Source organism: Eleutherodactylus coqui, chromosome 2 (assembly GCF_035609145.1).
Source record: "Eleutherodactylus coqui strain aEleCoq1 chromosome 2, aEleCoq1.hap1, whole genome shotgun sequence".
Lineage (NCBI taxonomy): Eukaryota > Metazoa > Chordata > Amphibia > Anura > Eleutherodactylidae > Eleutherodactylus > Eleutherodactylus coqui.
Window position 1 is genome coordinate 288,013,768 of NC_089838.1, and position 113,233 is coordinate 288,127,000.

Consider the following 113,233-nt stretch of genomic DNA (forward strand, 5'->3'; position numbering starts at 1 on the left):
TCATGCGATGCGATACATTTTTAACATTAGAAAGTCCTATTGACTTTCGGGCTAAAATGTCATGGCGAAATTGTGCAAGAGAATTGCAAGAGGCACTGATGTTTTTGCGAGAAAAAGCAGCGCTGACGCTCAAAAATTGTGGGAAGAAGATTATGATTTTGCAGCGATTTTCTCGCAGCGATATCGCGATCGCCAATGTGCAGGAGCCCTTAGAAAAATGCTGCAAAATAGTGTCTTTGTTCCCGCGATTTTTGGGCATCAGCACTCCTTTTTTTTTTTTTTTTTAGAATAATATCGCATTGAAGCCGCTTATTATAAAATCGCACGATTACGCGTAATTCTTTATCATGAAAGTCAATAGGACTTTCTAATGTTAAAATCGCATCGCAATGTAGGTTTGTTGCATTGTGATGTGATAAAAAGGAGGCTCCATAGGGAAACGTGGGAGATAAAAATTGCACATCGCAGAAAGATAGAGCATGGCACGATTTTTTTATCCCCTGAACATAGCATCAGTAAAAACATCGCAGATGGGAAGGAAACCATTGAAAATCATTGGTTTCATATTCTGCTTATTGACTGACTCTCACATCAGGCGAAAATCGTGTGATTTTCTCGCCCATCTGCAACCACTCTAAGGGTGCCTTCGCACTGGGGATAAAATCACACGAGGCGAGATTGAGTGCAAAACGCAGAACTATGAAACCAATGATTGTCAATGGTTTCCTTCATATTTGCGATGTTTTCACTTATGCGATGTTGTGGGGGGAAAAAAATCACGGCATGCCCTAACTTTCTGAGTTCTTCATTTTTTATCTTCATGTTTTCCTATGCAGCCTTTTTCTTTAATTGTATCACAAAGCAGGAACTTGCGATTTTCGTGCCATGCGATTTTAACATTAGAAAGTCCTATTGACTTTTGCGCTGAATAAAGGCGCGAAAAAAATCGCAAGTGGCAGCGATGTTTTTGCAAGAAAAAGCAGCGATGACGCTCAAACACTGCAGGGAAAAAGTTGCGATGTGTGAAGGAGCCCTTAGTGAGTGTTCAGCAGCACAACAGTTACCGTCAGGCCGCAGTAGCAGTGCTGCGGTCTACATTACAGTACAGGACGTCTGTAGCCACCGGAGGGTTATATACGAAGTAGGACTATAAATACTGTATTAAGGTTTTGTAATTGTTGACAGTTCACAAAGATCTTAAAGTGTCGTTAGACTGGTGTAAGTTATCCTGCAGTGTGTAGGGAAATGGGAGAAGCGGTTATTTAGGATTTCTTGGTATATACGTCTACTGCCCTCTGGTGGAAACATAAAGCATACCTGAGGTTTCAACAAATTCTCCAATACAACAATCTAGGCCCAATGTCCCCGGGCAGGTCGGATTCCGTGTAGGGAATCCAGCCCTGCCCGCAACCGGTGAGCCCTATTTACCTGTATTATTCTGGCGGCGGCATCCGTGCGGACCTCTCCACTTCCGGGTTCGCTGTATTGTTGTATGGTCCTTACAGCTCGCTGTTGAACATGCGCAATACAGTTTTTAAAAAAAAAAAAATCTCCTGCTTTCCCGCGGCATCCACGGCACGTCCACAGTGTCAGCTGCGAGTGTGCTGCGGATCGGATGGCTTCCATTGACTTCAATGGAAGCCGTTCGTGCGGGAACCACACTGAAATGGAGCATGCTGCGATTTGTTTTCATGCTTCTCCATGGGTGGCTTGATTTGGAGATCTCCTGCGCAGATTCCGCAAATTTCTGCAAATTTCCTCGTGGACATTGGGCCTCAGTGCTCATCTTTCTAGATTGTTCTAGAACCAGATATTGTCTTTACACTCCCAGCAGGCCTCCAGATGAAAAAGTTATTTAGAAGCCATTTGGCTCACAAACTGAAAAACTTTGAAACCAAATGAAATTTGAGGTCGCCAAATTTAAATACATATAGAATTAGTGCTTAAATCAAAAACATATCATACTATATTGCATGATACCACTCATACGTCTTGATGGGCTTTAGGGCTCCTTCACACGAACTTATGCATTTTAACGGTCGCCCGCACTCGCCATTAAATCATGTGAGTAAAGAAGAGACGCAATCAAGTCCTGAGCTTAATTAGCGTTTTCTAGTCCATTCAAATGACTTTAATTGCCTATATAGAGGCACCTGTCAGCATTGCCCCTACTCACCCCCCCCCCCCCAACTTTCCTCAGCATTGGCGGGTCTTTAAGCAACCCATCTATGCAACACTAGCAGCAAGTTACTGTACATTGCTAGAATATAAAAAGATTAGGCAGAGGGCTAACTAGAGGCTCTTGGCTCTAAAGCAAAATCTGTAAAAGGGCCCCTACCTGCTATGTGCCATCTATAATACTGGTGTTTCCTAATGTGATAGAAGGGCCTTTAGGCCCCCTAAGGTTCCAGGGTTCTTTTGAATGTGATCATACACATGAGCGATTTTTTTTCCCCCTGTATCACACAAAAATATTGCGGCATGTCCTATCTTTGGATGTTCCCTTGGAACGCCTCGCATCGCCCATTGTTTTTAATGGGGCTGGCACAGCAGCGCACGGTGCATGCGAGTGCGATGCCATACAAGGTTTACCCATTGAAAACAATGGGAAACACTCCGCGATCCTCCACCACAACTAAAAGCATCGCTACTTTCCCGATATGCTGCCAGCTGGTGTTAACACATAAACCCCTCGCATCCGTGGGGACATCTAAAGCGTGATATCGGGTAGCGTTTCAGGGCCCAATATCAGACTCACCCGTGTGAAATTAGCCTAAGGCTGACTCATGTGATCCACGTTGCTATGCAACCAAAGGTCCTAATGCACTTTCATTTACAGGCTGGCCAGACATCGCTCCAGAGGTGAGTAGAGAGACACTCCTTGGCAATGCACTGATAGACTGCAGCTGTGACCAATCACAACAGCAGTCTCTCAGTGGAAGGACCGCTGTAGTGGCCCAGAGTTGAGGTGTCTTTGGTGTATGTGGGTCTTTTGTGTATTGGTGTGTTTAAGTTGGTGTTAACCAGCTTGTTTGTCTCAAGTAATGTGTATTAGCCTAGACAATTCACACAAAGGTTAAATGTCTGGAGTCTCTCTGTGTGTTGTGTGGATTCAACCTATTTTTATTGTGTGGTCTGTCTACCTACCCTGCTGAGCCTGGGATATGAGTGGTTAGTTAGGAGCTCTTGGGGAAGGAGCCAGAGAGAGTGGAGTAGTCAGATGGGTGGGGAGGGGTGGGGGGAGAAAGGGGTGATGCGAGCAGGCAGCAGTGGTGGTTGCTCAAGACCGTATGTGATGTGATCCTAGAAGGAGACCCTGTGAGAAGGAGACAGGAGAGCTGAAGCTTACCCAGGCCGAGTACCTGGATTACTCCTGTGGCTATGAAATGCGTGAGGGCAGATCTTGTTCTCCTGGAGCTGTCGGTGGTGAGCGCATGGTTGTTCTGTTTATCTACCACCGCAGTAAGCACCCTGAAGAGTTATGAGAGTGACTGAACAGAGAGAAGTGCAGTGTATGTGATACTTGTTTGACACATAATGGGAGCACCCTGATAAGAGGTCTGATAGATAAGTAAGACTGCAGATATTTAAAGGGAAATGAGACTTCTTGATACAAACTTGTTGAGGGAAGGATTAAACAGAAGGACTGTTTGCATTGTTATTAGAGATGAGCGAGCACACTCGTCCGAGCTTGCTTGATGCACGTTCGAGCTTTAGGGTACTCGAGATGCTTGTTACTCGAGTCGAACACCACGCGGTACTCGAGTCAATTGCATTTCCTTCCCCGCATGTTTAGCGGCATTTTCTAGCCAATAGACATGCGGGGGAGGCATTACCACTTCCTGCTGTGACATGCCATCCCTATCCCACCCCACAGTAGTGAGTGGCTGGCGAGATCAAGTGACCGCCGAGTACTTAAACTGGTCACGCCCGCGGCTCGCCTAAGACACATGCTGGCAGAGTTTAGGGAAAGTGCTGCTGCTGATATAGGGAAAGTGTTAGTGTAATATCCTGTCTACAAGAACCCCAACGCTCATTCTTAGGGCTACATCTGACAGTGTGCAGTACTGTTGTGGCTGGCTGGGAGTAATAGTGCTTCAATTTTTGTATTAAGCATCTAGGCCTGTTCCCAGCCTTTCAGTAATAGCGTTCTCAGCCTGCAGTGCCGTACAACCAGCTCTCACCGTGAAACTGCACTCTAACATTTTCTAGCCTACTGCGAACGACTTCAGTTATACCATTCTGTGTCTGCAGTGCATTAGATAGAGGTCTCACTGCTAAACAGTACTGTAATATTTCCTGGGTCACTGCAAAGTATTTCAGCTCTGCCGCTGTGCAGAGCGTCTCACAATACCCTTTCCTTGGTGGGGTTCAGATAGCCGCAGTTACCAGCACTATCCACTGAGTCTTCTCCCATTCCATACAGCCTCTATTATCTACAAGTCTCTGCAAGCAGTAAATTACCCCTAGGTATCAGCGCAAGACAGCGGGTTAATTTTTTAAAGTTACAGCATAGAGCCTCCGCTATCTACAAGTCTCTGTGTGCGGTGAATTAAGGCCCAGTTGTCAGTGCTGTACAGTGGGGTAATTTATTTGGGCCCTGCTCTATTCCTAATCCGCCATGATGAGGAGTAGGGGTAAGGGTCGAGGACGTGGACGCGGACATCCAAGTGAGGGTGTGGGCACAGGCCGAGTTCCTGGTTGTGATGAATCGCAGCCGCCTGCTGCGGGATTAGGAGAGCTTCATATCACAATTTACGGGTCCGCGTGGTAGACCTGTATTGCAAACAGAGCAGTGTGAGCAGGTCCTGTTGTGGATGGCAGAAAATGCGTCCAGCAATGCATCGACCACCCAGTTTTCGACGCAGTCCACTACTCCCGGCCTAGTGACTGCAACTCTGAATTCTCTGGCTGCTGCTCCTCCTTCCTCCCAGCCTCCTCACTCCGTGAAAATGACATATTCTGATGAGCAGGCAGACTCCCAGGAACTGTTCTGGGATCCCAGCCATGAGTGGGAAAAACTGGTTCCTCTCTCACCTGAGGCGTTTGTCGCGACCGATGACCAACCTTTGGAAAGTTCCCGGAGTCCGGGTGATGAGGCTGGGGCCTTCCGGCAACTGTCTCAAGAGCTTTTTGTAGGTGAGGATGATGATGAGACACAGTTGTCTGTCAGTTAGGTAGTAGTAAGGGCAGTAAGTCTGAGGGAGGAGCACACAGAGGATTCGGAGGAAGAGCAGCTGGATAATGAGGTGACTGACCCCACCTGGTTTGCTATGCCTACTGAGGACAGGGCTTCGGAGGGGGAGGCAAGTGCAGCAGCAGGACAGATTGCAGGAGGCAGTGGAGTGGCCATGGGTAGAGGCAGGGCCAGAGTGAAGAATCCCTCAACTGTTTCCCAAAGCACCCCGTCGCGCCAAGCCTCCGTTGCAGAGGGCTAGGTGTTCAAAGGTGTGGATGTTTTTTAGTGAGAGCGCGGGCGACCGATGAACAGTGGTGTTCAACCTGTGTCGCACCAAGATCAGCCGTTCACCGCCTCCGGGTCACACCACTGCTTCTTCCCCTGTGCCCCAACCTGCTACACAGATCCAATCCCTCTCCCAGGACACAGACACGAGCGCCTCCCGGCCTGCACCCACACCCTCACCTCCACCGTCCTCCACTCCATCCAGCAATGTCTCTCAGCGCAGTGTTCAGCCGTCGCTAACACAAGCGTTGGAGCGAAAGCGCAAATACGCCGCCACCCACCCGCACGCACAAGCTTTAAACGTACACATTGCCAAATTAATCAGCCTGGAGATGCTGCCGTACAGGCTTGTGGAAACGGAGGCTTTCAAAAACAGGATGGCGGCGGCGGTCCCACGCTACTCTGTCCCCAGTCGCCACTATTTTTCCCAGTGTGCCCTCACCAACGCAGTTACTGGGAAGGACCACTTAACCACGGACACGTGGACAACTACTGGTGGGCAGGGCCACTATATCTCCCTAACGGCACATTAGAATAGCGGGTCTTACCTTGGTGCTGGTATCTGCATTGTTTTATGCCACCTCCTCCAAACCCTCCCCCTCCTCCGCCACCTCTACCTCTCAATTAAGAAGTGTGAGCACGTCGCCAGCAGTCGGTAGTGCGCGGTGTGGCAGCACAGCGGCGGGCAAGCGTCAGCAAGCAGTGCTGAAACTAATCAGCTTTGGTGACAAGAGGCACATGGCCCCCGAGCTGTTGCAGAGTCTGACAGAGCAGACCGACCTCTGGCTTTTGCCGCTGAGCCTCCAACCGGGCATGGTCGTGTGTGACAACGGCCGTAACCTGGTGGCAGCTCTGCAGCTCGGCAGCCTCACACACGTGCCATGCCTGGCCCATGTCTTCAATCTGGTGGTTCAGCGGTTTCTGAAAAACTACCCCCACTTGTCTGACCTGCTCGGCAAGGTGCGCTGCGTCAGCGCACATATCCGCAAGTCCACCACAGACGCTGCCACCCTGAGGACCCTGCAACATCGGTTTCAGCTGCCAGAGCACCGACTGCTGTGCGACGTGCCCACATGCTGGAATTCTACGCTGCACATGTTGGCCAGGCTGTACGAGCAGCGTAGAGCAATAGTGGAATACCAGCTGCAACATTGGCAGTGTAGTGGTAGTCAGCCTCCCCAATTCTTTACTGAGGAGTAGGCATGGATGGCAGATATCTGCCAGGTCCTCGGAAACTTTGAGGAGTCTACCCAGATGGTGAGCGGCGATGCGGCAATCATTAGCGTTACCATCCCGCTGCTTTGCCTGCTGAGAAATTCGCTGCAAAGCATAAAGGCTGATGCTTTGCGGTTAGAACAGGAGATGGGGGGTGACAGTAGGTTGCTTGATAGCCGACCACCCTCATGTCTATATCTCAGCGCGTTTTAGAGGAGCAGGAGGAGGAGGGGGAAGAGACAGCTGGGCACACAGCAGAGGGTACCTATGCTGCTTGCCTCTCATCTGTTCAGTGTGTATGGGCTGTGGAGGAGAAGGAAGATCCTGATCCTAGTGAGGACAGCGATGTGTTGCGTACTGGTACCCTGGCACACATGGCTGATTTCATGTTAGGCTTCCCCCTTCCGTGACCCTCGCGTTAGACGCATTCTGGCCAACACGGATTACTGGGTGTACACCCTTCTCGACCCACGGTATAAGGAGAACCTTTCCACTCTCATTCCCGAAGAGGAAAGAGGTACGAGAGTGATCCAATACCACAGGGCCCTGGTGGAAAAAGTGATGCTAAAGTTCCCATCTGACAGTGCTAGTGGCAGAAGACACAGTTCTGAGGGCCAAGTAGCAGGGGAGGCACGGGGTAGGCAGCATGTCCAGCGCAGGCAGGGGAACACTCTCCAAGGCCTTTGCCAGCTTTATGGCTCCCCAGCAAGACTGTGTCACCACTCCTCAGTCAAGGCTGAGTTGGAGGGAGCACTGTAAAAAGATGGTAAGGGAGTACGTAGCCGATCGTACCACCGTCCTCCGTGATGCCTCTGCTCCATACAACTATTGGGTGTCAAAGCTGGACACGTGGCACGAACTTGCGCTGTACGCACTTGTACTCTTGGTACACCACTTTTTCTGGCCCTCACCTATACTGTTATCTAACTAATCTTTCTGGCCTTCGCCTACACTCATGGTACATCAATGTTTCAGGGGTTCGCCTATACTCTTGATACAGAAATGTTACAGGGTTCTGCCTATACTTTTGCTACAAAAATGTTACAGGGATCTGCGTATACTTTTGCTACAGAAATGTTACAGGGGTCTGTCTATACTTTTGCTACAGAAATGTTACAGGGATCTGCCTATACTTCTGCTACAGGAATGTTACAGGGGTCTGCCAATACTTTTGCTACAGGAATGTTACAGGGTCTGCCTATGCCTTTGCTGCAGGAATGTTACTGGGGTCTGCCTATACTTCTGCTAGAGGAATGCTACTAGGGGCCTCCTATACGTTTATTACAGAAATGTTACTGGGGTCTGCCTATACCTTTGCTACAGAAATGTTACTGGGGTCCGCCTATACTTCTGCTACAGAATTGTTACTGTGGTACGCCCATACTTTTGCTACTGAAATGTTACTGGGGTCCGCCTATACTTTTGCTACAGAAATGTTACTGGGGTCCGCCTATACACTGACTGACTAGGGCAGAAATGTGGGCCGAGGCCCTTGGCGGGGGGAAACTCTGCCATGTTTGGGCACTCTGATTTCTTCCTGTGTAATACCATCTTTGTGCACTGACAGTTATCTGAGACACTGGTTTGGCCCAAACAAAAGGAGCGTTACTGCATTAATGAGACGTTTACAGCTGCACTAGCATCCGAGTCCGCTTTATGCCCATGAATACTGAGGGTGTGAGCCCAGGTGGAGGTCCTTGGCAGGGTAAAACAACATTATTTGGGCGCTGTGATTTATTTATGTGTAATACTTTCCTTGGGTTCCTTTAGCTCGCCTATGCTGTGGGTGCACAAAGACTTCCCATAGCGGTGTTTTACCGGTCTGGCACAAATACACTGACTGACTAGGGTAGAAATGTGGGCCAAGGTCCTTGGTAGGGTGAAACTGCCATGTTTGGGCGCTGTGATTTCTGTATGCGTAATACCATCTTTCAGTTCTTTGGGCTCGTCTATGCTGTGGGTGCACAAAGACTTCCCATTGCGTTGTTTTTTCTGTCTGGCACAAATACACTGACTGACTTGGGTAGAGTGCAAACGGCTTTCCTATTGCGGTGTTTTACCTATCTGGCACAAATACACTGAATGACTAGGGCAGAAGTGTGGGCCAAGGTCCTTGGAGGGGTGAAACTCTGCCATGTGTGAGCACTCTGATTTCTTCCTGTGTAATACCGTCTTTGAGTTTCATGGGCTCGCCTATGCTGTGGGTGAACAAAGACTTCCTATTGCGTTGTTTTACCTGTCTGGCACAAATACACTGACTGACTTGGGTAGCGTGCAGAGTGCAGATGGCTTTCCAATTGCGTTGTTCAGCTATCTGACACCTACACAGAATGAATTGTGTGGGGACACATGGATTTCTCATTGCTATGTAACTCACGGCACCTTGGGTCACACAAGGTGGAGGCTGGTACCGAGCTTTACCCAGGGCCCGCTCACGTGCTTCCCACACAGAATATTGTGGGTCCTACCTCGATCATGGTTTCTTGGGCTAATTATGCGACCTCCTCCTCCTGCTTGGGGTCTGGGGATCAGTGTTGGTCGACATGTATTTGCTCTCTTGTTACCACAGTTATCTGAGACACTGGTTTGGACCAATCAAAAGAAGCGTAACTGAATTAATAAGATGTTCACAGCTGTACTAGCATTGGAGTCCGCTTTATGCCCACGATTGCTGAGGGTGTGGGCAGAGGCCGAAGTCCTGGAGGAAATGCAACTGCGCCAGGTTTGGCCTGTGGAACTTCTTTGTGGTTCATCCAGTCTTTGGAGTGATGAAAGCAACCGTAACTGATTTAATGAGATGTTCACAGCTATACTAGCATCAGAGTCCGCTTTATGCCCACGATTTCGGGGGGTGTGGGCAGAGGCCAAAGTCCTGGGGGAAATGCAACTGCGCCAGGTTTGGCCTATGGAACTTCTTTGTGGTTCATCCAGTCTTCGGATCGATGAAAGCAACCGTAACTGATTTAATGAGACGTTCACAGCTGTACTAGGATACTAGCATCGGAGTCCGCTTTATGCCCACGATTGCTGAGGGTGTGGGCAGAGGCCGAATCCTGTGGGAAATGCAACTGTGCCAGGTTTGGCCTATGGAACTTCTTTGTGGTTCATCCAGTCTTCGGATCGATGAAAGCAACCGTAACTGATTTAATGAGACGTTCACAGCTGTACTAGCATCCAAGTCTGCTTTATGCCAACGATTGCTGAGGGTGTGTGCAGAGGCCAAGGTCCTGGGCGAAGTGAAAGTCTGCCATGTTTGGGCACTGTAATTGCTTCATGTTTATTACTGTCCCTGGGTTTTATGGGCTCGCCTATGCTGTAGGTGCACAAAGATTTCCCATTGCGGTGTTTTAGCTATCTGGCACAAATACACTGAATTAATTAGGTAGGGCACAGACGGCTTTCCTAGCACGGTGTTCAGCTATCTGACACCTACACAGAATGAAGTGTGTGGGGACACATGGATTTCCCATTGCTATGTAACTCACAGCACCTTGGGTCACACAAGGTGGAGGCTGGTACAGAGCCTGACCCTGGGCCCGCTCACGTGCTTCCCACACAGAGTATTGCGGGTCCCACCTCGGTCATGGTTTCTTGGGCTTATTATGCAACCTCCTCCTCCTGCTTGGGGTCTGGGGATCTGCGTTGGTCGGCATGTATTATCTCTCGTGCTACAAATTACCACAGTTATCCGAGATACAGGATTGCAGCATTTACAGGAAGCGTTAGTGATTTTATGAGACTTTCACAGGGTCAGTGTATACCTGTGGTGGTTACTTTTGCGACACCTCCTGCTTCAAACCAATCTTTGGTGTTATTATGTGCTGCTGCATTGTGGAGATGTGTAGAAGTGCTGGCACCTGAGTCCTCTTTGTGCTCATGTTTGCGGCTCCTGACAATTTTGTGACGGAGGTGGTGCGGGATTGGAATGATGATCGTACATTAATCTATCATCCATTCTCAACAGCATTGTGGGCTGTCGCACACACTTTTAAAGAGGGTCGCTGCCTGGCCCTCCCAACCCTCTGCAGTGTATGCCTCCCGTTCCTGCTCCTCCAGTACGCACTTATAAATAGACAAGAGGATGGTGTGGCTATGAAGCGAGCGTGTGGCATGAGGCCAGCTGAACTCTGTGCAGGGAAACTTTTGTGTGCGCTGTGGACGCTGGGTCGTGCGGCGGGGGGGGGGTCGACGGCAATGCTAGCATGTAACCCAGGAGAAGAGGCAGTGGTGTCACCCGCTGGCAGTGATTGTCCTTGGTTGTAGGTAGTGTGGTGCTTGGCTAAGATGTGCCAGCGCGTGTGCCTTGCTAATGAGGGTTTGTCCGAAGTAAATTGTTAGGGGGGGTGACGCCAGACTGTTGCCCCCATTTTGGCTTAGTAGTGGGACCTGGGAGCCTTAGATGCAGCCATGCACGCTGCTCCTGCCCTTCCCTATCCGTTTCTGTGGTGTTTCCATGACTTTCTGATGTTTTCCAGTGTCTTCCAAGTCATGACCTATGCGAGTCGCCTATTGACTTCAATGGGGTTCGTTACTTGAAACGAGCTCTCGAGCATTGCGAAAAGTTTGAGTCGAGCAACGAGCACCTGAGCATTTTGGTGCTCGCTCATCTCTAATTGTTATGCTTAAGACTGTTTAATGCCGTCTAATGAACATTTGTATTTGACTGATCAAGTCAAAGAAAACCATTTGCCTCCAGTTTGAAACTATTTCCTTGACTGTGGACTTTTACTTCGTTCACTTCAAAGGGGCATTGGCGTCACAAAGACAAATGGGTAACAAATTGATTCGGCACCGTTATTATACCGGGTCCTGAGTGCGGCTGGGACGACCATGATTTGGAAGGAAGAGTTTATCCCGCCATCTTTCTGCACTCAAAGAACTGACCCTGTCTGTTGTACCGCGCGCTGTGGGACTCTGCTGCCTGTAATTGGCTGCCGGCTTCCTGGGTAACAGCCCTCCCCCGTTCGAGTGTCAACCTTCAGTGCTGCCTCCTCGCCTCCCTCCTCTTCTCTCCCTCCCTCCTCCTCCTTCCACACCTACACACTGTCAGCCACAGCAATCACGCGGCCGACAGTGCAACCGGCCGGTAATGCACGCAATGTGCATTTTGAATATGGTGGTGTCTTTGGGCCCCCTCAGCACAGCGTTCTGATTGTAATTGTGACCCCTAAAGGTATGCCAATGGATATAAAAGTTTTATGGGCTGTACACATGTGAGCACGCCACATACAGTTGCCCATGAGAAAAACATGTTTTTTCTAAATGTACACCTGCTACCTTAAGTGTTTCCCCTTAAGCCTTATCGATAGTCATCACAAAGGCTAGAGGGAATTCGTTACATAGCTGAGGTAAAATAAAAGCTGCGCTGTGATTGGTTGCTATTTGTTATAATGCCGAGGTAAAGTAAAAGCAGCGCTGTGATTCGTTGGTATGGGCAACACAGATTTTCTTTAAAATCTCAATCCATGCTAATGTGTCTTTCATTCAAGTTTTAATCCCGGGCAACGCTGTGTATCCCTGCCTAGTTTATGATGTGCACCCCCTTCCCCTCTGCTGCACTTAATAATTGTATATGTGCGGTAACGACGTCTTTCCTCATGTGTCTGCCTGATTATGTAGGGATAGCTTATGATGTGCATCCCCCCCCTTCTCCTCCTGTCCGCCGCACCTAATAATCACATACGTGCAGCAATGACGTCTGCCCTCACGTGTCTGCCCGTTTGTGTAGGCCTAGCTTATGATGTGCACCCCCTTCCCCTCCGCTGCACTTAATAATCACATACATGCGGCAACGACGACTTCCCATATGTGTCTGCCCGTTTGTGTAGGCATAGCTTAAGATGTGCACCCCCTTCCCCTCCACCTCACCGCGCGGCGCAGCGCTTCATCAAATAAATCTGTCTTGTTGCGCTCCCTAGAAAACTCTATAAATTTTCGGGATAAAACACTGTGTCCTTCCTCAAGATGCCAGCTATCTCCCTGCCAAATGTCATCAAAATTACTTCAGTGGTTTAGCCGTGAAAAGGTAACAGACAGACAGTTACTTTCGCATTTATAATATTAGTATAGATATGTACACATAATTATATAATTTTTATTATTTATATATTTTTCTAATAATTCATAAAAAAGCAAAACAAACATTCTCCAACATTTCATTATAGAAAGGAGAAGATCACCAAACTTACAAAGTATACAAAAAGCTTATTTGTTATAACTGTACTGGTTTTTCATATAGAGTGGTGCCTTGGGTTAAGAGTTAAATTTTTTCCATGATGACGCTCTTAACCCAAAACACTCGTATGTCAAAACTAGCTTCCCCATTGAAATGAATGGTAACGGCATTAATCCATTCTGCCATTCTTTTCAATGGGGTTGCCGCTGCTGCCAGCGGCGGCCCCATTCAATGCAATGGGCTGCCGGCAACCACGCAATGATTTTCGGAAAAGAGCTTTAAATATAAGCCCTTCCCTAAAAATCACCCAATGCATGTGTAAAAAAAAAAAAAGAAATATATACTCATCTCTCTGCCGCTTCCGGGGCTCAGCCGCGTGTAGCCACGTCTTCTCCCTGCACTGCTCTGAAGTTCTTTCATCAGGCGGGGATTTAAAATCCCTGCCTGCTGAAAGAGCTGTATCTGATTGCCTGATATCTGTATCAGATTCATTGAATTCAAAGAATGGCTGAGCGCTGTGACCAATCACAGGCAGCGCTCAGCTGTCATTCATTGAATGGTTGAGCACTGCCAGTGATTGGCACATGGGCTATTATACACTATTAATGAGCCCATACCACATGCCATGCGACAGATAACTCTCTGGTATATCAAGAGAAGGTACTAAGATATAATCAAGATATTCATCGTTGATACAGTATCTTATTGGCCGATAATTCGGTGTGTTCTGGTACGCGTGTGGTATATCATATTTTTTCTAGCACATTTTAGGAGCGATCACACGTTATCCATTACTGTGCCCGTTGTGTAAATGTTTTTTAAGAGATATTTAATAAAGTTTAATATTTTAATATGTCTTTTCTGTGAAGGGCAGTTTGTCATACAATGTATAAATGTACATAATTGGCTATTGCATTAAATAAAGGTTGGGTTTTGGATTATTGTAATATGTAGCCTAAGCAAACCAGGAATCAAAGGGTTAAGTAGTCAATGTAATAGGAACTCCAACCGTCAATGCCTGCAGAATTAATATAGCTATGATAATCCTGTGTGTAGGTGTTCTTACTCTCCCCTCCAACCTCAAAGGAAATGAGCAACCTGATGAATAGTTACAAATATATCATATGTGACAATATTATACCAGAATACGGATCTATAAATAATACAGAGAACATAGAATAAAATAATCTGCATTGACGCATTATTGATCCAGTAGTTGTCTCCGATGTGAATGCCCTCCGCCTTGGAGCGCCCACGTTATCTTCTGTAGTTGGGTTTAGCAGCCTGAAACAAAATCAGTAAGGTGTCAGGTTATTGTATAAGACTGGATCTCATCAAAATGTAAAAAAATATGTTTGTGGGGTCAATGTAGACCAATTAGTATGTCCTCTATCAAACTACTAACAACAACTTGTCCATTTTATGTATGTATGTATGTATGTATGTATGTATGTGTGTGGGTGCTTCCCATGCTCCTCCCTTGATCACATGCTAGTGACATCATCACAGGTCCTACAGCACGAAAGATGCAGAGTATAACAGCAGCCGTGTGCTCATAGGACCTGTCTCATATGTCACTGTCATGTGATTAGCCACCGGCACTTAGCTCCGTCCCCTGATCACATAACGGTGACATCATCGCACAGTCACATGGTCTCTTAGCTCCACCCCGTGACGTCATTGCAGGTCCTTCTAAAGCATAAATTTAAAACACACATCATACCTGCAGGCCTGTGCTCACAGGACCTGTGATGATATCACTGCATGTCATGAGTCACATGGTCTCTGAACTCCACCCCGTGACATTGCAGGTTCCTACGAACCCCCGCGATCTCAGCTGCTATAGATACAGCAGTACTTAGTCTGGCAGTTTGTAGCTGGTTGTGAGACTGCTGCACACCTGTGTGGAGACTCAATAAATGAGACCTCACAAATGTCCACATACATAGCTAGCAGTGCATACTGATCAACAACATTGACACACTTCTGTGGCCCTCTTGGTGGCTAAATTTATCGCTATTAGAATATGTATGCCACCATCTGGGACGCCAACTTCAAAGCCTATGAGTTTGCATGTTCTAGAAGCCGTTAAAGGAAATGTAAACCAATATGCCACAGGATACCATATGGAACCTGTATGCCTCCATGTCCGCCTGTATCACATTTTGTATCCAAGCTAGAGGCAGTACAACAGGGTAGTAGAGTCTCCATGCCCTCCCGTTGTGATAGACATGATGATTATTTATAAATGTCTATCGATTAATATAACCCAAATGTATTTTGCTGTTGTAATGACTCTAAGCTCTGTGGAGTCTAAAGGACACACACAATTCAAAAAGGTAAAATAGCGAGCAGCGCCAGAGATGGATACTTGTTCTTTAAAAATGCATCAATGGATGCCTCTTTATTGCATTAAGAAAATCCAGTAGCGCACAACGTTTCGACCCGACAAGGGTCTTTCTCAAGTGCACTTGAGAAAGACCCTTGTCGGGTCGAAACGTTGTGCGCTACTGGATTTTCTTAATGCAATAAAGAGGCATCCATTGATGCATTTTTAAAGAACAAGTATCCATCTCTGGCGCTGCTCGCTATTTTACCTTTTTGAATTGATGATCCTTTGAGGACTCAAGGGAGTCGGGTCCTCCTGTGTGAGCTTTTTGCGCACTATTTCCTTGCCATCTCCCATTATTGTGGTTGGATCCAGCGGAGTGCTGCCGCGATTTTGACGATTGGATGATTGATAAAGGACACACACAATCTAATCATGGTATTTGCTAGCCAATGGATGGGTGATGTATTTGCTCTAAGTACATAGAAGTTGCTCAACCAGTTTCTAAGAGTTAGGGTGCGGGCAGACGAGCGTAGGCGTATTTACGTTCGCACGAGCGCAACGTATAATCGCCCGAGCGATCGTTTTTCACCGATCACGACCAGAGCTAGAAAGCGTATTTTCGTTTGTTCCTACTTTGCAAACGGTCTTTTCAGCGATCGAATATGCGTTGGCGCGTATTTCGGTCGCATATGTTCCGTTTTTTTTCGAATTGCCGTTTTTACGCGCCGTAAAATCGCCCATGTGAACGAATACATTCGAAACCATTGCCTCAGATGGTCACGTATATACGTTTGGTCGCAAAAACGCGCCGTTTATGCGCTCGTCTGCCCGCACCCTTAAGGGCCATAGTGTTATGTGTATATCCTTATATCCTGTGACCAACACTGAGTGTTGAATTAGCACTTCTTCACCCCTCCCATCCTGAAACTTCTACAACAAAGGAATTGCTTCAGCCTGAGCACATGTTGATAAAACTTGCTTATACACAGACATGACTGGAGCTAGGACAAAGTCCACATTATACTGGACTTGAGAGAAGGTGGGCAAGGAGGCTGGGAAATCTATATGATCCAGCAAATGAGAATCTTATATGTTACTGATGTAATCTGTTGCACGCCCATTGAAGGGCGGTTGTCATGTGTTATAATAAAAAGCCTGAGCCTCTACACAGTGTAGAGACTCTCCCGGTTTTAGACAAGCATTTGTGTCTGATTCTGGTCGACGATGTGTGCACACGATACTCAATTCGGAAAGCGACAAAATACCCCAAAGCCTGCTGGAGAAATCATAATCCAGATCACCGTATTATATCTTGTATCCAAGCTAGATGCGGTACAACAGGGTACTAGAGCCTCCATGAATGGGTTGATTCATTGAAAAAGTGTCACACACATGTCAAATAAATTCACCAAGAGTATACTAATGGTAAACAAGAAAACGTAATCCAGTTGATAGTCTTACATGTGGATTAGCATAACACGTTGGTTGCTGATGAGTCTGATTTTCGATGTTGAACGTGGGGTTGGTCACACCTGATTCAAGTCCAGCAGGTCTACCGACACAAAAGAGGAATATTTTATGTCATATTCACATCATATTTAATAACTACAAATACAGGCCTTTCCTGATCAAGGCCCATGGGATGTAGATAGCCCAAATTTTCAATATTCATAATATACAGCTTATCTCCTTTCATATAGAAGATGCATTTGTGAAATGGTCTACCAAGAAGAACATAGAATCTGGATTTCTCTCGGCCTGCTCCCAACTAGTCAACAATATCAGGAGGGCACCTACTGACTATCTACTCCAAAGGCAGCTATTGGATCATTGGCACATATGAAACACCTCTCTTATCAAAATTTTAAGGGAATGCTTGGTGAGCGCATTCAATAAAGCAATTCTTTCCAAGCATAACTTAAAGAGACAAATCCTAATGACAGAAGCTCTTTGCAGTGGTGTCCAGGAACACATTACAGTACATTGTATCTGAGTGTTTTGTTTCAATTCTTGACTCAATAACAATTGATACTGATATGCATTGGTATGTCCAGGCAACAGTTAGGCAGCCAGACGAAAGTCCAGCAACTGGACACTTGGCACATGGTGGTAACTGTTAATATACTCTATTACTTGTGTGTCTATTTATGGTAGCCTATTCTTTGTTAGTCCTTGGGTTCCTCACATTCTTCTTGATACATGCTGTATTTTACTCCTTCACACCCACTATTAGTCGTACCTCTGCTTCTTCCTCTGAGACCTCTTATAGAGCACAAGAGCCACAACAACCAATATGATGATGATGATGATGATGATTGAGATGATGATGATGACGACTTTTGTAATTGAACTGGAGGAGCCTAGTCAGAAAGCAGGAGAACAACATTAAAATCTCCTTTATACTTCAAACACATTGGCCTACTGCTGACTTAAAGGGGTTGTCTCGCGAAAGCAAGTGGGGTTAAGTACTTCTGTATGGCCATATTATTGCACTTTGTAATATACATCGTGCATTAAATATGAGCCATACAGAAGTTATTCACTTACCTGCTCCGTTGCTGGCGTCCCCGTCTCCATGGCTCCGTCTAATTTCGGTGTCTTCTTGCTTTTTTAGACGCGCTTGCGCAGATGGGTCTTCTCGCTTCGGCTCGGCAGCAGCGGCGTTTTGGCTCCGTCCCCTTGTACGCGTCATCGCATAGCTCCGCCCCCGTCACATGTGCCGATTCCAGCCAATCAGGAGGCTGGAGGCAGGAGTCGGCACACGTCATGGGGCGGAGCTACGCGATGACGCGTACAAGGGGGCGGAGCCAAAACGCAGCTGCTGCCGAGCCGAAGCGAGAAGACCCATCTGCGCAAGCGCGTCTAAAAAAGCAAGAAGACACCGAAATTAGACGGAGCCAGGTAAGTGAATAACTTCTGTATGGCTCATATTTAATGCACGATGTATATTACAAAGTGCATTAATATGGCCATACAGAAGTACTTAACCCCACTTGCTTTCGCGAGACAACCCCTTTAAAAACAGCTACACTCTATTAGATTGTATGTAAGGGACTGAGGGGATGGATTTCATGGTACACAATTATCAACCACCGCTCGCCATAATCTTTGAACATTCCTGGAAAACAAGAGAAGTCACAGAAAACTAGAGAAGGGTAAATGTTGTCTTAATCTTTAAACGAGGGAATAAGAAATTATAGGCCAGTGAGCCTGAGGGCGTGGTCACACGAGCGTAGGCATAGTAACATAGTAACATAGTATGTAAGTCCGAATGAAGACATTGTCCATCTAGTCCAGCCTGTCTATCCTACTGTGTTGATCCAGAGGAAGGCAAAAAAACCCCAAGGCCAGAAGCCAATTAGCCCTTTTGGGGGAAAAATTCCTTCCCGACTCCCTAATGGCAATCAGACTGTTCCCTGGATCAACCCCTAATAGTTCCTACCTGCCTGTATACCAGGATTGACACTTAACCTAATATTTATATCCTGTAATATCCTTCTTCTCCAGAAAGACATCAAGTCCCCTTTTAAACTCCTCTATCGATTTTGCCATCACCACTTCCTCCAGTAGAGAGTTCCACAGTCTAACTGCTCTTACAGTAAAGAACCCCTTTCTGTGTTGGTGATGAAACCTACTTTCCTCTAATCGTAGCGGATGTCCTCTTGTTACCTTTGTGGTCCTGGGTGTAAACAGATCACGGGAGAGATCCATGTATTGTCCCCTCATGTACTTATACATGGTTATTTGGTCGCCTCTTAACCTTCTTTTTTCTAGAGTAAATAGTCCCAATATTGATAACCTCTCGGGGTATTCCAGTCCCGTCATTCCATGTATTAGTGTTACCATGCAGGGCGGCGCTGGTTCCCACGGCCGGCGCGCGGCGCTCCGATGTCGGCCCCGGCGTCCCAGAGCTCTGCTGTCGGGGCTCTCCCGGCGGCGTGGAGCAGCCAGCGTGCAGCGGCGTGGAGCAGCCAGCGTGCAGCGGCGTGGGCGTGTCCGCCCGTAGGGTGCCGCCCGCTCTCCTCCACCTTCCTTATGCAACAGTGGGAGAGTCGGCTCCTCCCACTCTCCACCCCTGGGCGGAGGCTTTTAGTTAAAAGGCTGGCAGTGACCTGAGCTCACTGCCAGTTATTGGTTCTGCCAGCCTCTAGTCAGGTCTGTCCCAGTCTGTGCTAGTTGCTCGTCAGTAGCCTGTCTGTTTACCTGTGAGCTCCATCTCCAGACTTACTCTGCTTGTAAGTTTTGTTGGTTTGTTCCACCTGCCTCTTCTGTCGGCACTCTGTCCCCTGTTAGTAGTTCCATCTAGGTAGTCGCCAGGTCCCTAGCCAGCGCAGGGACCGCCGCCCAGTTGTCCGCCTGGGGTTAGCCAGGACCGAGGCAAGTAGGCAGGGACAGTGGGGTGCGGGAAGATCAGGGCACCCCACCTGGCGCTCTGGGGGGCAGAGTGCCGTAACATAATATCTGGCCCTTAAAAACCGTTTGTCATGGAGGCGATCAGTTCCCTCACAAACCAGCTGCAGGCCCTGGTGCCTGTGATCCAGGATTTATCTGCCCGCATGGTGGCCCAGGAGCAGCGGGGGGTGTTGCAGGGATCGGACGCCGCAACCAGCCCCGAACCCAAGTGCCCTCTTCCCGAGGCGTTTTCTGGGGAGAGGAACAAGTTTTTTGTTTTCCGACAGGCGTGCCGCCTGTTTTTTCGGATGCGTCCCCGTTCTTCCGGGTCAGAGGCTCAGAGGGTCGGGCTGATAATGTCCCTGCTGCGGGGCTCTGCCCAGACATGGGCCTTTTCCATCCCCGAGGGTTCCCCCTGCCTGCAGTCTGTGGACTCCTTTTTTCAGGAACTCGGGGGTATCTTCGATGAACCGGACCGAGTGGGGTTGGCGGTTTCGCGGTTGTTGGCGCTGCGGCAGGGGTCGGCTTGTGTGGAGGATTATTGCTCCAACTTCAGACGCTATGCGGGGGATACGGCATGGAACGATAGCGCGCTGAAAGACGTTTTTCTGCAGGGCCTCTCGGACGCAGTTAAAGACCTGTTAATTTCCCATCCCGTTCCCGGGTCCTTAAGGGAGGCTATGGAGCTAGCAGTGAAGGCAGACAGGAGGCTCAGGTCTAGGAAGCAGGACAGGCAAACCCGTAGAGTCAGGGAGGTCGGTTATCCCGGTCCCTCTTCCTCCTTACCAGTCCCTGTGTCCGAGCCGATGAAGGTGGATCCGCTGGACCCCAAAGAGCGACGCCGGATCCGTTTGTTGCACCGTCTCTGCCTCTACTGCGGGAAAGCTGGACACCGGGTGATAACCTGCCCACTGAGGGCTCAACGCTCGCAGCCGGAACCGGCGGAAAACTCCGAGTCCTAGGCGATTGCAGGGAGGATCGCCTAGGACTTCAGGTACTTCCTAAACTTTTGGTACCGTGTCATGTTAAATTCCGGGATTTTTCCCGATCAGGGCGGGCGTTTATTGATTCTGGAGCAGCCGCCAACTTGATAAGTCTGTGTTTTGTCCGTACTCTGATGGCGGAATTTGTGGCGCTGAAGACGCCAATTCATTTTACCAGTATTGATGCTACCCCCCTCTCTACAGGCCTGGTACGATGGAGGACCCCAAGATTACAGTTCACGGTGGGGATCCTCCACTCGGAAGAACTGTCCTTCCTGGTTATGGAGAAAATGTCGGTTGATGTGGTGCTTGGTATGCCCTGGTTGGCACTGCACAATCCCCAATTTGATTGGTCCACCCGGGAATTGACTCATTGGGGATCATCCTGTCATGACCACCTGTCTACCATAGCTGTGTGCTCCGCAGATACGGTGCTCATTCCGGAGTATTTGTCAGACTTTCAGGATGTATTCTCCAAAAAACTGTCTAAGGCTCTGCCTCCTCATAGGGAGTGGGACTGTGGTATTGATCTGATTCCCGACAGCCCCATCCCTAAGGGAGCCATTTTCAATTTGTCAGGCCGTGAGCATGAAGCCCTCAAGTCCTATGTCTCGGAGGCTCTGGCCAACCGGCATATCCGGCCGTCCAGGTCCCCTGCCGGGGCGGGTCTCTTCTTTGTAGAGAAGAAGGACGGGACACTAAGGCCTTGTGTGGATTATCGGGCCCTGAATAAAATCACTGTGAAGAACCAGTGCTCCTTGCCCCTAATTCCTGACTTGTTGAATCAGGTGGTAGGGGCCCACTGGTTCTCCAAACTGGACTTGCGGGGGGCTTACAATTTAATTCGCATTAGAGAGGGAGATGAATGGAAGACGGCGTTCAACACCCCGTTAGGACATTTTGAATGTCTGGTCATGCCTTTTGGACTTTGTAATGCCCCCGCTGTGTTTCAGGGTTTTATGAACGCGGTCTTCCACGACTTTCTGGGGGTATTTCTGGTCATCTATCTTGACGACATTCTGGTGTACTCGCCTGACTGGGACTCACATGTGCGGCACCTGAGGTGGGTCCTGACCCGTTTGCGCGAGTATCAACTTTTCGTCAAGTTAGAGAAATGTACGTTTGGTTCTAAACAAATATCCTTCCTTGGTTATGTAATCTCACCCACAGAGATTCAGATGGAGTCTGATAAAGTAGCAGCAATCTCCCAATGGGTCAGACCAGACAACCTCAAGGCTCTTCAGCGGTTCTTAGGTTTTGCAAATTTTTACCGCAAATTCATTAGGAATTACTCAGTTATTGCTCAACCTCTAACCGACCTGACTAAGAAGGGGGCCAACTTGGGTAAGTGGTCGCCTGCAGCCCTTGAGGCCTTTAGCCGTCTAAAAAAGGCATTCACGACTGCCCCGGTGCTAATACAGCCGGACGCACAACTACCCTTTTTTATTGAGGTAGACGCGTCTGAAGTGGGGACAGGAGCAGTATTGTCGCAGGAAGTCAGTGGGAGGTCTGGGTATAGCCCATGTGCGTTCTTTTCGCGGAAGTTCAATTCAGCAGAGCGCAACTACGACGTGGGTAACCGCGAACTATTGGCTATCAAATGGGCCCTGGAAGAGTGGCGACACCATCTTGAGGGTGCTAGACACCCAATTACCGTATATACTGATCACAAGAATCTGGTATATCTCGCCAATGCTAAAAGACTCACAGCTCGTCAAGCCAGGTGGGCGCTGTTCTTCGCCAGGTTTAATTTCGTCGTCACATATATCCCAGGAGAGAAGAACGTGAAGGCGGACGCCCTGTCACGGAGTTTCGGGGTATCGGATAGTGAGACCATGACTCCCGAGAATATCTTAGCCCCCGGCGTGGTGGTGGCAGTTGTGGAGTCTAACTTCGTCCCTCAACTACAGGATGCTCAGCAGGACGCTCCTTCGGGGGTGCCGGAGGGCAGATGGTTTGTGCCTGAGACCCTACGCCCTAGAGTCATGGATGAGTCTCACTCGTCGGTTCTCGCCGGGCATCCAGGGTTCCAGGGGACCCTGGAGCTTTGTTCCAGACACTTCAGGTGGCCAGGCATGTCTCAGGAGATCCGCAACTTTGTGAGGGGTTGCTCGGTCTGTGCTCGCAATAAGAGTCGGCGGCGTCCTCCGGAGGGTCCTCTGAGACCGCTACCGGTTCCTTCCACCCCATGGTCGCACCTATCAGTAGATTTCATCACTGACCTTCCAGAATCCCAGAAGTGCACCACTATCTTAGTGGTGGTCGACCGGTTCTCCAAGATGGCACATTTTGTGGCGTTAAAAAAGCTACCCTCGGCAAAAGAATTCGCCACGATTTTTGTAAAGGAAATAATTCGCCTACATGGGGTTCCCCAAAATATTGTATCTGATCGCGGGGTTCAGTTTGTGTCGCAGTTTTGGCGTGCCTTCTGCAGAAACCTGGGAACGTCGCTTTCCTTCTCTTCAGCGTTCCACCCGCAGACTAATGGTCAGACTGAGCGGAAGAACCAAGATTTAGTGCAATATTTACGGTTGTTTGCTAGCGAAAAGGCTCATCAGTGGGCAGAGTTCCTGCCCTTGGCAGAGTTTGCACTAAACAACCGCCTTTGTTCTTCCACTGGGGTGTCTCCATTTTTTTGTGTATACGGTCAGCATCCTCGATTCCTTACAGCAGTCCCTACCCCGTCGGTCTGTCCTGCAGCGGATGTCGCCACAGATACGCTTCAGGGGGTATGGAAAGAGGTACAGAGGAACTTGGAGGCAGCGGGGGCCCGTATGCAGTTGCGTAGTGGGAAGAGTCTGTCTGTGTCTGAACCTTACAGGGTGGGACAGAAGGTATACCTGTCTTCTAAAAATCTCAAATTGCGGGTTCCGTCCTTGAAGCTGGCGCCACGTTACGTAGGGCCGTTTGCCATCACACGTGTGGTGAACCCTCTCGCCTACGAGCTGGGGCTGCCACCCACATGGAGGGTTCACAGGGTATTCCATAAGTCGCTATTGAAACCTTTTGTCCCTTCGGTGACAGGTCTGCTTGAGCCAAAACCTGATTTGCAAATATGTGCCTTTATTTATGAGGGCTTCTATTCAGGGGGATAAACAATGTAATGATTACTGCAGTCTCAGGGCACGGTCACACGAGCGTAGGCGTATTTACGTTCGCACGTGCGCAGCGTTTAATCGCCGGAAAGAACGTTTTTCGGCGATCATGACCAGAGCTAGAAAGCGTATTATCGTTTGTTTCTACTTTGCAAACTATCTTTTCGGCCATCGAATATGCGTTGGCGCGTATTTCGGTCGCGTATGTTCTGTCTTTTTTTCGGGTTGCCGTTTTTATGCACTGTAAAAAAATCGCCCGTGCGAACGAATACATTGAAAACCAACGCCTCAGATGGTCACGTTTATACGATTGGGCGCAAAAACGCGCCATTTATGCGCTCGTGTGAACGCACCCTGACTTGTATACCGGGAAAATAATTATTAAACAGCATGTATGCAAGTGCTTTGATAAGAATGGAGTAATTAACCACAGTTAGCATGGGTTTGTTACAAATAAGTCATGCCAGATGACTCTTATTTTCCTTTATGACAGAATCACCAACTGGGTTGCTCAGGTAAATGCAGTAAATATAATATATCGTAACTTTAGTAAAGCATTTGACAAAATATCTCATACCGTCCTTATTGAAAAAATGATCAAATATGGGATTGACAAGTCAACTACATACTCAAAGAGTGGTCATAAATGGCTGTACATCTAAGTGGAAGAATGTATCAAGTGGGGTACCACAAGGCTCTGTCCTAGGCCCAGTGTTGTTCAACATTTTCATAAATGATCTAGAGGAGGGAATTGATGGGAAACTGATCAAGTTTGCCAACAACTCAAAGCTAGGAGGGATAGCTAACACTAGAGAAGAGAGAGAGGATTCAAAAAGATCTGGACAAGTTTGCACAGTGGGCAGCAACTAACAGAATGGTATTTAAAAAGGAGAAATGCAAAGTCCTACATCTGGGTAAGAAAAATAAAAAAAGCACATACAGAATGGGAGGAATTGGGCTAAGCAGCAGCACATGTGAAAAAGACTTGGGTATACGAATAGATCATAGACTGAACATGAGTTAACAGTGTGATGCAGCAGCCAAAAAGCAAACACAATCCTGGGATGTATTAAGAGAAGCATAGAGTTTAGATCCTGTGAGGTAATTATCCCCCTCTACTCTTCCTTAGTCAGACCTCATCTGGAATACTGTGTCCAATTCTGGGCACCCCAATTTTAAAAAGACCGACAAATTGGAGCAAGTTTGGAGAAGAGCTACCAGGTTGGTGAGCGGTCTGCAAATCATTTCCTATCAGGAACGGTTAAAGGTTCTAGGAATGTTTAGCTAGCAAAAAAGAAGGCCGAGAGGAGACTTACTAGCTGTCTATAAATATCTGAAGGGCTGTCACAGTGCAGAGGAATCAGCCCCATTCTCATTTGCACAAGGAAAGACTAGAAGCAATTGGATGAAACTGAAAGGGAGGAGAAACAGACTAGCTATTAGACAGTGAGGGTGATCAATGAGTGAAACAGGTTGCCATGGGAGGTGATGAGTTCTCCTTCAATGGAAGTCCTTAATTCGATGGATTCGATGACCCTGTAAGTCCCTTCCAATTCTACCATTCTATGAGTCCAGGGCATATGGAGATGCTAGGACTGAGCTATTCAAGGGCAAGGAATTCATATATCATGCTTTATCTTGCACATGGGCCCACTGTGTTCTATATCTGCCCTTGCAAACATTGTTTATTTTATATATTTATTAATTTTGTACTTACTGTTGGGAATTCTGCTGACAATTCTGCTATCACAGTTGGGTGGTGCCCAGCCTTCCTCACAGTGACACTGCAGCTCATGGTCACAAACCTGTAAGAGAAAGAGGTTAATAGGATATTTCTAATTTTATCAAGATAAGGGCAAATACCAGGGCCCACTGAGACTGGGGGTGAAAATGATGGTCTTGGTAAACATGGTCAATGCTTGTCAAGCTAGGAGTGAAGTAATGTATACAGGAGGCATAGGCCTACGGTAGTTCTGCTTATAAAACTGCAGTGTGTTGCAGTGTATCACTATGGGTAAGGCTGCCTTCACATCTGCTTTGGAACCTATGGGTAGAGGTTCTGTCGTGGATATGGCACAAAATACAGGAAGAAATAGCAAGGTGGGATAACTGTTCAGAAACTGAACGGACCCTATTATAGTCAATGGGGTCCGTTCAGCGCTGTTTAGTTCCATCAAAAGACGGACCCTTTCGGCTAGAGAATTTCCTTTTCCTGCTTCCTGAATGGAGCAGAAAAACGGAATTCCCAGTGCAGACGGGAAGACAGCCTAAGAGCTTTCCCCATAAATTCCAGAAGAGGATTTGTGCTCTATAGTGGGTAAATCGTAACCAAAACCCAACCTCTGTTTGTAAACCATTTTTAAATGGTGAAATATTAAACACAAAATAGAACAGAAAGCTGCCCAAATGCCTGGTTCTCCCAGGTTCTTGGATGGATGACTCGGACTTGATATGTAGTGATACATCCCCTGCTTACTACATTGCTGTATGGCACTTACTACATAGCTTTACGTTCCAGGATTCTGGAACACCAGACAAATGGCAGCCATATTGGTTGTCACCATGATAAAAATATTGGTGTTTTATTCTTTATTTTAGGGTGAAATGTTTTGTTATAAATTTATACATGGGATAAAAAAACAGTACATTACATAATAAGTGTAGACTAGAAATGAAAGAGCACCCAAATGCTTGGGTGCTCGTTGCTCGAGTCGAACTTTTCGTAATGCTCGAGAGCCCATTTCAAGTAACGAACTCCATTGAAGTCAATCGGGGACTCGAGCATTTTTGTATAGGACTGATGCTCTGCATAGGTGATGACTCGTCAAACACCAGAAAACATCAAAACGTCATGGAAACCCCACAGAAATGGATAGGGAAGGGTCAACGTCAGCATGCATGGCTCTATAGGAGGCTCCCAGGTCCCACTATTAAGCCAAAATGGGGGCAAGAGTCTGGCACCACCCCCCTAACAATTTACTTCGGACAAACCCTCATTAGCAAGGCACACGTGCTGGCACATATTAGCTAAGCACCACACTACCTGCAACCAAGGACCATCACTGCCTACGGGTGACACCGCTGCCTCTTCCCCTGAGTTACATGCTGGCATTGCTGTCCTTCCCCCGCGCGCACGACCCTGCGTCCACAGCGCACACAAAATTTTCCCTGCACAGCGTTCAGCTGGCCTCATGCCACACCACCCTCATGTCTATTTATAGGTGCCTAATGGATGAGGAGGAACCGGAGGCACACACTGCAGAGGGTTGGCAGGACTAGGCAACGACCCTCTTTGAAAGTGTGGGCGATAGCCTGCAATGCTGTTGAGAATTGATGATAAATTGACGTACGATCATCATTCCAATCCAGTGCCACCTTCCTCACAAAATTGTCAGGAGCCGCAAACGTGGGCATAAAGGGGACTCAGGTGCCAGCACTTCTACACATCTCTACAATGCAGCAATACTCTGTGTAGGAAGCACGAAGCGGGCCCAGGGTCAGGCTCGGTCCCACCCTCCACCTTGTGTGACCCAAGGTGCCGTGAGTTACATAGCAATGGGAAATCTATGTGTCCCCACACAATTCATTCTGTGTAGGTGTCAGATAGCTCAATACCGTAATGGGAAGTCTTTGAGTTCCTTTGGCTCGCCTATGCTGTCAGTGCACAAAGATGGTATTACACAGGAAGAAATCAGAATGCCCAAACATGGCATTCTCACACCTCAGCCTCGGCCCACATTTCTGCCCAAGTCAGTCAGTGTATTTGTGCCAGATAGATAAAACACCGCGATGGGAAGTCTTTGTGCACCCACAGCATAGGCAGACCCCTGTAACATTTCTGTAGCAGGAGTATAGGCGGACCCCAGTAACATTTCTGTAGCAAAAGTATAGCCGAACCCCTGAAAATTTTCTGTAGCAAGAGTATAGGCTAAAGTTTTAAATGGAGCATTTTGGGCCGCATGGAAATTGGCAGTTCAGAGTAATGACATGCTGTTTTAGGAGGAGTAATAATATCCGAGAGGGATACACAAAGCTAATTCTTCTCTTTTTTAGGGTGATAGAGGATGCATTTTTGCCCTGTTGCAGTGAAAAGATTCTTTAGGATCCGCTGCTTTTCACCGTTGGAGAAGAGAAGTTTGGGGAAATCCAGCCTTTGTTCATCTTTATGAGTGTAAGCGTGTCGGCAGTGGCAGTTGACAGGCAGGTACGCTTATCCGTGATGATTCCCCGAGCTGCACTAAACACCCTCTCTGACAAGACGCTAGCGTCAGGGCAGGCCAGCACCTCCAGGGCGTACAGCGCAAGTTCGTGCCACGTGTCCAGCTTTGACATCCAATAGTTGTATGCAGCAGAGGCATCACATACTCCCTCACCATCCTTTTACAGTGCTCCCTCCGACTCAGCCTTGACTTGGGGAGTGGTGACACAGCCTTGCTGGGGAGCCATAAAGCTGGCAAAGGCCTTGGAAAGTGTTCCCCTGCCTGCGCTGGACACGCTGCTTGATCCCCGCATCTTCCCTGCTAGTTGGCCCTCTGAACTAGCGCTGTCAGATGTCCACTAGCGCTGTCAGATGGGAACTTTAGCATCACTTTTTCCACCAGGGCCCTGTGGTATTGCATCACTCTTGTACCCCTTTCTTCTTCGGGAATGAGAGTGAAAAGGTTCTCCTTATACCGAGCGTAGAGAGGGGTGTACACCCAGTAATCTGTGTTGGCTAGAATGCGTCTAAAGCAAGGGTCACAGGAAAGGCAGCCTAACATGAAGTCAGCCATGTGTGCCAGGGTCCCAGTACGCAACACATCGCTGTCCTCACTAGGAACTGACTTTCAGGATCCTCCTCCTTCACAGCCCATACGCGCTGAATAGATGAGAGGCAAGCAGCATGGGTACCCTCTGCAGTGTGGCCAGCTGCCTCTTCCCCCTCCTCCTCCTTCCCCTCCACCTCCTCCTCCTCCCAAAATGCACTGAGATATAGACATAAGGGTGGTCTGGCTATCAAGCGACATACTGCCACCCCCCGTCTCCTGTTACAACCGCAAAGCGTCGGCCTTTATGCTTAGCAGCGAACGTCTCAGCAGGCAAGGCAGCGGGATGGTAACGCTAATGATTGCCACATCTCCGCTCACCATCTGGGTAGACTCCTCAAAGTTTCCGAGGACCTGGCAGATATCTGCCATCCATGCCAACTCCTCTGTAAAGAATTGTGGAGGCTGACTACCACTCTGCCGCCCATGTTGCAGCTGGTATTCCACTATTGCTTTACGCTGCTCGTACAGCCTGGCCAACATGTGCAGCGTAGAATTCCACCGTGTGGGCACGTCGTACAGCAGTCGGTGCTCTGGCAGCTGAAACCACTGTTGCAGGGTCCTCAGGGTGGCAGCTTCCGTGTTGGACTTGCAGAAATGTGTGCAGACAAGGTGCACCTTGTCGGGCAGGTCAGATAAGTGGGGGTAGTGTTTCAGAAACCGCTGAACCACCAGATTGAAGATGTGGGCCAGGCATGGCACATGTGTGAGGCTGCCGAGCTGCAGAGCCGCCACCAGGTTACGGCCATTGTCACACACGACCATGCCCTTTTGGAGGCTCAGCAGCGAAAGCAAGAGGTCGGTCTGCTCTGTCAGACCCTGCAACAGCTTGAGGGCCGTGTGCCTCTTGTCACCTAAGCTGATTAGTTTCAGCACGGCTTGCTGATGCTTGCCCGCCACTGTGCTGCCGCACCGCACGCTACTGACTGCTGGCAACGTGCTGACACTTCTTAATTGAGAGGTAGAGGTGGCGGAGGGGGAGGTATTGAAGGAGGTGGCATAAAACACCACAGATACCATCACTGAGGTAGGACACGCTATTCTGGGTGTGGATAGGACGTAAGCGGTCCCAGGCTCTGACTCGGTCCCAGCCTCCACCAAGTTTACCCAATGTGCTGTCAGGGAGATATAGTGGCCCTGCCCGCCAGTACTTGTCTAGGTGTCCATGGTTAAGTGGACCTTCCCTGGAACCGTGTTGGTGAGGGCACGATTTATGCTGCAGGAGATGTGCTGGTGTAGGGCTGAGGCGGCACACTGGGAAAAATAGTGGTGACGGGGGACAGAGTAGCTCGGGACCGCAGCCACCATCATGTTTTTGAAAGCCTCCGTTTCCACAAGCCTATACGGCAGCATCTCCAGGCTGATTCATTTGGCAATGTGCACGTTTAAAGCTTGTGCACGCGGGTGGGTGGCGGCGTATTTGTGCTTTCGGTCTAACGCTTGTGTTAGCGATAGCTGAACACTGCACTGAGAGACATTGCTGGATGGAGTGGAGGACGATGAAGGTAAGGGTGTGGTTGCAGGCTGGGAGGCGTTCGTGCCTGTGTCCTGGGAGGGAGATTAGATTGTGTGGCAGGTTGGGGCACAACGGAAGAGGCAGTGGTGTGACCCGGAGCCGGTGAATGGCCTTGGTCCCACCTTGTGGGGTGCTTGGCCATCATATGCCTGCGCATGCTGGTGATGGTGAGGCTGGTAGTGGTGGCTCCTCGGCTGATCTTGGTGCAACAGAGGTTGCACACCACTGTTTGTCGATCGTCCGCGTTCTCACTAAAAAACATCCACATCTTTGAACACCTAGCCCTCTCCATGGAGGCTTGCCGCGAGGGGGTGCTTTGGAAAACAGTTGGGAGATTCTTCGCTCTGGCCCTGCCTCTACCCCTGGCCACTCCACTGCATTCTTCCAGCCTGTCCTGCTGCTCCACTTGCCTCCCCCTCTGAAGCCCTGTCCTCAGTAGGCTTAGCAAACCAGGTGGGTCAGTCACCTCATCGTCCAGCTGCCCTTCCTCCGAATCCTCTGTGTGCTTCTCCCTCGGACTTACTGCCCTTACTACTACCTCACTGACAGACAACTGTGTCTCATCATCCTCCTCCACAAAAAGCTCTTGAGACAGTTGCTGGAAGTCCCCAGCCTCATCACCCGGACTCTGGGAACTTTCCAAAGGTTGGGCATCGGTAACGACAAGCTCCGCAGGTGAGAGAGGAACCGTTTTTTCCCACTCATGGCAGGGACCTAAGAATAGTTCCTGGGAGTCTGCCTGCTCAGAAAATGTCATTTTCATTGAGTGAGGAGGCGGGGAGGAAGGAGGAGCAGCAGCCAAAGGATTCAGAGTTGCAGTCCCTAGGCCGGGAGTAGTGGACTGCGTAGAAGACTGGGTGGTCGATACATTGCTGGACGCATTTTCTGCCATCCACGACAGGACCTGCTAGCACTGCTCTGTTTGTAATAAAGGTCTACCACGCGGACTCGTAAATTGTGATATGAAGCTGGGGACCCCAGAAATGTGCCTCTCTCCTAATCCCGCAGCAGCTGGCTGTGATTCACCAAACCCAGGAACTCGGCCTGTGCCCACACCCTCACTTGGACTCCCACATTCGTATCCGCGTCCTCGACCCTTACCCCTACTCCTCATCATGGCGAATTAGGAATGGAGCAGAGCCCAAATAAATTACCCCACTCTACAGCACTGACAACTGTGGCTAATTCACTGCACACAGAGACTTGTAGATAGCGGAGGCTCTATGCTGTGACTTGAAAAAATTAACCCGCTGTCTTGCGCTGATACCTAGGGGTAATTTACTGCTCGCAGAGACTTGTAGATAATAGAGGCTGTATGGAGTGGGAGAAGACTCTAAAGCCAGTGGATAGTGCTGGTAACTGCGGCAGACAGAACGGTATAACTGAACTACTTTGCAGTAGGCTAAGAAATGTTAGAGTGCAGTTTCACGGTGAGAGCTGGTTGTACGGCACTTCAGGCTGAGAACGCTATTACGGAAATGCTGGGAACAGGCCTAGATGCGTAATACAAAAGTTGGTGCACTACTGCTCCCAGCCAGCCACAACTATAAAGCACATGGTCAGATGTAGCCCTAAGAAGGATTAGGAGTCCTTTAAAACTTTCCCTATGTAGGCAGCTCTGTTCCTAAACTCTGCGTAATACACTGCAGACTGAGAACACTGTAGTTGAAATGGCCTGCACAGCCTCGCGCACTACTGCTCCCAGCCAGCCACAACAGTAATGCACACGGTCAGATGTAGCCCTAAGAAGGACCGTTGGGGTTCTTGAAGACAGGACCTACTCTAACACTTTCCCTATATCAGCAGCAGCACTTTCCCTAGCCTCTGCCAGCATGTGTCTGAGGCGAGCCGCGGGCGGGACCAGTTTAAGTACTCGACGGTCACCTGATCTCGCCAGCCACTCACTACTGTGGGGTGGGATAGGGCTGGCACGTCACAGCAGGAAGTGGTAATGCTTTCCCCACATGCTTATTGGCTAGAAAATGGCGCTAAACATGCGGGGAAGGAAATACAATTGACTGGAGTACCACGCGTTGTTCGACTTGAGTAACGAGCATCTCAAGTACCCTAATACTCGAACGAGCACCAAGCTCGGACAAGTGTGCTCGCTCGTCTCTAGTGTAGACAGGACTCACCGAATGTCCGGGGCACTGGGCCGCGCAGTCTGACGATTGGATGGCCATGGGAATTGCCGTGCACAGTCCATTTATACACATCTAGAAAATGACAATTTGTTCTGTGTCAGACATTATCAGAAATCAACCAAACAAACACGATTATTAGAGGACTTGTCAGCCCTAATTTGTATAAGAGTTCTTGCACACTAACATTTTTTTGCACGTCTTTAATGCGATTTTGCTGCGTTTTTTTACACGGAAGTCAATAGGACATTCTAATGTTAAAAACGTATTGCGATTTTTGGGCGATGCATTTTTAACAATAGAAAGTCCTATTGACTTTTGTGTTAAGAAAAAGCAGCAAAATCGCGTGAAAAAGCGTGCGAGAAAAACACTATTGTACAGGAGTCTTAATTTTCACTAACTGCAGGGAATACCATATACTTGACAAAAAAAACCTGAAAATTGAACGTACTGCAGGGTAGACATCATGTATTTGTATTTCTGAACCTCTTAGTCTGCACATGTGAACCGATACCAAAAATGTCAACCATAGATAAGTATCATGTTAGTCTGCACTGTCTCATTGCAAACTGCACTCTACATGCCATCAAGGAACTTGGCGATTGAGCCTGTCCTGCAATGTACCAGGGAATGCATTTTCATAAAGAGGTACAGTATATGAAGGTATTTTCCACCTATTAGGGCTTGTTCACATTAGTCTTAGTGATTTAGGTTTTTGGAGCAGATAGATAGAATTAAAGTGGAATGAAAAATTTCCATATTTTCCCGATTGATTTGAATAGGTTTTCAAAAAATGGAAAGGTTTCCATTGATCCCATTTAATTTATGCTTCTAAAACCTGAGTTAAAACAAAATGGAAGCAAATGGAAACATTTCCATTTTTTTGAAAACTCATTAAAATCGGTAGGGAAAATACAGAAACATTTAGGCCTCTTTCACATGCGCTACAAAATCCCACTACAAAATGCATGTATGTGAGGCCGCATCCACATGGGCGACTTTATCGCGTGATTTTGTCGCAATGCGAAAGTGCTACAAATCGCATGTATGTAGAGCCCATGCTTTCCTATGGGTTCTTCCACACGAGCGATGTTTGTAGCCTGCGACATTGCGAGACTGCAAAATTGCGGCATGCTCTATACAGCGGCGATTTGCAATTTTTTGGTAGCTCATGTTTCCCTATAAAGCCTTTCTTTCTGTTGCATCGCATTGTACGAAAACAGTTTTTAATGCGATGCGATGCAACTTTGACAGTAGGAAATCCTACTGTGGGAGCCCTAAACTAAGCCCTAGCTGCAGGAAAAAAAAAAAAGAATGCATCACCTTAGAACCACTGTCATCTCAGGCGAGTCTTCTCTCCAGTCCCCGACACTGTTCTTCATCATCTCTTCTGGCAAGGGATTCAAAAATCCCCACCTCCTGGAAGCCCTGCCTCTGATTGGCTAAGCTTCACAGCGCTCAGCCAATCAGAGCTAGAGCTTGATGAACCAATCACAGCCTTCATTGAGCACTGTCTCTGATTGCCTAAGCGTCACAATGCTGAGCCATCAGAGGCAGCGCTTCCAAGAGGTGGGGATTTTTCAGTCCCCGGCCAGAAGAGATGCTGAAAAACAGTGTTGGTTACTGGGAATAAGATGCAGCAGAGCCAGACAGCGCTTCTAGGTGATGTATTCTTTTTTTTCTCCTTTTCTTTCTGCAGCCAGGGCTTATATGTCAAGCCCCCCCACCCCCTGAAAATCCTTGTAGCACGACTTGTAATGTTGTAGTTCCACAAAATCACGGTATCGCCGCAAGAAAATGCAGCAATATCACACGGACCACTGATGTGGTACCGCTGTGAATTTCTTGCGCTGCTATCATGTCGCCCTTGTGGATGCAGCTTGAAGCTCGTGATTTTTAATAGATTCTTTCACATGAGCGATGTTTTGTATCCTGAAGTAACCCATTGGAAACCAAGGGCTTCACATACATGCGTTTTGTAGTGATGATTTTGTAGCCAGTGTGAAAGAGGCCTTAGGTCAGCATCCACATGGGCGACCTAATCGCACGATTTTGTCGCTATGCGACAGTGCTACAAACCGTATGTATGTAGAGCCCATGCTTTCCTATGGGTTCTTCCACACGAGCGATGTTTGTAGCCTGTGACATTGCGAGACTACAAAATCGCGGCATGCTCTAAACCAGTGTTCCCCAACGCCAGTCCTCAGGGACCGCCAACAGGTCATGTTTTCAGGATTTCCTCAGTGTTGCACAGGTGATGTAATTATTGTCGGTGGTTCGAACATTGCACAGGTGTTCTTACTATGGGAAATCCTGAAAACATGACCTGTTGGTGGTCCCTGAGGACTGGAGTTGGGGACCCCTGCTCTAAACAGCCGCAATTTGCTATTTTTTGTAGCCCAAGTTTCTCTATGGAGCCTTCCTTTCTGTTGCATCGCACCACACGAAAACACAGTTTTCGTGCGGTGCGATGTAACTTTTACAGTAGGAAATCCCACTGTAAGAGCCCTAAACTAAGCCCTAACTGCTGGAAAAGAAAATAAAAAGAATACATTACCTTAGAAGCACTATCATCTCCAGCGCGTCTTTTCCCTGGTTCCTGACATTGTTTTTCATCATCTCTTCTGGCCGGGCATTGAAAAATCCCAGCCCGCTTGGAAGCCCTGCTCTGATTGGCTGAGCGCTGTGAAGCTTAGCCAATCAGAGTCAGCACTCGATGAACCAATCACAGCCATTCCTCGAGCGCTGGCTCTGATTGGCTAAGCACCACAACGCTCAGCGAATCAGAGGCAGCTCTACAAATGGGTGTAGAGAGATGTTTTGTTCAATCACAGGCAGCGCCGCATGAGAAATGTTTTTGTACCCTGAAAGAACCCATTGGAAACCATGAGCTTCACATACATGCATTTTGTAGCAATGTCGCATTGCTACACAATCTCACGATTTTGTAGCCTGTGTGAATGAGGTCTTAAATTCCATTTTATTTTATTTTAATCTCTCTGCTCCAAAAATGGAATAGAAGAATAAAAAAGACTAACACTAATGTGAACAAGCCCTAATCCAGAAAATAAAGAATTGTGACACTCTCTATCAAGTGCTATATTATAGGGCTTTTCTCACTTAGAAATACAGTGCATCAGATACATAGTGCCATTAGTGCCAAATACCGAGTGTCACCAGCTACATAGTATGGGAACCCATCCAGTGTCCTACACATAGTTGTGTTATGTACATAAGGCCAATGAGGACTACTCCTCAATATCAATATAGTTCTTTCAGCCTGTATGTTAAATAAACTATGTGCAATTTATTTTATTGTTTTCTGGTTACTTATCTGTATTCTTGTAATGAATGTAGGCATGGATCCACTGTGTCAACCTCCTGGATATGTAATTACCTGGTCCAACAAGGCCCATAGCTGATCCTCTAGCATGCAGAGGGGAGATACCAAAAGGCTGTAACCTAGTCCAGGAGTGAGAACTAAGGAAGATACCCAACCCTGAGCTAATATGAGGGAGAAGGAAGACCCTGCTTATATGCAGGGCTGAAGTCCTGATAAGAACGACCCCTCAGTAACAGGACTGAGAGGATTAAAGAGACGGGGAGAGACAGGTTTGCAAGGAAACACAGAGGCGCAAGTGAAGACTATAGACAGAGGGATGCAAAAACGGACAGAAAGACAAAGCACAGGACACAGGATGCAAACAGGATACTTTAAACAAACAGGAGTTAGGCTGGGTGCCAGAAAGCAAGACAAAAGACAACAATTCTGCAGCACAGAGGGGAGGTACCAGTTCAGCTATATAGGAAGGCGTTGATGTTCTCAGCTGTCTCCTTTGACCTCTTCTTCGGCCCTTAACCCTTCCAATCCACTAGAAAAAAGGTCTTGTTCCTAACATAATTAAAATCAAGAATATTTTTCACCTCATATATGTTCTTTGGGGTGATACCAGTGGAAACTGGTCTAGGTTTTTCGAAAACCTATTGAACACCAGTGGTTTGAGCAGAGAGACATGGAATGAGTTGGGGATACACAGGGAAGGAGGGAGACACAGCTTGTAACATACCAAATTAACCTTCACAAGACCTCAAATGGGCCAAAAAATCTTGGGGCATGTTTATAAGATGGCACTTTCAACCTAATATGTCTGGAAAAGAGCCAAACTCTCTCCCTGGGGGCAAACTGGAGAGGGCCGAGGCCTCCTATCCGCAACCCTCTTTGTGGAAGTGACTGCTCCCTATAGATTCCTCTTGGTCTCCTGTCATTTCTTGGCAAAATTCTCCACTGACGAGGCTGCTGCTAGAACCTCAGAAGTGGTGACAATTGGCAGGGGAGTTCTAGGCTGCTGCCCATATACAATGGAGAATGGAGAAGTCTTTGTGGTGTTACTGATGTGCTGGTTATACGAAAACTCTGCCCTGGACAGTAGACTGACGCAATTTTCTTGATACACATTGGTAAAATGAAGAAGATAACTGGTCAAGATCTGGTTTGTGCACTCCCCCTGCCCATTGGACTGAGGATGGTAGGCCGAGGAGAAATCCAAAGATATACCTATGAGTTTACATAGAGATCTCCAAAACTTTGACAGGAATTGCACTCCTCTATCAGACACAATATGCTTGGGAAAACCACGGAGACGAAAAATGTGATCAATGAATCTCTCGGCAAACTGGCTGGCAGAAGGTAAACCATGCAGGGGAATAAAATGGGCCATTTTAGAAAATTGGTCAACAACTACCCAGATAACTGTGCACCCTTTGGACGGAGGTAGGTCCATGATAAGATCCATGGGTATATGAAGTTCTCTGGTATAGGTAAAGGACACAACAGAGCTGTGGGTTTCAACATCTGGGGTTTCTTCTGGGCACAGGAAATGCATGCACACACGAAGTCTTGAATGTCCTTTATCACGAATGGCCACCAATAATGACGACAAATCAATTCACTAGTTTTGCATTGGCCAGAATGGCCTGTTAGCTTGGAACAATGACCCCAGGACAGAACAGTCTTTCTCATGGTCTCTGGCACAAAGGTCTTTCCTGGTGGGCTATCCTTAACCCAGACAGAGGCCACTGTTACCATTTTGGCAAGTTCGATGATAAAGTGCGGAGGCTCCTCCGAATCATTAACATCAAATGCTTTTGACAGCATGTCAGCTTTAATATTCTGATTAGTAGGTTGAAAATATGAGATAGTTAAACCGCACAAAAAACAGAGACCATCAAGCTTGACTGGGATTAAGCTGCTGTACATTCTGTAGATATGTTAGATTCTTATGGTCAGTGTAAATTGCGATGGGATGAGAGGCTCCCTCCAACAGAAACTGCCACTATTTCAGAGCCATCTTGATGGCCAGTAGTTCTCGGTCCCCTATAGAGTAATTCTGCTGCGGTGTGGAAAATACTTTAAAGAAAAAGCCACATGTCACCCTCCTACCAGAAGCATCTTTTTGCAATAGGACCACCCCTGCTCTGGAGAAAGAAGCGCCGACCTCTAAAAAATAACTGTACCCTCGGGTTGGTGCAGCACGGACGCAGATGAGATGGCTCGCTTGAGAGTTTGAAAGGCGGATTCAGCCTCTGGGGACAATTGCTTGGCATCAATTCCCTTGCGTCTGAGAGCCGAGATAGGTGAAGTCAAGCAGAAATGCGGAATAAATTGCCAATAGTAGTTCACAAAACCTAAAAATCAATGGATTGCCCAAAGTCCTGATGGACAAGGCCAATTCAGTACAACAGAGACTTTCCTGAGATCCATCTCCAAACCCTGCTTGGAAACAATATATCCAAAAAAGGGAAGTGATTCATGCTCGAAGATGCATTTTTCAAGTTTGGCAAATAGACGATTCTCCCTTAACCATTGGACAAATAGACGATTCTCCCTTAACCATCGGAGCACCATACGGACCTGTCTCCGGTGCAAGAATATATCCAGAGAGAATATCAGGATGTCGTCCAGGTAGACGACAACGCAATTATGCAAGAGATCCCGAAAAAATGTCATTTACAAATTCCTGAAAAACGTTGTGAGCGTTAACAAGACCAAATGGCATTACCAAATATTCGTAATGTCCATCGCATGTGTTGAAGGACTATCTTCCACTCATCTACCTTGCGGATGCGGATTAGATTACAGGCACCATGCAGGTCAAGCTTTGTAAAACCCGAGCACCACGCAGACGGTCAAACAGTTCAGGAATCAAGGGTAATGGGTATTTATTCTTAACAGTGATCACGTTCAGACCTCGATAATCTATGCAGGGTTGTAGTGTCCCGTTCTTCTTCTTAACACAGAAAAATCTGGCCCCAGTGGGAGAGGAGGATTTACAGATAAACCCTTTGCCCAGGTTGTCCCTAATATATTCGGACATGGCCTGGGTCTTGGGAGAAACAGAAGGTATACTCTTCCTTGAGGGGGTACACACCCAGGCACAAGGTCAATAGGACAGTCAGCCTCTTTCTTTTCAAATCCCAGTTATGAAGAAAAAAACTAAATCCTCCACTCTCACTAGTACAGGAATTAGATCCGCGTCGGTTTGGTGGTGGGCTGCATTAGCCAAAGTTTAATAGTAAAACAAACACCACGTTTTGGCGCGATGGTGCGCCTTTCTTAAGTATGATGTGAAATATCAGATGACTTACTGAGGTGTTGTTCATTTTCTTTATCTTTCTTTTCAAAGACATCCATGTAACCGTGATAAGGCTCTGGCAGGTCCTTAAGGTTCGGGGGTAAGGTGACCCGATGAGCAGGGTGAATAGAACGCAAGCACTTAGTATAGCAGGTGGAACCCCAAGTTAACACCTCACCTGTGCTTTAATCCCAGATAGAATTGTGTAATCGGAGCCATAGCAAACCCAGGAGTCAGGAACTGGTCGCACCAGGAAGCACCAGCAGGGAAATCATCTCAGTATGAAGAACGCCTATCCTCAGCTCCAGTGGCTCCATGGCAAACTGGATAGTCTCAGAGAGGGTGCTACCATTGACTGGTCACCACGAGTGGTGTCTCGAGACACTGGACAGGAATCCGGTGACGGTCCACAAAAACTTGTTGTAGGAAGTTCCCGGCAGAGCCGGTTTCAGAAAGGCTTCCATCGATACCTGGACATTGGAGAGAACCAAGGTTACTGGTAGGTTCAGTCTGGTAGAGGAGCAATCCTCACGTAGGGTAGCCTCTCCAACTGACCTCAGGTGGTGAAGTCCAGGTTTGAGAGGACAAGTGCGAACAAGGTGACCTGGAGATCTGCAATACAGACATAGACTCTTAGCATGTCTGTGCACACTCTCTTCTTCAGATGATCTTAGGTGATCCAGCTGCATAGGCTTAGGATCGCTAGACCGAGGAGCAGTCGGCAGGAAGGAAAGCGGTCTCTGGAATCTAGGGGCCAGTTGAATCGTTCTCCTTTCTTTCATAACCTCTCTAGATCTATCTTGGAATCGTAGATCAATACTAGTAGCCAGGAAAATCAGAGCGTCCAGAGAAGTAGGAATCTCACAACCTGCTAAATCATCCTTGATGCACCCTGTTAATCGCTCACTTGTTCTGACGCCAGGGTTCAAAATTGGATAGCATATTGTCTCACAGTATGGGTATTTTGACAGAGGCATAATAGAACGGAAGCAGCTGAAGACGAGCGTCCGAGCTCGTCAAACACCTTCTGAAAGGTCTCCACGAACAGACTGCGGTTATTAACCAGTGGGTCATTCCGCTCCCAGAGGGGGTTGATACACACCAAAGCCTGACCTGAGAGGTGGGACATCATGAATGCCATCTTGGCGCAATCTGAGGAAAAGAGATGTGCCAGGAGCTCAAAATGTAAGGTACGCTGGTTAAGGAAACCACAACATTGTCTAGGATCTCCCTTGTAGAGTGATGGTGCAGCCAGACGAGGGTCGGATCCGGAGGCGGAGACTAGTAGTGGAACCTAGTCGGAGGGCTGCGGTACAGCTATGGCGGAAGAAATACTGCTCAGCCTGGTTCCTATATTGTAAATAGATGCCTGGATTTGCTCACGTCTCTGCCGTTAATGAGCCATCTCCTGGAGCAATTTAGGGAAACCCCTGGGGCTGGAGTCAGAGGGATCCATGGCTGCAGAGTACTGTAATGAATGTGGATGTAGATCCACTGTGTCAATCTACCAAATATGTGATGACCCGATCCACAAGGCTGACAGCTTTTCCTCTAGCATCCAGAGGGGAGATACCCGAAGGCTGTAACCCAGCCCATGAGTGAGAACTAGGGAAGATACCTAACCCTGAGCTAATATGAGGGAGAAGGAAGACCCTGCCTATAAGCAGGGCTGACGCCCTGATAAGAACGACCCGCAGTCTTCTTCTAGGTGCTAGTTGACCCTGAAAGGGCAGGACGCCTATACCACAAAAGACAGAACAGGACTGGGAAGAATAAATAGATGGGCAGAGACAGGTTTGCAAGGAAACACAGAGGCACAGGTGAAGACTATAAACAGAGGGATGCAAAAATGGACTGAAAGACAAAGCACAGGACACAGGATGCAAACAAGATACCTACAAACAGGAGCTAAGTTGGGGGCCAGAAAGCAGGACAAAAGACAACAACTCTGCAGCACAGAGGAGAAGTACCAGCTCAGCTATTTAGAAAGGAGATTAGCAAAGAGCCTACAGCTGAGCAGAGTTCTGCCCCATTTATGAGATAGATGGAATGAGCTGTCAGGCAAACTGCTACACAGGAGCAAGTATCACTAGCATCGCTCACAGTGCTGTCGGCATGGAGTCAGAAAGGCTGGGGAGCGCTCTTTCCCCCCTGCCCACCTCCAATTATTTTAAGCAGACAGTCATTCAGGAGCAAACGGGTGCAGTTTACACTGAACCTCGCGTCATTCAGTTTTACGCAGAAACTGAACGACTGATCAAATGTCGTACAGTTGCTGCATGCATTTACATGGGACGACTGTTGTTCAAAATTCCACAGGAACGATGGAATTTGAACAATTATGAATGATAATTATCCCGTGTAATTGGCCCTTTTGCTCCTGGATTGCAGGCTTCTCGCTCAGCGCTGCACCTTCTATGTGAAGTGCTGAGTGGGGAGTGTTTACACAGGATAAGGCAGTGATCCAGCGATAATCTTTATGCTGATTGAGGGCTAAAATACATGGGCGTGATATCATCCGGTTATGAGGCCATCACAATCACGACTGCATAACGGAACAAAACCATCGATTTTAATGGTTTCGTTTTTACTAGCGGTATCCTTGCCCGTTAATCCTATGTGCAGGAAAGATTGGGCAGGATCCAACTTCCTACTTTTTGTTTCAAATTCATGCGCAGTAGTAAATGGTCGTGTTGGCACTTTGTGATGAATAAGTGGTTTTTGGGTTGCAGTTTGGGCAAGGTCCGCCATCACTGCTCTACAAGGCACTCATGAGCTTGCTTCATACTGTATAAACATTGCATTAAACTCAGTACTAAAACACCTTACCTCCCCCTAGTGGTGGTAACAGGTGGACATTTAGCTAAATGTCTAGAGGGGTAACATCACTCCTTAGGAAAAGCACCTAGAAGGTGTGCGAGAAGACTTATAAGGCCATGCATGCTCCTCTGAGAAATATGCAACTAGCAAAATGGAACAATATCTCTGCAACGCCACTTATTGGATGGTCTCCTCACTCACCTTTTAGGTGTCTCCACACACCTTCTAGGTGATCTCCTTGGGGAGAAGTGATACCCCTCCCATTATAGGTCTGCTCACTCACCTCCTGGGTGTTTCCACACACCTTCTGGGTGCTCTCCCTACGAAGTAATGTTACCCCTCCCAACAAACATCACTTCCCTTTCACTAGCCAACCCAGAAACCTACTGCACACTGATGAGGGGCAATCACCCCGAAACAGCTGTCTGTGTATTGTTTTCTGGCTTGGTTTCCAATTCCTATTCATTGTTTTAAAGACTTGTTTAAAAAGTCGGACGTCGATTTAAAGGAATGCTGCCATCCAATAGGTGGCGCTACAGGGGCATTGTTCCATCTTCCTTATTTGCTAAATGTCTAAACACAGTGTTTGAAATTATGTTTCCAAAAAATGGAAACTGGGCATATCATCATGTTTCGTAGCTACTAGAATTTAGACAACTTACTGTCCCATTTCCACATTTTGTTCCACTTTCCACCAGTACTTCTGGGTTAACAACTTTACAATCTGAGTAAGTGCAATAACCAATGTTAACGACTGGACTACTGCTACCTCTGGAACAGTACAGAGCTCCACATTGTCCGTACCTGAAATATAGAGATATCAAATAATTGAAATTCTTTGCCAGTTAATGCAGCATGATTTATCATGTATTTGTAATCCGCATACAATGCATACCTTGACCGGGGGCAATAATTTTGGATGGCTGCATAGCAAGAAGTCTTTGCCGCCACAGACCCTAGTTTATGGACAAGACAAAAGAACACAGTTATAAAAGGCAAAATCAAAAAACTTTGGGAGATAACAAGGAAATATCATCCTCTGAGAAAACACAAACACCCGATGTTCACCTGTATTCTCTTGATAGCATGGAGGAACCACTAGAAAGAACCAACTTCAAACAACCAGAGTTTGTGCGCCATAGTTATGGGATGTGTGGACTAAGACGTTTAGTAAGATAATTGGGTTTCGACGGCCCCAACTCAGCTTTCAGATCCTAGTCAAGTAAACTGAGATGGACCTGTTGGTTGTAAACAACCACATTAAGGGCTTATTCATATGAGTGATGCTCTCGCACAGGTTTTATGCAATGCACACAAAACTCAGACAAATATTAAATCCATTCTTTTGCTTATTCACATGAGCGAAAAAAACAATCACAGCATGTTCGATCTTTGAGTGTTCGCTTGGAATGCCTCGCCCATTGCTTTCAGTGGGACCTCAAAAGCCATCACATGGCCCACGTGTAGCAGCCCAGAGGGTCCTACAGAACAGCCTCACTAATAATTGGCCCTGTCACACCTGTCTATGCGCTTCCCTTAGGCATAGAATGTGCAGTGCGTTAGGGAAACCCTGTTTCTTCTCTTTCCTAAGCTGAGAGCTTAGCGCTGGCAATAGCTGGTTGCTTATTGGCTATATGTCACACCTCCACTGATAGGCTGTAGGGTCCAGAGCGGGAAAACACTAACATGAGTCCCTATGCAGAGGGGGTGGAGTTAGAGAGAAAGTGCGGGAAGAGAGAAAGTGAAGGAGGAGTTAGTCATATGGTTGCAGGCGGAGGAGAGGGGAGGATTCTGAGACGTGGTCAGAGAAAGGAGGTGTCCACAGTGCAGCGTGTGTTCACCGATTCAGCAGTCCAGCAAGGGTAGCAAGGACCCTTTCTCCTTTGTCTTTCCAGCAGTCAGGAGGGAAGAATTGAAGGTCATCGTTCCCACTCAACAGGGAGTCAAACTATCCGGTGAATTCAAAGCCAGGATTAGTTCAGTGGCCATTACAACTCTTCCTTCATTCCTTCATAATACACTTCCAGTAAACCCTCAACTAGCAAGGCTGCCTGCATGCGGCCGGGTCGGGCAAGAATTCTCGCAGTGGGACCCGACCCGAGCGTCTGCAGAGAGCTCACCTGCTCCCGCGAGCCCCGCACAGAAATAGAGCATGCCGCGATTTGTTTGCCGTGCGAGATTTCGCACGGCCAAATCGCGTCTGTCTGCCTAGGATTGCGTTTGTTAACGCAATTCTATGGCAGCTTCCACGGGCGGAATTTCCGCCCATCTGCAGGCGGCCTTACAATTGGGGAGATTAATGCTAAAAATCACCCTGAGAATCACTGCTATGTGCACCAATAACAAGCAGAGTGCCTCTCTGTCAGCAGAAGATGTTGTTGTTTTGCGAATGAACCGTGTTGCTGAAACTTTCTGTACCCTGTGAGGCCAAAAGTTTTATAAGTCCCTTGTGGACCAAATCAGACCCAACTGTCCTGGATAGAATCGTTAGGTTAATATTGCCTGGTTTACCTGCTCCCCAGTACGTTTCACACTGGCTCCTAAAGGTTGGACATTTCCCATCATAGCAATATCCTTCACCATTCTTGCATGGAGATCCATTCATTCGAAGGCTATTAGGAGGACAGGTGGCAGATCTTCCATCACAAAAATCGGTCAAATCACATTCGTCTTTAGCAGGTCTACACACAGAACCTGCTGACTTCAGCTGTAGAAAAACAATCATGAAATGGATTTTCAGTCAATAGTTGATTGGCTGGGGCTCACCACTCGGGACCCCAGTCAGTTAACTGGTCATGTACCTGCTGACAGTGCCAGTATACACTGGGGTCAGAGCTGAAGCCACTTCTCCGACCCCTGTGTAGTGTCCGGCGTTTCTTACTGCAGCTGCAGTGCTTATTGAAGTTAATGGGAGCTGCAGCTGCAATAAGAAGCACCGGCCACTACACAGGGGTTGGAGCTGTGAATTCCACTCCAACGCCAGTGTGTTGTGGTTCTTTTAGCCGGCAGCGGATCGGCCAGAATCCCTAGCGGCGGGCCCCGGCTGATCAACTATTGATGACCTCATCTCAATAGCCATTTTTGTGGAAAACCCCTGTAAGCCAAAGGTTATTATATTATTCGAATCTTATTCATGAACATTTAGTTGAAGCTGTTCTGGGGTCTTTGGCTTCCAGGTTTTAGCAGTGGCGCTGCCTTTCCTGGGGCTGAGGGGAACGGTGTAGGCTGAGTGATGTCAGAACTCACCTGTTTCTGAGTGGCCCGGTCCTATATAAGCTATGTTAGAATTGACCTCAGTGCTGGTCAATTTCAGTTTCCTCCTGGATTCCTGCTGAGGAGCACAGCCTGCCACTGGAGCTCCTCTTCCTTGCTACAGCCTGCTGCTACAGCTAAGTACCACTGCTGGTTACCATATACTGTTCCCTTTTGTTATCAGTGCTTCCTGGTAGGGATTAATTAGTGGCCTTGGTACGCGTGTGGGTCCGCACCTGTTGGAAGTTTTTCCCGTGGGCTGCATTCCCACGAACGTATATCAGCTCGGTTTTCACGCCGAGCCGATATACGTTGTCCTCATCTGCAGGAAGGGGGGAGGATGGAAGAGACAGGAGCAGGAACTGAGCTCCGCCCCCTCTCTGCCTCCTCTCCGCCTCTCTGCACTATTTGCAATGAAAGGAGGCGGGATGGGGTGGGGCTAAGTTCTGAGAATTAGCCCCACCCCCGCCCCATCTCTCCCCATTGCAAATAGTGCAGAGGGGCGGAGAGGGGGTGGAGAGGAGGCAGAGAGGGGGTGGGAGCTCAGTTCCTGCTCCTGGCTCTTCCATCCCCCCCCCCCCCTGCAGATGAGGACGACGTATATCGGCTCGGCGTGAAAACCAAGCCGATATACGTTCATGTGATTGCAGCCTTAGTTTGTGTTTTCATTTCACAGTTGTGCTTTGGGTTGTGTTACGCACAGTGTTCTTGTTCTTGCGTAACGCCGCATGTCCGTCCAGGACGCAACACATTTCTTTGCCCTGATGTTTTGTGCTTTTTTTTTTTTTTTACTGAGAACCCAATTTTAAGCAAAAAATGTTTCATAAATAATGTCATACCCTACTTAGAAACTCATCTATTACATCCTATGTATCGATGGTTAATATGGCGCGGGCTTGGAAACTGATCCTGCTCGATATACAGCCAATGTTGGATGCAACATCCGTGTTTAAAGTTCACGCTGATCATGGCTGCTAACACTTGAAATGCCACTGTCAATTCTGAAAGCAGCATTTAAATGGCCTGATCAGCGATTGGAGGTCCTGAATCCCACTCCCCGGAAAGAGATCATGGGGTGCGGTCTGTATGTCATAGCCGCCTGGGGATTTCTGAAGGACTACAGGGCTGCAAAGCATTTTTGCCTATTACAACGTGCCTGCTGCACGTCTTAATAGATTGCCCGTAGAAATACTATATACTGTAATACTGAAGTATTGAAATATACAATATAAGTTCAAGTTTTCCATGGGAACTAAAAAAAAGTGTAAATGGAAAGAAAAATTGTTATTGTAAAAAAATAAAGGATATTATTTCCCTGTATTGATAATAAAAAAAAATCAAAACAAAAAAACTGCAAAAAATACTTAGTGTCATTGCTTCTATAAAAGTAAAATCTAACAAAATGAACATATGTTTCTTGCACTGAGAATGTTGTCAGAAGAAAAAAATACACAACACAAAAACTGCACTTGTTTGGTCACCCAATTTCCCTAACAAAAAAATGTAATAAAGTCATAGGTACTCCAAAATGATACTGATACAAACTAATGGCTGTCCTGCAAAAACCAAGCCAGCTAAACTGCAGGACAGCTATACCAATGGAAAAACGAGAAATGATGGTGGTCGGAAGATGGCTTAAACTATTTTTTTTTATAAAGATATTTTATATTTTTTAACCAATTACTGACAAGGTCTATTTTGTACCTAAGGACATGATTTTCAAGGGATTTTGATCTCAGCTTTTCAAAAACCATAACTTTTTTGTTTTTTTGAGACGGCGATGTAAGAGCTTTTTTGTGTGGAGAGATGTAGTTTTTATTGGTTCCACTTTTTTGGGGGTACATATAATGTATTGTATGACTTTTCTTGATGTTTTTAGAGAGCAGGAAGAAAAAACATCAATTTTGCCTTTTTTATAGTGTTAAACATGCAGCATAAGTGGCATGATTTTTTTTTGTGAGATGGTACGGTTACGACAATACAAAAATTATATATATTTTTTTATGTTTTTCCACTTTTGCACAATGAAAACCCTGTTTTCTGGAACATATTCTTTTTCAATCACTGCAAAGTCCCATAACCTTTTTAAAATTTCCATTGACAAAGCATTTTATTTTTTTTTGAGCCTGCCGTGAGGGCTAAAAAGTGTGTTCAGTTTATTGTAGTACAGGTCGTTACAGATGCGACAATACCAAACATGTGGTTTAAAAAAAATAAAAAATAAAGGGGAAAGTGTGCAAAAAAGCTTTTTTTTTTTACTATTTTCATTTTTTTACAGGGACTTGCACTTGGAATGCTATTATCACTCTGATAATACACTGCAGTAATCTGTAATTACTACTTATCATAGTAATCACAGGTCATGGCAGACCCAGATGCCATTGACTGGTGTCTGGTTGCCACGGCAGCCTATTGGTCTTTTATGATTACATGGCCGATGGCAAATTCTGAAGTAATTTTGTATCAACAGCACTCCTTTTAGGTCACACGCCAATGATCGATATTGGTCGCCCCGCTATGGACAGGATCCTAGTCCAATAAGCCAAGAGTAAAGAACAGCAAAGTTTACTGGCATCATAATCTTGCTGTCTTGCGCATCTATACTTTATACATGGCGTCAGAGGACGCACCCTCCCTCTGTGAACCTTTTACATGCCACGATCAACATTAGTCGTGACATGTAAGGGGTTAACAGTGTTATTACTGATTCCCGCTATTGCAATGGGGGGCTGGCTGTCAGTCACAGTTGGCCCAGCTGCAGATGGTACGGGATCAGAAGCGGAGCCCACACTATCCATAGCATGTACGTTTGTGCCCATTCATGGTAAGGGAAGGGGTTAAAGTAGTACAGCAAACAAAATTGGTATTGTCCTACATTTGCTATTGCCGTAATCATACTGATCCACAGAATAAAGTAACCATATTAGTTTTGCTCCACTTTAAAAGTTTTTCAGTGCATTATGTGATAGATTAATGCTACAACTAGCCCTGCAAAAAACAAACGCTCAGACTGCTATGTCAACAGAAAAATAAGAGTTATGATATTTTGAAAATGGGGAGGAGAAAGGGAAAAGGAAAAATCATAAAATGACTGTCATTCAGGGGTTAATGGGTTTGTCTCTTGATGACTTACAATGTTCATATTGACGTATGCATCTCGCTCTATGAGCCAGAATAGAAAGCTTCAGTGTAAGAGCAGCTCCCGCTCTGGCAATCCCAGCCAATCTATATATTAAAAAGTCGACCACTCATTTGTCAACTTGTAATACTACATTTCCCCTGTAGTGGCCGCTGCAGAGAAGTCTAATTCTTTTTACTTTCTTGGAACTTCAAATTTTGGGGGTAATTTTCATCCAGAAGACAAATGTGAATTCCTAATTTCAGACTATGGGTATAAACTTCAGTCACCTGGTGCTGCAATAATTATTGCCCATCTGTAACATCAGATCTCTTTTTCGTTGACCATTTTGTGTCTCTATAGCAGTTGTAGGTCTTTATTTCTTAGCTCCAAATCCCCTGCACTGAAGCAATGTTTTTAAAATAGATTATCTGTAAAATACTGTATAACTCACCCGACAGTCTGAACAGCATTTGTCCTCCTTCGAGCACTGGGCTTCTGGTTTCAGTTTGCAGGTGGCAGCATCACAACACTTATCAGTACATTCCTGTAATGTCAAGGAGATAGATGATTATCAGAGATGAGCAAAAACCAAAATGCTCGGTACTGGAGTCGAACTTTCCGTGATGCTCGAGAGCTCGTTTCAAGTAACGAACCCCATTGAAGTCAATGGGCGACTCGAGCATTTTTGTATAGGACTGATGCTCCGCATAGGGGATGATTTGTGAAACACCTGAAAACATCAGAAAGTCATAGAAACACCACAGAAACGGATAGGGAAGGGCAGGGGCAGCATGCATGGCTGCATCTGAGGCTCCCAGGTCCCATTATTAAGCCAAATTGGGGGCAAGAGCCTGGCGGTCACCCCCCTAACAATTTACTTCAGACAAACCCTCATTAGAAAGGCACACGTGCTGGCACATATTAGCTAAGCACCACACTACCTGCAACCAAGGACAATCACTGCCTGCAGGTGACACCGCTGCCTCTTCCCCTGAGTTACATGCTGGCATTGCTAAGTCCACAGAGCACACCAAAGTATCCCTGCACAGCGTTCAGCTGGCCTGATGCCACACGCTCGCTTCATAGCTACACCACCCTCATGTCTATTTATAGGTGCGTAATGGATGAGGAGGAACCGGAGGCACACACTGCAGAGGGTTGGCAGGGCCAGGCAGCGACCCTCTTTGAAAGTGTGGGCGATAGCCCACAATGCTATTGAGAATTGATGATAAATTGACGTACGATCATCATTCCAATTCAGTGCCACCTCCATCACAAATTTGTCAGGAGCCACAAACGTGGGCATAAAGGGGACTCAGGTGCCAGCACTTCTACACGCGCTGGCACATCTTAGCTAAGCAGCACACTAGCTGCAACCAAAGACAATCACCGCCTGCAGGTGACACCGCTGCCTCTTCTCCTGGTATACATTGCTGTCCAACCCCCCCCCCTACACACACACACACGACCCTGCATCCAAAGCGCACCCAAAATTTTCCCTGCGCAGCGCTTCAATGCCACACTACCCTCATGTCGATTTATAAGTGCATCTGCCATGAGGAGGAACCAGAGACACACATTGCAGAGGGTTGGCAGGGCCAGGCAGCGACCCTCTTTGAAAGTGTGGGCGATAGCCCACAATGCTGTTGAGAATTGATGATAAATTGACGTACGATAATCATTCCAATCCCATGCCACCTCCGTCACAAATTTGTCAGGAGCCACAAACGTGGGCATAAAGGGGACTCAGGTGCCAGCACTTCTACACATCTCCACAATGCAGAAGCGCATACTAACACCAATTGGTTTGAAGCCAGAGGTTTCGTAAAGTAGCCACCACAGGTGTACAGTGACCCTGTGACAGTCTCATGAAATCCATTTCGCTTCCTGTGAACGCTCCAATCCAGTATCTCGGATAACTATGGTAATTTGTAGCACGAAAGATAATACATGCCGACCAACGCAGATCCCCAGACCCCAAGCAGGAGGAGGAGGTGGCATAATAAGCCCGAGAAACCATGACCAAGGTAGGACCCGCAATACTCTGTCTGGGAAGCACGTGAGCAGGCCCAGGGTCAGGCTCGCTACCAGCCTCCACCTTGTGTGACCCAAGGTGCTGTGAGTTACATAGCAATGAGAAATCCATGTGTCTCCACACAATTCATTCTGTGTAGGTGTCAGATAGCTGAACACTGCGTTAGGAAAGCAGTCTGTGCCCTACCCAAGTCATTCAGTGTATTTGTGCCAGATAGCTAAAACACCGCAATGGGAAATTTTTGTGCACCCACGGCATAGGCAAGCCCCTACAACCCAGGTACAGTATTAAACAGGAAGAAAAGAGAGTGCCCAAACATGGCAGAGTTTCAACCTGCCCAGGACCTCGGTCTACACTTCTGCCCTAGTTATTCAGTGTACTTGTGCCAGATAGGTAAAACACCGCAATGGGAAAGCCGTCGGCACCCTACCCAAGTCAGTCAGTGTATTTGTGCCAGACAGGTAAAACACTGCAATGGGAAGTCTTTGTGCACCCACAGCATAGGCGAGCCCATGAAACTCTGAGACAGTATTACACATAAAGAAATCAGAGTGCCCAAACAAGGCAGTTTCACCCCGCCAAGGACCTCGGCCTCTGCACACACCCTCAGTAATCGTGGACATAAAGCGGACTCGGATGCTATTACAGCTGTGAACGTCTCATTAAATCAGTTACGGTTGCTTTCATCGCTCCAAAGACTGGATGAACCACAAAGACGTTCCACAGGCCAAACCTGGGGCTGTTGATTCTTTCCCCCCCAGGACATAGGCCGCTGCCCACACCCTCAGTACTCGTGGGCCTAAAGCGGACTCGGATACTAGTACAGCTGTGAACGTCTCATTAATTCAGTAATGCTTCTTTTGTTTGCTCCAAACCTGTGTCTAAGATAACTGTGGTAACACGAGAGCAAATACATGTTGCCCAGCGCTGATCCCCAGACCCCAAGCAGGAGGAGGAGGTTGCATAATAAGGCCGAGAAACCATGAATGAGGTAGGACCCGCAAGTATGTGAGCGGGCCCTGGGTCAAGCTCGGTCCCAGCCTCCACCTGGTGTGACCTAAGGTGCCGTGAGTTACATAGCTATGAGAAATCCATGTGTCCCCACACACCTTTCAGTAGGAAGTGTATAGGTGGACCCCTGTAACATTTCTGTAGCAGGAGTATAGGAGGACCCCTGTAAACATTTCTGTAGCAAGAGTGTAGGCGAACCCCTGAAACATTGGTGTACCAAGAGTATAGGCGAACACCTGAAAAAATTTGGTTACCAAGAGTGTAGGCGAAGGCCGCACAAATTAGTTTGATAAAAATATAGGCAAGGGCCTGAAAAATTGGTGTACTAAGAGTACAAGTGTACCCCTGGAAAAATTCTGAACCGCAAGGGCAGGTGAAACTCATAAACATTTTTTAAAGATACAGCTCGCTGTTGCTTAATTTGTAACAGAGCCTGGAGGTAGCCCTCCGAAAAAATTGGTTTCCGTTAAAGTATAAAAACTTTTGAAACTTTTAAAATTGTAAAAAACTTTTAAACAGAACCTTTTGGGCCACAGAAAAATTGGCAATTCAGTGTGATGACATGCTGTTTTAGGAGGAGGAGGAGGAGTAATAATATCCGAGAGTGATTGACGTAGCTAATTTCCCCCTTGTGGTGATAGAGGATGCATTTTTCTCCTATTGCAGCAAAAAGAATCATTAGGTTCCGCTACTTTCTGCCGGTGGAGAAGAGAAGTCTGGGGAAATCCAGCCTTTGTTCATCTTTATGAGTGCAAGCATGTCGGCACTGGCAGTTGACAGGCACGTACACTTACCCTTGATTATTCCCCCAGCTGCACTAAACACGCTTTCTAACAAGGCGCTAGCGGCAGGGCAGGCCAGCACCACCAGGGCGTACAGAGCAAGTTTGTGCTACGTGTTCGGCTTTGATACCCAATAGTTGTATGGAGCAGAGGGATCACGGAGGACAGTGGTACGATCAGCTATGTACTCCATCACCATCTTTTTACATTGCACCCTCGGACTTAGCCTTGACTGGGTAGTGGTGGCACAGTCTTGCTGGGGAGCCATAAAAGTGGCAAAGGCCTTGGCGAGTGTTCCCCTGCCTGAGCTGGACATGCTGCCTGATCCCAGCGCCTCCCCTGCTAGTTGGCCCTCAGAACTGCCTCTTCTGCCGCTAGCGCTATCAGATGGGAACTTTAGCATCACTTTTTCCACCAGATCCCTGTAGTATTGCATTACTCTCGTAGTCCTTTCATCTTCAGGAATGAGAGTGGGAAGGTCCTCCTTATACTGTGGGTCTAGAAGGGTGTACACCCAGTAATCCGTGTTGGCCAGAATGCGTATAACGTGAGGGTCACAGGAAAGGCAGTCTAACATGAAGTCAGCCATGTGTGCCAGGGTCCCAGTATGCAACACATTGCTGACCTCACTAGGAGGATGACTTTTAGGATCCTCCTCCTCCTCCTCTTCAGCCTATACACGCTGAACTGATGAGAGGCAAGCAGCATTAGTACCCTCTGCAGTGTGGCCAGCAGTCTCTTCCCCCTCCTTCTCCTCCTGCTCCCCCTCCTCCTCCTCCTCCACTGAGATATAGACATGAGGGTGGTCTGGCTATCAAGCGACATACTGTCATCCCCCATCTCCTGTTCTAACCGCAAAGCGTTGGCCTTTATGCTTAGCAGCGAACTTCTCAGCAGGCAAAGCAGCAGAATGGTAATGCTAATGATGGTCGCAGCGCCGCTCAGCATTTGGGTAGACTCCTCAAAGTTTCTGAGGACCTGGCAGATGTCTGCCATCCATGCCCACTCATCTGTAAAAAACTGCGGAGGCTGACTACCACTCCACCGCCCATGTTGCAGCTGGTATTCCACTACCTGGCCAACATAGAATTCCACTACCTGTGCAGCATAGAATTCCAGCATGGGGGCACGTCGCACAGTAGTCAGTGCTCTAGCAGCTGAAACCGACGTTGCAGGGTCCTCAGGGTGGCAGCGTCCGTGGTGGACTTGCGGAAATGTGCGCAGATGCGGCGCACCTTGCCGAGCAGGTCAGACAACTGGGGGTAGTTTTTCAGAAACCGCTGAACCACCAGATTGAAGACATGGGCCAGGCATGGCATGTGTGTGAGGCTGCAGAGCCGCCACCAGGTTACGGCCATTGTCACACACGACCATGCCCGGTTGGAGGCTCAGCAGCGAAAGCCAGAGGTTGGTCTGCTCTGTCAGACCCTGCAACAGCTCGGGGGCCATGTGCCTCTTGTCACCTAATCTGATTAGTTTCAGCACGACTTGCTGATGCTTGCCCACCGCTGTGCTTCCACGCCACGCACTACCGACTGCTGGTGACGTGCTCACACTTCTTAATTGAGAGGTGGAGGTGGCGGAGGAGGGGGCTTTGGAGGCGGTGGCATAATATGCCGCAGATACCAGCATCGAGGTAGGACCCGCTATTCTTGGTGTAGGTAGGACGTGAGCAGTCCCAGGCTCTGACTTGGTCAAAGCCTCCACCAAGTTCACCCAATGTGCCGTCAGGGAGATATAGTGGCCCTGCCCCCCAGTACTTGTTCACGTGTCCGTAGTTAAGTGGACCTTCCCAGTAACTGTGTTGGTGAGGGCACAGTTAATATTGCGGGAGACATGCTGGTGTAGGGCGGGGATGGCACACCTGGAAAAATAGTGGCAACTGGGGACCGAGTAGCACAGGACCGCCGCCATCATGTTTTTGAAAGCCTCCGTTTCCACAAGCCTGTACGGCAGCATCTCCAGGCTGATTAATTTGGCAATGTGCATGTTTAAAGCTTGTGCGTGCAGGTGGGTGGCGGCATTTTTCTGCTTTCGCTCCAACGCTTGTGTTAGCAACAGTTGAACGCTTTGCTGAGAGACATTGCTGGATGGAGTGGAGGACTGTGGAGGTGAGGGTATGGGTGCAGGCCGGAAGGCGCTTATGCCTGCGTCCTGGGAGGGGGATTGGATCTGTGTGGCAGGTTGTGGCACAGGGGAAGAGGCAGTGGTGTGACCCGGAGGCGGTGAATGGCCTTCGTCCCACCTTGTGGGTTGCTTGGCCATCATATGCCTGCGCATGCTGGTGGTGGTGGCGGCTCCCCGGCTGATATTGGTGCGACACAGGTTACACACCACTGTTCGTCGGTCGTCCACGCTCTCACTTAAAAACATCCACACCTTTGAACACCTAGCCCTCTGCACGGAGGCTTGCCGCGAGGGGGTGCTTTGGGAAACAGTTGGGGGATTCTTCGCTCTGGCCCTGCCTCTACCCCTGGCTACTCCACTGCCTCTTCGAACCTGTCCTGCTGCTGCACTTGCCTCCCCTTCTGAAGCTCTGTCCTCAGCAGGCTTAGCAAGCCAGGTGGGGTCAGTTACCTCATCGTCCAGCAGCTCTTCCTCCGAATCCTCTGTGCGCTCCTCCCTCGGACTTACTGCCCTTACTACTACCTCACTGACAGACAACTGTGTCTCATCATTCTCATCCACAAAAAGCTCTTGAGACAGTTGCCGGAAGTCTCCAGCCTCATCACCCAGACTGCTGGAACTTTCCAAAGGTTGGGCACCGGTTACGACAAACTCCTTAGCTGAGAGAGGAACCATTTTTTCCCCACTCAGGGCATGGACCCGAGAACAGTTCCTGGGAGTCTGCCTGCTCAGAATGTCATTTTCATGGAGAGAGGAGGCTGGGACGAAGGAGGAGCAGTCAGAGGATTCAGAGTTGCAGTCCATAGGCCGTTAGTAGTGGACTACATAGAAGACTGGGTGGTCGATACATTGCTGGGCGCGTTTTCTGCCATCCATGACAGGACCTGCTCGCACTGCTGTTTGTAATAAAGGTCTACCATGCGGATCCGCAAATTATGATATGAATCTGGGGACCCCAGAAACGTGGCTCTCTCCTAATCCCTCAGCAGCCGGCTGTGATTCAACCCGCCCAGAAACTCGGCCTGTGCCCACACCCTCACTTGGACGCCTGCATCCGCGTCCACGTCCTCGACCCTTACCCCTACTCCTCATCATGGCGGATTAAGGATAGAGCATGGCCCAAATAAATTACCTCACTGTACAGCACTGACAACTGGGCCTTAATTCACCGCACACAGAGACTTGTAGATAGCGGAAGCTCTATGCTGTGACTTAAAAAAATTAAACCGCTGTCTTGTGCTGATACCTAGGGGTAATTTACCGCTCACAGAGACTTGTAGATAAGAGAGTTTGTATGGAGTGGGAGAAGACTCTAAAGCCAGTGGATAGTGCTGGTAACTGCGGCTATCTAAACCCCCTCAAGGAAAGGGTATTGTGAGACGTTCTGCACAGTGGCAGAGCTGAAATACTTTGCAGTGCTCTGTCTAATGTACTGCAGACTGAGAACGGCATAACTGAAATGGTTTGCAGTGGCCTAGGAAATATAAGAGTACTGTTTCACGGTGAGACCTCAGTCTAATGCACTGCAGACTGAGAATGGTATAACTGAAAGGCTCTGCACAGGGCTGGATGCTTTAAAAAAAAAAAAAAAGGGTGCACTACTGCTCCCAGCCAGCCACAACTATAATGCACGCGGTGAGGAGTGGCCCTAAGAAGGACCGTTGGAGTTATTGTAGAGAGGATCCCGACTGTAAAACTTTCCCTATGTCAGCAGCTCTGTCCCTAAACTCTGCGTAGTGCACTGCAGACTGAGAACGGTATAACTGAAATGGTTTGCAGTGATCTAGGAAACATTAGGGTACTGTTTGACGGTGAGACTCGAACGAGTAGCAAGCTCGGAAGAGCATGCTCGCTCATCTCTAATAATTGTCCCTCTACCCAAAAATAGCATCATAAGGTTACACCGATGGGATCAGGGAGCTGGAACCCCACTTCTTATCCGAGTAACATTTAAAAAAAGAGAAGACTAATGTCCAACTATGTATTTCAATCAACTGGAGTTACAGAACTTAAGGCTGGTCATACATATGAGATAGCTGTCTGCCAAAGGCTCATTCGGACAGACGACTTACTTACCCAACACTCCTATGCAATTGCATGTTTGTCTTGGGCCAAGTGTGCATGTGTTGTGGACCTACAGATGGGAGAAAGCTGTTGGCAGTGGACTCTGGCACCAGCTTACCTCTCCGAGAACAAAAGCAGTTGAACTCCATCTGCCATCGAGGAGAGTTGGAGGCCCCTATACACATTAGCTGATCAGGTGGGAGGATTCAGCTGATACACATCTAATGTGTATGGCCATCTTTTAGTAAAATAAGGGACTGTAGGCGGTGGGTTCAAGGCTTTCCTAGTTTTCTGGGTTGATGTCAGCCTAATAGACATGAAGTCACCATTGCTAAATGCTTTATTAACTGAAAAATAGAAAATCAGTAACTATTGACTATTTCTGGGGTATCTCAATCTGTCAAAAAAAGTTGGACGGTTGCTGTTCAGAGACCTAGCTTAGTTGACCGAGATCAGCAATAAATGATAATTGTCTCACTAAACATTTTTTAGGTCCATGAGCTTGGGATATCTGTAACAACTCTACACTCGGCTGACCAGGGATGATTCCCTTTCAGACCCACTAGCTTGGGTTTGGTGTCATCGGACAGAAGGGAACGAAGGAACTGTATCTTCAGCCTTTCAAGTATCTTCACTGTATCTGACAAACCTGTTAGGCCTCGGTCACAGCTGTGGCAGAGGAGAACAATGTCATTCAATAGCTGAGAGCTGCCTCGGATTGGTCCCTGTGCTCAGCCAATCAGAGGCAGCACTCACCCATTCATGAATTCATGAATGGGTGAGTGAGAGCTGCCTCTGATTGGTGAGGGCTGTGACCAATCAGAGGCAGCCCATTCAGCAGGCGGGGATTTTAAATCCCCGCCTGCTGAATACTACACAGAGCAGTTCAGCAGAACTGCCGGCTGGACGGAGCTGAACTCCGTCTGCAGGGAAAAGGTGAGTATACTTTTTTTTTTTTTTTTTTTACACATTTTAGGATGGTTTTCAGGGAAGGGCTTATATTTTTAAGCCCTTCCTGAAAATTCATCCCACGCTCGCCAGCAGTCCATTGCTTTCAATGGAGCCGACTGTATTGCCGGCTCCATTGAATTCAATGGGCGAACATCGTTCTTCTCTGCCACAGCTGTTACAGCTGTGGCAGAGGAGAACGATCTTTATAGTATATGTTCTCAATGGGGTCGGCGCTGCTGCCGCCGGCCCCATTGAGCGCATATATAGAACACAAGAAATCGCAGAACGCAGATAGGCGTGTTCCTTGAATCGTTGTGTCCTATAATTTATCTCACATCCGCATAAAAAGCGGACATGTGACCGATCCCATTGTGAAGCATTGGGTTTATATATGCGTAGATCGCATGTGCAAATCGCGCGAAAAAACGCCCGTCTGACCGAGGCCTTAATCTGTTCCACTCTTCATAAGACTCGGACTGCTGCACCGTAGCACAAAATGAGAGAGATTCTCTTTCCCCTCTATCTACAGCTTAGCTGGTCCCTTCACACTTTGCAAGCTTCTCAATAGCTGTATCTTTCTCCTGGAGGGAACCATCCTTATGACTATTTGCAACATTGCAAAACACCAGGAGAGTCTTCTGCTACAACCTCTGTCCTCAACCAAGTACCTCTATCAACTACTTCCTGTCTCTTTTTCCTTCTTAGGGGGCCTTCACCCTGGCGAGAAAATCATGCGATTTTCTGGTTATACGAGAGAGTGAAGACACATGATTTTAAAGCCAATGATTTTCAATGGTTTCATTCTCATTTGTGATGTTTTCAATTGTGTTTCATCACCTGTGATGCTGCGTATAAAAAAAAAATCGCAGCATGTCCTGTCTTTTTGCAATATCGCCCACTGAAAACAATCAGCGCCGGCCCCATTTATCCCCTGCTGTAGCTGTGACAGCCACGCCAAGGAATTCCTTCAGCTCTGCAGGTATGTGAGACTGTTTCCATGTGAAAATGCCTCGCATCCAGGGGTTTTAGAAGGATTGTGGGGGCGATATCGGGCCGTGAATCATGGTGCAATATCGCCCTCACCAGTGTGAAGCAGCCCTTAGCTGTGTTTCTCCATTCCCACCCTCTCTGAAAAAAAAAAGTACCAATACAAAGAAAACAGCATCATCCTATCAGTAAATCGCTATAAACCGTACCCCTCCTCGCAATCACATAGCCAATTGAGTATGGAGCTGGAATGAGGGGTCACTATGGGGTGTAGGGGGAAGCGCTGCATGATGGAGGAGTTAGGTAGGTTAGCGTTAATAAAGTAGGGTTGGGAGAGCGTTAAGGGTGGGGAGTATGTGAGGATGATTGGGTGGAGTGCAAAGAAGGTGGTTTAGGATATAAAAGGGGGGTTACTGAGCAGGAATACCATCTTGAGGGAGAAAGAAGTGAAGAGTTACAGTGTGTGAGCTTAGCAGGACAGGTTTCAGTAATGGCGGACATTGAAACAGTGTTGGCGGAACTCCAGGCGGCAGCCATCATGCATTGCACTGGGTTACAGGTGCAGGTTTCCGGGGGCACTTGGCTGTGTTCCAGGGCCAGCTGGAGGATCGGGTGAGAGTGAGAGGTGTTTGCGACAGGCCAGGCTGCCCACGAGGCTGGTCGAGGAGTAGGGAACACTATGTGCCTGGTGGCGGCTTAGAAGTCCCTCCGGGAACCCTCTGGGCAGCATTTCTCTACCTACTCCTGTGGGCAGGGAGGCGCAGCTCAGGAGGAGTACAATTCAGCTGCCGGCAGGGACGGTGCGCAGGTAAGCCCAGGCTGGTTCAGGGGCAGGGCCTGCGACCTCGGGCGGCTGGGCGCGGCAAGGACCAACGGACAAATCCCCTGGTGAGGTGCTGGCTGGGGGGGTCATCTGATCGTCGGACGATGCAAGCGAGAATGACCACAAGGGCTAGAGGCAGCAGGCAAAGTTCAGCAGTGAGAGCCAGCAGCACAGTGACCCCCATTGGTGAGGTGCCGGCCAGGGGGCGGACGGGTCTGTGGAGGAGGGGAGTCGGATGTACAGTGAGCTCCCCAGAGTTTACCAGTCCATGAGAGAGCCAGGACAAACACTCTGGGAGCGACGCTGCACGGCTGAGGTCGGCAGTGTTTGTTCCGCAGTGGGACCAGCAGCAAGGAGTCAGGCAGAGAGCAGCAAAGGGTGCTGGAGGGAGAATGCGGCAACAGGACAACATGGTGTCGGATGAGACCAGGAAGCGAATCTGACCTTCAGGATCCTGTGGGGTCGGCCAGTGAGATCATAACTCCCATGCAGCCTGGTGAGCATGATTCTCTGTTTTGTTTGTCTCATAATGTTATTGTGGGTCATTTAAGGGGAGAGGGGTTAGATGTTGGTAATGGTGCAGTTTTGGGGGTGCTGTAAGTGGGGATTTGCGGTTGTTGTTGGGGAACGTGAGCGATTTGTTGTTGCGGTGTGAGTGAGAGATGGGGACGAGGCCGGTGGCAGGCCCCTCTTCAGCATCAGCTCGGCTGCTGCCAGTGAGTAGGAGTGATATGGGGGTTGGTATCAGCTGAGAGGGTAGTCTGGAGACTGGGAGCGTACAGCGTACATGCGGTGTGACAGTGACAGACCGAGAAGCATGGGGAGGCAATTCAGTTGGACGACAAGGAGAAGGGAGAGGTGTATATATGTTTTGAGGGTCCCCTGGGAGCACATTTGAATAAGGAAGTGAGGGAAGAGATATGGAATATGTGGAGATTTTTTCGCTGTTACCTTTAGAGAAATATTATTTTGGAGAGAGGGAAAAGAATGGAGTCCAAAAGGAAGGGAAGAAGAGGTGGCGACTAATACCCAAACATTTTTGAATTGGCTACAGGCCTTTGCTATTTTGGCAGGAGTAATTGGGGAGAAAGTGCCGGTTAATTGTTCGGCGTTATTTTGTTACCTAGATTCTATTGGGGAAGGTCACAGGACATACGGGGGTCAAGCATGGTTGCGGTATGATGAACAGTTTTGTCAGCGCAAGGCGTTGAGATCCAGTATTCATTCAGATCATAAGGATATTGGGCTGTTGTTAAAGGTGATGGCGCCATTGCAATACCGGTAGCCCTTTCCCAGGGGAGCCAGGTCTCCCGGCTCAAGCGGCGGGGCTAACTCTACTACTGGAGTAAGGGCATCAGCAGTGCAAAAAGCAGGTTTTTGCTGGCAATTCAACGAAGGCCAGTGTAAATTTGGGGCAAGTTGTCGGTTTAAACACAATTGCTCTATTAGTAGTGGGCCTCCCATGGGGCATCAAAATGTTTCAGAAGACCAAAAGGCAAGGAAGCGAACACTGACATTAAGAGAGAGGAAACTAGTGAAGGTTCACGAGATTGCCCCCTTTCTAAGTAGGTACCTCGATGCGGAAAAGGCACAGTTATTATTTTGGGGGTTTTTGGAAGGTTTTCAGATTCCTTTTCCGGTACACCAGGTCCCTTTTTCAGTTAAGATGGTGGTCGCTCCGCTGGGGGTCGTTCCCAAGAAGAGAATCCATCATTTATCTTAACCAAAAAGGGAGTCCATCAACGATGGGATAGCCCCTGACCTTTCTTCGATTGTATATACACTATTTGATGCAGCTATAAAATGGGTGCAGCATTGTAGCACAGGGGCATTGTTGGCTAAGATCAATGTGGAGTTTCAGTTGCTCCCTGTTCACCTTGATGTTGTTCATTTATTGGGGTGCTTTTGGGAAGGGCAATTTTTTTTTTTAGAACAGGTGTTTGCCAATGGGTTGTTCCATTTCATGCGAGTATTTTGAGTTGTTTAGTTCCTTTCTTGAGTGGGTGGTGTGAGATGGGTCAGGTTTTCAGTCAGCCTTGCATTACCTGGATGATTTTTTATGTGTAGGTCCTGCGGATTACAGGGTTTGTGCTTTACTTTTAGCCACGGTGCAATAGGTCTCTAGCTGTTTTGAAGTCCCATTGGCTCTGGAAAAATCAGAGGGTCTGGTGATGTGCCTTTCGTTTTCTTGGTATTACGATTGATACTGAAAGAATGAAATGCGGCCTCCCAAGGACAAATTGAAATCATTATGACAGGATCTGCAGGGGGCATACAATTCCAAGAAAATCACCCTTAAGAATTTGCAGTCATTGCTGGATAAATTATACTTTGCATGCCGGATTATGCCGATGATGGCAGGTGCAACGGTGGGGGTCTAATCAGCCCATCATTTTCTTCCGGTTACTGCAGTGAATAGGGCTGATTTGGAATTGTGGTCGAATTTTTTGGCCAAGTACAATGGGCATTCCTTGTTTATGGAAAATTCTGTGGAAAATTTTGATTGTAAGTTGTCTACTAATGCAGCTGGGGCTGTTGGTTTTGGAGAATTTTAATAAAGGACAGTGATGTGCAGCACCCTGGCCCGAGGAATGGGTACAGTTGGGTGTGGTAAAAAATTTGGTTTTATTGGAGCTGTTTCCAGTAGTGGTCGCTGTGTCACTCTGGGGGGATTTGTTTCGGTGGTACAAGCTATTAGTGAAGTAGTTGCACACTCACCGCCGGTGGTGGATTTGTTGTGATATTTGGTTTTAGCCTGCTTATCTTTGAATGCATGGGTGGTAGCAGTACATAATCCAGAGTTTGAAAACTCTATAGTGGATTCCTTTCTCATTTCCAGTAGGCTCGTTTCCATTCACTGGTGCAGCATGTGGAGAAGGAGAGAGTGCCATGTCCTCTGGAATTATGGAAGGTGTGCGGCGGGTCAACTGATCTTCAGTTCACTGGCATGGGGTATATGGATGGTGTATGGTGTACGTGGCACGAGCTGGAGCAGTGGTTGAGAGGAATGGATAAGGCGCAGTCTGAAGGTTATACGGTTGATGCTTTGCTATGGTTCTTAGGGGAAGTGTCACTGAAAGGATGATCGGTGGCCAAGGTCAAAATGGTTCATGGCAAGTTTCGCTTTTGGTTTTAAACTGCAGGGTTTTCATGATCTTACAAAGAATTTTTTGGTGCGACAGGCGTAGAAAGCATTTCAGAGGGGAAGGGTAGCAAATAGCGTGTTACATGTGCAATGTTGGAGCACATTGGTGGGGTTTTGGGTACAATTTGTATGAATAGTTAGGAGCAGTGCTTGTTTCGCTGTTTTTTGCGTTTGCCTTCTGTGGGGCTTTCGGGATGAGTGAGCTGGTTTCTCCCAGTAAAGTTGTTGGAGGAAGGTTGGAATTGCCTGATGTCAGTCTCACCAGTGGGGGTTGGAGATTTGGTTACGATGGTCAAAAATGGATCAGTTGGGTAAAGGACCAAAGGTGGTGTTGTCGCAAGTATCGGGGCAGTAATGTGTCTGGTAAGTTGTTTTTTGGAGTATCAGGCATTGGTGGTTGGAAGGAGTGCTCCTTTGTTCAGACATAAGGACGGGATTTTTCTTTCAAGGTTTCAGTTAAAGGGTTTTTTGGGGAAAGTGCTGGTGGAGCTGGGTTTGGGCCACTAATAAGTAGTGGAAAGGCCAAGAGTGAGTCTGTTACGGGAGGCAGCTAGGTTTTCGGAAGAAAGTGGCAGTTATTTGGTGGTTGGGGATTAGAGGGATGCGATGTTGTCAGGTGTTGCAGGAAGTGAACCGTTTTTCACGGATGGAAGAAGCTCTGACATATTAATGTTGCATTTGGATGGGAATGGACTCGGGAGCCGCCCAGCTCCAGAGCTTCGGAGGGATGTTCAATCTGATTTTTTGCACCTTTGCACCCTGTTTCCTAAAATGGTGGTCCTATGATCTGAGATCATTACATGAAAGCTTTGGCGGATGGTTTGGTCGGTAGAAGGTATTAATAGGGCTTGAGTTAAGTTGAACAGACATATTGTGTTTTGCAAAATGGTAGGGTTAGTGTGAGGCATGTTGATCTCGAAAAGGGAATTGGTGCTCCAAGGACTCTTCCTCATTTTTCAAGTGATGTTACTGGATATTTTTATGTTAATAAAATGGCAGCTACGGCCAACTTATCCAAAGATAATTCTTAGTCTGTCGTTATAGAATAGATGTGCGGGGTTGGCTGCAGCAGAGGTTACTCTAACCTCTCCGGGTCATGTACTAAGGGGCTGACAATAGGGAGAAAAATACTCAGTTACCTCCACAGAGCCGCAGTCACAGTCTTCACCATTTTCTGTGAATTTATTGCCGCACACAGGAGTAGATATGATTTCCTTTTTCTTCGGCCTGTCCTTCATACATAGAGGCATATGTCCCAGAATAAAATTTTGATACTCTTGGTGACTACAGGTACTGAAGGTCCTCGGGGTGATACGGCTATGTGGAGAGAGAGATAGTTCAAGTACTGAGCATTCATCCAGTGTATTTTAATATGCTTTATGATTAGCATACGCGGCATGCTCTATATGTATGTGCATTTGCACACCAAAGACTCCATAGGAGTCTATGGACATGTGCACTTATCACACATGAAATCGTAAAATTGTGCAGTTCAGTGTGCGATGTTAATCGATAACATCGGGAACTAATTAGGATGGGAAGCCTGCTAATTAGGCTGCCCAGCCAGTTGTGAACAGTTCTGGCAGCGCAAAAAAGTACAGTGCTAAGCTTGCGAGAGCACATGATATCGCTACCTTCACAGCACAATCAAGTCACACTTTTGCGAGTGTTTATATGTCATGCTTGTTTGCAGGAGCCCTCATTCTGCAAGAACGCTGTGCTCAGGTGCATGCAAATAAGCTTGTGCTCATGTGAAGTTGGCCTTAGTGTTTGGTTGTAGTTCATGAGCAGTTCTTCTGCTGAACTGCAGAGGACCTTTCACACAGGATAGAACTGGAGTGCACGGACATTTATGCTTCATAGTGTTGTCCCTATGGGGCTTGAATCCCATTCCTGTTAAAATCCATGCATATTTGCTTAAAAACCACAACATTGAATTCTGCTGTGGAATTAATGACATCTTGTGGAATTGTTTTACGGTTTTCCAATATCAAGGGGATGTAATTCTGCAATTAAAGTCTGCAGAAAAAAACTTAATAAATTCCATAAGACTTTACCCAAAATACATTCTGCAGTTAAATAGTCAACAAAATCCGCACAGGTTGACAAAATCCACATCTGTGCTGCATCCTGCGGACAATTCCGTCCTGTGTGAAAAGTCAATCAGGGTCCTTCGGTATTAAATTATTGTGCCAGAGCCTGAGCCCATCGGACAGTCCTCTGGTCATCTGATGGGCCGGTCCATCCCTACCAACATTACCCCACATACAATCACAGCTTTGCCTATTAGACGTTAGTCTACTGACCTCCTTACACTCTTACATGTGTATTTATTAACCTAAGCCATCAGTAACTGTATGCTGCATTCTATTTACATTTGCATTGGTGTATATGGTAGCATGCACTTCCAAACAGCAAATATCGTAACTACGTAAGCAACAGGCAACAGCAAGTAGATCAGTATATAATATAGACATCTATATTCCCATGTGTTTACATTCACTCACCTTAAACTTTCAGCCATGATACAAGATGAGGCACGACAAGAACAATTATCATCATGATTCATTCCCAAGTTGTGCCCCATTTCATGAGCAAGAATTGCAGCAACACGAATATAATCCTCACTGTGATCCTGGGGACAAAATATTAAAACCTCATGATGAGAAGTTTATACTTACCGAAAGAGTAATTAGTGATAATTACTAAAAGCCAAAGGTGATATTATAAAACTGAGTAATGTCTGGACACCAGGGAATACAACCTAACAATCCGCCACCAGACACCAAGAATTGGGTATCTCTCTCATCAGCATGGAAGACCACAGAAACTGGGGTAAATTATGCCAGAAATGTACCCCGGGTCAGAATTGGCATACATTTCTGAGACTGCGCACAGTGGAGCCGGAGATGCAGCTAATAAATGGAGAACTATGCGCCTCTTCATGTATTAAGCGTGCCGTGCCCTGTGGAAAATTATACTAAGCACAGTGTAGTCTTAGCAAATTCCCCCAATAATGCTAATTCCTGTTTGATAGACGAAGCTAGCAGCAAAATGCATGTTGGGGCACAACATCCCTGTGGTCATTGTTAGTCTGTGCATACTGTATGTGGGCTATTTTCATTGGGAAATGTTTATAAGGAATTTTCTCTCCCAAATGGATGCATTTACTGACTTTTAATAATATTCCACTGTAATATATGGATACATTTAGACCTTGGGGGCTGCTTATATCATCATGGGTTTGTCAACATTATTTTATTTGTTTTTAAGATATATGTAATTAATAAAGATAATTAGTTTAGATTTTATTCTCTATGCACATTTCTTTATTGGTGCTGCTTGTCATTGCGGCATAAACAGAAATTCACATGTTGCCTATATATCAAATAGTTTTATAATTGATTTGAATTTCTTGTGCGTGTTTTGGTATAAAATCACTGAGGAGGAGGAGAGTAAGAAGGCAGAAGAAGCATGGTGGCTCAGTGGTTAGCACTGTTGCCTTGGTTCAAATGTGACCAAGGTTCAAATGTGACCAAGCAGTTGTCGTTCTTAGTTAGATTTGAACCTGGGAAGGTAGGACCCCAGCACTGTAAGGCAATGGTTCAAGCCAAAAGGTTTTTGACAAAGTTTGGTTTGAACTAATTTGGACTGAACTGAACTTTGCCAGAATTCCGTGAACTGTCTGATCCAAACTTTTTAAAAGTTCACTTAACTCTAGTTTTTAAGTAACATACGTTATATACATATACTACATGATGATTGTCATATATTTTCTAATAAGATATATATCTTACCTGTATAACTGCTGCAGAATGGGTATTACTACAGAGTGTACCGATCCATGCAAATCCTATAGTAGGGCCATCAAAATCCATGTTCCTGGGAAACACAAGGGGGACAGCTGTTAGACTACTCATGTGCAGGTGCTATAAATGACTAAAAAGAAAACTTTGTTTTTGAATAACAATTTACAAAATGTACAATACAATTACATCAATTTAGACAATTTACAATCACAGCCAAGGTAATTCATATAAACTCTATAAAAGTCATTGAATAGCTTTACAAATCTTGCTTTCTTTTATCTATTTGAATAACATGATTATCCTTCTCCATTCATATCTATACCTAAATTCATAATGAACTCTGCTGTTTTCTTGCTACCAGAGAGCAGTCAGCTGGTAGGAGACAAAATGTCTGTTTCAAAGGACCACTAGCTAATTTTTCAAAGCAGCTCTACACATCAATTCAAAAACACATCATGAAATAACCCAAAATTAGTACAAAAGCAACAAAGGATTTGCAAATGTAACTGTAGTGACCTCGACTGGCACTACGGAATAGAAATACTTTACCTGCAAGTTAAGAGCAACTGTTCTAACTACCAGTTCCTTTAACAAAGGATAGTTATGCTGGACTTCATTTAATCAAAGGGAGGGAGTCAGGATAGGGAACTAAAGAGTTAAGGTTATTTAGGCAATTCACCATCATATATCACATAGCTGCTGAACTGTAAAAATCCCTGGAGGGAGGGGGTTTACAGCTCATTTGGAGTGGGCAGTGAGAAATTATAACAGTGTTAGGAGGCGGAAGTCCAGGGAGAGTACTTAGGGAGTGCGGAAAGAGAAAGGAAGCCAAGACAGACACAGAGGAAGCTGACAGCCATGTGAAGCTCTAACGCACAGTTTCTCCCCCTTCTCTGTTCTGTAATTGGAGAAACTTAATTACAGATTCCAGAAAGCCTGTGTCATGACTGGAGTCCGGGCAAGTGGAAGTCCCTGAAACTACCTGCACTCCCTGTCCCTACTTACTTGCCCCTCCAAGGCTAGGCCCTAGGGCGACAACTGGGCAACAGTCCCTAGGCTCGCTAGGGATGCAGGGCAAGAGTCAGACTCACAGACAAATACAGGTAAACACAAAGGCAGGTAAAGCAATCTGAGTTGGCAACAGGAGAGAACGAGGTACAAGGGGTCAGGCGAAGGCAAGTCGGGTCCGAAGCGAGCAAGTCAAAACAGGGAATCAAATAACGGCAACGCGGGTGTAGCTGGAGACCAAACATACACTGGCAAGGCAGGAGGAAATTGAGTAGTTTAAATGCTGTCAGAACTTCCGCCCCAGCAGCTGATTGGGGGGGGGAGCCTGATGGCAGCAGGACCCAATCACAGGACGCTGGGAGAAACAGCCCCCAGCGCCTGCTAAAGACAGGCAGAGACCCAGACAACAAGCAGCGAGTCCAGAGCAGAGACCCAGATATCAAGCAGTGAGTGCAGAGCAAGCACGTCTGGGTGTCATGGCAACATGGACGCGGTGCAGGACGGCACCAGTTGTGTCCCTAGCAACCCGGCTACCTAAGCGCCAGCTTCCTGAGCACGGGAATGCATGTCCGTAGCCGGCGTCCAGGATTACGGTGGCCAGGGAAATTCACAAAGACCAGGCCACCCCTGCGTCGCAGCCCAAGAGATAGGACCGACGGTGTGGGTACGGAGACCCCGAGAGCCGCCGGTCCTGACAGTCTGTGTGCAGCTTGTTAATTACTCTGCATCTGTCCTCCAGACTTGAAATCTTTCCAAGCAGTGATCTTCTACTGACACAGACCCAGTATCGCATGCTGCTGAGATGACAGAATTCCCAGAGTGTCCTATTTTGTGAGTACTGGAGAATCTTTAGCTAAGTGTTTCAGCTTAGTTAGATTACACTAGTTATTTCCTCGTCAGTCTCTCCATAGCTAGCCTTCTCTTATCGCAGGTGCCTTCTCAAAGTTTATTTATCCATGTATAAAGTGTTAAACTGTGTATATGCAATTTCTGGTGCTCAATATTAATTCAGACAATCAAGTGCCTGAAAGTAAATGGTGTGCCTGTAGTTTACTCACAAACATGTGTTAATCTGATTTCTCTACTAAAAGCTTTTAATCCAGGCACTGGCGTCACGATCACCTAATTCCATTAGTCGTCCAGATCATGTTGCATACCTTCAACGGTGCACAATATTACAAAGAGCCTGCTGCACTCATCACCACTGTGACATGGCTCCTCAGCCACATCTTAGAAACTACTCAGAGAGTGCAGGCCTCTTCCCGCATGTCATACGTTGCATAATAATTTAACTCAATCAATGAACACAGTGGGTAATTTCTGCATAAATATTCTTACAGATTATATGTCGTAGATGATTGTAGAAGAGACTTACGTTAGGAACTGCGCATTGTCGTGAGGTTTCCGACTCAGCAACTGTTTCTCCCTCCACTCAGAGAAGCGTTGTAGATTGGTGTTAGCAGATGTGACCACTTTAAACTGGTTTTCATTGCTCCAAATTTCCATTCCAGTTAGAGCCACAAAAATATTTAAAGGTTTATACACCTAAGGGTGAGGTTAGATATAATTCGCTTAGTGACTTTGTTATTATTTATGTCGTAAATTACTGTCTGCAAATTATGTCCTATGAAGAACGGTTAAAGGATCTGCGAATGTTTAGCTTACAAAAAAAGAAGGCTGAGGAGACCTACGAACTGTCTACAAATGTATGAAGGGCTGTCACAGTGCAGAGGGATCAGCCCTATTCTCATTTGCACAAAGAAAGACTAGAAGAAATGGGATGAAACTGAAAGGAAGGATATGTAAATTAGATATTAGAAATAACTCTGTCAGTGAGGGTGATCAATGAGTGGAACAGGTTACCACTGGAGGTGGTGAGTTCTCCTTCAATGGAAGTGTCCAAACAAAGGCTGGACAAATATCTGTTGTTCAGGGAAATTAAATTGAAATTGAAGGTGATCATCTAAAGCCTGTATTGCAAGCAAAGTCGCTTGAAAAATCTATAATGCTTGGACAGATCAATCATAAAAGAAGACCTGGCCGCCAAAGGACACGATGGCTGATACTGTCAGAGCTGAAACTGGCATGGATATCACACAACTGAAAGAAGCAGTGCAAAACCGAAAAACATAGAACGAGGGAGCCTTTAGGGACGCCGAGGGTCATGAGTGACTAAACGGCTACCAACAACAACATCTAAAGATGTTTCTATACATCCATATGTATTACATATTATTGCATTAACTCACCTGATTTACAAAATTTACAATGCCAAATATTCTCCTCCTGATATCGTCTTCTCTGCCATTAAATCTACGGAACTGGAAGAAAGGAGATCATTAATAATGTAGTTTAAAGCAAGTCATGCTTACCTATATACCCATTATGTTACATATGCAGATTATTTTTGCCATACATTTAATATATTCTTACCATAGAATTATCCGCCACTACATACATTTGGATATATTTTCTTGACCGTAGGAATGCTTCTTTCTATGAAGGTAAAGAAGAGGAACATCAATATCATATTACAGATGGAAAAATATTTTATACAGAGCCCTACCGAGGCTTTCCTTCAGTTAGGATAAAGGTTCAGATTTGCTGACCCAGCCTTATATCTAAATGCCATGGATAGGGTGACAACATTCAATGCACATGACCCAATGGCCCCCACTAGCTACACCCCTTGTTAAATACTGCCAAAATAAAAATAATGGCACATGATAAGACACCTGTATTATACAAAGTGTCAGAACCGGCAACTCTCGGGGCCGCCGTGCCCGCACCACCGGTCCGGCCACCCGGGGTACAGGAGCGCGGCGCAGAGGTACCCCGGTTCTTGTGATCTCCCCGGGCCGCTGTAAGACTGGTCGCCGCCGGGTTGCTAGGGAGGCAGCTGGTGCTTCTAGTGTCCTGACTACCAGGCTGGCTTCCCTAGTAACTGTCTGTGCAGCTAGACTGGGGGCGTGTCCCCAGCACCGCCCTGATTAGCCCTGCTGCTGTCAGGCTCCCCGCCCCAATCAGCTTCTGGGGCGGGAGCGCTGACAGCATTTAAATAGGTGTGTTTTCCTCTCAGGCCTCGCCAGTGTTAGTTTGGTTCTCCAGCTGCACCCGCGTTTATCCTGACTGCTCTTGTGACCTCGGCTTTTCTGACACCTGCTTTTGGACTTGACTACGTTTTTGCCTGACCCCTCCGTACTGCGTACCCTCTTGTTGCCTACCCGGATTGTCTGACCATTCTACCGTTGCTTGTCTCAGTGTCTGTTTGTCTCCCGTGTTCCCGCTTCCCTAGTGAGGGTAGGGACCGTCGCCCAGTTGTCGCCCTGGGGGGTAGCCCAGGGGGGCAAGTAGGCAGGGACAGGGGTTGCGGGATATCTCAGGGACCCCCATATCCCGGACACTGTCCTGACAGTAACACTGGCCGAACTAAGGTCAGACCCTTGCATCCGCCCGGCAACTTTGAGCCCCTCGATGGAGGCCGTGGCGGCTGTAGCGAACCAGGTCCAGGTCCTTACGACCCTTGCCCAGGACCTAACAGCCCGCTTGCAGCCACGGGAACAAGTGGCAGCTGCAGGTCCCATGCAGCCCTCGTCCGCTCCAGGAACGATGTCAGAACCTCGAGCCACGCTTCCGGATTGCTTCTCCGGAGAGAGAGATCAGTTTTTTGCATTTAGAGAGAGCTGCAAGCTCTACTTTGATCTCCGCCCCCACTCCTCTGGTACTGAATACCAGAAAGTGGGAATCGTAATTACCCGCCTGAGGGGAGAGCCCCAGAATTGGGCTTTCTCGCTACCAGCTGGCTCTCCAGCCCGACTATCCCTTGACGCCTTTTTTTTCGCCCTGGGTCAAATTTATGACGAACCCGACCGGGCGGGCTACGCAGTCTCCAAACTTCTGGCCCTGCGCCAGGGTTGTAAGATGGCGGAGGACTACTGTTCCCAATTCCGTCAACATTGTACGGAATCCCGGTGGAACGATGCCGCCCTAAAAGACTTATTTTTGACCGGTCTGTCTGAGGGTCTCAAGGACCTACTTGTGGCCCACCCAGAGCCTAAAACCCTGGAGCAAGCCATGTCGCTGGCTATTCGAGCCGACCGACGTTTGAGGGCCAGACACGCCGCTCGGACCACCCCACTCCCCACGTCTACTTCTTCGACTGACCCGACCGTTTACCCTCCCACCACCGAGGCCATGGAGCTGGGAGCCGTGAACCCCGAGCAACGACGGGAACACCGCCTGAAGAAGAACCTCTGCTTCTACTGTGGGGAGCCGGGTCACCGCATTGCTACCTGCGCTAAGAAGCCACGGCAGGAAGAACTCCCGCTCCTAGGCAGTTATCGGGGGGACTGTCTAGGAGCCAAGGTACTCCCTGTGTTGTCCAAAATGTTAGTGCCTTGCACCCTAGAATTTCATGCTTTCCACCGTACTGGGCAAGCCTTTGTTGATTCGGGGGCTGCGGCTAATTTCGTTAACTTTAATTTCGTTGCTCAACTGTCCGGGGTTTTGTTACGTTTAGAAACTCCGATTCTGGTTTCAGGAGTGGACTCCACTCCCTTGCAAGCAGGGGTGGTTAATCTGGTAACCCCTGAAGTAAGGTTTACTATAGGAGCCTTACACGTGGAAACCTGCACCTTTCTAGTGATGAGAGATTTGTCTGTGGACGTCGTCCTAGGCCTCCCCTGGCTCCGGGAGCACAACCCGGTAGTAAATTGGGACACGTTGGAACTGGTAAAGTGGGGTCCCCGCTGTGCCAACCACCTTTGTGCGGTGAAGGTGGGAATCTCCACCTGCGAGGGGAGCCCCCTACCAGAATACCTCTCCGAGTTTTCTGACGTGTTCTCCAAACAATTATCTGAAGCTCTGCCCCCTCATAGGGAATGGGACTGTAAAATAGACTTGATTCCTGGGGCCAAACTTCCTAAGGGCCGCATTTATAACGTTACGGTTCCAGAGAGAGAATCCATGAAGGACTACATCCAGGACAGCCTGGCCAAGGGGCACATCCGGCCCTCAGAATCCCCGGTGGGTGCCGGGTTTTTCTTCGTTGAGAAGAAGGATGGGGGTCTCCGGCCCTGTATTGACTATAGAGAGCTAAATAAAATCACAGTCCGAAACCAGTATGCTCTTCCACTCATTCCTGACCTCCTCAACCAGGTCGCTGGTGCCCGATGGTTTTCTAAACTTGATCTCAGGGGAGCATACAACCTCATCCGCATTCGGGAGGGGGATGAGTGGAAAACCGCCTTCAATACGCCCCTCGGGCATTTTGAATACCTAGTTATGCCTTTTGGATTGTGTAACGCCCCCGCCATTTTTCAGGGGTACATGAACTCAGTGTTTCAGGATATCATGGGGGTGTTCGTGGTTGTATATCTAGACGACATTTTGATTTTTTCCTCCGACTTGCCGAGTCACCATACTCACGTTCAGACTGTGCTAGCTCGACTCAGACATAACAAGCTGTTTGCTAAACTCGAGAAATGTGTTTTCGGGGTACAAAAGATATCATTTTTGGGGTATATCATCACGCCATGCGACTTCCAGATGGATCCTGAAAAGGTGAAGGCCATCACGGAGTGGGCTCAGCCAGGGTCGTTGAAAGCCCTTCAACGCTTCCTCGGCTTCGCCAACTACTATCGCAAATTCATTAAAGACTTCTCCGTGGTGGCTAAACCTCTAACGGACCTCACCAGAAAGGGGGCAGATGTGAGGACCTGGTCTTCTGAGGCTCTGAGGGCCTTCAATACCCTAAAGGCGGCGTTCTCGTCTGCACCTGTCCTAGTACAACCGGATCTGTCCAGTCCTTTTGTGGTGGAGGTAGATGCCTCTGAGTTTGGTGTGGGAGCGGTACTGTCCCAAGGTCCCTCCACTCTCACCAACCTTAGACCGTGTGCCTATTTTTCTAGGAAGTTTTCGTCCACCGAACGGAACTATGATATAGGCAACCGGGAATTGCTGGCGATTAAGTGGGCTTTCGAAGAGTGGAGGCATTTTTTGGAAGGAGCCCATCACCAGATTACGGTACTCACTGACCATAAAAACCTCACTTATCTAGATTCCGCTAAGAGGTTAAATGCTCGGCAAGCCCGCTGGGCCTTGTTTTTCTCTCGGTTCAATTTTGTTGTTACCTATAGACCCGGTTCTAAGAATGTCAAGGCTGATGCCCTGTCTAGGAGTTTTGGTTCTCCGGAACCTTCCGAGCCGGAGCCTGAGAGCATTCTCTCCCCCGGGGTGGTCCTCGCTGCTGTCTCCTCCGACCTTTCACCTCTCATTCACGCCGCTCAACAATCTGCTCCTGAAGCCCTTCCGGAAGGCAAATTATTTGTCCCGTTGTCACTGAGATTGAAAGTGTTAGAGGAGACACATGCTTCAGTCCTAGCTGGACACCCCGGTATCAGGGGTACTCTGGAGTTAGCGGCCAGACTCTATTGGTGGCCGCACATGGCCAAGGATGTACGGGTATTTGTGTCCGCGTGCCCGGTTTGCGCAAGGGGGAAGAACCTCAGGAGACGTCCTGAGGGGCCTCTTCTGCCCTTGCCCATTCCGTCCAGGCCATGGTCCCATTTGTCCATGGATTTTATTACTGATCTGCCATCCTCGCTGGGGAATACGGTCATTTGGGTAATAGTTGACCGTTTCTCCAAAATGTCTCATTTTGTTCCACTTGGCAAGTTGCCTAACGCCAAACTTTTGTCTGAGATGTTCATCAAGGAGATTGTTCGGTTACATGGCATCCCCGAGGATATTGTGTCTGATAGAGGGGTTCAGTTCGTCGCTCGCTTCTGGCGAGCCTTCTGTAAAAATCTAAACGTTAATTTGTCCTTTTCCTCCGCGTTCCATCCCGAGAGTAACGGACAAACGGAACGGATGAACCAAGAACTTATCCAGTATCTGCGACTGTTTGTCTCTGATAACCAGCATCAGTGGGCCAACTACTTACCTCTCGCCGAATTTGCTATTAACAACCATGGTAACTCGTCGACCCAACTGTCACCTTTTTTTTGTAACTATGGGTTCCATCCCCGGTTCTCGCTTTCTACTCCTTTGGTCTCGAACAATCCGGCCGCCGACATATCCGCCGAAGAACTGTGCACAGTTTGGGCCCAGGTTCGTAAGAACCTTCAGGGTTCCCAAGAGAAACTGCGTAAATACGCAAATAAAAGACGTACTATCTCTGCACCTTTTGTGGTCGGGGAGCAGGTTTTATTATCATCTAAGAATCTGAGACTTAAGGTTCCCTCCCTGAAACTTGCTCCTCGGTTCATTGGCCCATTTACGGTTTCTCAGGTTATCAACCCGGTGTCATATAAGTTGGCACTTCCTGACCCCTGGAAGGTCCACAAGGTTTTTCACAAGAACTTGCTTAAGAAGTATGTGACTCCAGTTCTCCCCACCCAGAACCCGCCTCCTCCCTCTCTGGTACAGGGGGAACTGGAGTATGAAGTAGAAAGGCTTGTGGATGCCCGACGGGTTAGAGGTGGGCTGCAGTACCTGGTCCACTGGAGAGGATTTGGCCCTGAGGATAGGACGTGGGTCCCTGCCAGGGACGTTCATGCGCCACGCCTAGTCCAGGCATTCCACAGGGCTTTCCCGCTTAAGCCCGCACCTGGCCATGGGGGTCCGGTGTACCCCCGTAGAAGGGGGGGTACTGTCAGAACCGGCAACTCTCGGGGCCGCCGTGCCCGCACCACCGGTCCGGCCACCCGGGGTACAGGAGCGCGGCGCAGAGGTACCCCGGTTCTTGTGATCTCCCCGGGCCGCTGTAAGACTGGTCGCCGCCGGGTTGCTAGGGAGGCAGCTGGTGCTTCTAGTGTCCTGACTACCAGGCTGGCTTCCCTAGTAACTGTCTGTGCAGCTAGACTGGGGGCGTGTCCCCAGCACCGCCCTGATTAGCCCTGCTGCTGTCAGGCTCCCCGCCCCAATCAGCTTCTGGGGCGGGAGCGCTGACAGCATTTAAATAGGTGTGTTTTCCTCTCAGGCCTCGCCAGTGTTAGTTTGGTTCTCCAGCTGCACCCGCGTTTATCCTGACTGCTCTTGTGACCTCGGCTTTTCTGACACCTGCTTTTGGACTTGACTACGTTTTTGCCTGACCCCTCCGTACTGCGTACCCTCTTGTTGCCTACCCGGATTGTCTGACCATTCTACCGTTGCTTGTCTCAGTGTCTGTTTGTCTCCCGTGTTCCCGCTTCCCTAGTGAGGGTAGGGACCGTCGCCCAGTTGTCGCCCTGGGGGGTAGCCCAGGGGGGCAAGTAGGCAGGGACAGGGGTTGCGGGATATCTCAGGGACCCCCATATCCCGGACACTGTCCTGACACAAAGCACATGATTGTTGGAGTAAACCTGATAGATTGATAGATGGATAGATAGTTGTCTCTCTCACCTCTGGATTACTACTTGAGAAGTCTGTCTTGGTCATTATTGTCTCATTGATCATTGTGTCATCCACACCACAGGTTTTTGGAGTCTCCTGGGCTTGATACTGGTAGACAGCATGTGCTCCGGTGTCTGATGTATTCAGGGGTTGAATCAAGAATTTATTTTCTGTTGTCTCAATTATACCACTGAAATAGAATATTACATTATGTTTGAGTCAGTATTTCTCAAACAGTGCAGTTTGTGTATTGTTCATGTGTAGCTATCGTGAAAATGCATTGTGAGTGGACAAATGGCACCATTCGGAATAACCGACGTGAAATCTGCGAATAACACCATGCAATTGATATGAGAAGTGAACATTGGCTACAAAAGTGTGCGAGGGCTGACTGATACACTACAGTGCAGCAGCTGACCATGAAAATGTACCAGGGGACTAGCAGACATGTCTAAAGCAACTGTTCAGCAAACCCTACTGTGCATGGGGCTCCAAAGAAGACGGATGGTCACGGCACATATACTATCAAAGGTGTAATCGAAGAAAATGCTCAAATTTGTGCATCAGGACCAGACCATTGCTGATTGGCAAAGGGTTGCCTTCTCCGATGAATCACGTTTTCAGCTTCATCAGATGGATGGGCAAGAAACTTCAGAGAACAAACATCCTGCAACTATTAGTGGAAGAACACAAGCTGGTGGTGGCAGCATTATTGGTTGGGGACTTTTTTTCATAGCATTCTCTAGACCTGCTCATCCATGTAGAAGGACCTCTGAACCAATTTGGTTATGAATCCATCCCTGCAGACCATGTACACCCACGCATACCGTTTGTCTTCCCTGGGGCAGATGGGAATTTCTAGCAAGACAATGTGATGTGTCACACAGCTAGAAATGTCTGACAGTGGTTGGAATGACCAAAACTTGAACGCAAATGAGCATCTGTGAAACCACATCAATTGTATTTGCTCTATGGATCCTTCCTCACACATTCTCCAGCAATAGTGGGGTACACTGCAGTCAGAATAGCTTCAGATACCTGAGACAATCTACCAGCACCTCATTGAGTCACTCGGAGCCCATCTAACTGCTGTCCGTGCGGCACACGGTGGTTACTCTGGATATTAGTTGGTGGCCACAATAATGTGCCTTGGCTCTGTAGTAAAAAGTTTAAAACAAAGTGTTGGCCCTTTTAAAAAGTAATGATGGAAAAATTGTAGGGGTTGATAAGAAGAAAGCTAATTTATTAAATAGTTTCTTCTTCACTGCATTCACACCGGAAAATGAAATGTTAGATGAAATGCAGAGTGATAATGTAAACTCTCCATTAAATCTCACCAGTTGAACCCAGGAAGCAGTGTAGAGCAACCCTAAAAAGATTAAAATAGACAAATTGTCGGGTCTTGATGGCATACACCGCTGGGTTCTAAGCAAATTAAGTGATGTGATAGACCATGATGAGCCTTTTCCACTGGATTGGGGCATAGGAAATGTGGTGCCAATATTCAAAAAGGAGTCAAAAAGTGAAGCCAGAGACTATAGGCTGGTAAATTGCTTGAATGGTTTGTAACAAATGCTATCCTGGAGCACCTTAATGAAAATAGCTGTATAAGTCCATATCATTATGGGTTTACCAGAGGTTGCTCCTATCAAGCCAATCTGATCTGGGGAGGTAAGTTCTAGAATGGAAAGTCATTGGGTCTCGTATAGCTTGATTTTTGCAAAGTGTTTGATACTGTGCCGCATAAAAGGTTGGTATATAAAATGAGAATACTTGGTCTGGGTGAGAATGTGTGTAAGTTGGTAAGTAACTGGTTCAGTGATAGAAAGCAGAGGGTGGTTATAAATGGTACATACTCGGATTGGGTCATTGTTACTATTGAGGTATTACAGAGGTCAGTACTGGGCTCGATTCTTTTTAATATATTTCTTAACGGCCTGGTAGAAGGATTACACAGTAAAATATCAGTATTTGCAGATGATACAAAACTATTTGAAGTACTTAACACAAGTAACACACTCATAATTAACACTAGGGAGAACAGTATATAGTTGCAAATGGGTCTGGATAAGCTGGAGGCTTAGGAAGAAAAGTGGTAAATGAGGTTTAAACTGATAATAACTTCCCCTTTCCTCTGCTTCGTTTTGATCCTGCTATGCTTTTGGTTACTGCAGTCACGTGCTTTCAGCATGAAGCTGCTGTCGCCAATCCCGGGGGCCTACGCGTTTGAGGTCAGGGATTGGCTGCAGTGGTGTCCAAATTAGAGATGAGCGAGTATACACGCTAAAGGCAATTGCTCGAGCGAGCATTGCCTTTAGTGAGTATCTCCCCGCTCGAGATGGAAGGTTCCGGTGCGGGGGAGCAGTGAGTAGCGGCAGTCAGGTGGAGGGAGCGGGGGGAGAGAGGGAGAGAGTGATCTCCCCGTTCTCCCCGGAGATCCCGGCCCGCTGCCGGCACCCGAACCTTCCGTCTCGAGCCAGCAGGTTCTCGCTAAAGGCAATGCTCGCTCGAGTAATTGCCTTTAGCGAGTATACTCGTTCATCTCTAGTCCAAATGTTCCCAAAGTGCAGGAGGAAAAGAATGTTGTGGAGCAATGGGGAAGCCAAAGAGGCGAGGATAATATTTTTTACTTTACTGCATACAGGGTACTATTACAGATGAGGGCAAAGGGGGAGCATTATTACACATAGGAGCAAAAGGAGAAGTATTACTACAGATGGAAGTATAAAGGGGAGCATTATTACAGATGGAGGCATAAACAAAGAATTATAAAATTTGGGACAAAAAAGTGGGAGCATTATTACAGATTAGAGCAAAAGGGAGTTCTGGTGCTGCATTTTTTGTTATGAGCTCATTATTCATATCTCACCTTAATCCATTGCACGCGTTCAGGGTGACCTGTGAACTGTTGTCATTCTTCACATACCCCTGATAAAAGCAATGATCCTAGAAAATACAAATATATCCATACTAATATTATGAATGCAAAAGTAACTCTGTCTGTTTGTTGCCTTTTCACGACTGAACCGTTAAATCAATTTTGATCAAATATGGCATGGAGATAGCTTGCATCTTAAGGAAGGGCATAGTCTACGTTTTATCCCGAAAATTGATAGAGTTCTCTAGGGAGTGTGATAAGACTGATTTATTTGGTGATGTGCAGGTGCACCTCCGCTCCGTTGCAGCGGCGAGGCGTAGGGTAAGGGGGTGCAGCGGCGAGGCGTAGGGTAAGGGGGTGCACATCATAAGCTAGGCCTCCTCAAACAGGCAGACACATACGGGAAGACGTCGTTGCCGCACGTATGTAATTATTAATTGTAGCAAAGGGGAAGGGGGTGCACATTATAAGCTAGGCCTCCCCAAATGGGCGGACACGTGAGGGCAGACATCGTTGCCGCACTTATGCGATTATTAAGCTGACAGGGATAGCCAGCGTTCCCCAGAATTAAAAGTTGAACAAAGACACATTAACATGGATTGAGATTTTAAAAAAATCTGTGTTGCTCATAGCGACCAATCACAGCGCAGATTTTATTTTACCTCAGCAGTATAACCAATAGCAACCAATCACAGCACAGCTTTTATTTTATCCTAGCTGTGTAAGAAATAAAAGCTGAGCTCTAGATGCGACAAAACTGTGCAACGGCACATGATTACAAATTATACACCTGGAGCAAAATATTGTAAGAGCCATTATTTTGACTGGAATAGCAAAAGGAGAGAGTTTTAATTCTACGCATTCCGATAATACTGATGGATTTGCCTTTTCAATTCAAAAGGCTGAGATTCCCTCTAAAAATTGCATTTGCGATTATGATCAATAAAGCTTGAGGGCAAACACTTAAGGAAACAGGTGTACATTTAGAAAAAAACTTGTTTTTCTCATGGGCAACTGTATGTGGCGTGCTCACATGTATAAAGCCCAGAAAACCTGTATATCCTGGCAAAAGATGGCAAGACCAAAAACATACAGAACTGTGCTGACAGCAGATCGCTGTTACATTCCTTTTGCTATTTAAACTTTTTACATTTCAATATACAGCAAAACACAGTTTAGATAAAAAAAATACAAATTCCACGTGGACGAAGTTGCAGATAACAGGCTAGTATAATATAAAACTTAAGTCATACTCCTGAGGAAAAGGTTGATGTAACCTGTTGGTATTCCTAGATTTTGCTGCTGTGTGTGTGGGGCCTCCCAACTCATGGTAGATTCACTAAAAGAAGTGTGATGACCCCACAAGCGGGGTTATGAAGATCAAGTATGCTGTGTATTTGACTGATCTTTTATTTAATCCATATGAAGTAATGCTAAGGAAGTGTGGACTAAACTGGGTTATAGAAGCCATTGGACAATTGCCCCCAATTGTTCTCTTCGGGGTGTGTTGCAAAGAAATAATATTTAATATCCTCCAACACACAACATGTTGCAGAAGAATTGAGGACTTGGTGATGGATTGGTATGTACTAATGTTGGTTTTCATTAAGGACTTTGTTGGTATCATCTAACACAAAAATCATCAGGTTTGTCAATGAAAACTGACTGTAATGTGTCTGTATGTTTAATATGTAGGTCAAGATTTTGAAGCCCCAATAGTGATATCAATGACCTTACCTTCATCTCAGGACTGGTGGTGACCGGGGAACCATCTGTCAGGTAATGAGTCTCTGTGTAATTCTCAGATAGTAAGTCTCTGTGAGAAGAACAGGAAATATATTAGAATATATCACATAGTAATATTTACTCCATGTAGTGGGTTGCTTTCAGGATATGGTCAATAAGGATAGAGATGTATTGTCAGAAGCTTCTGGGCTCCAATATAAAATGTGTACCAGAGACCCCACCTACAGCACCACGTGGCACATATAATACTGGTGGCTTCTTATGTGGCCATACAGACACCTACGTCTACCTCTGCAGCCCTATAGCCATGCCTGTGGAGGGTTACTACAGATCCTGGTAATTATACTGAAAGCTTTGACATAGGAGGAATGTGAATGTTAAAATAATACATAGTGATTTTTGTAAGACATTTTGGGTAAACATGAATACACCATTGTGGACATATAGCGACACTCACTCAGTCTTTTCTAGATGAAGGACCATGGGTTGACTATCCACTTCAAGCCCATATTGTACCACGTCTGGATATTCACTCTGCTGGGAGAAGAGGCACATTCATATATTACTTACTGAGAAATAGTGTAGAAGTGGTAGGCGATTGGTAGGATTTACTAATTTCTAACAACATATTAGTCTGAATAGAATAAAGAGCTTGTCAGAACAGAAAGTGGCTACAAAAAGTGTATCTCGCCCCACAGCCCAGGATATCCATGTATCACATAGATAGCCCAGTGTTTCAGTAGGAACTGTGTAATGCTTCATTTTCCCAGCTGCAGGGTAATTGAACATTTGCTGCTGGGTTCTCCCATAATGGCTGAATTTCTAAAGACAGCAGTAGGACACCCTGCAGTTTAGAGTAGGGATCCTTTTAATAAAGGATTATTCATAGAGATGAGCGAACGTACTCGTAATGAGTACTTACGCACCCGAGTACCGCCATTTTCGAGTACTTCAGTACTCGGGCGTAAAGAGGGGGAGCCCTCTCTCTCTCCCTCATCCCCCCACTCCCCACTGCTACCCCCCGTGCCGCCACGGCGCCCCCCGAATCTTTACGCGCGAGTACTGCTGTACTCGAAAATGGCGGTGCTCGGGTGCGTAAGTACTCATTACGAGTACGTTCGCTCATCTCTAATTATTCATAATGCACAACACCTTTAACCCCTTGAGTGGCGAGTTTCCTACCACCCTGTCGTGCCCACCAGGGCAGGTTTTTTAAAATGGTCTAATCATTGAATTTCAACTAATTTTGCAGTTGCGTCTCAAGAGCCATAACTTTTTCATTTTTCCATTGACATGGCCATGTGAGGGCTTGTTTTTTGCGGGACAAGTTGTGATTTTTTAAACAGGGGGGAGGAAAAATAGAAATGGCGAAAAAAGAAAAAAAGGGGCCATGTCATTAAGGGGTTAAATAATGCATTAACTTCCTTCTCTGGGTCATTATGACGCATGGATACCACATGTGTGATTGTATTTTTGATTTTTTACAAAGTAAAGGGAGACAAGTGTTTTTATAATTTTTTTATATTTTTTTTTATTTATTTATTTATTTTTGTCCCTTTAGGGCACTTCCACAGGGACCCATCAGGACCCCTGATCACATTCCGGGGGTCCGATGGTGACAGCCCTTTACATACTGCAGTGACAGCCCTTTACATGCTGCAGTCACATAGACTGCCGCATGTAAAGGGTTAACACAGCAGAGATCGGAGGTTTTCTCTGATCTCTGCTGTAAGAGCTAGTACCTAGCTGTCCTCTGACAGCCAAGCACCAAGCTCTCCCTGCCACAGAGACCATCGGCTTGCTTCTGACAAGCCGATGGTCTCTATGGCAACCTGTAAACAAAGCAGGAGACTTAGAAGCAGGAGATTGCCGGCATATCGGCAATATCTTTTGCTGGTTTTTCAAAGCCCTTGCTTTGTTCTCTGTGGGCCTGTGCATGCAGAGCACAATGTCACAGCTTGTGGCATTGTGCTCTGCAGCTCCCATAGTGATACATAGCCTGGAAATCTTCCGGGTTATGTCGCTATGAGCAGTGGAGCTCGTCCCGGAAAATTTCCGGGCGTGCCACTCAAGGGGTTTTAGGGGGTTTATGGGATTACACTATTGATGACATAGCCTCAGGATAGGTCATCAATAGTTGATCAGTGGGGGTCCACTGCTCGGATCCTCGCCAGTCAGCTGATTGAAGAATTGGTGATGTTCAGGTGAGCGCCGCAGTCACTTCAGTCCATGTCAGGCACAGCAACGTTCGTTGTATAGACTCTGTGCCTGGTATTGTAGCTCACTTACATTCACTTGAATGGGACTGTACCGTTCTCAGCCCAGGTGACCGATGAACATGACATCACAGGCCTGAGAAGACGCTACAGCGGTCACACAAGCGCTGCTGCTTTTTCAATCAGCTGATCGGCGAGGATCCTAAGCAGCGAACCCCTCCTGATCAACTATTGATGACGCTTCCTGAGGATAGGTTATCAATAGTGTAGTCCAAGAACAACCCTTTAAGATGCCCTCCATTGGGAAAGTTGAAATGTAGCATGGACTGACTACCATTTGCACAAATTATAATCTATTTCACATGGTGCTGCTCTCTTTCACAGGTACCTGGCTATCTATCTATCTATCTATCTATCTATCTATCTATCTATCGTGAGGGAAGTTAGATCTTGTATGATTTAATTTGTATTTCAGTCTAATTTCGGCTAAGTCAGCAAGCAGAATGCTCTACAGAGTAAATTTCTCACATAATGTTAATGCAAATTTTAGAGGCCTATGTCAGTGGTGGGGAGGGGTATCATCACTCCTTAAGGAGAGCACCTAGAAGGTGAGTGAGGAGACTCATAAGGACATCCACGCTCCTCTGGGTAATATGGAAAAAAAGGAGATGGAACAATACCTCTGCAGTGCCACCTATTGGTTGACAGCATTCCTTCAAGTCAATGCCTGACCCTTTAGACAGCTCTTTAGAGCAATTATTGGGAATTGAAAACTAAGCCAGAAATCTATACACATTCAGCTCTTTTGGGGGTTTTGCCCCTCATCAGTGTGCAGTAGGGTCTGGCTGGACTAGTGAGAGGCCTGTGAGGTGGGTCAGGAGGGGTAGCATTTCTTTCAATTCCCAATCATTAGGGAATTGAAACCTTCCCTAATCATTAGGGAATAAAGACCTGCCTTAAGGGTTAGGCATTGGCCTGAAGGAAAGCTGGCAACCAATAGGTGTCACTGCAGATGTATTGTTCTATCTGCCTTATTTATTTATTTTTTTGTGCAACACACATCCTCTTCCTGGTAAAGCTCTGTTGACATTACTTCCCCAGCCTTCCGTCAGAGGATGGGTGATATATATAAAATATCTTTCTCATCCTAACTGTTGAAGTACTGTAATTTTTTTCATTTTGTAGACATGCAGACCACTACTGAGAACTTTCTTCTTTAATAATCCATGTTAAGGGTCTAAGAGAAGTTGGTGGACCCTAAGATAAACTTTTGTACCCGGGCCCATGAGACTTTAGCTACGTCTGAACCCGTCCATATTTACTGCACCATTTCCCTTTACCGTGTGGGTTACTATACCTGGGTATCTCTCTTGTGATGTGCGTGAATTTTTTGAGGGAAGACCACCTGATATTTCTGTCCCGCTGGTATTTCATTAAAGCCTGCAGGAAATGACATAGGATTAATGATATAAAATGGTTTTCTGTGTCTGCTCTATATACAGATGGAGCAAAGTTTAGCTTGACTCATTAAGATGACCTTTTTGTGACAAAGTCTACTTGTCCTAGTCAAGTTAAACTTTGCTATATCTGTAACTAGTATTTAATTCTTGTATAATGACAAATTATGTACCATTCCCAGAATTTTTTGCAAGATCTCTGCTTTTTGGCAGAAGTTTTTTTTAACCACAATTATGGAGTCAGTGGGTCAATATCTGGGGCTGGGGGGCATGAGACCCCTGAGCTGGGCCTTCATTAAGTGTTTAGTTAATGGCCCAGCGGCTCTGGCTGGTAACTCTAACACATTAGACACAGATTCATAGGACTACCGTCTCCCGCCTGACACTGTGCACTATGTTGCGCAGCATGACCTCACTTGCACCCTCGACTCCAGTGTTCATTGCACTCAGAGGGATGGAGCCGGGGTGGAAGGAGTGAGGCCATGCTGCATAACATAGCGCACAGTATCCGATGGGAGATGGCAGTCCTGTTAGTGCATGTCTAAATAGGATTCTGGTGGCTCTTTAGGGCCACAGGGGATTATAAATTCATTGCAAGAGACCACATAGGCGGCCACAAATTAAATTCAAGGGGCCACATTACTAATTGGCGCCACAAATAAATAGGTAATTTTATTTATTACCCCCCACCAAGCTAGGTACTCATTTTGCTGACCTCGGAAGGATAGAAGGTTGAGTCAACCTTGAGCCGGTTGCCTGAACCAAGTAGAGATTGAACTTGTAACCTTCAGGTCATGAGTGAGAGCTGCTGCCTTCACACACTGCGCCACACGAGGCTCATTGTAAATTGGGGCCACAAAGAGGGGGACTTAACTCATTGAGACCATATCAAGAGCAGTATTACATAGTGGAGGCACAGCAGGGCTCTATTACATAGTTGTGTCATAGTGAAGGCACTACATACTACATAACCTGTTTCCCTGAAAATAAGACCTACCCCTAATATAAGGCTTAGCATGATTTTTCAGGATTTTTGAGGATGCAGAAAGATTTTTCAGGATTTTTGAGAATGCTTGAACTATAAGCCCTACTTCAAAATTAAACCCTCGTTACAGTTAATAAAAAAGTCAATTTAAATAGTGTCCAGGCAGCTATACATGTGAAAAAGTAAATTGTTTGGAGCAGAAATGAATATAAGACACGGTCTTATTTTCTGGGAAACAGGGTAATAGCAACGTAGCGGGGGCACCATTAAATAGAGAAGAATTTTTAGAAAATTGGGTTGGGCATTTCCGACCCACATACTTCATTGTTCAACACTAAAAATCTGTACCAATGTCTCATTTATGTAGCAGAGGGAACTTTTGGGCCTCCTCAGGATCCAGAGCCCAAGTACAACGGCAGCATTTGCACCCCCTTTAGTTAGACCCTTGGATGGTTCTGAAAAGTTAGGCACCACAGAAGATCTTGTACATATATTCAAAAAGTTGTTGAGACTTGTGAAGATGCAGAAAAGAAAGATGAATCTCAGACAGATTTCCTAATGGTCACTTCTACTGATATACTGAAACTGTACTCATCGTGATGGTACGGTGAAAAGAGGAAGAATAGAGTACCTAATATTTCTTCAGGAAACATGTCCTTCTTGAAATTAAAAAAATAGATACCTTACTTTAAAAAAAAAAACAACCGAATGAATCTGATCGAACCTTCTAGGTCACATACTACTGTAAGGACTTACCTTCACTCTGGCCTCCGAGCAGCATGAGGAGGAACAGCGCTGCCATCAGCATTGTTACTGTACTCTTTGTTTGTGTTCCAGATAAACAAGTAACAAAGTAAGTGTGTGCAAGTGGAAGTGGATTTCTCAATAATGCTGTGTACATCAACAACACATCTACCTTAACTTCCCAAATGCCATATTAGGAGCCAAGATGGAGCACCAAAATACAGTCATTTGTGGTATGTTTTCATAGTAAATGTGTATCATCTTAACGCAAACATGTTTATTTAGATTACTGGCTTATAGGATTGTAATACATGGATAAAATGGGACAAGACAGATGATCTGTAATGCAAGGTGCAAAATACAGTATAAGGGCTAATTTCCACGGGCGGATTTCCGCCGCGTGCCTCGCAGCTATTAGATTCTATTGAACCTAATAGCGCAACGCTCACGGTGCGGAATTCCACCGTGGAATTCCGCCCCGTGAATTTTTCCGTACTCACCCGTGGCATGTTCTATTTGCAGTGGGCGTATGCGCGGACGGCTTCCATTACACTCAATGGAAGCCGTCCGTCACGCTATCTTCCACTGTGCTACACAGCAGAAAATAGCGGGAAAACGCTTCCCCGCCTACCACCGGCCGCGTCATATGACTCGGTGGGCGAGTCATGTGACGGGGCCGGCGCATCACATGACGCTGCCGGCGTGTCATGCGCTCTACTGCGCATGTGCGCCGCAGCGTCATGCGGGACGTCGGACGGCGGATCTGGAGGTAAATATGGTGTCTCTGGAGGGGCGTTGTCATGTCCGCAGGCATTAGGCCTAACATCTTTTCTTTTTTTAATATATAATAATTTTTTATGTCAAAGTCAATAAAATCTGCTCCATTTAAAGTAACTTTTAATTTTTTTTTGATAAATTTTATTTTATAAGTCCACTGAAAACAATAAGCTCCACTAATATTTCTTCAGGAAATATGTTCTTGAAATTAGAAAACTAGAAACCTTACGTTAAAAAAAAAAACACACAACCACATGAATCTTCTTGAACCTACTAGGTCACATACTATTGTAAGGAGTTACCTTCACTCTGGCCGCTCAGCAGCACGAGGAGGAACAGCGCAGCCATTGCAGTGAACCAGACTGAGGAGGTATTTTGCAGTGGGGCAAAAATAAGAGAGTAGTCAAACTACAGCCAGTGGTAAAAATAATAAATAAACTAATAAAAAAACAAAGTAAAAATGGGTAGCTGTTACAACCTGCTAGCCGCGGAGTTGGATAGGGTAAGTTGGTAATTTATCGTGATGCCAGCCTCTACAAGGGGTAGGGACACGTTCCAGGCAAAAAACAGAAATATAAAAAGTGGATAAGTAAACGATAATGGGGGTAGTAGTCCTAGCTCTCCTGTAGTGTCGTATTCCAAACTTTATTATTTATTAAGAGGAGAGCTGCACAATTACACTAACCACATTACGGTGTCCCCTGTTGAGATCACAGACTCCATGTGCATCATTCACTATAGTTAGTAGACAGGGACTAGAAAGGGTTAATGGGTGACTTGCTCCTGTTTCTTATTCCTACTAACCCGTCAGTATAAACTTGATTCCTTGTCTTTTCCTCTGCTGTAACTCTCTTTCTCTCTTTTCTGTCTCTCTAGCGCAAATTTGGTTTCATACTCACACTTTGTTGTTGCTTCCCACTGCACTAGCTATGGTAGATGTTCGCCCTTGTAACTCCATGGTCTCTATCTCAGTTCTTCTGGACTAGACTCTCTCCAGGCCTGGACTAGACTGGCTAAACCTGCCCATTCTGTGTCTTTTATACTTTTCTGGCTCACCAATCCTGAGCTAGGGGAAATCTGACTACTGAATCCCAGGCTAGCTAGGGCTGACGGACAGGAGCTAGAGCAGGTTAGGTTACAATCTGCATAGTCATACAGTGCTAGATAGTAGAAACACCAAACAGTAACACTTTAGTGCCAATTTAAAGGCATATACACACAATTCAACATGTAAAATAGTATACCCATAATTTACACACATATATCCATGCATCACATGAGATAGTAATACTACTGCTATGGGACCCCCAACTCTGGGGTACTACACCATCAGCATTGTTACTCTGCTGTTCGCTTCGTGTCGCAGATGAAATAGTAACAAAGGAAGTGTGTGCAAGTGCTAAAATTTGCCATGTGAAAGTGGATTTCTCAATAATGTTGTGTATACCAACAGCACGTCAACCTTAACTTCCCAAATGCCATATTGGGTTATGTTTTCAGAGTAGATGTGTATCACCTAACCACAAACATGTTGATTTAGATGGCTGGTTTATAGGATTGTAATACATTACTAGAAAACAGGGGAATAACATGAATAAAATCAGACAAGACGGAAATTATTTTTATGGCATCACAAATGATAGTTTTATTGTTGATTTTTGTCTTTTCTTAAGGGCGCCTGTATATTCTGCAACTGATCTGTTTAGCCACATGCAAATCCGCGCTAATTGCCAGGCAGCATCTGGACATCCTGATGTAAAAAATTAAGAAGTCTATGTGCCATCCAGCAATTAGCGCTGATCCGCATGCGGTTTAATCACAGTGTGTATGGATTCTCTAACACTGACTAATTATCATTATAATTGCTCAGAAACAAGTCAATCATGATAATAACTGCAGCCTCTAATGGGTTGTAGTCAGGCTTAGTTCCTAGGGTAGGATGAGATGTAAATACAGCCTTGCCCCTATCGAATGACTGCAAGCCGAGATCTTGAAAACGATGATGAATTAATACAGAGAGGATATTGCAAAATAAACGGCTTTTCATTGTTTACCGGTTACACTGGGTCTGCGGAAGTCCTTTTAAACCCTTCCCAGCATGGGACATAAGACGGAAGGATTTTCACTGTTGTCCAGTGTAATAAAAAATTAAATCAAGGAGATTACAGAAAATGGTATTACAGCATAATAAAGAACATATATGACTGCCAATGTCTTGGAAATGTCTAGATCTCAGTAATAGCCCATCTCTTTTGACTTATACAGTACAAGAAAATAATTGTATAAAAATCCTGCGCTCAGGTCACCAGGTGGAAGTTCTTAAAACTGAGACTTGAGAACCAATTACTTTAGAGGAGGGGTCTGGTGACACTTACAGACCCCCTCAGTGGCGATATCAGAAGTAGTTAGTGGATTTTTAAAAGGTCCTTTATCATTGGGAAACAGTTCTGATTGATAGAGTATTACATGACAAGTAAATTACTTTTCTATTGCTTTCTTGCAGGTGCCATCAAAAACTAAACTTACTTTCTCATATATTATCTGAATGAATACCCTATCCTTGAGCTCTTGCAGACAATCGCATTATGGGTTCCAACTCAGCTCCTAATGAGGTTGCCTTCTGTTTGACATTTGGAGGCCATTACCTTGTTAAAGTTTGAGCGCTATGGAACTGTTGCAGCCGTTCTGAAGTCTTCATCTTTCGGAGCGATCGGCCCGCCGAGTAGGCAGGGCCCCCATCCCTGGTTAGGGGTTTGCAGGGAGAGTCTTTCCCTTAGTTTTGTATTTATGTTACACAGTTGTGCCTATCCCTTTGTTTATGAATATTGCACGTCCGGTAAGGACGCAACAACACGTGCCTGGGCCACTAACTATTCCCTGCCAGGGAGCCCTGATACAAAGAAAAGGGAACAGTATACCATAAACGAAAGATACTTAGCTGCAGCAGCAAATGAAGGAGCTCCAGTTGCAGTCTGTGCTCCTCAGCAGCAGTCCAAGTGACAACAGAAAATTGACAAGCACTGAGGTCATTTCTAGCATAGCGTATATAGGAGCCGAGCCACTCAGCAACAGATGAGGACTGACATCACTCATCCAGTCACCAGACCCCTCAGCTCCAGGAAAGGTAGAGACACTGCTAAACCCTGGTCCGGCCTGAAAGCAAGGTGAAGACTTCAGAATGGCTGCAACAGGAACATCCTCTACTGGCCAGTCTAACCATTATTTGATCACAGTAGAATTTGTCATTCTACAGAGTCTTGAAGGTGGTGGTCTTGGTGCTGAACTGTCCTTCCCCCTAAGGCTAGGTACACACTAGTGTATTTTAGGGCTGTGCACTATCTGTGTAATTTTACAGAAGGTACAAGATGAGCTCCAAGACCAGCAAAGCACAAGTCATAGAATTAAATTTTCATAGAAAGCATCACCAAATGGTGGTTGTGTGGTAAAGTAATCTAGAGATAAATCAGTTGTATGTTGTTCTACTCTTCATAGGATATGTGTTAAAAACTTCAATGAAAAAAAAAATTAACTTTTTTACATTTCTCATTTTATTGTCCCTTTTTGGTGTTTTTAAAGAAGATTAAATAAGGAAAGCATAGTAACATAGTATGTAAGGCTGAAAATAGAGGTATGTCCAAACAATTCAGGCTATTATACTGCAATGTTGATCCAGAGGAAGGCAAAACTCACCATGAGGTAGAAGAACATTTTCCTCATCTTAAAGAAGAGTTCCTTCTCAAGTTCAATCTGACAATTGGAATAATCCCTGGTTTACCGACGCTTCTGAAGTAATCAGTGACTATAACATATAATATTGTTACACTCAAGAAAGGCATCCAGGCCCCTCTTGTTCTCTTTTAGTGAGTCCACCATCACCTGACCTGGATCCAGCCGTGCAAGGTCATGCATTCCAGGACCAAGTATCATGGATGTGTTATGTCCAAACAGGATGCGTTGGATCCATAACCCTGAAATCCTCACACAACTGCACACAAATACAGTGGTAAACAATAATGAAAACCAACACAAGGAAAGCACTGTCCCTAAAGACCCTTTACCACAGAAAGGGAACTGCCTATATGCAGATAACCCGCCCCCCCCGCCCTGACAATGGCGAAAATGAACATGTACCTAGGCCAATAGCAGACCCTATGTGGGATAGGAGAATACCACCGAAAGCAAGATGTAAAAGATAATAACAGCAGTACTTAGCTTTGAGAAGACTCAGGCAAGCAGGAGATCCAGCACCAAGCTCTGACTTCCACCACAGTCAGAGGAAGACTGAAATTAAACAGCACTGAGGTAAGCACAAGCCTAGGTTAAATAGTCCACCAAAATTACCCACTGGTGAGACCAAGGAAGTCTCACCTAATACCACTCTCACTAGAGCCAGAAGATGGAGAACCAAATATCAGACCTGTATCAGATTACAAGAAAGGAATAGATCCCAGAACTGCCACAACAGTACCTCGCCTTTTAGAAGGAGCCCCAGGACCCTTATGACCAGGTCAATTCGGATTGTCTATGAAAATTTTTACAAAAAACTTTTTCCGCAGCCAGTACCCATGTCCTCTTCTCGGGACCATAACCACGCCAATACTCTAAGTACTGTAGAGATTTCCTAACCTAACGAAAGTCCACTATACCACTCACCTCAAATTGAATATCTCCATCAACCAGAACTGGGGCCCGAGGAGGTGAACCATTTCCTGAATCAATAAACATTTCAAAAGAGATTTATGATATACATTAGTTATTCTCACAGAGCTGGGGATCTCCAAACAAAATGATACAGGATTAATTATTTCACTGATGTTGAAAGAACCAATAAAGCATGGACCTAACTTGAAGGACTGTTTTTGAATTCTATGTTCTTAGTCGACAACCAAACCAAGTCTCCCACCAAGAAATTAGTCTCCTATTATCCACCACCCACTTGAAATTTTGAACCGTCCTCCAAAAAATATTCTCCCACACTGCATCGATGTTAGAGGAGAACTCATTCTCTTCTGGCACCTCTGAAACATATTAAGAGAAAGGACCAAAACATGGATGGAACACAAAATTTCAAAAGAAAGACAACGTACCCATAGAGCAATATCTATTGCTCAGTGCAGATCCTGCTAAGGGCAAAAACCTCGAACAATCCTCCTAATTCTCTGGGACACAATACCGCAAGTATTGTTAAAGACTCTGGTTACATCTAATTGTCTCACCATTACTCTACAGATGATATGCTGAGGAAACAGAGAGCTGAATTCCCAACTGAGAGCAAACAAAACTGCTGACACCACAACCCCCTCAAAAAGAATAGGCACAGGAGGTTCATCTGAAACCACTGGGACAAAGCTCCTCGAAAGGGCATCGACTCTTACCTTTCGACTGCCAGAACGATATGTAACTACAAAGTTGAAATGCGAGAAAAATGGTGATCACAGTGCCTATTTAGCTCTCTGTCACCAATATCGTAATTTTGTTCAGAAGTAGTACATTTCTGCATGAAAAAAAAGCACAAGGACAAAGTTTTTGTAATGTATCCTTTTACATTCCTTTTTAGCAAACAAATTATTATCATGCAATGCTTGAAAAACCTGATGAACATGAGAAATGTGCAAATCAAAATCTGGCAAAAATTTAAGAATATCATTACGATATACCAGTACAAAGTGGCCAATAAATTTTTAGAGAACTTCATTAATAGAGGACTGGAAAACTGCAGGGGATTTGTTAGACCAGGTTGTCATAATGCCGTTTGAGCAAGTTTAAAGGTGGTTTGGTTTTCCATTCGCCCCCCTCCTTAAATCAAATCAAATCAAATCATATGCCTCTCGTAAATCCCACTTCGAGAACCAGTTGGCATCATTCAACTCAGAAAACAGGTCCGCAATAGGAGGCAATGGGTATCGATTATGCTTGGTTATTTTATTTAGCTCTCTGAAATCAAGACAAGGCTGCAAACCCCCATGCTTTTTTTGTCAAAAAAACACTTGGCGGCCAGTGGAGAATTTGGGTGATGTATGTGCTTGGATATAACAAGGAAGAGAAGGAGGTTTATATTCATAGCAGGGATGTCGTTTCTGCACTCAAGTAGCTCCGTACTGCTGTCCGCGGTCCTGAAGGGCTGAAGCAGGAGATGTGAGAATAGCTAAAGTGGTGAGGGAGGCTGGGGAGATCCGGGTCTTGAGCTACTGAGAGCCTGCTGCCATGTGTGGAGCCCTTCCGAGGACCCTCCAGGTGGAGTCTCCTTTACAGCACCATTTGGGGTAGAGTCTGTTTTGGGGGAATCCTATGAGTCAGTGAGGAGGAAGTCATCACGGACATCAGTGGTGGCTTCGGGATCAGTGGTTTTGTCGCAGACAGTCAGGGTGTTGGAAGTTCCTCATGGGTATAAAGAGGAAGCAGAGATGTCTCGTCAGGGTACGGGGACAGCGGCTGGTGAGATCACAGCTCCTACGCAGCCTGGTGAGTACATGTCCATGTTATGTCCATACATTTTTGAGAATGGTATGGCATTCGCAGGCATCCTGGCACCTAATCCCGCAGATGTTTGCAAATGGGTTGCAGGCGTTTGCAATTTTAGCCTGAGTTAATGGTGAAAATGCGTTGGAAAATTGTTCCCCATTGTTTTGTTATATGGATGTGATTGGCGAGGTGTATTGCACGCATGGCAGGCAAACCTTGGCTTTGGTATGACGAGCAGTTCAGGCATAGGAAAGCGGTTCACCCTAGTATTAGATGGGACCACAAAGACATAAGCCTCTGGGTTAAGGATGATGGCCGCAGTGAGATATGGGCAGCCCTTTCAGGGGGGAGCTGGGTCTTACAGGTAGGCTGGTGGTTCCCAGTCCTCGGATTAATCCAAACAATTAATAAATTAAAGATAAAAAAAAAAACAGGAGTGTGTTGGCAACTTAATGAGGGCCAATACAAATTTGTGGGAAGCTGAAGATTTAAGCATATCTGCTCACAGTACAAGGATGACATGCAAAGTCGTGCAGTGTTTCATATCACAGCACGATCTCAAAGAGGTAGGGCGAGCAGTGGATCCTTGGAGTAGGTTATAAAATTGGTCAAGGTGGGAGGCAGAGTATGGATAGCCACTAGAGATGAGCGAACGTACTCGTCCGAGCTTGATATTCGTGCGAATATTAGGGTGTTCGGGATGCTCGTTACTCGTAACGAGTACCACGCGATGTTCTGGTTACTTTCAGTTTCCTCTCTGAGACGTTAGCGCGCTTTTCTGGCCAATTGAAAGACAGGGAAGGCATTACAACTTCCCCCTGTGACGTTCAAGCCCTATACCACCCCCCTGCTGTGAGTGGCTGGGAAGATCAGATGTCACCCGAGTATAAAAGTCGGCCCCTCCCGCGGCTCGCCACACATGCCTTGTGAGTTAGCTGAGGGACAGTGCTGCTGGTGCCTGAGCTGCTGTAGGGAGAGTGTTAGTAGTGAGTGTAGGCTTCAAGAACCCCAACGGTCCTTCTCAGGGCCACATCTACCTGTGTGTTGGCTGCTGCTAGCAGTGGTTTTTTTTTTTTTTTTCCTCAAAATCGGCAGTGCAGAGCATTGCACCCGGCATTAGGGACAGAAGTGGTGCTTAGGCAGGGAGAGTGTTAGGAGTGAGTGTAGCCTTCAAGAACCTCAACGGTCCTTTCTAGGGCCAAATTTAACCGTGTGCAGTACTGTGCTGGCTGCTGTTAGCAGTGTTGCATTTTTTTTTTTCTAAAAATCGTCTGTGCAGAGCATTGCACCCTCCATTGATACTGCAGGGAAAGAATTGTGTAGGCAGGGCCACAACACAGTTATTGTTCATTGAATATCCGCAGTGGGGCCCTCCCTTTGCAAAAAAGCAGGGAAAAAATTATATTTGGCCTGCCTGTGTCAGTCCTAAGGTCTCCGTGTACGTGTGTACTGCGTGGAGAACGTACAAAAATCAGACGCAACCATCTACGGTTTACTGCAGGCTTGCGCCATTGTCTTTCCTGACTGGCAAATACCTGCTCTGCCAGAGTTAATAACTCTGCTACACTAAAGTTGTGTGACACTTTTTCAGGGCCACACCACAGTTATTAAACGTATTGTTCATTGAATATCCGCAGTGGGGCCCTCCCTTTGCAAATTTGCGAAAAAATTATATTTGGCCTGCCTGTGTCAGTCCTAAGGTCTCCGTGTACGTGTGTGCTGCATGGACAACGTACAAAAATCAGACGCAACCAGCTACGGTTTACTGCAGGCTTGCGCCATTGTCTTTCCTGACTGGCAAATACCTGCTCTGCCAGAGTTAATAACTCTGCTACACTAAAGTTGTGTGACACTTTTTCAGGGCCACACCACAGTTATTAATTAAACGTATTGTTCATTGAATATCCGCAGTGGGGCCCTCCCTTTGCAAAAAAGCAGGGAAAAAATTATATTTGGCCTGCCTGTGTCAGTCCTAAGGTCTCCGTGTACGTGTGTACTGCGTGGAGAACGTACAAAAATCAAACGCAACCAGCTACGGTTTACTGCAGGCTTGCGCCATTGTCTTTCCTGACTGGCAAATACCTGCTCTGCCAGAGTTAATAACTCTGCTACACTAAAGTTGTGTGACACTTTTTCAGGGCCACACCACAGTTATTAAACGTATTGTTCATTGAATATCCGCAGTGGGGCCCTCCCTTTGCAAATTAGCGAAAAAATGATATTTGGCCTGCAGGCTTGCGCCAATTTATTTCCTGCCTGGGAAATCAAATCACTGGTAATACAGCATGCTGAGGTGTAGGGGTAGGCCTAGAGGACGTGGACGCGGCCGAGGACGCGGAGGGCCAAGTCAGGGTGTGGGCACAGGCCGAGCTCCTGATCCAGGTGTGTCGCAGCCGACTGCTGCGCGATTAGGAGAGAGGCACGTTTCTGGCGTCCCCACATTCATCGCCCAATTAATGGGTCCACGCGGGAGACCTTTATTAGAAAATGAGCAGTGTGAGCAGGTCCTGTCCTGGATGGCAGAAAGTGCTTCGAGCAACCTATCGTCTACCCGCAGTTCTGCGCCGTCCACTGCTGCAAATCCGAATCCTCTGTCTGCTGCTCCTCCTTCCTCCCAGCCTCCTCACTCCACTACAATGACACATGCTCAGGAGCGGGAACACTCCCAGGAACTTTTCTCGGGCCCCTGCTCAGATTGGGCAGCAGTGGTTCCTCTACCACCAGAGGAGTTTATCGTCACTGATGCCCAACCATTGGAAAGTTCCCGGGGTCCGGGGGATGAGGCTGGGGACTTCTGGCAACTGTCTCAAGACCTTTCAGTGGGTGAGGAGGACGATGACGATGAGACACAGTTGTCTTGCAGTGAGGTAGTAGTAAGGGCAGTAAGTCCGAGGGAGCAGCGCACAGAGGATTCGGAGGAAGAGCAGCAGGACGATGAGGTGACTGACCCCACCTGGTGTGCAACGCCTACACAGGACAGGTCTTCAGAGGGGGAGGCACGGGCAGCAGCAGGGCAGGTTGCAAGAGGCAGTGCGGTGGCCAGGGGTAGAGGCAGGGCCAGACCGAATAATCCACCAAGTGTTTCCCAAAGCGCCCCCTCGCGCCATGCCACCCTGCAGAGGCCGAGGTGCTCTAAGGTCTGGCAGTTTTTCACAGAGACGCCTGACGACCGACGAACAGTGGTGTGCAACCTTTGTCGCGTCAAGATCAGCCGGGGAGCCACCACCAACAGCCTGACCACCACCAGCATGCGCAGACATATGATGGCCAAGCACCCCACAAGGTGGGACGAAGGCCGTTCACCGCCTCCGGTTTGCACCGCTGCCTCTCCCCCTGTGCCCCAACCTGCCACTGAGATCCAACCCCCCTCTCAGGACACAGGCACGACCGTCTCATGGCCTGCACCCACACCCTCACCTCCGCTGTCCTCGGCCCAATCCAGCAATGTCTCGCACCTCACCGTCCAGCCGTCGCTAGCGCAACTGTTGGAGCGCAAGGGCAAGTACGCCGCCACGCACCCGCACGCTCAATTGTTAACCGTCCACATAGCCAAATTTATCAGCCTTGAGATGCTGCCGTATAGGGTTGTGGAAACGGAGTCCTTCAAAGCTATGATGGCGGTGGCGGCCCCGCGCTACTCAGTTCCCAGTCGCCACTACTTTTCCAGATGTGCCGTCCCAGCCCTGCATGACCACGTCTCCCGCAACATTGTACGCGCCCTCACCAATGCGGTTAGTGGCAAGGTCCACTTAACAAAGGACACGTGGACAAGCACAGGCGGGCAGGGCCACTATATCTCCCTGACGGCACATTGGGTGAATTTAGTGGAGGCTGGGACAGAGTCAGAGCCTGAGACCGCTCACGTCCTACCCACCCCCAGAATTGCGGGCCCCAGCTCGGTGGTGGTATGTTCGGCGGTGTATGCTTCTTCCACTAAAGCACCCTCCTCCTCCTCCTCCTCAACCTCTGTCTCGCAATCTAGATGTGTCAGCAGCAGCAGGACGTCGCCAGCAGTCGGTGTCGCGCGGCGTGGCAGCACAGCGGTGGGCAAGCGTCAGCAGGCCGTGCTGAAACTACTCAGCTTAGGAGATAGGAGGCACACGGCCCACGAATTGCTGCAGGGTCTGACAGAGCAGACCGACCGTTGGCTTGCGCCGCTGAGCCTCCAACCGGGCATGGTCGTGTGTGACAACGGCCGTAACCTGGTGGCGGCTCTGCAGCTCGGCAGCCTCACGCACGTGCCATGCCTGGCCCACGTCTTTAATTTGGTGGTTCAGCGCTTTCTGAAAAGCTACCCACGCTTGTCAGACCTGCTCGTAAAGGTGCGCCGGCTCTGCGCACATTTCCGCAAGTCCCACACGGACGCTGCCACCCTGCGCACCCTGCAACATCGCTTTAATCTGCCAGTGCACCGACTGCTGTGCGACGTGCCCACACGGTGGAACTCTACGCTCCACATGTTGGCTAGGCTCTATGAGCAGCGTAGAGCAATAGTGGAATACCAACTCCAACATGGGCGGCGCAGTGGGAGTCAGCCTCCTCAATTCTTTTCAGAAGAGTGGGCCTGGTTGGCAGACATCTGCCAGGTCCTTCGAAACTTTGAGCTGTCTACCCAGTTGGTGAGCGGCGATGCTGCAATCATTAGCGTCACCATTCCTCTGCTATGCATCTTGAGAACTTCCCTGCAAACCATAAAGGCAGCCGCTTTGCGCTCGGAAACGGGGGCGGGGGAAGACAGTATGTCGCTGGATAGTCAGAGCACCCTCCTGTCTATATCTCAGCGCATTCAGGAGGAGGAGGAGGAGCATGAGGAGGATGAGGAGGAGGGGGAAGAGACAGCTTGGCCCACTGCTGACCGTACCCATGCTGCTTGCCTGTCATCATTTCAGCGTGTATGGCCTGAGGAGGAGGAGGAGGAGGAGGAGGAGGATCCTGAAAGTGATCTTCCTAGTGCGGACAGCCATGTGTTGCGTACAGGTACCCTGGCACACATGGCTGACTTCATGTTAGGATGCCTTTCTCGTGACCCTCGCATTCAACGCATTCTGGCCACTACGGATTACTCGGTGTACACACTGCTCGACCCACGCTATAAGGAGAACCTTCCCACTCTCATTCCCGAAGAGGAAAGGGGTTCGAGAGTGTTGCTATACCACAGGACCCTGGCGGACAAGCTGATGGTAAAATTCCCATCCGACAGCGGTAGTGGCAGAAGGCGCAGTTCCGAGGGCCAGGTAGCAGGGGAGGTGCGTAGATAGAGCAGCATGTACAACCCAGGCAGTGCAACAGTCCTTAAGGGCCTGGCCAGCTTTATGGCTCCCCAGCAAGACTGTGTCACCGCTCCCCAGTCAAGGCTGAGTCGGCGGGAGCACTGTAAAAGGATGGTGAGGGAGTATGTAGCCGATTGCACGACCATCCTCGGTGACGCCTCTGCCCCCTACAACTACTGGGTGTCGAAGCTGGACACGTGGCCTGAACTATCGCTGTATGCCCTGGAGGTGCTTGCTTGTCCTGCGGCTAGCGTCTTGTCGGAGAGGGTGTTTAGTGCGGCTGGGGGAATCATCACAGATAAGCGTACCCGCCTGTCAACCGACAGTGCCGACAGGCTAACACTCATCAAGATGAACAAAGCCTGGATTTCCCCAGACTTCTCTTCTCCACCAGCGGACAGCAGCGATACGTAAGCAATACGTAGGCTGCACCCGCGGATGGAAGCTACGTTCTCTCTCACCATCCAAAACGGGGACATTTCTGCTTCATCAATCTGTGTCTAATATTCCTCCTCCTCCTCCTGCTCCTCCTCCTGAAACCTCACGTAATCACGCTGAACGGGCAATTTTTCTTAGGGCCACAAGGCTCACTCATCTAATTTTTCTAAACAATTTTTATATGTTTCAATGCTCTTAAAAGCGTTGAAACTTTAACTTGAACCAATTTTTCGTTAAACTGGGCTGCCTCCAGGCCTAGTTACCACTTAAGCCACATTAACCAAAGCGATTAATGGGTTTCACCTGCCATCTTGGTTGGGCATGGCCAATTTTTACTGAGGTACATTAGTACTGTTGGTACACCAATTTTTTGGGGCCCTCACCTACAGTGTAATCATAGCAATTTGTATGTTCTTCGCCTGCACTCATGGTACAGAAGTGTGTGTGGGGTTGGCCTACACTTTAGCTACATAAATGTAACTTGGGCCTTGGCTATACTGCAGCTACTGAAATGGAACTAAGACTGCGCTCCCACTATACTGCTGCTTCAGAATTGTTACTGGGGCCTGTCTTGAGTGCTACTATTGCTGATATGGAACGAAGACTGCGCTCCCGCTATACTGCTGCTTCGGAATTGTTACTGGGGCCTGTCTTGAGTGCTACTATTGCTGACATGGAACGAAGACTGCGCTCCCGCTATACTGCTGCTTTGGAATTGTTACTGGGGCCTGTCTTGAGTGCTACTATTGCTGACATGGAACGAAGACTGCGCTCCCGCTATAATGCTGCTAGTGATATGTTAGTGGGGCCTGTCCTAATGCTACGGCTGAAATGTTACGAATTATGGGCTCTGCCTATACCGCTGCTAATGGTATGTCTCTGGGGTGTGGAAACAGAGGCTTCCCAAAGACATGATGGCGGCGAGGCCATTTCCCACCAACGCGGTTACTGTTAAGGTGCATATAACCATGGACACGTGGAGAGGACACGTAGTGCCTCAAAAACATCCCCCTCCTCCTCCAACAGGGAAAACATTCTTGGCAAATGCCTTTGCATTGGTTCGTCTGGTGGCAGTCCAAGAATTTCACCTTTACCGACACTACAAGAGAGCCCCCCCACCATCCCCCCGCCACGGCCCACTTAATCCTGGCCACATTCTGAAAACCAACAAAATAAAACCGCGCTACTAGGTCCGCAGTCACCACCACATTACCACCAACGCGGTTACTGTTAAGGTACATATTACCAGTCTGACTGGGGCATGCAGACACCTTGACAGAATGAATAGTGTGTGGCACATAGGTTCCCCATTGCTATGCCCACGTGTGCAGCTCCTGATGGCGGTGGCACAGGATTGGATTTCTCATTGCTTCTGTACAGCATTGTGGGCTATCACCCCGCCCCATTTAAAGAGGGTCGCTGCCTAGCCGTGCCAACCCCTCTGCAGTGCGTGCCTGCGGTTCCTCCTCATGGCAGACGCACTTCTAAATAGACATGAGGGTGGTGTGGCATGAGGGCAGCTGAAGGCTGCGCAGGGACAGTTTGTTGTGCGCTGTGGACACTGCGTCGTGCGGGGGGGGGGGGGGGGGGGTTGGGCAGCATGTAACCCAGGAGAAGTGGCAGCGGAGTGTCATCCAGGCAGTGATTGTGCTTTGTTGTAGCTAGTGTGGTGCTTAGCAAGGGTATGCCATGCTAATGAGGGCTTTTCAGAAGTAAAAGTTTTTGGGAGGGGGGGGGGCCCACTCTTGCCGCTATTGTGGCTTAATAGTGGGACCTGTGAACTTGAGATGCAGCCCAACACGTAGCCCCTCGCCTGCCCTATCCGTTGCTGTGTCGTTCCCATCACTTTCTTGAATTGCCCAGATTTTCACACATGAAAACCTTAGCGAGCATCGGCGAAATACAAAAATGCTCGAGTCGCCCATTGACTTCAATGGGGTTCGTTATTCGAAACGAACCCTCGAGCATCGCGAAAATTTCGTCCCGAGTAACGAGCACCCAAGCATTTTGGTGCTCGCTCATCTCTAGTAACCGCTATAGCTGGACTAAAAGCGCCCATCATTGAAGTCGTTTAGGAAAAAAACATAAGGCAGATTTGGAGGTGTAGATGGGTTTTTTTTTGGATAATTACAATTGGAAATCAGTGATGATTGCTGAGGCAATTGAGAATTTTGACTGCGAACTATTTACGTATGCTGCAGGACAGTGGTGTGTTTGTAAATGGCCCACTGAGTGGGTAGAGTCAGGATTGGTAACAAACTTGGTGGTGCTTGATCTTTTCCCGATTAGTGTCGCAGTAACGCTATGGGGCAAATGGTTCTCAACAAGAAGGTCAGGTTTCATTTCGACAATTTAGGGGTTGTTCAAGCTATTAACAATTTAATGGCATCCTCTCCCTCGGTAATGAGTTTGCTGTGTTATTAATTGTCACTGAAAGTGTAGATTGTGGCAGTATATGTACTGGGTGTAAAAAGCAGAATTGCAGATTCTCTCTATAGCTTTCAGTGGGAGCATTTTTGATTGTTAGCTCCAGAAGCAGAAGATAGAGAGAGGATGTGAGCGCCACAATTTTGGAGTTGGGGCAGCAAGCAACGAATCGTCTGACTCTTGCATTTTTAAGCCAAGTACCTTAACAGCCTATGAGGCAGCCTGGTGGGAATGAGAAGATTGGGTATTGTCACTGTGTGACATACGGACGGATGATGACAAAGTCAGAGCTTTACTATATTGGTTGGAGAACGCATCCATGATGGGCTTGTCTGTAGCTAAAGCAGTTTTGGCTTTTTTAAATTAGGAAACAGGGAAATACAAAATACTTTTGGTAAGCCAGGCCCCAAAACGTTCCAGGGGAGGAAGGGGCAACCAAACAAATAGCCCATATCATTTAAATTGAACAATTGGGGGAAGTATTGAGAAACATTTGTAACTGGTCTTTTGAGAGGGCCTTATTTAGAGTGTTTTCCTTGGTGTTCTTTGGGGCATTACATCTAGGGGAGTTGGTTTCTCCCAGTAAAAAGATGGGAGGTGGTTTATATATGGAGGATGTGATGCCCGTTGACGATCAGCTGGAGGTTTGGATTCTTCGTTCTAAGACGGACCAGGTGGGAAAAGGTCAAAGGATCAGTATTGACCAAGTTCAAAGGACACAAATGTGTCCGGTCAAGTTTTGGGATGTTTATTATAAAAAAGTCTCAGGTATATTTTCAGGGCCTTTACTGCATTATGCAGATGGTTCTCTTTCATTCAGATTCCAATTTATTGTGTATTTGGTGAGCCTGGGACTCGATAGTTCCCCTTTACAGGTTTCATTCTTTTTGGAAAGGTGCGGCAACAGAGGTGGCTAGCTGGGGCTTGGATTCAGAAGGGGTGAAGTGGATCTGCAGATGGGAATCCAGGCATTAGAGGTCTTGTATAAGGCTGAATTTGTTGTAAAGAGTAAACAAGGCTGGGGGAGGAGGGGCTCGCGCATTGTAATGGAATGTATAAAAATATTGATGTTTAGTTCTGTTTTTGCGGTATCTTTCCTCTCCTGTTGTAGAGGTCACTGCCCGGCCCTAGTGTGGATACTAGGCCTTTCCTATGTTTACTAGGGTGCGGAGGGGGAAAACATCCACCGAGACGTCAGACAGTTGGGGTTTGCGTGAAGTGTCGCAAAAATAAGGTGGATAGGGTTGTGCATGATGTAGAATCTATCCGGAGGTACAGCACTTTGTGGGCTTGGATAGTGTCTCAATATTTTGGTGTTACATGTCGGGGAAATGATCTTGGCTAAAAACTGCCTCGGGAGATTCCGTGGAATGTTTATTATGATATTCTGTGTTTCTTGACAACGTTTTTAGATATAAAGGAGTATGGTAAGAGATGGTGCCGCATAAGTCGTAGCATAATGCAAGGTCGGTGGACATGTTAAATAAAGCGTAGGTAAAAAATAAACACAGCGATTTCGGGTTTTGTAGCTCGTAAGGGGGGAGGCTGGCCATTAGGCCTGTGCATTTGGAATCTGGTCATGGGAATTTTTGGAGGAGTGACAGTGTCTATTTAAACACAGTGGGCATTGACCTATGGTCCTTGGCGATCCAAGAGGGGATAGAGAGAGCCTTGCTGTGGTGGTGGTGGGGCGTCAAGGTGGTCAAGCCGTGCTTACTGTGGTAGGTGGTGCGGGGGTCCTTGGAGTCGGTTAAAAAAAAGGGTTGAGGGTGGGAGGCAGGGTGTGGATAGTCACTTTCCCCCCTCTCATTGGATGGTGTGTGTTGATGGCTGTCGCCCCTTGGCTCTGACAGGGTGTCATTCTTGCAGAGATGGAACGGTGTCTAGCCTTGTAGGCTAGTGGGTCTCTGAGACAAGAGGTGTGCGGCTGCAGGCAATTTGGGATATTGGGTCTCGAGTCAGTTGGAGTGCAGCTGGAGGCAATTGGGATAATTCCCTTTAAATGGTGAGGTGACAGATTTTGGGGTTTCAAGGACCTCCCCTCATGATTCTGGTATACCGTATTAATGCATTGTAGTACAGAAGTACTACAATGTATTATCAGAGTTATCACAGGATCACAGATCCAAGTCCCCTACAGGGACTTAAAAAATGTACATAAATAAATAAAAATGGTTAAAAAAAGCCCTTTTTTTACACACTTCCTTTTCTTTAAAAAAAGTATATAAAAACCCCACATATTTGGTATCATTGCATCTGTAACAACCTGTAAAGTAAATACACTTTTTATCCTGTATGGCAAACAAAACGAAATTTTACAAAAATTAGCCAAAATGCTTTTTTTTTTGTTAATTTTGCCTCCCAAAAAAGCCATATGTACCCCAAAATGGTACCAATAAAGACTGCAACCCATCATGCAAAAATCACTCTCTCACTCTCTCCCCCGCTACCCCCCACAGTTACTCAAGAAGAGCGAGGCTCGCTCGAGTAACTGGCTTATCAGAGTATGCTCGCTCATCTCTACTCTGCACTTAAAGGGGTTGTCCCGCAAAAGCAAGTGAAGTTAAACACTTCTGTATGGCCATATAAATGCACTTTGTAATATACATCGTGCATTAAATATTGGCCATACAGAAGTTATATACTTACCCCCCCCCCCCCCCCCGGTGTTGGCGTCCCTGTCTCCAAGGCGCCGACCGAAGCCTTCTTCTGCCTTGATTAGACGCGCTTGGGCAGTCTGCCTCTTCTGTCCCGTTGAATGGGGCCGCTCCAGCGTGCTCGCGCCGCATGCGCAGACGACCTGTGCGGCCCCATTCAACAGGACACAAGAGGCAGACTGCGCAAACGCGTCTAATCAAGGCAGAAGAAGGCTTCGGTCGGCGCCATGGAGACGGGGACGCCAACACCAAGGGGGGGGGGGGGGGGTAAGTATATAACTTCTGTATGGCCAATATTTAATGCACGATGTATATTACAAAGTGCATTTATATGGCCATACAGAAGTGCTTAACTTCACTTGCTTTTGCGGGACAACCCCTTTAAAAAACAAGCCCACATACAGCCATGTTGACAGAAAATTAAAAAGTTATGGCTTTTGAAAGATGGAGATGAAAATCCCCAAAAGCATTCAGCTGGTCATAACTTCATGGCTTTCATGCTTCATATATGTCTGCTGGTCAAGAGACACTGGTTGGAGTAATACCGGTCTGTAATTCTGGTCAGAATCATTCCCTTCATAAGCTAAGGTGATCTATAAGGCAGAGCGTAATTTAGACTCCTTGCAATTGCTTTGTAAATTGACAGTAATACGGGCCTCCAATACATTGTTCTGCAATACCCGACAGAGCCATGGACAAGCGTGGTGCCATTACTTATCCTGAATGGCACTTTAAGTCCTTTTGTGCATTAATCATTTGTGCAGAAATCTGTAGAACTTATTTCATTGTCCTGACTGAGTCGGCAGAATACAAACAGCGCAACAATGTTGGGCAAGAAGCCATGAGAAGTCTTGCAATTTGTCACATGGTACATAAGAATGGTGAAACATCCTCATGTGTGTGTTGATGTATAAAATTAGCCATAATCATAAATGCAATCAATGAGATTACAGAAGATGTTATTGCAGCATAATAAAGGAAATATATGACTGCCAATGTCTAGGAAATGTCTAGATCTCAGTAATAGGCCATCTCTTCTGACATGAAGTACAAAACAATTGTATAAAAATCCTTGCGCTCAGGTCACCAGGTGGAAGTCCTTAACAATGAGAATTGAGAACCACCTACTTGAGAGGAGGGGTCTGGTGGCACTTACAGATTTCCCCAGTGACGATGCCAGAGGTAGATAGTGGATTTTCAAAGCGTCCTTTATCATTGGAAAATAATTCTGATTGATAGAGTATCGCATTGACAAGCAAACTACGTTTCCTATTGCTGTCTTGCAGCTGCCATCAAAAGCCAAACTTACTTTCCCATGTTATCTGAATGAATATTCTACAGGCTATCCTTCAGCTCACTATCAATAATATCTCGTAGACAACCCCATTAGGCACTCCAACTCAGCTCCTAATGAGGTTGTCTTCTGTTGGACCTTTGGAGGCCATTACCTTGTTGAAGTTTGGGCGCTATGGAACATCCTCTACTGGCCAGTCTAACCATTATTTGACCACTGTGTAGAACTTGTCATTCTACTGGGCTCAGAAGGTGGTGGTCTTGGTGCTGGACTCTCCTTCCCCCTAAGGCTACATACACACAAGTGTATTTTATGGCTGTGCACTGTCTGTGTAATTTTACAGAAGCACACAGCCTAATTATAGCTTATGAGGCTATGCATGTGAATGTTTTTTTCACACGGACCCATGATGTGCGTGAAAAAACTCATGGTATGTCCTATTCTCACCTGGTTCATGGACGAGAAATAGGACACGTAATGCCCCTGAACGTGCATTATCTGTACATAGGGCAACACAGTGGCCTTACAGTGCTGGGATCTTGGGCTTAAATCCAAACAAGTGCGACATCTGCATGGAAGGAGTATGTATGTTCTCCCTGTGTTGATTTGGGTTTTGGTTGCTCCCAACATTCCATAAACATATTAATAGGTGATGGGCAGTGAACTGCTGAGAGTGACTGTAATGTAGCAAACAAGATATGCATTACCGGGCTAATTTCTATATTTGTTTGACTTTTCTACTCTGTAATTTTTAGCTTTATGTCAACATTTTACAAGTTGTTCTGGGCAATTCTGTGTACTTATAATTCTTAAATTTGTAGAAGAAGTAACATTTAGGTCTAATGTTTTTAGGTACAAGATGAGCTCCAAGACCTGCAAAGCACAAGTCATAGAATTACATTTTCATAGAAAGCATCACCAAATGGTAGTTGTGTTGTAAAGTCATCTAGAGATAAATCAGTTGTATGTTGTTCTACTCTTCATAGGATATGTGTTAAAAACTTAAATGAATAAAAAAAATTAACTTTTTTACATTTTCTCATTTTATTTTCCCATTTTGGTGTTTTTAAAGAATATTAAATAAGGAAAGCATAGTAACATAGTATGTAAGGCTGAAAATAGAGGTATGTCCATCCAGTTCAGCCTATTATGCTGCAGTGTTGATCCACAGGAAGGCAAAACCCTCCATGAGGTAGAAGAAAATGTTCCTCATCTTAAAGAAAAATTCCTTCTCAACTTCAATCTGGCAATTGAAATAATCCCTGGTTTACCGACGTTTCTGAAGTAAGCAGTGACTATAATAATGTTACACCCAAAAAAGCTATCCAGGCCCCTCTTGTTCTCTTTTAGTGAGTTCACCATCACCACGTCCTCAGGCAGAGAGTTCCATAGTCCCACTGCTCTTTCAGAAAAAAAAATACCTTTCTATGTTGTGTAGAAACCTGCTTTCCTCTAGACGTAGAGGATGCCCCCTTGTTACAGTCACAGACCCCAATTCCCAATACTTGGTCCCAGGTCTCTATCTACACTGTCTTCCCCCACCTATTACTCTTTTGGCCCTCCCCCCCCCCAGTCCCTAGTTTAAACACTCCTCCAGCCTTCCAGCCATCTTCTCCCCTAGTACAGATGCACCTTCTCCATTGAGATGCAGCCTGTAGCCAACAGCAATCTCAGCCAAGTTCTCTAGGAACCTGAAGCCCTCCTTCTTACACCAACTCTGGAGCCACTTGTTTACCTTCCTGAGCTCTCACTGCCTTTCTTGTGTGGCTTGTGATACAGGTAGTATTTCCAAGAAAACTACCTGTATCAGGTCCTCACCCTAAGCCAGAAAAAAAATCTGCATGAAAAAATGCACTCGTCACGGATTTAGAATCCATAGCATTATCATTATTGCCATGCACTCCATGTTAAAAAGCTGCAAATTAACTCCAATGAATTACTATGGAGGTAATCAATATGCCAATCCATGGTAGAATTCCAAGTTTCAGATGCAAATTTATTTAAATAAGAAATCTACAGCAGATTTTTCAATCCGTACCATCTAGGCAAGAGCTAACGGCGACATCTTTTATATTTTCCAAAGAGAAAATGTATGTGCTAATTATTGATTTAGTGAACCAGTGGAGTATGTTGAGGAGAGAAAGACTCATGGCAAAGATCAAAGTGAGTCTCCACCATTGTAATGCTTGTATCTGTCACCCCGGACAGAAGTGTATGGTGTTTGTTTTACCTTCACACGCTCTTTTGGTCAATTCCCGGACTGTGGAGAGGAAAGTTCTGTAAAGCTTCTCACCATCCAATAACAAAATGGATAAAGCAACCCTCCTCTCTCCAAGAACCCCAAACCACCTGGGCCACATTACAGAAATCCTTAAGATGTGGCTTGTTAGAGCTAATTGAACAGGTTTGGCATGCTCTTTATAGGGAATTGGGAAAAGGAAAATCTTTGGGTCACCATGAATCCTGGTAACTAAAACAGATTTTTGGTGCACAGTCCACATAATAAATCTGTAAGAAGTTCACTGTGTCTGATGCAGCCTTTAAAGGGATTTTGTCATAAAAAAAAAAAATAAAATTCTATACTCATCTATTTTTTTACAGGTAGTCTACTTACAGCATCTTCTCCTCCCTGAGCTTCTGCAGTTTCCTGGGTCACATCTCCTCTAGCCTGACTGGCATGTTATGAAGCCGGCATTCCTTACTTTCTTTAGTGAAGGTCACGTCCCTGTGACATAACGTTCACTGGCTGGAAGGAATGCTGATCTATTGTAGAGACAGTGGGCATGCGCAGTTTCTGCAATAGCTCGGCACTCCCTCTGCTGGGCTGTGAACTGTGACATAACGCACATTGCCAGGCAGGAAGAAGACTGCCTGTGAATGTACATAACCTCACAGGAAGCAGAAGAATCAGCCAGCTGGAGGTGAGGTGAGCCCCCAGACTGCAGGAAACAGGGGAAGATCATTGAGGAGAAGATCTGGTAAGTAGATTGACAGAAGAGGAATAGTTAAGTATAGAATTTTTTTTCTTTTTAATGACAGAACCCCTTTAAGGGTTTCTGCCAAGATAGAAAATTACCACCTGTTCACAAGATCCGGCGATCTTAAGAATGGGGTTGTGATTGGAGCAGCGATCACGCATGCACATTTTTACTTCATGCATTTCAATGACAGCTCTGGGGATTGCTGAGTTCATGCAGCCTCTATTTATGTGGGGGCATTCAGCTCTGCTTCTGGGATTGTTGAGGGCACTGATCAGAAAGCTATCCTCTGTCCTGTGGGATAACTTTGTATCTTGGCACAACTCCATGAAGCAACCCATTCATTATGAGATAGCTGGCAACAATGTGTATTCTTTAAGTTTTGTAAATTTATATAAATATATAATTTTTATTATTTATTTAATTTGTTCTAATTTATAAAAAAAAAGCAACCAGTCTACTGAGAGCGCAGACCTAGTTTTCTTATTACTGTTTATATAGATTAAAACACAATAATTAATCAGTTTGAGTTAGAACAAAGGCAATGTATCATTCTGCTGTAAAACATATTTTGAATGTAAAACCATTTCTCATCATATACTACAGTTCTTTATTAAAATACTTAGAACCATAACATTTCATTATCGATAAAAGTGCAGCCGTCACACAGCATACATACACTGACATCTCTCACAAGGAGACGATTAACAAACTTACAAAGTCCCGAAAAGTTGATTTGTTAGAACATTACAAATTTTTTCATGTTTAGTTTTTTTTTGTTTTTGTTTTTTTTAAGCTGCTGTTTTTGATGCAGTATTTGAGCCAAAGCTGAAAGTGAACCCAGGAGGAAGGAGAAGAGTCCTTCCTTAATATTTCTCATTTATTTAAAATCTACAGTACTTTCTGGATTTGACTCAAAAAACTGCATAAAAAAGGGTGGTTTTACAACACTATGCCATTTTGTACAAGGTTTAAATTACATAATAAATTACATTAAATACAGTGTGGATGTTTTGTGGATTTAACACAGAATAGAACTGGAATACGGTAAAGTCTGTGAGTGCTGACCTTAGGAACAGGCAGTGGATGAGGTGGAAGGACATGCTCTTAGCTGATTGCACAGTATGTACATGTTTGCCGTATTGAGTAATGGTATATATAGACCACTCTTCGTGGATGTATCCCACCCATAGAGCAGTCTGTATGGTAATATTCTCCCACACTCGGAGGCCCATGAGAAGTTTCACAGACTGCATAGAAAATAAGACTCTATTTTTTGGATGGTTAGGAGGTGACACTTGCAAACTTCTAGAGAACTGCAATAGGATATCATCCGTCATGTGTGGATCCAAACGGGATTGGCTAACAAATGAAGTAGATGCATCATGGTCCTGGCGCATAAGGGTGCCCAAAAGCCCATCTTCCACATACCAAGACACCAGTATTACATGATACGGGGTTCTTTTACATATTTTGTATTGTTGCCAAGAAGCCTCACATTACGCCTTTGATTCTAGGTGTATCACAACAGATGTTTATTTTTGCCTCCCAGTATGTCATACAATGTGTAAATGTATGTGATTGGCTATTGCATTAAATAAAGGTTGGGTTTTGGATTATTGATATATGTATCCTAAACAAACCAGGAATCAAAGGGTTAAGTAGTCAATACAATAGGAACTCCAACCTTCAATGCCCGCAGAATTAATATATGATAATCCTGTGTGTAGGCGTCCTTACTCCCCCCCCCCCCCAACCTCAAAGGAAATGAGCAACCTGATGAATAGTTACAAATATATCATATGTGATAATATTATTATCCCAGAATATAGATCTATAAATAATACAGAGAACATAGAATAAAATAATCTGCATTGACGCCTTATTGACCCAGTAGTTGTCTCCGATGTGAATGTCCTCCACCTAGGAACGCCCACATTATCTTCTGTAATTGGGTTTAGCAGCCTGAAACAGAATCAGTAAGGTGTCAAGTTTTTACATTTTGATGAGATCCAGTCTTATACAATAACCTGATGTTTGTTGGGTTAATGTGGACCAATTAGTATCCCCTCTATTGCACTTATATTATGCTGCAGATCTAGCCAGCTAGAACTGCACAGAAAAGACCTTCATAATGCTGATTTACTGCTGTGTTCCTTATTGCATTTATCATCTATCTATCTACATTCATTGCTAATAGCCATTATTATTTGTATTAGTAGAAACTGATAATTATATATTATATATGGTATATTATATCTTTCAGTAAAAGTCACTAAGTATATACTGTACCTGTGATGGGACGGGGGGATACAATGGTCTAGAAGGAGGGACAGAGGCTGGCTGCTGATTTGCCTAAAATTAAACAAGAACACAATAATACAGTAAGGTTATTTTGCCTCCCCATCTATTTTTCTATTTAAACTGAAAGGGGTCTTCCAGAAACAAAATTATTGGTGACCTATTCTCAGGATAGGTCACCAATAGCAGATTGGCAGGTTCCGCCATTTGAGAACCCCACCAGTCAGTTGATTACATGCTGTTATGGGTGGCTGGACTTGTGAAAGTGCCATCTATGGTGCAGTGGTCTGGTTTGGTATTACAACTCTGTCCCTTTCACTTCAATAGAAGAGAGCTGCAATGCCGGACCAGGCCACTGCACTTTGGACAGCACTTCAGTAGCATATCATCAGCTAATCAGAGAGGGTCCGAATTGGTGGACCCCCATTGATCTGCTATAGGTAACCTATCCTGAGAGTAGGTCATCAATAGTTTTGCTCCTGGAAAAGCCCTTTAATAAAGATATTCACCATTTTCTTGTGTATATATATGCCAGTCATGAGGTGGCATAAGCAGGGGCGTAACTATAGAGGATGCAGGGGATGTGGTTGCACCCGGGCCAATGAGCCTTGGGGGGCCCATAAGGCCTCTCTTCTCCATATAGGGAGCCCAGTACTATGAATAAAGCATTATAGTTGGGGCCCCATTCCAGGTTTTGCATTGGAGCCCAGGAGCTTCAAGTTACGCCTCTGGGCATAAGGATGCGGCATGCATGTAATTGGTTCAAATATTTCATACCGTTTTTAAAATTTGGAGAGACTTTTGCTGAATTGCAAGCTGATAGACTATAGAACATGCTTGGTAAAGGTTCTCTAATGACTTACAGGCTAGTCATGTATAAAAATGCATAGAAGATACATCCTAAGATGTCTGGGAAGGAGCCTTGACTTAATGGGTACATTTCATTTTGAGAGAGTTTTTTTGAGGGCCCTCAACAGTTCAATTGTAACTATACTCTTTGTAAAAAAAAGTCAAGTCCCTAGAAGGAGTTGTGGTTTTGCAGGCAGACACAGGAAATTATTAGAGTTGTGGCGCAATTAGATAAATAGTCTTGCACCTGAGGTCCTAAAAATGCTTCCACCCTTGGCCTATAAAAGGCTCTCAGAGGCTACTTGTGTGTAGTGGACCTTTTTTCTCTGCTTGTGTAGAGCTTGTTGACCACTAGATGCCTCTACAACACAGTCAAAGAGAATTTGCCCAGTTAACAGAGTTTGAGAGGGGGTGCATTATTGGAATGCGAGAAGTTAGATAGTCAAATCAACAAATTGCCCAACACACCTGGGCTGATTTGACCAGACTGTGAAAAAGTGCTAGGACCAGTGGATTCATGAGGGCATGCACACAAGGCGATTGGGTTCAATATGTCCTTGACCACCAATAGAGAGGATCATCTGGCCGTTCAATAACCATAAGCACCTCCAACTGTTTGCCATCCAGAGACAGGTGGTGCCATCCCTACATACCCCTGCATCTGTCAGAACCATTTCTAAGCGCTCGGCTGAACGACATCTGGTCTCATGCTGCGCATTAGCTGTATTGCCTTTGACACCCACAGTCATATCTATTTGCAGTGGTGTCGTGAACAAATCCAGGTTTAGTTGGGGCACTGACGATGGCTGTGTTTGTGCCTGGAGACCTCGGGGTGAGCACTTCAGTCCCACCTTTGCTGTGAAGTGGCACACTGCCCCCACTGCTGGTATGATGGTCTTGGGGGTCATCACATAGGACACTTGGTCAGCCCTAGTAGTGGTATGAGGGACAATGACAGCTCAGTGATATGTTCAGGACATCCTCCAGCCAAATGTGCTGCTCTCATGGCGGCTTCCAAGAGGCATTTTGTAGCAGGATAATGCTCTGCCGCACACAAAAGCGGGTCACAGGAAGCCCCCACAACGTTGACACACTTCTGTGGCCTTCCTGGTCGCTAGATTTATTGCCAATAGAACATGTATGGGACCATCTGGGATGCCAACTTTAACAGCCTATGAGTTTGCATTTTCTAGAAGCAGTTGAAGCAAATGTAAACCAATATGCCACACAGGGGCGTAACTATAGAGGGTGCAGGGGATGCGGTTGCACCCGGGCCCAGGAGCCTTAGGGGGCCCATAAGGCATCTCTTCTCCATATAGGGAGCCCAGTACTACGAATAAAGCATTATAGTTGGGGGCCCTGTTACAGGTTTTGCATTAGGGGCGCAGAAGCTTCAAGTTACGCCCCTGTGCAGCATGGTTTAGGTATAGGTACGGGTACAGATACAGATAGAGGGGGGACCCAGCTCACCTTTTGCATCAGGGCCCCTGAGCCTTTAGTTACGCCCCTGATGCCACAAGATACCATATGGAACCTGTATGCCTCCATGCCCACCCGTATCACCTCTTGTATCCAAGCTAGAGGTGGCCCAATAGGGTACTAGAACCTCCCTTCAAGTGTTTATTTTTCCACAATAAATTGCTCTGAAATTGTAATCACTCACTTATATCAATGTTACAATCACACAGAGAAAGTTATATTCAATTCTGACAACTCCTTCTAGGTGCTTGATGTTTTTTGGCAATGAGTGTATAATGGGTGAAGAGTTTGCAATCCAACCTAGAACCCTATGCCTGAGGGGCTCAGTTGCCCCTCTTTCCCATGAGAGTACACCAGCACTGTTACTAACATGTCATAGTTCAGAGGCCCAGATTTTTCATTGGGGTCTTACAGCTTCACGTTATGTCTCTCTTCTACAAATGGTCACCTTAAATATTTTACATTTTTCCTTATTTGACTGGCACAAATTATTCAGCCCCCTTTAAAAAAGAAGATAACGCCCCCTACTATAGATTGTAAATTACAAAATAGTTTTGTTAAAACTTTTTAAAGTTTTTTAAAGACTTTTGGTTGTAGGTGTGGGGTTTTTCTATGTAGAGATCACAGGTTCTCCTTCCACATCTGCTTAATATATCTTAACAGTCTCTATCAGTAGTAAATGCTGAGTAAGTTCCTGTTTTCAATAAACAGTCTCCAAAATACGGTAAGCTGCTGAGCACATTATTTCCTGCCCTATACTTACATGCGAGAACTGTGGTTTCTGACCCTGTGCCGGGAGATAAGGAGCATAATACATCTGTGTGCAAAGACAGTAAAGCAGAGTTATCATTATGGATACAGCACAATAATATCTATCTATCTCATATCTATCTATCTATCTATCTATCTATCTATCTATCTATCTATCTATCTATCTATCTCATATCTATCTATCTATCTATCTATCTATCTATCTATCTATCTATCTCATATCTATCTATCTCATATCTCTCTATCTATTTCATATCTCTCTATCTCATATCTATCTATCTATCTATCTATCTATCTATCTATCTCATATCTATCTATCTATTTCATATCTATCCATCTATTTCATATCTATCTATCTATCTATCTCATATCTATCTATCTATCTATCTATCTATCTATCTATCTATCTATCTATCTATCTATCTATTTCATATCTATCCATCTCA

At 46.5% G+C, this 113,233-nt stretch overlaps 2 protein-coding genes across 3 annotated transcripts in view; both read right to left on the minus strand.

Moving 5' to 3' along the window:
- Positions 1-13,433: 13,433 nt before the first annotated feature.
- On the minus strand, positions 13,434-85,148 carry LOC136610186 (zinc metalloproteinase-disintegrin-like). Its single transcript, XM_066589429.1, has 21 exons — positions 85,097-85,148; positions 83,256-83,338; positions 80,140-80,216; positions 79,674-79,752; positions 77,928-78,004; positions 75,068-75,248; positions 69,119-69,181; positions 68,935-69,006; positions 68,061-68,230; positions 65,666-65,750; positions 64,376-64,503; positions 63,008-63,185; positions 48,395-48,487; positions 44,082-44,277; positions 42,466-42,526; positions 42,233-42,374; positions 32,113-32,193; positions 25,374-25,461; positions 17,426-17,546; positions 16,648-16,738; positions 13,434-14,138 (listed from the first exon to the last, which is right to left on the minus strand). The coding sequence occupies exons 1-21, from the start codon at positions 85,146-85,148 to the stop codon at positions 14,112-14,114; spliced, it is 2,145 nt and encodes a 714-aa protein (XP_066445526.1). The 3' UTR covers positions 13,434-14,111.
- Positions 85,149-107,980: 22,832 nt separating this feature from the next.
- The window catches only part of LOC136612678 (zinc metalloproteinase-disintegrin-like MTP4), a 51,348-nt gene continuing 46,095 nt past the window's right edge, over positions 107,981-113,233 (minus strand). For both annotated transcript variants that reach the window (XM_066593186.1, XM_066593185.1), the window contains exons 22-24: positions 112,780-112,833; positions 109,680-109,742; positions 107,981-109,352 (exon numbers count right to left, since the gene is read on the minus strand). In XM_066593186.1, coding sequence (XP_066449283.1) covers positions 109,326-109,352; positions 109,680-109,742; positions 112,780-112,833 — 144 coding nt within the window. In that variant the 3' untranslated portion in view covers positions 107,981-109,325. The remainder of the gene's footprint in view (positions 109,353-109,679; positions 109,743-112,779; positions 112,834-113,233) is intronic.

Bases quoted from the DNA above. Each gene is read 5' to 3' on its own strand.
- LOC136610186 (XM_066589429.1), bottom strand. From the start codon at position 85,148: ATGCTGATGGCAGCGCTGTTCCTCCTCATGCTGCTCGGAGGCCAGAGT. The intron at 78,005-79,673 runs GTAAGGTCATTG...TGTATTTTCTAG, and splicing joins CCACCAGTCCTGAGATGAAG to GATCATTGCTTTTATCAGGG. The intron at 75,249-77,927 runs GTGAGATATGAA...ATTCTATTTCAG, and splicing joins AACGCGTGCAATGGATTAAG to TGGTATAATTGAGACAACAG.